Source organism: Pongo abelii, chromosome 21 (assembly GCF_028885655.2).
Source record: "Pongo abelii isolate AG06213 chromosome 21, NHGRI_mPonAbe1-v2.0_pri, whole genome shotgun sequence".
NCBI lineage: Eukaryota > Metazoa > Chordata > Mammalia > Primates > Hominidae > Pongo > Pongo abelii.
The window spans coordinates 48354042-48485816 of NC_072006.2; the positions used below are offsets into that span (position 1 = coordinate 48354042).

A 131775-nucleotide genomic window follows, 5' to 3' on the forward strand; every position below is an offset into this window, starting at 1 on the left:
CTAGCATTGGAGGCTGGGGGAACTCCACCTCAAAGGGCAGGCTCTTGATTCTATTGTCAGCTACTCGTAGAAGTTTCTGGAAGTTTGCTTTAGAAACTCCACTGTAGAAGCTCTATGGTCTTTGAGCCCCCATTCAAACTGAAGCCCTTCAGCTGCCCCTCAAGTATCGTGAGAACGAGGACACAGATGGGCAGGACCCACGTCTCCCAGCCTCTTCCCACCCACCCTCCTTGAGCCAGCCCCCCATCCTGGACCCACAAGCACATTGCAGCCCAGCCAGAACCCGTGAGCAGATGCGGGTTTATTATTGCACAGACTGCAGCATCCTGAACCCCAACCCCAACCCCAAACACCAGGCCCCAAACTTGGCCTGGGAGCTTTGGCAGGCACAGGCTTGTCCCCAGCACCAGCCAAAAACAAAACAAAACAAAACAAAACAAAAACAGGACAAGAATCTCCGATACAGAGCCTGGAGCCCATCAGCACTGAGCAGTGGCCCTGACCCATTCCCCTCATGCTCCAGGAGTCTTGAGAAGCTCAGATGCAGATGCAGATGCAGAGCCGTGGGCCACAGCCAGCTGAGGATGGAAGAATCTGCAGGTTCTTCTCCATGAAAATACAGTCCTGGATTCCAGCCAAGCCACAAGGTCCCAGCAGGGCTTGAAACGGCAAGTGTGAAGCTAAGGGAGAAGGTTCCCAAGCACTGAGGGGAAATGGGAAAGCTAACCCCATCAGAAGCAAACTCCTAGGTCCCAGAGATGCCTGGGGAGGCCCTGCCACAAAGCCAAAGCCTCCAAGGTCCATAGAAATGAAGGGAGGACAGCAGCAGTTCCCTCTGGCTCAGCTTGGATGCCACGTCCTTCCCCAGGCTTGGAGGGGCCTGGAAGCCCTTTCCCTCCACTCTCCTGGAGGCAGGAAACCATAGCTTTTGGCCCTCACCCCACCCCCAGGAAACACAAGGGCCCAGAGACCTAGTGTGGTACAAAACATCTTTAAGTGAGGTACATCCAAGTAGCCATCTTCTGCCAAGTAAGCCAAAGGGGCTGATAACTGCACCCAGGCTGTACCCAGTTGGAGCCCCAGACTTGCTCCTCTCTTGCCGGGAAATGCTTCTTGACAAGCAGCTTGTCTTCAACACCTGCCTGAGTGTCTGCCCCAGGGACATCTCCCTGGGCTTCCACGGGCTTCTGTGCTCCCCTGAGCTTTCGGTGGGCACTGATGGGGGAGGAGACAAGCCATCTCACAGGGCATCACAGGAGATTTCTCTGGCCGGCCTCAGGCCTCCTGCAGGTGACCCTCTAGCATCCCAAGCACACGAGAAACCCCAAATGCAATCCCAGTCTCAGACACACTCCAAAACAGGCCATCACCACTGTACCTTAACCCCTCTTCCCACCCCGCCCCCTGGCCACCTGGTCAGCCGCTTCCCAGCCAGAGGATCCATGGGGTCTCCCCTCGTCTATTGGTCCAGAAGGGAAGCTAACTGGACTGGTGGGAGGAGACAGAGCACTGTGTTCTGGGATATTCCAACTGACCTTGTCCATTTCCTCTCCTGTCACCCAGAACATCTACAGGCAAGGGAGGGGGTGCGGGGTGCAGACTGCACAAGGACAGGCCTCTGCGCTGGTCTGAGGGGGTCTCAGCACCCACCCAGCTTCCCTGGGAGGCCTCAGCCCACAGCCAAAGGATTAAATCAAAGTGGGGCAGAGTGGAAGGAAGGGGGATGGGATTGAATATCAATGTCCTGGTTAGGTGACATCTCCCAAAACACACAAAAGCCCAGGGAGGGGACAACCTAGGGAAAGGCAAGGGAGTGGAGGAGGGCGGGGGACAGGAGCAGATCAGGAAGCTCAAGAGACCAGGGCGCTTCTCTCTGGGCTCTCCTTGCCCCTGGGTAGAGAGCTCCTGAAGGAGCCCAGGACATTCCATTCCTCTTGGCACCACCACCGCCACCCAGCACAGGCACCGTGGGAGGCCTCCTGAAACTCTTGTGGGGTGAATGTGAACTGGACCGCGGGGCTCCGGGTCCAGAGTCCAGTCCTCTTTGGCCACCCTGCCTGGCACTGCAAAAAGACGGTCCTCATGTCCTCAGCAGGAACTTCTGGCTCTGCAAAGACACAGCAAAAGGGTCAGGCGAGGGAGAGAGGGCAGAGGCTGGGCCTCCAAGCCAGGTGCAGGGCTCAAGCCTCAGGGTTCATCTTCTCTGGGGCAAGATCCCACCTCTGCATACCCCCAGACAGCCTTGTCCCTTGATTCTGATACTCGGCAGGTCACAAACAGGTCCCTGAAGCCTCTCCTGGCCCTGGCTGCCTGCCTCTGTTTATTTACACATGCTGTTCCCTTTGCTGGTGCACTCATCTCTTCCCTCTTCCTCCCCCACTGTCAGCCGGTTCACTCCTTTTCACCCTTCAGGTCATTAAAGGAATCAGCGCCTGCAGGAAGCATTCCCAGAGCCCCTGTGAAACATGGAACCTGCAGAGCTCAAGTGTTCACCCCTACGGCAGCACTTACCAGGCCGGTATTGTCATTGACTGTTTACATGGTGACAGCATATACTCTCCTGGGGCTGATTAAGAACCTCCAGCCCAAATTAAGCTAGTATCAAAAAAGGGGGCCTGGGGAAAAGGTAGAAACCCTGTTATTATTGTCAAGCACGGGATTGAGGCTGTGAAGGCTGGTTCCAGCAGGGGGAAGATTTTGTCTTGTAAATGCTTCATCTTGAGAGCAGTGAGGGCCACTCTCCTTTAGCCCAGCCCAGCCCACTCCACTTCACGGGAACTTACCCCAGCCCCCAGCTCCATCATGGGGAGAAAACTGAGAGGGAACCAAAGGGCAGAGGAACAGGAGCAGGCTGGGGGTGGGGGGCGGGGGCAAGGGATTAAAGACTGAAGTGGGGAAGAGAGAAAGGGAGCACAGAGATGAGAGTCCCACCGTCCCAGATGAGCTCAGTCTAGACCTGTTGTGCTTAATGTTTGAACTGTAAGACTTTTCTGTAATGAGCTCTAAGTTCAGGGTTACTTTCACTGTGTTCACCCCATTCTTAGAGCAGGAGTGAGTCCCTGCTGCTTGGCCAAATGAATGAGTGAATGAAGCCCTCAGTGCTCACCTGACAGAGAGCAGGTGCTCTGCAAACGCTGATCTAATGAAGTGTGTGTGTGTGTGTGTGTGTTGGTATCAAATCACACTCTAGGTCTCGGCTTCTGCAGGTGGGTGGGCCTCAGTTAGTCACAGGACTGTCATCCAAGTACTGAGTAGGTCCCTCCTCCCACCACCCTGGTGCTCAGAACTCCCCAGGGGCTCCCACCCCCCAACCCCTCCTCCAGCCAGCTGGCTGCACCTGGTAGGTGAGGGTCAGGTCAGAAGGTGAACGAAGAGGATGGCCAGGCCGATGTTCAGCAGGATCACCATGCAGATGAGGATGGTGTTGGGGACCTGGGGGCAGTAGAGAGAGGCTGCCTGAGTCCCCATGGCCTCTGAGACACCCCCCACCCAGGTCACAGCAAGGTTGGACAGAGCAGGAACTACTGGATGGACCTTCCTAAGAGCATTGCCGGCTTTGTTCACTGCTGTATCCTGTCACCTGGATGGCAGACCATCACAGCTGGAAGGACTCTTAGAAATAACCAAATCCCTCAGGACCCAGGGAGGGACGAGATCATGCCCCAGGTCATATACTGTGTGAATCAGGCCTGGAACCCAGGCATCCTGCTAATTCCCCTTGGGACGCATTCTTCAGTCCCTCAAAGCCCAGCTTCAGTCTTTGTTGCCACCGTTCCTAGCTCCCTGCCTCCCATAAGTCAAGAGGTCTATAACCCAAATCCTGTTGGGCCCTTCTTCCACCTCCAGAAAGCCCTCACTGCTACACCTTGTAGCAGATGCTGCTCGTGCCCAGCCCAACCCCCCTGACTGGGCAAATGGACCTACCCTCCAGCTGCTCAGGCTCCCAGCTGCCCCCTGCTCATGAGAACTGTCTCTGCCAATGGGATACCAGGTGCAAAGGTAGGAGGACTCCATGCAGCCATTTACGCTCCAACGTCCTCTGTGGGCCAGGCCAAGCCTATACTCCCCTAATCCCCAGCCCTGCTGCATTTCCCCCTGCTCTATCCTGCTTCGGTCTCTCGCACCCCGGCAACCCCCAAATCCCCTGCCCCTGAATCCTGCCTCAAGCCCTGCTACTTCTAGGGAACCTGACCTTAGGCACACCTTCCCCGACAGCCTCACCTCTTCCACCTCCACCTCCGCCTCTGCCGCCAGCGCTGCCTCCTTCCGCGCCTTCTTCTTGGCCCCGGCCTTGGTCAGCCCTCGGGCTTCAGTCTTGCGGACCTTGGCCCTGGGCTCGGCTTTGGGGATGATGGGCTTGGGCTCCATCTTGGCGGGGGTCTCGCGTGCAGGCTCGGGGCCTCGAAGCGTGGGGGCCTGCAGCGGGGCGGTGGCCGGGGACGAGGGCGCGGACTCGGACCCGGAGACCTCGGGCTCAGGCTGGTCCTCAAAGGGCGGGGGCTCAGGCGGCGTGGTGCGCACAGCATAGCTGTGGTAGCCCTGGTAAAGCGCCACCTCCGGCTCCCGCGACGGCGCAGGCGGTGCCTGCAGAGCCTCGATGGCCATGCGCTCGGTGGTGGCTGGACGGGCGGGGCTGCGGCGGCCCGCGCCCTCGGACGGAGTGACTGGCCGGCTGCCCTCACCGCTGGGCTCACCGTTCCAGGAGCCTGGGCTCAGCAGGCCGTCCTTGGACGCCCCGGGCCGGGGCCGCTTGGGCTGCGGGGGCGTCCCGGCAGGTGACAGGGAGACACCCTCGGGCCGAGGGGTCTCACGCTCGTGCAGCTGCGGGCTCTCGCGGGGCGGCTGTGGGAGGCCCGCTGCGCCGGCGCCCCGGTCGGGGGGCTCCAGCAGGCTCTCCGAGTTCTCCAGGATCTCCTGCAGCAGCCGGCGCTTCTGATATTCCGGACCTGCCAGGGGCAACACAGGGAGGCTGGGCTCGAACCCCGCACCACTGTTGGATGATCCTGGGCCAGCCACTTCACCTCTCGAGCCTCATTCATGGGCTTAGTCGGCACTCACATAGCACTGACCAAGTGCCAGGCACTGTCCTAAGCACTTTCCAAATATTAACTCATCTAATCCCTGTAGCAACCCTATGAAGCTGATGCTACTGTGAACCTCAAAGGGAGGCTCTGAGAGGTTAAATCACTTGCCCAAAGTCACACAGCTGTCGAAGGGCAGAGCCAGGACTAGCACCCAGCAGTCTGGCTCCAGAGGCGATGCCCTTTACTATGGCACGAGTCTCTTTCCACTCCCTTATCTGAAACATGGCCCTGATCATACCTATTTTATAAATACGAACAGAAGGATTGAGAAAATGCATGTCAAAGGCGGAGCTCAGGGCCCGGCACCGGCATAGACCAGCAGGGGGAGCGCTGTGACCAGAAGCGAGGGATCCTCCCAGGCATAGGTTTTCGCTCCTAGGTTTTCCATCTGGCCTCCCTTGGCCTCCTTTCTGCAGCCAGGATCACGTTTAGAAAACACACATCTGATCACTTCATTAACTTAAAAACCCTTCATGGCTGGGCGCGGTGGCTCACGCCTGTAATCCCAGCTCTTTGGGAGGCCGAGGTGCGCAGATCACAAGGTCAGGAGATCGAGACCATCCTGGCCAACAGGGGGAAACCCTGTCTCTTACTAAAAATACAAAAATTAGCTGGGCATGGTGGCACGTGCCTGTAATCCCAGCTACTCAGGAGGCCGAGGCAGGAGAATTGCTTGAACCAGAGAGTCGGAAGTTAAAGTGAGCTGAGATGGCGCCACTGCACTCCAGCCTGGTGACAGAGCGAGACTCTGTCTCAAAAAAACAAAACAAAACAAAAAAACAAAACCTTCGTCGCAGAGAATTCCCATCTCTGTCCCTCAGGGGTCCCCACCACTCTATTCATATGCCAGATCTCTACCAAGGCCAGGAGGTCCTCCTTACTCTGCAGCCTCGATTCTCAGGACCCACAGCCTACTTTGTGATGTGGCTTCCTGGCATGCTGCTCTGTCCGAATTTCTGTGCCTTTGCACCTCCTCCACTCATCCTACCCAGCACTATCTGGTACAGCAGCTCTCAAAGTGTGGTCTCAGACTAGCAGCATCCACATCGCCTGATCCTTAGAAATGCACATTCATTCATGGGCTCCACCCGAGACCTACTGAATCAGAAACTCTGGGGGTGGACCCAGCAATCTGTGTCAAATTTGAGACCCACTGACTTGATAGACTCTTGTTCAGCCTGCAAGATTCAGCTCAAATGGCCTCTCCTGAGGGCAGCCTTCTCTAACACTTCCTCTTGCCTAACTGCTTCCTGTGAGCTCCCTCCACTCCCATTCTAACCGCACAGTGCTCATCCTGCTGTGTGAAATGTGAAATGGAACCATAATCATGAGACAACAGCCACAGTCACTGAGAGCTTACTGAGGACTGGGAATGTACCTTACATGCGCATTTAATCCATGCACAAAAAAAGCAGGCACCATTCTTACTCCCATTTTACAGATCAGGAAACAGAGGTTTACAGAGGTTAAACACCTCACTCAAAGTCTCACAGCTGGGAAGCAGCGGAATCAGGGTTTGAACGAATGCAGAGTCTGTTTATTGTACCCCTAGCTCTGTTGTTTTTGTGACTCTCTGCTCCCCTAGATTTTGGACCCCACTTATGTAACCCCAGAGCCTGGCACAGTGCCTGACACATGGACAGTGCTCAGTGCTTGACTGAAACTGTTGGGCAAGTGCAAGAAGCCATTTTTCCCTTTCATCCACCAGTGACTCCTCCCCTCTAAGCTTCACCAGCTCCAACTGTCTTCCCTGCTCAGAGCAGAGACAAAAGACCACTTGGAGTGACTCTGCTGCCCTCCCCTCGAGCTCAGCATGAAGGCAGAGATGTGTCTCCCCACCTACCCCTGCATCATCCCATCCCACATTTGCACCATGCCCCAGTTTCTGAGACTCACGGGCATCCAGGAAACCACTTGGGCATCTCAGATTCCAGTAAGCAAAGAAAAGTGCCCACCCTAGGGATAGCCCTACCCTGCCCATCCCTGGCTGGCCCTACCTGGCTGGTAGAAGTCCGGAGCCAGCTCCCTGGCCAAAGTGCGAGCAATGTTGGACTCCTGGTTGGCAGCCAGGGCGGCCTGTTCCGCTGCCTCAGCTTTGGCTTTGGCGTGGCTTGTCCTATGGAGACAACGTGGCAGAAGACTCAGGATCCTTCCAGAGAACCAGACTTCTGCCCCTTCTCCCCGGCCCACAAAGAGACATGCTAAACAGAGCATTCTTTCACTCAGGCAGTCAATGAATATTTATCGAGCCTCATGGCCCAGACTGCTATGCATTCTCCAGATCATTTCTTCTTCTTTCTGAGCACATAGACAGACTACCTTTCCCAGCCTCCCTTGCAGTTAGGTGTGGTCAGGTGACTGAGTTCTGGCCAATGCATTATGGGAAGACATCATATATGCTATTTCCAGTATTGGCCCATAAAAACTTCTGTGCCCTCTCTTTTTTCCCCAGCATTGCTGGTTGAATGCAGAGCAGGCTGAGTCCCCAGAATAGGGACTTAACCTCATGTCACAGATCCCTTTGGCAGTGTGGTGAAGCCTATAGATCCCTTCTCAGAATAATGTTTTCGAATGCATAATATACATAGGATTACAAAAGGATGCAGTTACTTGACATACTGTTTCCAAAATATTTAAAAGAACACATTTGTAAAATAATAATCTATATCAAATATCAGGTCTGTTAACTACTGTAATTTTTATAGATCAGCATAAAGGATATTTCAAGGATATCTAATTACAACATGTAATATGACATGAAAATATATGAGATTTCTATTGGTGACAAAGTCACAGCTGCTACTACTACTATTATGGTTTATTGCCTATTTCTATAATTGAAGAGAAGGCTACATTTCAGTTGGAGTTAATAAAAATAAAGATGTAGCTTTTCCCATTGTAGTGGGTACTTCTGGTGCCCTATGCAGATCCCTTCACTGGGCAAATGTGCCTACCCCCGGCTGATGTGAGTGTTGGCTGCTAATGGCTCCTTACTACCCCAGAGAATTGTAGCCCATAGAAGCCACCTTGTTCCAGAAGTTAAAATACTACCCTGCTGGCCGGCAACGGTGGCTCACGCCTGTAATCCCAGCACTTTGGGAGGCCCAGGCGGGTGGATCACGAGGTCAGGAGATCGAGACCATCCTGGCTAACATGGTGAAACCCCGTCTCTACTAAAAAATACAAAAAATTAGCTGGGCGTGGTGGCGGGCGCCTGTAGTCCCAGCTACTCAGGAGGCTGAGGCAGGAGAATGGCGTGAACCCGGGAGGCAGAGCTTGCAGTGAGCCGAGATTGCACCACTGCAATCCAGCCTGGGCGACAGGGCGAGACTCCATCTCAAAAAATAGAAATAAAAAAAATACTGCCCTGCCTACCCCTAAACCTAGGCAGCCCATACCAATGACTGGTACTGATCAGCCTCCTCTTGCCTCAAGAGGAGGGAACTCCAGCTGCAGCAGGTACAATCCACGCTCCAGAGCCCCCGGTGGACTCGCTGAAGCAGGTCTCCTGCTGAGACCACATCTTAGCTCATCTCCTTCCCTACACCATCCTGCGTCTCATTCTCCTCTCTCCTGAAAGCCTCCCTCAGTAAATCACTTACACAAGAATCCCCACTTCAGGCTCTACTTCTAGGGAATCTAACCTACATCATCCAAGTTCATGGACCCCTGAAATCTATCCACAGACCCTCCTGTGGACTCCAAGTTAAGAAATCTGAGCCCATGAAGGATTGCATGGAGTAAAGCCCCTTCCCGCAGCCCCACAGTTGCACGTGACAGGAGCAAATCTTAAACATTCATTGTGTTAAGTACCTGAGATTTGGGAGATGTCTGTTTCAGCTGTCAGCCTAGCTTAACTCACAGAAGTACCTACTAAATTAATAACAGTCCAGTTTCCAAATGGGCCAGGCATGGTTCTAAAGGAGTTATGAAGATTATCTCATATGCTCATTCTAATGCCTTAGGAAGCTGGTGCTGTTATTATTATCCCTATTTTACAGAAAAGAAAATTGAAGCTCAAACAGGTTAAGCAATTTGCCCAAGGTCACAGAATCCTGAAGTGCAGGAACTGGGATTTTGAACCCAGGCAACGTAACTCTAGGGCAGTGGTGTCCAATCTTTTGGCTTCCGTGGACCACACTGGAAGAAGAAGAATTGTCATGGACCACACAGAAAATACACTAACACTAATGATAGCTGATAAGCTTAAAAAAAACAAATCACAAAAAAAAAATCCCATAACATTTTAAGAGAGTTTACGAATTCGTGTTAGGCCGCATTCAAAGCCGTCCTGGGCTGCATGCGGCCCATGGGCAAGGGTTAGACAAGCTTGCTCTATACCAGTAGCTGAGCATGTGCCAGAGCCTGTGCCAGGAGCTGAGCATGGCCAGGAACTGAGGACAGAGACTCTGTGGACCAGAAAGGCTACTGTCAGATGAGGGAGCTGTCTAGTAAACAGACATAAAAACTATTTAATAAAATGCAATTAAATAAAAAGTACCTAATTATAATTGTGAAATATGCCGTGAAGGAGTAGAGAATACAATGAAAATGCAGGACAGAAAGACTTAATGTTGATGGGTGGTGGAGGTGGGCTGGTCAGGAAAGGATTCCTTGAGGAAGTTGACATTTGAGTTGAGACTTGAAGAAACACATACGTTAGGCCCCTAAGAGGCAGGTGGGTCAATAAGCCAGGTAGACCGAAGGGCACTTGCAAAGACTCTGAGACTGAGGAAGAGCTTGGTGCCTTCGAGGAGCTGCAAAGCCAAGTCAGTGTCCACTCTCTACAGATGAGTTAATTCCTTGGGGAGCTGATGTGTGTGTGTCTTTATCTCAGTCTCCAGCAGAGAACTGGACGCACAGTGAGGGGGATAAATTCCCTTAATCTTCTACTATGCACCAGGACATTTATCCCTTACAAACCTCAAAATTGTGAGGTAGTAAGGTAGTGTTTACCTGTCCCTACTTCACAGGTGGGGAAACTGAGGTTCAGAAAGGTGTCTTGCTCAAGGAAACAAAATAGGAGTTAACATTTACAAAGCACTTAGTATATGCCAAGGGCTTTACAGAAATTAACTTATTTAACCCCCCAATAACTCTACAGGGTAGATGTTATTCCTATCATCCCTCTCTACAGAGGAGACATCCAAGACATAGGAGGGTTCTAAAGAACCCAGGACAGCGTGGTGGCTCGTGCCTGTAATCCCAGCATTTTGGGAGGCTGAGGCAGGAAGATCACTTGAGCTCAGGAGTTCAAGACCAGCCTAAGCAACATAGCAAGACCTTGTCTCTACTAAAAATTAAAAAAAAAAAAAAAATTAGCCAGGTGTGGTGGTGCACACCTGTAGTCCCAGCTACTCAGGAGGCTGAGGTGGGGGGGATTGCTTGAGCCCAGGAGATCGAGGCTGCAGTGAGCTATTATCGCACCATTGCACTCCAGCCGGGGCAACTGAAGACCGCATCTCAAAAAGAAAAAAAGAATTCACCCAAACGTACATAGCTAGAAAGTACCAGAGTAAGGATTCAAACCAAAGCATTCCAGAATCTAGAGTCTGTATCTTAACCACAGGCTCCATTTCCACTCAATAACAAGCAGCAGGGTAAGATTCCAAACCTGGAGCTGTCTGATTTCCAAGCCCCTGCCTCTCCACTATGCCATATTGCCACAGTAATGTTTACTGAATGAATGAATACATGGCTGAAGGCACGCATGCAGGCGTGCACATATGTAGGGGCAAGGAGGCAGCCTAGTGAAGAGTTAAGAGCACATAGTTTTAGAATTAACAGCCCTAGATTCCAATTTGGGCTCTGCCAAGGCCGGGGACAGAGTGAGATGACCAAGGCACTCACCTCAGGGGCAAAATTTACGGGGTTGCCAAAAAACTCAGTGATCAAGAGGAATCACATTTTAATGCAATATTTTAAAAGTCAAAAATAATGCAAAAATAAATCCTTGATAAGCAACCTATGAAGAAAATTTTAAATAAAGCCTGGATTGGACTCTGCACTTGGATCCCTCACTTACTCACTCACCTCACCCCACTGGGAGTCTAGGACCTTGGGTGCATGCATGGCTTCACCTCTCTGTGCCTCAGTTTCTTCATCTGTAAAGTGGAGACAGTAATTCTCCCCTCCAGAAGTTGCTGTGAAAACTAAGTGAGAAGCAATGCGTGAAAATGTTTGGCCTTGATGATGATGGGGTGTTGGTGGCGGTGGTGCAAGAGGAAGAGGAGAATGACATTTGTACATCAAAACTGAGTGTGCTACATGCATATTCCCAGGCTTATTTTTGCCTACACGTGAGTATGTATGAGACAAAGTTCTAAACTTTTTAGAGCCACTTCTCTGGAAACCTGAAACCCCAGGAGGGAGGAGGAGGGAAAGGGCTGGGCAAGGCTTCAAACTGAGAAAATGCCCTTTTTTTGGTCATGTGAGCAGAAAGATGCCCACTTTCTGGTGCCTTTGGAAGCTGGGCCGAGGACTCCTCAGGCAGGAAAGGCAGCCTCTCCCCACAGCCCTGCAAGATTCTGGGGGACCAACTGTGCACAGCCAGAACAGGGGCGGCCACACAGCCCAGGGCAACAAGTGCTGCTGTGCTGGAAGCAAGCATACTCCCTGTCCATCTCCAACCACCCGGCCCGCTGCATCCTATCAGTCCTTCTCTCCTGTCCCATGCTCCCTATCTCTGATCCCAGCCTTCAGGCCAGGAATCCCAGTGTTCTTCAGCACCCCCCCTTTCCACCTCCTTCCACATCCACAGCCCATCAATCACCAACACTGGTCTCTCCGGCTCCCTTTATAACTCTTGAACCCTCTGCCACTCCTCTTGCACCCCCTCCCATGTGTCCCCCCTGCCTGCAGGCTCACTCCTACAGCTGCTCCTACACACAGCGGCTCAGCAAGTTTGTTTAACCACACACCCGTGGTCTCACCCCTTGCTTCAGATCTTTGCAAGTCTTCCTACTGTGCTCAAAATAAAACCCTACCTACTTAGTATGGCCTTTGAGGCTCTCCAGACCCTTGCCCGAGGCAGGCTTGATGGGGTATACCAGCAGCTCACCGGGTGAAGGACAGGCGGAATCACTGTGGCTGGGAGGCTATTGCTTCTAGGCCAGTGCCTCTCCTAATGCAGTCCGTGACCCCCACCCAATATCTTCATCACCCGGAAGCTCAGTTATACAAATTCTCAGGTTCTGCCCAGACCGACTCATCGGAATTTGAAGGGAACGAGCCTAGGAATCTGTGTTTTATATTCCAGATCCAGATTTAAGTTTGAGAAGCACGTGTTCCGCAGAGAGAAAAGCCAGCTCCATCTTGAAGTTGTTCCCAGCCTGCTCAACCCCCAAGGAGCCTTGAATGTTTTCCTTTCAGCACCAGGGTCCCTCCCTGAATCAAGGCCCTGCTGGGGAAATGCAGGAAGCATTCCTGCTCCACTGACCACTCACCATCTCTGGATCCATGCCTCTGGGTGAGGGTCTGGAGGATGGCTCTGACCCTGCCTGGGGGAAGGGAGCAGTCACTGGGGCCGGGGGAGGAACGGGGAGACTCTTCTTGATTTCATTCGGATTAACTTTCATCAGCAGGGTTAAAAATAAGGCTGGTGTTTCTGAGATAGGAGCAGGGCTCTCACCCAATAGAGCCACTTCTAAAAGCACCTGCCCCCACCCTGGCCTCCTTTCCCCATCTCTCCTCCCAGGCCCCTAACTGCTTGGTTGTTTCTCAGTTGTCTCCACTAGGCATTGGTGGCTTTATGGGGCCAAAGGGGGACCCTTGCCGGACTTGCCCCGACTCTAGGCCTTTGCTTAGGCTGTTCCCCCACCTGGAAGACTCTCTCCCCTCCTGCCGCGATCCTGGCCTTAAAGAGTCAGTTTAAGACCCACGTGTATGTATTGGTTCATTCACTTAATACAACTTTATGGAGTGCCTACTATGTGCTAGGCACTTTTCTGGGCACTGAAGACATAGAGGCAAACTGAACATCCAAAAATCCCTTGTATGGTCAGGCACAGTGGCTCATGCCTGTAATCCCAGCACTTTGGGAGGCTGAGGCAGGAGGATCACTTGAGGCCAGGAGTTTGAGACCAGCCTGGGCAACACAGAAAGACCCCAACTCTATCTTAAGCACTCTGTGACCAGCCTTATGCCACGGCCCCGTGTAAACACATATGGCCTCAGAGAGCTGGAGGCACGTTCTCAAGGTCACACACTAGAAAGTGAACCTGCCCAAGCTCTTACCCATGACACCAAGCTGCTGCCTTCCTGGTACCACCTCTGAGCCAGGTCCGTCATGTGCTGGGGCCAAGGATGGAAATGAATAGGACCCAGCAGCCGCCTGGGGAGCTCGTAGCCCAATGCAGCCCTGCCAGGTCAATCAGGCAACATTTCTGGAAGTCCATGGATGAGCAGGGGCTCAGAGCAAAGTCTATAAACCACACGGTGGAGTGGCAAAGAGGGGGTGACTCTGGCCAGGTTGCCCAGGTGCAGACCCTGGCTCTGCTCCTCATCACCTTGAGCCCAGTCTCCTTATCTGTAAAATGGGAGTAATAAGGGCACGTGTCTCCAAGGAATGGTGTAGGGAGTAAATTAGTTACAGTCGCGTGGCTCAGAACACAGGAAGTGCTACCTAAGGGCTTGTTACATAAAATGAGAAGTGCAGTTTTAGCCTGGGCAACGCAGTGAGACCCCGTCTCTACAAAAAATAAAAGTAAAAACATTAGCCAGGCATGGTGGCTAACGGTCCCCGCTACTTGGAAGGCTGAGGTAGGAGGATCGCTTGAGCCCGGGAGGTCAAGGCTGCAGTGAGCTATGATTATACAACTGCACTCCAGCCTGAGTGACAAAGCAAGACCCTATCTCGGAAGAAAAAGAAAGAAAAAGAGAGAGAGGGAGGGAGGGAGGAAGGAAGGAAGGAAGGAAGGAAGGAAGAAGAGAGGAGGGGAGGGGAAGGGAGGGGAGGGGGAGAGGAGAGGAGGCACAGTGTTTTGAAGGGGACTGAAACAGAAATCCTGAATGTCCTAAATGCCACTGAATTGTTCACTTTAGTATAATAATAATTTTAAAAATCCTTCAGCCCAGGAATCCCATGGTAGGTTTGGATGATGGGGGCAGTAATCAGGGTCCCTGGCTGAGGCCACTGCCAGCCTCTCTGGAGGATGCTCAGGTGGTTACAGGGAAAGTGCTGCCCAGTGTCTTCCTGAGGTGGGGATGCTTCCGACGTCACTGCCCTACCCTCTCCCAAAATAGCCCCTCATCCCCAGCTCTGGCTGGTCGTGACCATCCACTCCAGAACAACCATGGTCAGGCTAATCTAGAGGAAGGACCACAGCTGGGTGTCCAGCCACTGGCCCAGAGAACTCCCTAGGAGAAAGCCCCCTCCACCCCCAAGGATGCAGGTGCAGTCAGGGAGCCCTGACCCATGGGACCTTCCTCTCCCCACCCAGGACTCCATTCATACTCATTCAGCAAATGTGTGCTGAGCCCCTGCTATGTGGAGCCAAAACTGGGTGCTAGAGACATGGACGGTGGTCAATGAGGCAGGCAGTGCCCTACTGGGAAGCCCCTCACAAGACGGGTTAAGGGCACAAACTCAAGCCCAATTTGTAGCACCATCATCTAGATATCTGACCTTTGCTCTCTGGCCTCAGTTTCTTCAACTCTGAAATGGAGGACAATCTCACAAAATTACTGGGAGTCTGAAATGAGATAGCACAAACGTGCTTAGCATAAACTGAGCACGTAACAAATATTAGCTATCATTATTGTTTCTGTTACTATTATAACAATGCTGACCAGCATTCACTTCCAAAATTCTATCATTTGCCAACATATGGATGTGTCATCTAAACATCATTTCAGGGTTCACCCACGTTGTAGCATGCGTCAGTACTTCATTCCTTTTTATTGCCAACTAATATTCCATTGTGTGGATAAACCATATTTTGTTTACCTGTTCAATAGTTGATGGACATTAGGGTGCTTTCCACTTTTTGGTTATTATGAATAATGCTGCTGTGGACATCTGTGTACAGGTTTTTGGGTGGACATGTTTTTATTCCTCTTGAGTATATACCTGGGAGCAGAATTGCTAGGTCCTGTGGTAACTCTATGTTTAACTTTTTGAGGATCTGCCAAACTGGTCTTGAGATGGCTGTACCATATTATCACATTATGTTCCATTGGTAATACACGAGAGTTCCACTTTCTCCACATCCTCCCTAATACTTGATATCATCCTTCTTTCTTTTTTTTTTTTTTTGGAAACGGAGTCTCGCTCTGTCGCCCAGGCTGGAGTGCAGTGGCGCAATCTCCGCTCACTGCAACCTCTGCCTCCCGGGTACAAGTGATTCTCCTGCCTCAGCCTCCCGAGTACCTGGGATTACAGGCACCTGACACCACACCCAGCTGATTTTTTTTGTATTTTTAGTAGAGACAGGGTTTCATCATGTTAGCCAGGATGGTCTCATCTCCTGACCTGGTGATCCACCCGCCTCAGCCTCCCAAAGTCCTGGGATTACAGGCGTGAGCCACCGCACCCGGCCCATCCTTTGTTTTGATTGTTGCCATACTAGAGGTTTGGGAAGTGCCATCTCATTGTGGTTTTGATTTGCATTTCCCTGATGGCTAATGGATGTTGAGCATCTATGTGCTCATGGCTGCTTGTATATCTTCTTAGGATAAATGTCTATCCAGATCCGTTGCCAGATTTTAATTGGATTTTTTTCTTTTTATTATTGAGTTGTAAAATTTCTTTATATATTCTTATGCAAGTCACTTATCATATATATGATTTGCAAATATTTTCCCCATTCTCTGGGCTGTCTTTTCACTTTCTTCCTTTGAAGTACAAACGTTATTTTATTTTAATGAAGTTCAATTTAGCTATCTTTTGTCACTTGTGCTTTCATCATAGCTAAGAAGGTTTTGCCTAGTCCAAGGTCAAAAAAATTTACTCATATTTTCATCTAAGAATTTTATGGTTTTAGTTCTTCTGCTTAGTTCTACAAACACTGTTCCTAATAAGAAAAAATGGGAAATAACCTAAGGGCTAATCCCACCCTCTGAGGTAGGTACTACCACCACTTTATAGATGAGGAAACTGAGGCACAGGGCGGTTAGATCATTTGCTCATTCTTGTTATAATTAAAGTCATAATGAAGGCAGACATGGCCCCTGCTCTTGAAGGATGTAGAGTCTGCTAAGAGAGACAAGACCAAGTAAAAAGTCTTGAGTGCAGAACAAGACTATGGGGCAGGAGAAAGCCCATGGGGTGGGTGACATGTTCATAATTTGTATTTTATTATTTTTATATTATAAATATTAATATAAGATATATTGCATATACTATAAAAATAAAATGGCTTCCTCAAAGAAAATTTTGGAAAATGAGCATTTTTTTAAATAAAAAATTGCTATTAACATTTTCATCTTTTTCTTTTTAACATTTTTTTTTTTAAAGATACAGGGTCTCGCTCTGTTGCCCAGGCTTGGGTGCAGTGGTGCAATCATAGCTCACTGCAACCTTGAACTCCTGGGCTCAAGTGATCCTCTCACTTCAGCCTCCAAAATAACTCAAATTACAGGAGCATGTCACTGTACCCGGTTAACATGGTGGTATATTCCAAGTTGGTTAGGAACACAGCTGCATGACTGTGGGTGACTTACTGAAATTCTCTGTGCTTTGATTTTTCCATCTGTAAAATGAGGTTATGAAAAGCCCATATCTCATAAGCTTGTGGGGATTAGAGAGAGGACCCGCAGAAAGCACTGGGAACAGGGCCTGGCACACAGCAAGCTCGATGCAGATTTGTTCTAGTTGAGGTGAGGAGTAAGGGTGGTGCTGGGGATTCTGAGGTTGGGGGCTGTGATAGCCCTCAGGCCCTATGTAGAACTTCTCCATCTTGGAAGCTCCACTGAAATCCCCCAGCCTCCAGCTGGAGCAAAGCCTCCTCTAGTGAGGGAGTGGGTGTGTGAGCTCTCAGCCTAGAAGACAGGGCAAAGTAATAAGTGTTGCTGCTTACCGGCCGGGCGCGGCAGCTCACACCTACAATCCCAGCACTTTGGGAGGCAGAGGCAGGTGGATCACCTGAGGTCAGGAGTTCAAGACCAGCCTGGCCAACACGGTGAAACCTTGTCTACTAAAAATACAAAAATTAGCTGGGCGCAGTGGTGCGCATCTGTAATCCTAGCTACTCGAGAGGCTGAGACAGGAGAATTGCTTGAATCCAGGAGGCAGAGGTTGCAGTGAGCCGAGATTGCGCCACTGCACTCTAGCCTGGGCAACAGAGCCAGGCTGTCTCAAAAAAATAAATAAATAAATAAATCGTTGCTGCCTACTGAGAGCTAACTATGCACCAGACACTCAGCCAAAGGCATCGGTGAATAATGGCCCCAAAGATATTTGGTCCTAGTGTCTGGAACCCGTGGATGTTACCTTCTATGGCAAAGAGGGCTTTGCAGGTGTGATTAAATAAAGGATCTTGAGATAGAGAGATCATCCTGGATTAGACAGGAAGGCCCTAAATGTAACCACAGGTGTCCTTATAAGAGGGAGATTTGATAACAGAAGAGGAGAAGCCGATGTGATGATGGGAGTGATGTGTTCTGAAGACAGAGGAAGGTGCCACAAGCTCAGGAATGCAGGGGGCCACTAGGGGTTGAAAAGACAAGCACAAAGATCGTCCCCTTCGAGCCTCCAGGAGGAAATCCGACTTTAGACTTCCAACCTCCAGAACTGTAAAGGAATACATCTGTATTGTTTTAAGCTACCAAGTTTGTAGTAATTTGTTACTGCAGCAACAAAACAAAACAAAACAACCCGTGTGATCTCATGTCATCCTCAAGATGATGCACTTTACAGCGGAAGAAACGCAGGCTCAGAAAATCATTTGCCCATGGCTCATAGCTAGTAAGTCCAGAGCTGGCTCGAGCCCAAACCCAGGACTCTCTGGCACCAAAGCCTTTGCTGACCCCTGCATCTGCTGCACCGCTTCAGCTCCTGCCCACTTTCCACAGGGCCCAGCAGCTGTGGTTGCCTCAGCCCAGCCTCGTCCCCCAAGGATATCAGGAGGCCCCCGAGTTTTATATTCCTGATACTCCTGCTGCCTGTCTGAGAGAGCCTGGGGCTGGGTTACCAGCATGTTCCCCACATCCTTCACGTCTGCAAGAAAGTCTAGTTCTCTGGGGCCTGGCATCACCTGGCTGACTGTGCAGGACGGAGATCTGGCTGCACTTTGGCAACCAATGAAATGACAGGGAGGGAACCTCGGGCCTTGCTCCTCCACCAACCAACAGAGTAGTGGACCCTGCAGTTCAATCTGGATCTGGCTGCTGGCAAAGAGGCTTTCACTGCATGAGCTGACAGAGTGCTTCAAAACCACACAGGGAAACTTCCTTTTCAAAAAATCTATGCCTGATTTTAAAATTTTACAAACTATAAAAACCATCATATTAAAGCAACAGTGCGCTGAAGTCACTTTGCTAATGCAATAGCTATTTTAGCTTTTGAGCCTTCCTTGTCTCTCCAGGTGCACACCTATTATTTTTTCGTTTCTTGGGTGGGCCCTCCATTTGTAACACAAGGTACTCACCTATTTTTTTATCAGGGCTGTGAACACAATAAAGATTCCATTTTTGAGGCATGGTGGTTAATAGCATGGAATCTGTAGTCACGCTATGTGGGTGTGAATCCCTGACTTACTAGCTTTCACCTAGACAAGTCACTTAGTCCCTCTGTGCATTGGTTTTCTCTTCTTAAAAGTAAGAGATGCCAGGCAGATTTCTCATATGGCCCCTGTATTCCCATCCTAGTGTAATCCCTTCCCCCTGAGTGTGGGCTGGACCTAGAGACACGCATCTAAAGAACAGAATATGCAAAAGTCATGGGATGTCACTTCCATGATTCGTTTAGACCGTGACTTCTCTCTTGCCACCAGAGTCTCTTTCTGGCTTTGCTGAAGCAAGCTGCCATGTTGGAGAGGAATTGAGCCCCTCAGTCTAACAGGCTGCAAGAAACTGGATCCTACCAATAACCACATGTTTGAGAAATGGATATTTCCCTGGAGGAGCTTTCAGATGAGACCACAGCCCTGGCCAATACCTGGACTGCAGCCTGAGAGAGACCCTAAGCCAGAGGACTCAGCAACCACACCCTGATACCCGACCTGCAGAACTGTTAAGACAACAAATGTGTGTTGTTTTAAGCTGCTCTGTGTGGGGATAATTTGTTATGTGGTGATGGGTAACTAACACAATGGGGATAATAATAGTGCCTACATGATAGGGTAATGAAAATTAAATGAGTTAATGGCCACAGAGGGCTAAGAACAGTGCCTTGCACAGAGTAAGCACTATAGAAGTGTTAGCTGTTCCTGCCATACTTTTATAATTTATTCACTTAAGTAATTTGCCATGTTTCCATATACTGACATTTATCATTTAATTGTCCAACCATTTTTTTCTTTAAAAATCCAGCATCTACATATTTTTGTGCTAGTGATTCCCCTTCTGGGAGTGTGACCAACAGATATACTCAAATTGTACAAAATGACACATGTACAAGTCCCAATGACTTCTGGAAACTTTTGTCCCCATACCCATCATTCACTTCTTTATCTGGTGAACTTCCACTCATCCTTCAGGACCCTTCCCCAGGAAAGCTTACCCTAACTGCCAGCTGTCTGCTCTTACCATCTCTTGCACTTAGCTGCCAGGTGACTTTGCCTTTCTTTGATTAGTCTGTGAGCTCCACGGTATTTATTGTAACACTGTAATAGCAAAAGATTGGAAACAAAGCCAAGTCCAGCAGTACAGAGCTGGTTAACTAAATTATGGCATTGCCATTTGAAGGAGTATTATGTAGCCAATCCTAGGAATAAGATTGATCTTTATGTATGACAAAGAGTGAATTCCAAGATATGTTAAGTCAGGTAGCAAGGTGTAAAAGAATTTCTATTGTATGTAACATTTGTGTAAACAGACAACCTGTTTGCTCTTCTATACAGAGAATATTTATGGAAAGATAGGTAAGGAACTTATAATACAGGTTGCCCACTGGGAATGAGGTGGAAGGGAGGAAGATAGACAGACGGACACACACACACACACACACACACACACACACACACACACACACTTGGGCTGGTTATTTTCCTTTTGGAAGATAGACAGACGGACACACACACACACACACACACACACACACACACACACACACACACACACACACACACACACACTTGGGCTGGTTATTTTCCTTTTGCCCCGTCTCCTCCCCTTGCCCCACCCCATCCATTCCCTAACCAGCTCTGCCCAGGGAGATCATCTCTACAGCCTGCATCACCAGCACCCTTGCTCACTGGCTTCCAGTGCGCCCAGTCAATTGGGGGCCCCAGCAAGAGGCCAGAGAGGGCTGGGTGTCTATTCCACTTCTCCCTCTTCCTGCCTGGCTCCCTCCTCCACAGCTGCAGCTCTCCCCACCCCCACCACCCTCCTCCATGCCTGCAGCTCTCCCCACCCCCACTGTCCCCCTCCACACCTGCAACTCTCCCTACCCCCACCGTCCCCCTCCACACCTGCAGCTCTCACCCACCCCCACCTCCCCCCTCCACGCCTGCAGCTCTTACCCACCCCCACTGCCCTCCCTCTACGCCTGCAGGTCTCACCCACCCCCACCGCCCCCTCCACAGCTGTAGCTCTCACCCCCCCCACCGTCCCCCTCCACAGCTGCAACTCTCACCCAACCCCACCGTCCCCATCCCTGCTCCAGTCATCACAACATTTCCCTCTCCCCCACCTCTTGCCCCTTCAGGCGTGGGGTATAACGGCTCCCATGGCTGCTGGTCCTGGATGCCTTAACATACTTTGTTAATTTTTCTGCCCACATCTCTGCAAACAGCACCTTCATTAAACTCTCCCCATTAAACCCTTGCAATAGACCCTTTCCTGCCAGGACCCAGACTAATACAACCCTTCTGGATATTCTGAATGTGCATAAATTATACTCACTCCAAAATAAATAAATAAATATTTTTAAAATCTCACATCTATTGGTACTAGAACTTTTAGAAGTATGGTTTCATTTATTCCTTACAACAATCCTAGGGGGCAGGTATTATTGTGTCCACTGAATAAGGAAACTAGGCCTCCTTTAGGGGCAGCCACACAGCAGGGAAGCTCTGGGTTGGGATGGAATGGCAGTCTACCTGGTTCCAAAGGCTGTGCTAAACCTCATCACTAGCACCCTTGCTCACTGGCTTCCAGTGTGCCCAGCCGACTGGGGGCCCCAGCAAGAGGCCAGAGAGGGCTGGGTGTCTATTCCCCTTCTATCTCAGGGCAGGATGGCCCTAGGGGAGATTCCAGTCTAATCTCCTGCCTATCAAGCAAGAAGAGGTAAAGGCCTGGGTTAAAAACCCAAGTTTCCCAAGCTGGTCCTGTTCCATCTGATGCTCTCTAATGCCTTCTTAGAGCTGGACGGCATGACTGAGATGTAGGCAGGAGGCGATATAAATAAATATATATTTATATATATATAAAACCACCTGCTGTGCCAGGTGGCTAACCATTTAGCTGCTGGGAAAGACCAAGTGGACGGAATACCAACAGGGGTAGGGGGGATGCCTGGGGGCTCAGGGAGGCTGCTAGTGACAAACCAGTACAGACTATTTCAATATTTAACAATTAACATGACCGTACCTACTGGGGTGCCCAGCTAGATGCTAACCCCAGATGTAAATGTTCCTTCTTATGCCCCATCTGGTCCAGAGGCCACCCCCAGAAAATTTGGTCTTAAACCTCTGCTTAAAACCCCACAGTGCCTTTCCTAATGCCTGAAGGATGACATGGAAATGCTTTCATGTAACTTCATGACTTAGCTCCTGCCAACCTCTCTGGTCTGACTTCAAACTCAGCCTTCTAGTCAGACAGAAACTTCCAGTTCCTCAAATGTGCCCTGTCTATTGTTTCTATGCCTGGGGTGAAAACATAGGTAGTTTCTTCTCCTGGGAACTTTTGTCTCCATCCCCATCTTTCGGTTCTTTATCTGGTGAACTCCTACTCATCCTTCAGGATCCTTCCCCAGGGTAGCTCACCCTGACTGCCAGCTCTCTACTCTACCGTCTCCTCCATTTCACTTCCCAGGTCACTTTGTCTTCCTCTGATTAGTCTGTGAGTCCTACAAGAGGCAAAAGCTTCACTGCTGTGTGCCTGTCACCAGATAGAGGCTGGCACAGAGCAGGACTATTTATCCGAAAATATTTAGGCTCACCAGGAACGTGCTGGATAAACGTTTTGTTATATGAATCACATATACTTGACTGTGAGACTCACAGAGCTGGACGGACCCTTAGAAATCATCTCATCTCCTTTAAGATCAACACAGTAACAAGAAGGGGAAACTGAGGCCCAGAGAAGTCTGTGTGATCATTTTCAATTTTCAATCATTGAAAGTTAGTCATTGTGATCGTTACTCTGTTATAGACATATTGGAAGGGTTATGTACTACACGACAGGCCCCATTGTAAGTGCTTGTACACATCATGTCACTTTACCTGAACAGCAGCCTTATGAGAGAAATACTATTATTATCACCCTCAGTGTACACATGAGAAAACCGGTACTCTGAGCATTTCAATAACTTGCCCAAGACAACTTGCACACAGACAGCAAGGGATGGAAAGTTAGTCCGGGTCCACAGGAGGTGCTCATGGAAGCCTTGGGCAATTGAGCTGACACAAAAATGTGATCATGTACCATGGATGAACAGAGGGTAAAACCTACCCCAGACCCCTTCCAGCCTCTTGCTTGGGGAACCTGGAGGCCTCAGATGGCCTAGGAGTAGTGAACATTTCTCTTTAGGAAACACAGACAGGATGAAGGCCCTGCCACCCTCTTCAGAGGGCCATGACTGTCACCGTGCTCCTGGAGGGGGATGAAGTCTGCTGGAAAATGGCCTCACCATTTGCCTACTCTGCTCCCTGGGTGCAACCCAGTGAGAGGATGCTGAATCCCCTGGGACTCATCGCCATCATCATCATCATCATCATCATCATCATCAACATCACCATTATGAATGATGCCCGGCACTTGCACGCGTTTTCTTAATTAATTCTCACAATATTCTCTAAAGTAGATATCACTATCCCCACTTCGCAGGTGAGAAGATTATATAACCCATCCAATCCACACAGCTAGGGAAGAGGAAAGCCAGGTATTCTATTGTGGCTTAAGACCAAAATAAGAAGATGGAAGCATTAGTTACTACTGGAGTCAGACAACCCGGTTTCAAACCCCAGCTCCCTCACTTCCAACTTGCATGATCTTTGCCAAGTCATGGAACCTCTCCCAGTCTCAGTTTCCCCATCTGTAAAATGGGTTACTAATAGCACTTAGCTATACTAGTAGCTGCTTCTTGTAAGGATTATGTAAATTGTGGCATGTGAAGGGTATATTCATTCAGTTGTAACAAGTATTTACTAAGCACCTAATAGACCCTTTCCTGCCAGAACCCAGACTGATACAACCCTTTTGGATATTCTGCATGTGCATATAGTATATAGTATATAGTATATATGTACATTATGTGTACCAGAACCTGGGTTAATCTTGGGGTACCATTGTGAACAGGAGAGACTCGCCTTCTGGAACTTACAGACCAGCTCAGCATTGTGCCCAGCACACAGTAGGCACCCCATGAATGTTAGCTGCTATTTTTTGTTATTATTACTTAGCGGATTTTCTTCCCAAGGGTTGGGCTCCCACCCTGCGGCTCGCCCGCCCAGGAGCCTGCTGACTTAGCTCTTGGTGTGCTCTGCCCCCACCCCGCCCCACCCCACCCGGGAGCCGGCCTGCAATGGCATCTTACAAGGCCCCAGTCAGCAGACATCTCCTGCCTAAATAAGGACAAGGAACCCAGGAGAGCTTTCTGTGAGCCGGAGGAATGTGACAGCTGAGTCCTCCCAGCCCAGCAGCCTCCCCCGCCTCCGGCCCCTCCCCAGGTGGGGCTCGGCTGGGGCATTCCAGCTTTTCCCAGAGCAGCCCCCAGTGTCACAGACACCCACTCACACCCCACCGCAGGCTGCTCTAAAAACTGATAAGGAGCCCTGGGAAGGAATTCCAGGCAGCTCCATTTGCTCCTGGGGGCTGGCGACCCTGCTGTCACAGGGACAGGGGAGGAAGAAGCCACCAGGAGGGGCCGAACCCAGCCTTCCTCTGGACAACTGCATCCCTCTGTTCAAAACACACTTCCAGAGATCGGATTTGGCCCCAGGCACCGTGCCAGGTACTGGAGGTCCAGAGGAGGTTCCAACCCCATTGCCTTATCCCATGATAGCAGTCACAACTGGGCTAAGTCTTTGAATCCTGCCCTTTCAAAGACTGGATGTTGAACAAGCCCTTCTAAAGACTGGCTCTCCTTCTCTCTGACACTGGGAAGAGGGAGAGGAGAAATCTGTCTCCCAGGCGAGTGTCTCTAAAGGATGAGATGCTTTCTACTGGCAGAACCAAGAATGATAGGTGGTACCAGACCATTCATTAAGTAACATTGTAGAAAGTGCATCTGTAAAAAGAGAAAAAGTTAAAAAAAACTTTTTTTTTTTTTTTTGAGACGGAGTCTCACTCTATCACCCAGGCTGGAGTGCAGTGGTGCGATCTCGGCTCATTACAACCTCTGCCTCCCGGGCTCAAGCAATTCTTCTGCCTCAGCCTCCTGAGTAGCTGGGATTACAGGTGCCCGCCACCATGCCCCGCCAATTTTTGTATTTTTAGTAGAGATGGGGTTTCACCATGTTGGCCAGGCTGGTCTCGAACTCCTGACCTCATGATCTGCCCGCCTTGGCTTCCCAAAGTGCCTCCCAAAGTGTAATCCCAAAGTGCTAGGATTACAGGTGTGAGCCACCGCGCCTGGACTTTAATGCCTCTCTTACACGCTGTTTTTTAACTGAGAGCCCAGCAGCAAGCAGCCCTGAGTCTGAGTTTGTTTGCTTTATTAGACAGAGTCTGGCTCTCTCGCCCAGGCTGGAGTGCGGTAGTGCAATCATGGCTCCCTGAAGCCTCAACTTCCTGGGCTCAAGCTGTCTTCCTGCCTCAGTCTCCTGAACAGCACCTGAGACTACAGGTGAGCACTGCCACACCCAGCTAATTTTTAAATTTTTTTGTAGAGATGGGGTCTCACTATATTGCCCAGGCTGGTCTCAAACTCCTGGCCTCAAGCGATTCTCCTGCCTTGGCCCCCTCAAAGTGCTGGGATTACAGGCATGAGCCACTACACTTGGCCAAGATTTTAATAAGCAACTGAGGGATGGTTTGATGATATTTTGCTTCACCGTATTCTTTTTCTTCTTTTTCTTTTTTTTTTGGCTAACTTTTTCTCATCTAATACTAGATTTCTATTTATGGTAATGATCTAAAGTTTCTTTATAAGAATAAATTTAGATTTAAGAAAGTTAAAATGTTTCTTAAATAGTAAGGGGATACAGACGGCATGTGGACACGGCGCGGCTCAGGAAGGTATGGCAGTGACTGGCATTTGGCAGTCGCTGCCTTGCCCCAGCTGCCACACTGCTGTGCCTTTGCCTCGCCTCGTCCTCCTCTCTGTTCTTCCATGCTGACCTCACTGGGCTGCCCTGGACTCCCTCTGAGATAAAGTCATCTCCCAAAGGATCCACAGTAACAATAGCTGCCCATGACTGGGACGTGGGAAAGGCCAAGCAAGGAAGTAAATCTGGGCCAGCTTTTTTCCCCCCAAGGACAAGGCAAGGAGAGCTCAGTGCTCCAGGAAATGGAGACCCACAGAGGGGCAGGGACTTGCCCGGGGTCATTCAGCAAGTCAGTGGCAGAGGCCTTCCCACCCTAAAACAATGTGGACGGGAAGATAAAATGGGACAACCACCACAGACAGCCTTTGATCCAGCAACTGCGAGTTGGGGGAATTTATTCTAGAGATATACCAACCCATGGGTGAAATATTGATCTAACACAGCAAATATCTGGAAACTACCCAAACATCCATGTTCAACAATGGGGACCTGATTCAATAAATTATGGCACAGCTATATAATGGAATTCTACACAAGCATCTAAAAACTGATCAAGTTCTGTATTTGGAAAAACATGAATAGATCTCCAATACATACACAGCAGAGAAAAAAGCAAGATTCCAAACAGTATGTATACGCTACAGTATGATATGCTACTTTTTGTGTAAGAAAGAGAAGAACGGGAATCTATGCATTTGTTTATATTAGGTTGAACCATATGAAATTGCCATTTTATAGGTCAATCCTGGTCAAATATTAGCAATTTCATATTTTTCATCTTAATAGAAAGTAACTGGAAGGAAAGGAAAGAAACTACAAACAAGAGTTGCCTATGGGGTGTGGAGGTGGCAACAAGATGGGGACAGGAAAAGGAGATAGACTCTTTATAGCAATATTTTTCTAACTGTTGGGTTTTGAACCAAATGAATGTATGATTTTTTTTTAATATGGAGTCACACTCTGTCACCCAGGATGGAGTGCAGTGGTGCAATCTCAGCTCACTGCAACCTCTGCCTCCCGGGCTCAAGTGATTCTCCCGCCTCAGCCTCCTGAGTAACTGGGACTACAGGCGCGTGCCACCATGCCCAGCTAATTTTCTGTAGTTTTAGCAGAGATGGGGTTTCACCATGTTAGGCAGGCTGGTCTCAATCTCCTGACCTCGTGATCTGCCCGCCTTGGCCTCCCAAAGTGCTGGGATTACAGGCATGAGCCACCGCACCCGGCTGAGATTTTTTTTTTTTTTTAATGAAGACATCAGTAGGGCCTCTTAGGGCAGGCTTTCTGCAACATGACACCTGTCTCTATATCCATCCCAGCTGGGTCGTCAGGGAGAAACTGTGCAGGCCTGAGCCCAGGGGGCACCCCAGTTTAGCTTCTGACAAATCCCTTCTAGAGAACCTGCTCTGTGGCATTTCCCACCCTCCACGTGGTGGGTCAGAGCTCCGGGGGCCTCCACCCCTTCAGCCAGGCTTCTGGCAAAGCTACAGCAGGTCCTTTGGGATGATGGTTTTGGCACCAGGCTGCCATGACTTTGTAGGAGCACCCCCTTCCCAGACAGGGCCACATGAAGCCAGGGCTGATGGGAACAGCGCTTCAGCAGCAATGCAATAGGTCCCCACAAGGATATGGCTTGGCCAAAGGTAGCTCTGAAAATGGATTCCCACCGCTGCCTCTCCCTCCTATCTGGTCCTATGGCACACGTCCTCTAGCAGCCTAAGGAGAGGGGTTCTCCCTGGGGTGATCGCTGGGATTACAGAAACACCTGGGAGATCCCCACCACGATCTCACCCTTTAATAACACCAAGAAGAATCACTGAAGCAAGAGTAATCATAGTTAAAATAATTTTTTAAAACTGCCACCACTGAATGACTGTGGTTTGCAGTATTTGACACAGGTTATATCTCATTTTACCCTCAGTGGTAAGTACTATATCAATTTCTACCACCTCCCACCGTTGGAGAAACTGAGGCTCAGGGAAGTGACATGCCCAAGGAACGAGTGTTATCTGACCCCAAAGCCTGTGCTCTTGACCATGAATATGTTTGTGCCTCTGTCTCTCCATCTGAAAAATGGAGAATGAGGAGATGTGGAAACAGAGGTGCAGTGAAGGGACTAGAGATGTGGTGACCAGGGAAGACTTGGGATATTAAGGTCACAGTCTTCAAACCTCTGCAAGGATGTTGAGACAGACATTGCTAGCTGCTCACCAAATATCCATTCTCTCTCTCTTTCCCACTAACGGAAGCCTAATTTGTTCAGGGAAGCAACGCATCGGGCTAAAAATATTCACCTTCCCATTCTCTACATCTGGGGAAGGTCTTCACTTCTGCATGGAGAAGCTGTTGCATCTGGACCTCTGCTGCCTGGAATGCAGAGGTGAAGCTAGGTGTGCAGTGGCTATTTCTGAGTGTGAGGACAAAAGCCACCCTCTAAGGACAGAGGGAGAGAAAGGTAGATGGAGGTGGGTCCCTGAGGGCATCATGGAGCTGCCATTCAGCCTGGCACAGCCTCTCTGATCACATTATGTGAGAAAATAAGCCCAATGGGTGAGGCAGTAGAAGCAGCTTTTTTTTTTTTTTTTTTTTTTCAAGAGAAAGGGTCTTGTTCTGATGCCCAGGCTGGAGTGCAGTGGTGTGATCATAGCTCACTGAAGCCTTGAACTCCTGGGCTCAAGGGATCCTCCTGTGTAGCTGGGACTACAGGTGCGTGCTACCATGCCTGGCTAATATTTTTATTTTTTTATTTTTATTTTTGTAGAGACAGAGTCTCACTGTGTTGCCCAGGCTGGTCTCAAACTCCTGGCCTCAAGCAATCCTCCTGCCTCCGCCTCCCAAAGAGCTGAGATTACAGGCAGTAGCCACCATGCCCAGCCACAGGCAGCTTCTATTACCTGCAGCTGAGTATGGTTCTAATCTACACAGTCCTCAAGGATAGCACCAGGACCCATGGGTAGAAACTACAGAGAAGCAGAAAGTCCTTCTGGTTTTAGCAAATCCAAAAGGCAAATCTATCAAAAGCTGGGCTGGACCATCTCAAGAGATGGCGAGCTCCCCATGCCTGGAGAGACAGACGCAGTGAATGAGTGACTGAATGACCACTTGGCAGGATGACGGGAAAGGCATTCTGACATTGGCTGGGGTTGGACCAAATGGCCTTGCATGCTTTAATCATACCCACTTTGGGAGGTGAGGAAAGGCCCCCAGGATGCGTGCCCAGTTATGTATGGGCAAGCGCGTATGCCCTACCATGACCTGCAAGGCCCCCGAAGGCACCACCCAACAGAACTTTCAGGGATGAGGAAAATGTTCTATATCTGTGCTGTCCCAGCTATCGAACACTTGATACGTGGCTATTGAGACTGAGAAAGGAAACTTTTCCTTTCTTTAACTTCAGTTAACTTAAATAGCCACAGGTTGCTAGTGGCTCCCGGATTGTACAACATTGCCATCCATCCCCGCTGCCTCCCCATGCTCTTTCCAGCCTTTTCTCCCACTGCTGTCCTCCCCCTCACTCCACTTCAGCCCCACTGGGCTCCTCACTGTCCCCAGAGCACGCCAAGCACATGCCCACCTCAGAGCCTTCCCTGGCCCCTCCCTGTCCTGGGCGGCTCTCCCTGACGCAGCCCCCTGGCCAGCTCTTTCAGCTCCATGTCTCTGCTTCAGTGTCAACGAGGCCTTCCTCAGTGAGGCCAGCCCGGACCACATATTTTGAAAGGCAACTTGCCCGACCACAGGCTCTGTCTTTATGTATGTCTGTTGTGTTGTCTGTCTCCCCAGCGGGAGGGCAAACATCATGAAGGTTGGATCTTCAGGTTTTCTCCCCAAAAGCCTAGAACTTTACCTGGCATGGAGCAGACTCTCAATAAGTATTTGTTGGATGTGTTTCAAGGCTGAAATGAGTAACATGGAGGGTGTCCCATGCTGTGGGTTCTTCCCATTACAGGGTGTTTAAGGCCTGACATTAGTCAGTCAACCAGGCTCCCTGGGCCACACACACATGCTGGGTGCTATGCTAGTTGCTGGCACCTGGGACTGGAGAGCCAGGGGCACATAAAACAGGAAACCCAGACTAGAAGGGAGCTCAGAGCTCATCTGAGGAAGAAACCGTCAAGCTGAGTGAAGCCAGATGAAAAGCGTAGGTGTTCGTGAGAGAGTAAAGGAAAAGCATTTTGGGCAAATGGAACAGCATGTGCAAAGGACTACAGGCAGGAAAGAGAATGGCCCTTTGAAGGAAACATGGCTGAAGACAAATGATGGGGAGAGTGGTATGAGATGAGGCTGGTGGGGTAAATAGAGCCAGACAGGAAGGGACTTGGGGGCCAAAGGAAGGAATCTGGAATTTCTCCTGAAAGCAATACCCCTGGTGCCTGCATCCCAGCTCCTGTGTCTACCCCTAGTTTCCCCTGTAGCTGTGGAGGCAAGCTCCATGTAAGGTCAGACTTACCCAGCACTGTCAGGGTCCCACGCAAGCACAGCTGTCCACTTCCTGCCCAGAGCCTGATCTGAGGCTGCAGGAGGCCCCTTCACCCTCTGCCGCATGGGAAACTCCCAGTGGATGCGGCACTGGAGCCTGCGTCCATCCTTCAGACAGACAATGCTGCAGGTACTGAGGTCTGAGCTGGATCCAGTCCCCGTGGTCTGCAGTGATGCCTCAATAACACACACCTGCACCGCCTGTCCTTCTTCCTTCTCGCGCTCCCCGCTCATGCCCTCTCAGCTCCTCCCTCCTGGCATCACCTCCCCAATAAACTATCTGCACCTGAATCCTTGTCTCAGGCTCTGCTTTTGCAGGAACCTTAACCAAGGGCCCTATGAGAGTTTTGTACAGCAGCATGGCACGTGCAAGCTGACATTTTTTAACGCACATGCTGGCTATTGTGTGGAGAAGAGTACGGGGGGCAGGAGGAGGCATGAAAAGCAGTGAGGGACCCTTGCAGAGGGGCAGTAAGAGGGGCTGGTGGCCAGCACTGGGCTGGTGGCAGTGGAGACAGAGAGACAAACAGGGGATGGAGACAAAGAGGGGGTACTTGGCTCCCCAAAGAACCAGAGGCTCGAGAGGCAAGGAGGGGTGACATGGAGGCCAGGCTTGGGTCATGCCTGGCTTTGGGAACCAGCCTCACCAAGTTCCACCCCTCAAGCCCCGCCTGGCTGTGAAGACCTGTTGCAAATGGATTATTTTTAGAGAGCTGGGTGTTTACTTGAAGGATTTAAAGATGGGCTTTATTTTTAACTCCATTCCCAATGGCAGGGACTCACTGGTATGGACTTAGGAAGTCAAGTGGAAGTTGGACTGGGCTTTGGAAACCCAGAGGAGAGAAGCGGCATTTGGGGAAGGATGAAGCTTAAAGGAGACAGCTGGCCTCACCACGTTCTACTCATCTCGGGCTCTGGGTAAGAACGATGATAAAACTGCCCACGGTCTCTCCTTACCAAGAACCCACCAAGTGCCATGGACACATGAAGCCCTCTACAAACATCGCCTCATATCATCCTCACCATAACCCTGGGGGGACAGGGCTGTTACTGTCCCCATTCTACAGACGAGGAAAGGGAGGCTTAGGGAAGACTGAGGACACTTGGTGGGCAAGTAACAGAGCAGAATCTGAGCCTCGATTCCTCAGCTTCCCCAGCCTGAACTCTCAGTCGCTCTACCATTCGAAATCATGGCCAGGCACCGAGGTCTAGGCACGGAGTGTCAGCCTGGGAGCAGCTGAGAGACTTTCTCTTCCCACCGTGGTGAAGAAGGTGGAGTTTGGCTCAGAGAATCGGAAGCCCAGCTGTGTCAGTTCTCGTGAGAGTTTGGACTGGTTTTCTCATCTGTGAAAAGGGCTAATATAATAAGTAGCACCTCCTTCATGAGGCTTCGATGAAATGAAGCATAGAAGGGAACTCAGTGTAGAGGCTGGCAGACAGTGGTGAGAAGGGGGCACTGAGAGATGCCCTGTCCATGCCAGGCACTGCTCCCAGCACTGCACATTTATCAACACCAACACGACCCTCTCCTAGGCCCCACGGGGCAGGTTCTCTCATGATCCCCACCTTAGAGATGAAGAAATGGAGGTACAGGAAGCTTAGGGAAAAGCCACTTGCCCAAAGCCATGAGGCCAGTAAGAGTGCAGGACTACAGCCCAGACCCTGACCCTGGCCTGAACTCACTGACCCTGGGGCAGCCACTAGCCTTCTTATTTTTACTGTCATATCAACACTCTTGGTCTGGGCCCTTCCAGCACTGAACCGAATCCCTGGGGCTCAGCTCAGAGCCAGGAGCAGGGCCAAGCCCTGGTCTCACTGTGGGGAAACCCTTGCATCTGTGGGAGAGAGACATTTTTCTCCCGAAGGTGCAGGCTGCTGGCCTGTATGTTCTCTGACTCTGCTACTTGGGCTAAAAAGTAAGCTGGACCAGGCGCGGTGGCCCATGGCTGTAATCTCAACACTTTGGGAGGCCGAGGTGGGTGGATCACCTGAGGTCAGGAGTTCGAGACCAGCCTGGCCAACATAGTGAAACCCCATCTCTACAAAGATACAAAAGTTAGCTAGGTGTGGTGGCATGCCTGTAATCCCAGCTACTCGGGAGGCTGCAGCAGGAGAATCGCTTGAACGCGGATGAGGAGGCTGCAATAAGTCGAGATTCCACCACTGCACTCTAGCCTGAGTGACAGAGTGAAACTCGATCTCAAAAAAAAAAAGAAAAGTAAAGCTGGAAACACTCTGGAGCTAGGCCATAAGCACCGTTTATAGAGGTGGAGGAGATAAAAACATTCCTTTCCACTTTGCAGAGTTCTGTCCTCTTTCATTTGATTTATTAATCGTGACCCAGAAGCCAACTGAGGCTGCACGAGAGCCTCCCTCACCCTGCCTTCCAGCCACACTCCTCTCTGCTCTGACCCAGACTCCCTGCACAACCCTAGCTGAGGCTCCGCCCTTTGGTAGCCCTCAGTTTTTTCACCTGTGAAATGAGCACATTGGGCCTCCTCTTCCCTAAGGCACCTTCCAGCTCTGACCAGCTTTTTCTGAAGACTGAAGGGAGCACGCTGGGTCTTTTCTCTAGTACTCTACACTCCAAGCTTGGAAGGCCTGGCTCCCCAAAATGCATGGTCACCATTGTTCTTTTTTGTTTGTTTGTTTTGAGACAGCATCTCACTCTGTTGCCCAGACTACAGTGCAGTGGCGTGATCTCGGCTCACTGCAAGCTCCGCCTCCCGGGTTCACGCCATTCTCCTCCCTCAGCCTCCCCAGCAGCTGGGACTACAGGTGCCCACCGCCATGCCCAGCTGCTTTTTTGTATTTTTAGTAGAGACAGGGTTTCACCGTGTTAGCCAGGATGGTCTTGATTTCCTGACCTTGTGATCCGCCCTCCTCGGCCTCCCAAAGTACTAGGATTCCAGGCGAGAGCCACCGCGCCCGGCCCACATGGTCACCATTGTTCCAACATCTCCCTGCTGCCTGGGACCCAGGCAAGCTCCTCTCTCCCCAGACCACTCAGCCTTGGAGTCACAGCTGCCTCACATATGTCTCGAGAATCCGGCTCTGACAACTCAGGAAATTCCATTCACTCCTGCACCTCAGTTTCTGGGCACAAAGGGATTTTGTCCATCTGGTAATTCACAAAGGAGGGATGTGGTGAAGGGCAGGAATCCGGAGTCGGGGGCCTTTCCAACGCTTCAAGCCCATCCTCAGGGAATTCAGTCTCGCTTAGTGGAACCTCCTACCTATCCAGGCATCTCAGGAGGTGAGCCAGAGACACTGAGAAAATGGACAGACATAGCCTCTGTGGATACGGGCAGTTGTTTGGAGGAGTGTTGAAGGTGGCTACTGGGTTCCTGGAACACCAGATTTTCTTCAAAATTTTTTCAGTTTGGCAAAGATGCGAAAGACTGATAGCACATAGCGCCAGCAGCAAGGGTGTGAGGAAGACTGCACTCATGTACACTGTTGGGGTTATAAACTGAGTGCAACCCTTTTGGATGTTAACTTGGGTTCTGATAATAATTAAAATGCACATTCTTTTTGACCCCAAAATTCTACTTTTAGGAATTTAGCCCATAAAGTTTCATCTGCATCTCCCTTGCAATTATTATTCTTTAAATATTTGTTGAACATATACTGGAGGGGTGGGGTGAAACACTAGATGGGGTTGGCTGGATTTTTGCTGAATTCACTGGGTACTGTGGACCCTGTCAAGAGGAACCAAATTGACCAAATTGACATTTTGACAGTAAATGTCAGGAGTCAGTCCCTTGCAAAGGCCCACGTGAATTGCCGTCATATTCCCAGTGTATTCCAGTGCTGCTTGAATGTCCCTGATGGGATACATTGCCTGGCTGGGCCATTCCCTTAATCAGCCCTGTGAGCAAGGATATTGGTCCAAGGCTGTTCACTGCGGCCTCACTGGTGATCAAGAAAACATGAAATGGTTTCAATCTTCACCAAAAGAGATCTGGTTAAATGAATCATGGTACCTCCACACTACGGACTAGCATACAGCTGCTAAAGAGAGGAAGATAAATCTATGTGCATAACATAAAAAGATCTCAAAACATATTACATCAAAAATGCAAGTTACAGAACATTATGTAGGTAGTCCTAGTTATGAAAAACAAAAACAAAATCAGAATAGGTAAGTAGAAGAATTCTATAAGCGAAATGTAAACAACAGTCACTTCAGAGGTGCAACTAGGGTAGAAGCAGACCAGGGGATTTATTACTTTTTTATTTTGTACGTGTATGACCTTCCTTGGATTTTGCATGTGTAAGATCTTCCTTGGATTTTGCGTGTGTAAGATCTTCCTTGGATTTTAATGACAGGTATGTTGTTTAGAACAATGTAAGAAAAGAAGAAAGGAAAGGGAAATTAACTCACTGTATCTGAAGTGGCAGCATAGGGTGGTGGCTCAGAACATAGACTCGGGTCCAGAATCTCAGCTCTATCACTTACTGGCTGTGTGACTTAGGGCATGTTAAAAACAAAACAAGGGCTGGGCATGGTGGCTCATGCCTGTAATCCCAGCACTTTGGGAGGCCGAGGTGAGTGGATCATTTGAGGTCAGGAGTTCAAGATCAGCCTGGCCAACATGGTGAAACCCTGTTTCTACTAAAAATACAAAAATTAGCCAGTGGTAGTGGCACGCACCTGTAATCCTAGCTACTCGGGAGGCTGAGGCAGGAGAATTGCTTGAGCCCAGGAGGCAGAGGTTGCAGTGAGCCAAGATCATACCACTGCACTCCAGCCTTGGTGACTGAGTGAGACTTTCTTTCAAATAACAGCAACAACGACAACAAAAACAAACAAATGAAAAAACCTCTCTATAGGCCTAAGTTAGAATTAGATGAGTTAATTTAGCTGAGCACTTAGTGGCCGCCACATATTAAGTCCTCAATGAGTATCATCCAGTGATGTTGGCCATTATTATCCCAGATCTCCTGGGATTCCCCGAGACAGCTGAGGCTGAGAGGTGGGACTGGAAATGGATGCTGAGGCTGGGTCAGCCCCCAGGTCTCCTGACTCCCATTCCAGTGCTCCTTCTGCTCTACGTGCCTGCCTCTGTTTCTGACACAATGGCCTTCCCCTAACAGATGAGGAAAGGGAGTGTGGTGAGGAAACAAGGAAAGGAAACAAAGCGTTCTTCATTTCTTTCCCACCTGCTGACAACGTCCTGGATGCAGAAAGGGGGACTGTGTTGGGCGAAGGCAACCCGAGCTGCTGCGTGGCCTTAGGTTCGTTACTGCCCTTCTCTGTGTGTGGGCTCCGGGTATTTCCCCTCCCTTCTCCTCCACAATCTAAGGTGGGCATCTCTGGACACCTGCAAGCCTCTTGATTCAACACCGGGCAGACTGCCACCTCAACACTCTCCTTCCTCCAATTAAAAAAATCAACAATCGGCCAGGCGCGGTGGCTCACGCCTGTAATCCCAGCATTTTGGGAGAGCGAGACTCCGTCTCAAAAAAAAAAAACAAAACTACATTCTCCCTTCTCCAATTAGAAAAAAAAAGAACACAAGAAGGACAATTTGACTAACCGTGCCCCAGGCTTCTGGAAGCCCAAGCCCAGCCTCCTGATGGTGCTGCCAGGCCCTCCCTTCCCACCCCAGGGGCTCTGCCAGGTTTCAGGTCTCCACCATCTCCCCAGATCCTGCAGCAGCCTCCTCACTGACGCCCAGCCTACAGCCTAGCCCTTGCCATACTCTCACTACAAGAGCCATGGTCCAGGTGTGGTCATACACATTTGGGCAGGCCGTTCCCAGCTCTCGTGGCTACCTACTCACAAAGCGGGGCAGGGTAGCATATAGCACACATACATGATTTCTCCACCTGCATAATATTTGTCATGTGTGTAAGTGTGTGTATGCGTGCATGTGCATGTGTGTAGCCACGTGTTGGTGAGTTTTCCTGCATGGATATGAGAGCTCCGGGGTTTAGTGACAGATGTGCTAAGCCTCTCTCCCCATTTCCCTGTCGCTCCATCCCACTGCCTGTGACCCTGCCCTCTTCTTCACCACCTCCTTCTGCCCTCTTCCCCCCAACCCCTGCTCCTAAATCAAGTCCTCCAATTTGTTATGCAGAGTACTTAAGAACTGGAAGATTTTGTGCAGGCCACAGTGGCTCATGCCTGTAATCCCAGCACTCTGGGAGGCCGAAGCAGTGGGTCACTCGAGGTCAGGAGTTTGAGACCAGCCTGGCCAACATGGCAAAACCCCATCTCTACTAAAAATATAAAAATTAGCTAGGAGTGGTGGCGCATGCCTGTAATTCCAACTACTGGGGAGGCTGAGGCATGAGAATTGCTTGAAGCTGGGAGGCGGAGGTTGCAGTGAGCCGAGATCATGCCACTGCACTCCAGCCTGGGCAACAGAGCAAAAAAAAAAAAAAAAAAAAGAATTGGAAGATTTCATACTAACCAGACATTACATGCCCCCTGATGTGATACGATATGAAGTACACAGAACTATTTATTAAGTTTTCATGCCAGAAAAATCTAATCTGAATCCATTTGAGATAGAATTTACAGGAAGTACAGGAAAGAGAGAAACAAGTTAAACAGCACCATAAGGAATCAGCCTGACAAATCCAGAAGATGTCATGTCATAAAAAAAATGAGGAGGATGGTTCTAGACTAAGAGATTTAGGACACAGCTCCCAACCTGAAAATAAAATTTAAAAACAATTCTACTTAAAGTAGCAGCAAAAAGAATAAAACATTTAGAAATAAATTTAGCAAAATAAGTATAAAATTGTACACTGAAAGCTATAAAGCATCATTGAAAAAAGTTAAAGACTTAAATAAATTGAAAGGTGCTCCATGTTCATGGATTGGAAGATTTAAAATTGTTAAAAGGACAATATTCCCCCAGTTGACCTACAGGTTTAACAAAATCCCAGCGGCCTTTTTTTCCCCTGCAGAAATTGACAAGCTGATGCTAAAATCCATATGGAAATGCAAGGAACTCAAAATATCCAAGATAATCTTGAAAAAGAAGAACAAAATTAGAGGACTCACATTTCCCAACTTCAAAACTTAGTACAGCGGGGAGCGGGGAGGGATAGCATTAGGAGATATACCTAATGCTAAATGACGAGTTAATGGGTGCAGCACACCAACATGGCACATGTATACATATGTAACAAACCTGCACGTTGTGCACATGTACCCTAAAACTTAAAGTATAATAATAATAAAATTAAAAAAAAAATACTTAGTATAAAGCTACAGTAATCAAGACCAGCCTCTGGCATAAGGATAGATGTATATAAATCATTGGAACAGAATTGAGAGTCTAGTCAATAAATAACAACAAAAAGACAAACACAGGCCAGGGGTGGTGGCTCATGCCTGTAATCCCAGCACTTTGGAAGGCCTAGGTAGGTGGATCACTTGAGGCCAGGAGTTCAAGACTAGCCTGGGCAACATAGCAAGACCTTGTCTCTACAGATAATTTTTTTTTTAATTAGCCAGTTGTAGTGGCATGCACCTGTAGCCCCAGCTACCTGGGAGGCTGAGGTGGGAGGATCACTTGAGCCTGGGTGGTGGAGGCTGCAGTGAGCTGACCTGACAACATTGCACTCCAGCCTGGGCAACAAAGTGAGACCCTATCTCCAAAACAAAACAAAAAGATAAAGTAAATATGGAAAAATTGCTAATAATTATTAAATCCAGTTAATGGGTACATGTGTGTTCATTATATCACTCTATTTATATATATGCTTCATATTTTCCCATAATAAAAGGTCAAAAAATGGAAATTTTTATAACAAAATGCAAATCTCTAGTTTATCTTGGAAAATCAAGAGTTGGCTGGGCACAGTGGCTCACGCCTGTAATCTCAGCATTGTGGGAGGCTGAAGCGCATGGATCACCTGAGGTCAGGGGTTTGAGACCAGCCTGGCCAACATGGAGAAACCCTTCCTCTACTAAAAATACAAAAATTGGCTGGGCGTGGTGGCGCATGCCTGTAATCCCAGCTACTCAGGAAGCTGAGGCAGGAGAATTGCTTGAACCTGGGAGGCGGAGGTTGCAGCCAGCCGAGATCATACAATTGCACTCCAGCCTGGGCGACAGAGCAAGACTCTGTCTCAAAAAAAAAAAAAAAACAAAACAAAAAGAAAGAAAAATCAAGAGTTGTGCTAACATTAAATCCATGTTTCTCCAGGGCAGCCATTAGCTAGGAAGGGGCAGCTCCACCCAAGAGGGCTTGCAGAGACCAGGGAGACCTGGTTCCCATGGTCCCACCACCCTCTAGTGAGTAGGACACAAGCCTGCGGCCTGCCTGGCCCCTGGAACCTTTTAGCTTGTAACGTCAGACTCTCACTCCACCAGGCATTCAAAGCCCGTACTAACCTGGCCCTGGGCTACCTTCTCGGCCTCATCTCTAATCGTTCCCCACCCATTCCAGCATTTTGGATGACTCATTGCTCCCAAAATACATCATGCGCATTCCTACCTTCATGTCTTTGCACATGCTAGTTCCTCTACCTGGAACGACCTTTCTCTCTCTTTTCCACCTGGCAGACTCCCAACCACAGGTGGCCCCTGCAGGGAGCTTTCCCAGATCTCCTCTGGGACAGCTAGTTGCTCTTTCTGTTGGACCCCATCAATTTCAGCTCCTTCCTCCCTCTCCACCACCAACTGTCCAATCCCTGCATGGCTTTGCCCTCAACATGGGGGTCTCCAGAGGACGCTGCCCACACTGATTCACCACTGGGTGTCCAGTGCCCTGGCACAAGCCTGGCACAAGCCTGGCACAGGGTAAGTGCTTATTAAAGTTTGTGAAGGAAAACCAACCGAAGGTCAGATTGTGGTTAAGAGCGTTCTAGAACCAGGTCACCTGGCTTCAACTCCCAGCTCTGCCATGACTCAGCTGTGCAACCTGTTTGAGAAACTTAACCTGTCTGTGCCTCAGTTTTTTCATCTGTAAAATGAGAATAACGGTACCTTCCTCACAGGGTTGTTTTGAGGATTCAATAAATTAATATATCCCCATTGGGCACGGTAGCTCACACCTGTAATCCCACCTCTTAGGGAGGCTAAGGCAGGAGGATAGCTTGAGCCCAGGAGTTCGAGACCTACCTGGGCAATATAGCAAGATGCTGTTCTCCACAAAAAAGGGGGAAAAAAGTTAATACATGTAAGGTACTTAAAATCATGCCCGGTTCCCAGAAATAGATGAATGTATATTAAATAAAAATTAAATAAAAAGGCTCAAAGATGGACAATTACCAAGACCCTCCCTGAGACCTAGTCCAGTGTCAGGCCCTCTTCCCTCTGGTGACCTGTGTCCCCCATGGTGTGGAAATGAGTGTTGGCGGTGCAGAGTCACAGCCTGAAGTGACACCAAATCCATTTTGCTCATTAGTTAAGGAAAAGGCCTCTGTAGGTGCCTACGGCTCTTTCATAACGGTCAATCTCTTGCCAATTTCTCTTTTAAACAAAAAGAAAACAAACTTTACACTCAGTGCCTTTGGGCATCAATAGTTTGACGTGGAACTTGAATAGCATTGTTCTGTTTTCAGAACTTGCTGTGATATTGATTTCACATTTTCAATAGTGATTAGAAAGTCTTCCTTTTCAATAAATGTACTTACGTGTTTTTAAGTAAGTTGATTCAAAGATGAAGATTAAGACAGTAAGTAGAGATGGTGTGTGAATGTAACAAAAACTGGGACTGGGGCCTGCAGAAGATGAACATTTGGGAAGCACAGTTGTACGGACTGAGAGAGAAGACAGGGCCTTCCCTTGGGGCAATTTCATTCTTGGATCAGTACAGAATGATACAGGATTGATAATAACAGCTTACACCTCCTTCCATGCTTTCCAAGCACCGGCCCTTTACATGAGCTATTTCTTTTACTCTCTGCAGCACTCCTTTCAGGGAGGAGGTAATATAATTCCCATTTGATTAAAGAGGAAAGTGAGCCCAGAGGGGTGAGGTAACTTGCCTAAGGTCACACAGTTTATAAGAGGCTGAAGCCAGATTCAAACCTAGGTCCATCCAATGCCACTGCCCATGAACCACATGGGTTCCTGCTCACCAGAGAAATTCAGCTCCAAGCAACTCAAAAAACCAACTCTAAGTTATGATCAGCTTTGGAGTTTCCAGAGCCAACATGGGGAGGAGATGCAGGTGGGGTGCTGAGGGGGTAGAAGACAGACAGATGCCACCCTGGTACAAAACCTGAGATGCTCCAAACCTCACACCCTAGGACAACTGAGAACTCCGGGCCATGCCCTGCCTCTGCCATGGGGGCACAACAGCAGGAAGACTAGACAACAGCAATGGCAGCTGACGCTTACAGACTACTTCCTGCTTGTCAGCCCTGCGGCGTGTGTATCTACCCTTCGTATAGAGGTTCTGCTTTAACCTTGTGAAAACTCTTCAAGGTGGGTCTTCTAGAAATTAGAAATTTGAGGTCTGGAGGGAAGAAAAGATATAGCAAGCAAGGGGCTGAGTCTAAGCCTTACTCTTAACACTCACTGTGCTCCTTCCAGAAAACAGGCATTTGTCAGGGTGTTGGCATGACAACCTGAAAACTTTAGGCGCCTCCCCAAACATACCAGCTTCCCTCCACAATCCAGTATCTATGACCTTAAAAGGCATCACAAAAGAGTTCTTAGCTGCAAAATCAGAAGACATAAATCTAGTTCCCTCTCGATCGCTTTGTGGCTGTGAGTATATCTACATCCTTTTCTGCACCTCAGTCTCCCCAACTGCTCAGTGACAGGGTTGGGACTACTCTGAGGGCCCTGAATGGGTCTACAGCAACACTGTCCAATAAAAATATAACATGTATCACATTGTAATTTTAAATGTTCTAGTAGCCACATTCAAAAAAGTAAAAAGAAACAGTGCAATTAATTTTAATAATGTATTTTGTCAAACCTGATGTATCTAAAATGTAACCATTTCAATATGTAATCAATATTTTAAAAATGATTAATAGGTTACTTTACATTCTTTTCATACTAAGTATTTGAAATCCAGGATGTTTCACATTTACAGTGCATCTCCATTTGGACCAGCCACATTCCAAGTGCCCAGTAGCCATGTACAGCAAGTGGCTACCGTACTGGACAGCCCAGGTCAAGAATCTTTTTCAATCCATAGCTCATTTTACAGGGGAGAGCTGTCTCATCTTTCTCCCTTCTCTTAGGAAAGATGTCCTGATCGTAGCCTCTGGGCTGACAAGTTCCACATAAGCCTGGAGGGAGGAGCTGGAAGCCACAATGGAGAGAAACCCCGGGCCTGCCTGGGTGTGAAGAGGCCGTGGCTGCTGGGGATGCTTTCTGTCTCTCCACAGCCAGATTACTCACGAAGCCCCAGGGATGGGGAGAGTCCCTGAGGAAGACGGCCACAATCCTGCTTTTCCTCCTGACCCCAAAATTCCCTTAATTGGAAATTCAGTCTGAGCTTGAAACCCATCCAGGCAGCCACCTCCACCCATGGCAACATCTCCATGGGCACGCAGGACTCCTGCCCCAGACACACAAGGAATCCAATCCCACAGCAGCACCGCATGCAAAAGGCTGGATCCCAGCTTCTCAGTCCCCAGGCTCACTTCCCGGCTGTGGGCCTGGCAGCCTTCTCAGCGGGAGCTCGAAACCTCCACATGCAGGGGCACAGGCATTGGCAGGAAGGGCCAGGAGGGCAAGGAAAATAAGGGGGCATCCCTCCTTCTCCCCAAACTTCCACTTCCTCACCTTTAAAATCAAATGTTGTTAGATCATAGCAATGATTGTCTTTACTGCTGGCTGCCCCGTGCCAGGCATTTTACAGGCATTAGCTCGCCTACTCCTTCTAATCACCCTCTGAGGAAAGAGGATCCCAGGGTCAGAGTGGTGAAGCAACTTGGGCAAGGTCACACAGTTTTTCAGGAGAAGAGCTGGGGTTCCAATTCATGGTCTTCTGAATCAAGAACCTAAGCTCCTTCCTGCTGTGCTCTGCCTAAGTGGCCCAGGGTGGTCCAGGACAGTCTGAGCTTACACTTGTCATAACCAGATACATTTAGTGTAATTATTTAAAATGTTCCCTTTGGAAGAAGGAGCAAATCTTCCATACAGAGGAATTTTAAATAATATAGGTAGATATTCCCCCCTCCAAAAGGTGCGCCTGAATTCCAGACCCTTCGCCTTCTTGAGTGTGGCCTGCACTGAGTGTCTGAATTCCAAAGGATGGAGCGGGAAAAGAGGAAATAGTGACTGTACATCAGAGAAACTTGACCGACCCACCTTAGCCAAGTGATCAAAGTTAACATCCTCAGTTTATAAGAAACATATCAGACAAACCCAAATTGGGGGACACTCTATAAACTATTTCACCAGTACTCCTCAAAACTGTTGGGCTGGGAGTGGTGGCTCACACTTGTAATATGAGCACTTTGGGAGGCCAAAGCAGGAAGATCACTTGAGGCCAGGAGTTCGAGAATAGCCTGGCCAATATGGCAAAACCCCGTCTCTATTAAAAATACAAAAATTAGCCAGGTGTAGTGGCACACACCTGTGGTCCCAGCTACTTTGGTGACTGAGGCACAAGAGTCGCTTGAATCCAGGAGGCGGAGGTTGCAGTGAGCCAAGATGGCACCACTGCAGTCCAGCCTGGGCAACACAGCAAGACCCTGCCTCCAAAAAAAAAAAAAAAAACTGTCAAGGACACACAAAAAAAGCAAAGAATCAGAAACTATCACAGACCAAAGGGAACCAAGGAGACCTGACAACTAAATGCAGTGTATGATCCTTCAGGAAATCCTGAAGCAGGAAGAAGACATTGATGGAAAAACTAGTGAAATGCAAATACAGTCTGGAGTTCAGTGAAGAGTCATGTGCCATGTTGGTTTTGACAAATGTATTATGATAACGTAAGAAGTTAACAATAGCGGGAAATGGGTAGAGTGTATGGGAACTCTGTGTATTCTTTTTGGAACTTTTCTGTAAATCTAAAATTATTCCCACCTAAAAGTTTTATTTTTAAAAAGTGCTCCCTTTTACTCATAGAAGTGTTCAGGTTTAGACAATAAATTATATGAGCACCTGGTCATAAGCCTGGTCCTGCCTGTCTTAGACCATCTGTACCACTTTAGCAGAATACCTGGGACTGGGTTATTTGTAGGGGAAGTCTAAGGTCAAGGCACCAGTGGGTTCAGTGTCTGGTGAGGACATTATCTTCCTCCAAGATGGCACCTTGCACACTACATTCTCCGGAGGGGAGGAAGGTTGGATCCTCACACAGCAGAAGGCGGGAGTGCCAAGAGACAAAAAGGGGTCAAACTCACCCTTTTATAAGGGATTTAATCCCACCCATGAGGATTAATCACCTCTCAAAGATTAGTCTCAGAACTAATCACCTCTCAAAGTTCCCATGCCTTAATGTTACAATGACAATTAAATTTCAACATGAGTTTTGGAGGGGATAAACATTCAAACTATAGTCGCCTCTAACCAAGAAGTTTTAAAAAAATCACCCATACCTTCTGTCCCCTTCAGTGACGCCAACGGCTCACACATTTATAGCAGTGTAAAGTTTACAAAGTTTAGCATTAGCAAGATGTGCTAGTTAAAGTTTTTGAATCAGAAAGCTAGAGGCTGATGCCTGGGTTCTCCCACTTGCTTGCCGGTAGTCTTGGGCATGTTACATTCATTCCCTGGGCCTCAGTTTCCACGTCTGTAAAATGAATTCATTGTATGATGACAATGACTAGTCATATTTATCAAGCCATGTCTGGTGTCCAACACTGTAGTGGTGACTGTGATGGGCTACCCAGATTCCCCTTCAGGACTGAAGGACTTATTTCTCCCACTCCCAGCTACTCAGAGAGTTGCCAGCTGTCAGCCCTCTCCAGGGATTGCCCTTGGCTGAAGAGAGCTGTCCAGCCCTAGTCAAGCCTCCTTCTGGAGGGTAGCCTGCATACAAATGTGGAGAGTATACAAGAGCCAGCTCCCTTATCCCAACTTGCGATGACCTTGAAGGTCATCTCCACTGCAGAGCATCCCTTATGGTTGGCTGAGGCTTTATTGAGACTGTATTGCAACCCAGTGTCTCCCACCGCCCAGTCCGGCCTTCTTCCCTTCCCCACAAATGTTGATCCAGAGAGTGCTCCCTATACATTTCCTGCATGTTAATCTTCATCTCAAAGTCTGCTTCCTGGGGAACTCACCTCACAATAGGATTGTGAGCCACCTGACCTGCACTGTCGTTCTTAACCCTTAGACCAACTTGTCTTTATAGATGAGGTCATTGAGATTAGAGAAGAAAATGGATCTGGCCAAGGACATACAACTAAGAAATGGCGGTGCCACAGATGGAGAAACTGACACTCAGACAGGCCAACTGATCTGCCCACGTCAATGAGCTAGAAAATGGCAGGGCCAGGATTTGGCCCTAGGCCTGCTTAATTCTGAAGACCATGTGCTCAGTCTCCTGCCCAGGCCATTTACATCCTCAGGAGGATTGCTACAGCCCCAGGACAGGCGATTGCCTTTTACCACCCTCCTGCCAGACCACACTGCTGCTGTCCCTGCAGCTCACTCCAAATTTGCAAAATGAGAATAAGAACAGTATCTACCTCTTCAGGATCTTGTAAGATTAAATGAGTTAATATAGGTAAAGACCTCAGAACAGTGACTGGCACATAGAGAATCCTATTTAAGTGGTGGGTTAAAAACAAGTCATGTAAGTCATGTAAAGCTGCATCTGTGATGTGCTCTAAGGACAGAACGGCAGCTGGCGGTGGACCTCATCAGCTCTCTAAGGGAGTCAGGCTTGACCTGAGCTCTGAAGGAGGAGTAGAGGTTAAGTGAGTGGCAAAGGAACCAGTATGAACAAAAACTCTGTGGCAGGAGAAACTAAAGAAGGAAGAACTAGCACAGAGGGAAGAAAACTCCAGGCTCAGGGAAAGAATGACAAAAAATAAGGCTGGGTAGGAGGGTGGGAACCTGATTATAAAAGGCCACTCACTAACTGGGTGATTTTGGACAAGTCACCTTATGTCTCTGAGCCTCACTTAGCTCATCTGCAAAACAGAAATAAACATAGTACCTACCATAAGGTTGTTAAAGGGACTGAGTGAGTCAATATTTGTGAACCACTTAAAATTGCCTTGTACCTAGTAGGTGCCATAAATGTTTGGAGACAACATTTAGAACTTTATCTGAAGTACAATGAGAAGACTTAAAGGGGTTTGAATGTAGACGATAGGGTGGGTGTTTAGTAGATGGGAGGGTGGATGGATGCATGGGTAGATGGATAGGTGGGGGTGGTTGAATGAATAGAAGTTTGGTTGAGTGATAGATGTGGCTGGCTGGGTAGTTAGATGACCAGGTGGGTGGGCGGGAGTGGATGTTGTTTTAATGAACAGAAGTGTTGCTAGGTGGATACATGGAAGTACTTGAGTGAATGGATGCATGGCTGGATGTTAAGATGGGTAGCTGGGCAGCTGGAAGCAGCTGAGTGAATGCAGGTGATTGGTGGGTGAGGGGACGGGTGAGTGGTTGAAAGGGTATCTGTATGTTTGAATGGGCATCTGGGTAGTTGGACGGGTGGTTGAGTCGATGAATGGATGGGTGATTAGCTGGCTGAGTAGGTAAAAGGATGAAAAATTGGGTAGGTTGGATGGAATAGATGAGTAAATCTTTGAGTGAATGGGTGGTTGTTCAGGTAGATGTTAGGCTATTGTTCAGGTGGATGTTCAGGTGTGATGTGGGACTGGAGGTGGGTGTGTGGGTGGAGGGGTTGTTCAGTGGGTGTTAGAGAAGTTAGTCAATGAAGGAATTGGGTGGATTTGGGAGGGTTTGGGTGGTTGACTGCGAGGTTGTGTGGATAGATAGATGACTGGATGACTGGGTGGGTAAACAGGAAGTGGAATGGGTAGGGGAATGGAGTGGATGACTGGAGAGATGGTTGTTCAGGTGGATATTAGAAAGGTTGGGTGAGTGGAAGGGTTAAGTCAGTGGAGGGGCTGGGTGTAATTGAGTGACGGATGGATGGGTGAGTCAACAGGAGCCACCAGCTCCCGAACAGCCTCCATTTAACCCCTGAAGGTGATGGGGGTAAAAGAAGCAGAATCAGGCTTGGAGACAGGGCCTCCTAGGTTGCCCTGCCCCAGGACCCCCTTCCCCGAGGGGAGGCGACGCCTTCCCACCCCCACCGCTGTCCTACCTGGAGGCAGCAATCTCGGCCTTCTGGCGCGCGATAGCAGCGGCACGCTGGGCACCCTCCACACTGTGCTCCACTTTCTGGCGGACCTTGTTGCTCTTGAGCTGCAGCATGCGGCGCTTGGTGTCCTTGACCAGCACGTTGTGGCGGTACTTGCCCTCCTCGCGGTGGCCGTCGGGCAGCGTGGTGCAGCCATAGCCGTGGCGTAGGTTGTCCAGCCACTCGCCCTCGTAGCGGAGGCCACTGGAGCGTTCGCTCACGCCAAAGCCCGAGCGTTTGTCGTTCTTCCACTCGCCCATGTAGGTCTCGGTGGTGGTGGCGTCGATATCGGCCTCGAAGGGTGCGGCCTCGTCGGCGCCCTCGGCGGCCTCTCCCAGGCTGGCGGTGGACGCGGCGTCGCTGGCGCCCGAGCTGAGGTCGCTCTTAAGGAAGCTGACACGGCTGCGCTGGCTACCCACGGACGTGCGCGACTCTGCGCGCCGCAGCTTGCCCAGTAGCGCGCCTCGCTGGAAGAGGCCGCCGCCCTTGGGCGCCCGCGCGGCCGCCTCGGCATTGGCCAGGAGGCTGAGCGCGAAGCCGCCGCGCGGGATGGCGGGCGAGGGCAGCGCGGGGCCGTCGGAGGCCGGCGAGGCGGGCGAGTCCGGGGCCACCGTGCCGTTGCTGTGCTCACTGCGCAGGGACGACAGCGACGTGCGCAGCGGCGAGCGCACCACCACGGCCATCCCGTAGGGCACGCTCTGGCGCACTCCGTAGCCGTGTCGCATGCCATTGGTGAACTGGCCTTGGTACGTCCCTGCGGGCGAGGAGAGGGCGCGTCAGTAGGCGGCACGACGGGTCCCCGCGTGTGCACGGTGGCCTGGGAGGGCAAGGGCAGGAGTGGGCAAGGCGGGGTGGGACCGAGAGGCGCACGGCCGTCTGAGGGTCAGGGTGCACAGTGCTATGAGTGTTTGAGTCTACTCGAGTGTGCAATAACACGAGTGGGTGAGCCAGGAGGAACTTGCACGATGGTGGGGAATACGTTGGTGGGAACATGGCAAGGTCACAAGTCGTGAACGGATAAGCCAGTGAGTTCGCATGGTAGTGCAGATGTTGGAGAGCATGGGCTTGTGTGTGTATTTGTGCAAGATCGTGTGTACAAGACACTTGTGGGCACGCATATCGGTGTCTTTTGACTATATAAGATCATGAGGTGAGGGGAGGTGGCTCACGCCTATAATCCCAGCACTTTGGGAGGCAGAGGCAGATGGATCGCTTGAGCTCAGGAGTTCAAGACCAACCTGGGCAACATGACAAAACCTCCCTCTACAAAAAAATTAGCCAGGCGTGGTGGCATGCACCTGTGGTCCCAGCTACTAGAGAGGCTGAGGTGGGAGGATCACCCGAGCCTGGGAGGTCGAGGCTGCAGTGAGCCATGATTGTGCCACTGCACTCCAGCCTGGGCTACAGACGGAGACCCTGTCACACATACACACACACAAATCATGAGCGTGCAGGGCAGTGTGTGCACAGTGGGATGAGTGCCTGAAATCTCACGGAGGTAACATTATGGATGTGTATGAGGTTCTGAGTGTGTAAGGCTATCAGAGTGCCAAAGAAAGTAATATGTAGCACTCCAGGCTGAGTGTGTGAGGTGATGGGCATCAGTGAAACTGAGACACTGAGACCATATGAGACCATATGGAGGAAGGCTAGTGGTATGTACAAGGTGTCGGCAACTTAAGCCCTGCATGTACACAAGTCCGTGAGCTCCTGCCTGGGATTGAGATGCCTTATGTTAGTAGCCATCCAAGTCTTATGTGTGTGGAGAGGCAGCAGAGAGTAGTGGTTCAGAGCACAAACTCCAGAGCCAGGCTCCCTGGGTCCAGATCCTGCCTCTGCCCTTACTAGCTATGTGACCTTGGGCAACTGACTTAACCTCCCTGTACCTTAGCTTCCTTATCTGCCAGAGGTAATAACTGCCTCTTACCTCCTAGGGTTTTTTTGAGGTTTAAATGAGTTAATGTCTCTGAAAAACTCTGAAAGCAAAGCTGTGTGTGATACTGTGATTCTACAAAGTTGTGCTCATGTGTGTTGTCACCTGAGTTGTATGACAAGCTGATACACAGCTGCCAAAATAACTTCATCCTTCGCCCCCATCCTGACATGTGGTTCTCCCCAGGGCTCATCCAAAACCTTCTCCTGTTCTCTCAAGATGATTGCATCATTTAGAGTTTTTAAACTGCTGGCCCCCCTAAATATATCCCCAACCCCTTCCCCTCCCCTCGGTAGCTCCAGATGTCACCTTGGAAATTTGTGTTCCCTTAGATGGTACACAGCCACCTCCAGCTCACATCTCCCCTCACTCACCCCACACACACCTGGGCCACAGTCCTGGTTTTTCTCTCCCACAGCAGTGCTGCTGAAAGGCAGTTCTCTGCCTTCATCTTTGTACCTCCGGCATGTAGAACAGTACCTGATATATAACGTTCACTGCACCGAAGGCAGAAATTCTGAGGCTTCTTTGTTTTAAACACAAGCTGATACATTCTCCCTGGTTAACAAAAACCAAAAGGTCTTCCTCCTAATAAACGTCCAGGAGCAAGATGGCTGAGTAGACAACCAAGGAAGGGACTCCTAAACTCACCCCAGCAGACCTGCTGTTGCACTGCTCTTCCCTCTTCCTGGAACTCTTTTCCTCCAGATATCTTTCAAGTCTTTGCTCAGTGAGACCTACTCTGACCCCCTGTGATGGTTAATACTGAGTATTAACTTGACTGGATTGAAGGATGCAAAGTATCGATCCTGGGTGTATCTGTGAGGGTGTTGCCAAAGGAGATTAACATTTGAGTCAGTGGGCTGGGGAAGGTGGACTCACCCTTAATCTGGGTGGGCACCTTCTAACCAGCTGCCAGCAAATATAAAGCAGGCAGAAAAATGTGAAAAGCCTAGACTGGCTTAGCCTCCCAGCCTACATCTTCCTCCCATGCTGGATGCTTCCTGCCCTCGAACGTCGGACTCCAATTTCTTCAGCTTTGGGACTTGGACTGGCTTCTTTGCTCCTCAGCTTGTGGACAGCCCATTGTGGGACCTTGTGATCGTGTGAGTTAATACTCCTTAAAACTTCCCTTCATATATATATATATATATATATATACACGCAGACACACACACCCTATTAGATCTGTCCCTCTAGAGAACCCTGATGAATACACCACCCTGTTTAAAATTGCAATCTGCTTATTTCACATTGCATGCCTTTAGCAAAACATCTCATATACCCCATAAATATTTAATATATACATCTATTATGAACCCACAAAATTTTTTCCAAAATTGCAATCTGCCTGCACCCCCACCACCCTGCTCACTTATCTACTTTTCCTTATTTTTCCCATAGCACATATCATCTTCTAACATACCATATGACTTATTTATTACATTAATTGCTTTTCTCCCTCTGCTAAAATGGAAGCTCCATGAGGGCAGGGATCTTTTCTATTTTGTTCTTGGATGGATTCCAGAACCTGGAACAGTGTCTGGTACACAGAGGTGCTCCGTTAATATCTGCAAAATGGCTGACTAACTAAACCTGTTCAAAAATTCCATCTCATTGGGTGACCTTGGCAATTCCTTTTCTTAACACCTCCATTGTCTGCCTGTCAATGATGTGTTGGGTGAAGAGCTCTCCAAGGCTTGACCTAACTCTGAGATGCTGAGCTTCTAGGAATTGGTGCACTGTGACTCTGGAGGCGAAGGAGGGCACATCTGGATGCTTCCACACTGCCTGGTCCCTCCCAGCACACTGAGCTCAGGATCCCACTTCTACCCCACCCTGCCCCTTCTGCATGAAGAGCCCCCATTAAGAATCAAGAACCCCCATTAAGGATCATGTACAATGCCAGGGGCTCACTAAACCTCTCAACAGTCCTGTGAGGTGGGTCCCACGATAATCCTCCTTTCCAGGAGGATGCAGGTGATCTGAGAGGTTAAGCAATTTGACCAAGGAAATGGGATCCAAGCCTAAATCTGTCTGATGCCAGAATGTATGCTGCGAGCCCGTGGCTCTTAATCCTGGTGTGCATTAGAAGCACCAGTGAAACTTTAAAAGAAAACAACTGATCCTTGGGCTTCACCACCATCAATTCCAGTTTATTCTGTTGGAGAAGATCCCTAGTGCTTCTAGCCCCTCTGAACAGCCAGGAGGGAGAGTCACCGGGGCTCTGTTCCCTTCAATGACCAGTCTCAAAAAACCAAGGATCATGGAATATCGGCAATAAAAGGGCTAAAGAGAAATGGAGAGAGACAGAAATGGAGAAGAAATCATTGGGCATGATCTCATAGAGGAAGATGCAAATATGACCTCTATTTCATAGGTAGATTGATGTTCAGAGAAGTTATGTGACTTGCCCAACGTCACACAGTGAGAAAGGAGCAGAAATGGGATTTGAACTAAGATCCAACTTAAGCTAAGGAAGCAGGAAATGGGATTGTGTGGCAGGTGCAATGAACAGAGAAATGAGAATGTGGTATAGCAGATGAAAAATGGGAAGTTGGATAGATGGGAAACCAACAGGTCGCATTTCCCAAGCTCATTCACATGTGATCCCATTGATGGAGGCTGAGGACAGAATGGAATGTGGAGTCAACCTGGCTTCAAATATCGTCTAAGCTGGGGAACCTTGGGCAAGTTCCTTCTTTTGATTCTTAGTTTTTTTAATCTGGAAAATGGAAAAGTAATACCCACTTTCCAGGGGTCTTTTGAGGATTAAAAAGGAGACAACAAAAAGTGGAAACAATTCAAATGTCAGTCAGCTGGTACATGGATAAACTAACACAGTGAAGTGCTAGAAAAGAGAGTGTGCTAGAAAAGTGCAAGAAAAGAGAACAGGCTGCTGTTACATACAACACATGAATGGGTCTCCAAAACATGCTAAGTGAACAAAGCTAGAGATGAAAGCCGTGTGACTCCAGTTACATGAAAGCCTCAAAAAAAAAACGAACCTATAGTGCCAGAAAGTGGATCTGTGGTTGCCAGGGGCTGGGTGTGGAAGGAATCGAATGCAAAAGGGCACAGGGAAGCTTTCTGAGTTGATGGAAATGTTCTGCATCTTTTTTTGTTTTTTTGGAGGTTGGGAGACAGAGTTTTGCTCTTGTCACTCAGGCTGGAGTGCAATGGTGCGATCTCAGCTCATTGCAACCTCTGCCTCCTGGGTTCAAGCGATTCTCCTGCCTCAGCATCCCGAGTAGCTGAAATTACAGGTGTGTGCCACCACCCCCACCTAATTTTTGCATTTTTAGTAGAGATGGGGTTTCATCCTGTTGGCCAGGCTGGTCTCGAACTCCTGATCTCAGGTGATCCACCCACCTTGGCCTCCCAAAGTGTTGGGATTGCAGGTGTGAGCTACTGCGCCCAGCCAAATGTTCTGCATTTTGATTGTGCTGATGGTTTACACAAGTGTGTACATCTGTCACACCTGTACATTTCAAATGCATTTTATCATATGGAAATTACACCTTGATAAAGTTGATTTTTGTAATGTAAATAAATAAATTGTAAAGAAGCTTTTCAGAAAAAAAAAAAAACAAAAAAACAACCCAGCATAGCATTCTGCAAATATCTATCAGGAAAGTCATCAGCTCTACTTTCCAAATGAATCCAGAATCCAGCTGCTTCTCACCACCTCCACTTCAACTAGATGGTGGTCTGTGCCACTGTTCTCTCTCACCTGGATTTTCATAGTCACTGCCATACTGGTCTCCTGATTCCACTCTTGCCCCTCTATCCGTCCCTAACACAGCAATCAGAGGGATTTTGTTCACATGTATTAAGTCAGATCATGACACTGCACTGACCCTTCTCACTCAGAAGAAAAGCTGAAGTCCTTAGTGACCCACAGGCCCTACCTGACTTCATCCCCATTCACTCCTCTGTGCTCCTCTCCCCGCATCCTCCCCTTTCCCTCACTCCACTCTAGCCACAAAGACTGCTTTGCTGCTGCACAGGAGCCATGGAACCACCTCAGGGCCTTGGTATTGCTGTTCCCTCTACCTGTAATGCCCTTCCCCCAGATACCTACATGGTTCACCCTCTTGCCGTCTTCAAGCCTTTACTCAAATGTCATCTTCTCAGCGAAGCCACCCGTGACCACCCTATTTAAGATTCAGCCCCTGCCCAAGGTCTTCTATCTCCCTTCTTTGCTTTATTTTTCCTAGAGCATATCTAATGCAACATACATTTTGCTTTTTCTTGTGTTATTGACCATCCCCCTCACTGGCATGCAAGCTCCTTAAAGGCAAGGATTCTTTTCTTTTTTTGTTCACTGTGGTATCCTCAGTGCCTCGAACTGTGCCAAATAGGTACTCAGTAAATATGTGTTGGATGAATGAATGGATGAATGAACAGCAGGCATTCCATAACTGTTTATTCTCTTCTTTCTGTTTTGTCCATCTGCAAACAGCTCTGTGGAAATAATAGCTCTGGGGAGGTATTTTATGGTTCCTGTTTTACAGATGAGAAAAAACTAAGGCCCGTCAAGGACAAAGGACTCATCCAAGATGACACAGCTAATAAATATGCCAGAGCCAAACCCACATCCTTGTCTGGCTATGCTCCTCTACTTCTCAGAAGAAATTTTAAAAAATGAAAGGGAAAAGTGAACAGGCAGAGAGCAGAGAAGATGGTAAACTGGGAGAAAGAGAGAAGACATCTAACCTCTGGGTTGGACAACTTTATGAAATTAAATCAACCAACCTACCTTTAGCTTCAGTTTGGCATGAGATGGGCTGACATAGTCCCTTTAAGCCCAAGAAAAGCTGAGATTGCAACAGGAGAGCAGCTCTTGGCCACCAGTTGGGAAGGCAACAGTCAGGCTATATTAGGAAACTTACAAGCAAGTGGCAAGAGGCACAGACACCCAGGGGAGGCTGGGAGTGACAGGGCCCTGGGAAGGGGAAAAACCAACTCCTGAGGCCACCCCCACTCCAACTCCCTCCAAGACAGGACAGTTCTCCCTGGGGACAGGAAGAATGCATCCGAAGAGGGAGAGAGGGAGGCCTCTGGCCATGGCCATCTGGCTGAGAGGGGCCGTCTGCAGAAGGAAGGGCCTCCTCCTGTACCCTTTGGACTGCCTCCTCACTGAGCTTTGTAAACCCTGCAGGGCTTCCCACTGTCCCAAAGGAAAGGGGGGAGATCCCCAACAGCCTACAAAACCTGGCAGGGGCCACCCCTGCCACCTCCCCTGCCTCATCTTGGACTGCTCACCACTCACACTCGCCTTCCCACCTTGGGGCCTTTGCACAAGCTTTCCCCATTTCTTCACATGCTCTTCCCTCTTCCCCTGGCCAACTTTTATTGACAGTTCAAGCTTTGGCTTAAACGTGACTTCATCCAGGAAGATTTCTTGAGCCCCATTCCCTGAGTGCTGCCGGAAACAGTCACAGGTTATCATGTCATCCATTTTTCTTAGCACTTTCCACAGGTGCCATTGAATAATTATCATGACCATTTGTTCACCGGAAGCCTTCACTGCTTGTCTTTGCCTTCCAAGAGGGAGGAAGCTTTGTCTACCTTATTCTTGCTAAGATCCTGGCATCTAGCACAGTTCCCAGGCCCAGGGAAATCCTCAGTAAGCATCCGATGAATTTTCAACTCTTTTCCTGAATGACACTCTTATGTCCTTTGAGAGGCAGGAAACCCATCTTTTTTCCCTCATGAGTCGGCATGCAGTAGGTGCTCAGTAGTGGACAGCAGTGGCTGCCAAGGGTGTTCAGGTCCAGATTCAGCAGTTCAAGCCCTGGGAGTTATTGGTGGACATGTAAAATGCTGGTGAAGGCCATAACCATGGCAAAAATACGGTCCTGTCCCCCCGATAGGACTCCTGAAATTAATAAAACCTAAATATAGCCTTCTTGCAGTTGCTCTTCTGGTGAGTATAGAATAACAGGGATTTAAATCTAAACTCTAACGTTGACTAGTTCTAAGACATGCATAAACTATTTAAGCCTGCGGAGCTCAGTTTGTCTTTCCGTAAAATGGAAATCATGATACATACTTCATCTGGTTGTTCATACAACCCTTTGCATTTGACAAGCTAGATGAAGACCATGCATTCTTCTAGCTAGGTGCTGGGATACAGCCGTGAACTAAGTGGACATGATCGCTGCCAGCAAGCAGCTCAGAGTCTTGTGCCAGGGATAGACTAAATTTAATTAAACAATCACAGAAATAAATACAGCCATGGCAGCAGTCCAGATGAGAGGTGATGCCCCAGGTCTTGAGTGGCAGGGAGTGGGGAGGGTGGGTTGAAGATTAAATAAACTGTTGTGTGAGGCAGCTAGCTCAGTGCCTAGGATATAGTAAGTGTTCAGTAAACCCTAGATTTTTGACAGGTCAGAGTCTTTGCCCAGAAAGGATTAACTGGAAAGATGAAAAGGAGCCACAGAAGACAGACAGAGCTCAGGAAGAAAATGAGACCAGCTCCAATTTTCTGCCCGGGTCCAGTTGTTTGTAAGAAAGCATGTTTGTGCTCTGGAATACTCAGGTTTTGAATATTCCAGAATTTTTAAAAATTCACACAAAAAGAATGGAAAATATCTCATTAATGATTGTATATTGTTTACACACAAAAAAGACAATATTCTGGATAATGAGTTAAATAAAATGTATTATTAAAACTAATTTCACCTTTCTAAATATGGCTACTAAAAATTTTTTAATTACATATGTAGTTCATATTATACTTTCATTAGAAAGTGCTGGTTTAAGTCATTTGGAGTTAGGGTTTTCCGTCACCTGCAGACAAAAGAGTATCTTAATGGATACAGGTAACATCATTTTGATTGTACAGTTGGAAAAGCCAAAACTAAGAATTTTAATGACTTGCTCATGACGACACAATGTGGCAGTTGTTGGCAATCACAGCCAAGCGTCCTGATTAGTGCTTTCACCTCTAAGAATATGAGAACTTCCCTTACATGTTAAAAGTTCCAAAATTCTCACCCAAATCTCAGCTCTGAAGAAAGCACGACCATTTTGGAAATGCAAGTGCTATGGTTCAGATGTTTGTCCCCTCCAAACTTCATGTTGAAATGTTATCCTCAGTGTTGGAGGTGGGGACTAATGGGAGGTGTTTGGGTCATGGGGGCAGATCCCTCATGAATAGATTAATGCCCTCCCTTGGGGGTGAGTGAGTTTCTGCTCTGTTAATTCCCACAAGAGGTGGTTGTTACAAAGAGCCTGGCACCTTTTCACTCTCACTCTTGCTTCCCCTCTTGCCATGTGATCTCTGCACATACTGGCTCCCCTTTGCCTTCTGCCATGAGTGGAAGCAGCCTGAGACCCTCATCAGAGGTAGATGCTCCACCTTAAACTTTCCAGCCACCAGAATCGTTAGTCAAATAAACCTTTTTTCTTTGTAAATTACCTGGCCTTGGGTATTTTTTTTTTTTTTTTGAGATAGAGTCTTGGTCTGTTGCCCAGGCTGGAGTGCAGTAGAGTGATCTTGGCTCACTGCAACCACCGCCTCCTGGGTTCAAGCAATTCTTCTGCCTCAGCCTCCCAAGTAGCTGGGACTACAGGTTCCTGCCACCATGCCCAGCTAATTTTTGGTAGTTTTAGTAGAGACGGGGTTTTTCACTGTATTGGCCAGGCTGGTCTCGAACTCCTGACCTCATGATCCGCCCGCCTTGGCCTCCCAAAGTGCTGGGATTACAGGCATGAGCCACCATGCCTGGCCCTCGGGTATTCTTTTATAGCAACACAGAATTGACTAAGACACCAAGGAAGAGCTGGGAGATCCAGAATCCAGTTTGAGACATCAAAGAGACATATGGGCCAGACCAGCATTCTGCCTCCAAATACAGAATGGACACTGAGAACACCACCCCATCTGGCCAGCGACACCTTCCTATTTCTAGGGAACTCTCTGAGGTTGGAATATCAGTATGCCTGGGTGCTACGGTTTAATGTTTGTCCCCCTAAAAAAACTCAAATTGAAACTTAATCCCCAATGTGGCAGTATTGAGAGGTGGGGCCTTTAAGAGGTGATTAATCCACTCACGGATTCATGGTTTAATTGGTTATGGGAGTGGGGCTGGTGGCTTTATAAGAAAAGGAAGAGAGATCTGAGCTAGCACACTCGGCCCTCTCATCACATGACACCCTGTGCCACCTTGGGACTCTGCAGAGAGTCTCCGCCAGTAAGAATGCCGCTCCTGATATGACCCCCTGTCCTTGGACTGCCTAGCCTCCAGAACTCTTAGGAAATACATTTTGTTTCTTATAAACTACACAGTTTCAGGTATTCTGTTATAAGTAACGGAAAGCAGACTAACACACTGGAGAACTGAACAGAGATGGAGAGAAAGGAACGAGGACTAGCTCCTTTCTAGGAGTCCCCATTGCCTATAGAAGTCCTTACCTGATAGTCCAGTTCCTTCATGACCTGGTTCCAAGTCACTTTCTCAGCCTTGTCTTCCCAAATCCTTCATAGCCCAGTTTCAAACCACCTCCTTCAGGGAACCGCCTTCCTTCCTCCAGATTCTCATTGCCCAAGACATTTATCACTTCTTACTTCCCATGGCAGCTCTCTTGTCTTTATCTTGCCTATTTTGTCTACCAGCCATCCCTGATCCTTCTCCAAGTCCTCTCACGTAGTACCAGATGTTGGCACAAGATCTTTGGGTGGCCCATAGAAGTGTCATCAACAAATTTCAGTGTTTAAGATGGAGCATGGCAGATACAGAGTGAGCATCAGAGAGTCCAGGGGTTAGTGGCTCTTGTCCAAGCATGCCAAGATCAGACCAGGTGAACCAGAAATGCTCACTGCGGTCAGCACGCATGCCCATGCCACCGACACCACACAGATGCTCCTGAGTATAAGGGACTCATCCCAGCTTGGCTCTAACCCACCTTGATAAAGACTATGGACCCAGCATCCCAGAGAAAGTAAATCAGGACTAAGACATCTTTGGAGGTAGCAAAGAATAATGGAAATCACATGGCCTTCAGATACACCTGACTCTGAAAATCTCCTTAATTTTGTTTAATATATTGTTAAAATGAATAGATAAGAAAGTATTCTAACAGATACAGGCATCATCATTTCGATGTTACAATTGGAAAAACTGAAACTAAGAATTTAAATGACTTTCTCATAATGATGCACTGTGATACTCCTTAATTCTCTTGGTCTCCACCCTATCTGTCTAGTCCAAGCCACATCCTTTTCTCCCTTGATGATGACAGTAGTATCCTCCCTGCCCCCGACTTCAGTTGACCCTTTGCTGCTGCCACTCATCTTCTTCGTAAGATGCAACTCTCAGCAGGTTACTCCCCATCTTAAAACCCTGCAGTAACTTCCCAGTGCCTTGAGGAGTGTCTCGGGTCAGGATCCCTAGGGAACAGATTCTGAAGCTGAGATGATATGTGGGAGATTTATCGGGGAGTGCTCTCAGGAAGAGCACGTGTAAGGAAGGAAGCAGGATTTGGCAGTGGAAGAAGCTGAACATCTGCAACAGAATATTCAACTGATCCCAGGGGGATTTAAGCTGGTATAGCCCTTCAGCGTCGCCCAAAATCAAAGCAAGGGAGCCAGGTCCTTACAGTCATTGGATGTGAATGAGGCAGCTCCTTTTGTTGGAGAGAAATACCCAGCCAGGATCTGTCAGCTGCTAACACTCCTGGCAGCTCAGGGAATGTGTCCCTGGTCCTAAGGAGTGTCTGAAGGGGTAGCCTAGAATCTACTAGAAGGATGAAGTTCAAGCTCCTCACTGTGATCCACAAAACCCTCATGATCTGGGCTTTGCCAATCTCTCCAGCCTCATCCACCCCACTCTCCCTCTGAGTCTGTGCTCCAGCCTTTTCGGGAACACAGCATGCTCAGGTCCCACCTCCAAGCCTTTGCATTTGCTGCCCCTTCTGCCTGCCTGTGCGGCCTCCCCGTCACCAAGTTTACCTCTATTCATCCTGCATATCTCAGCTCAAACATCACTTCCTCAAGGAAGCCTTCTCTGATTGTCAGACCAGACCAGGTTTCCCTGTTATCAGTTCATAAACTGTTCTATTTTTCCTTCAAAATATGTATCACATTTTGTATTTAAGTAACTGTTAGATGCCAGTCTCTGCTGTTAGCATACATGCACTTGGGGGCAGGGACAGGTCTGCCTTGCCCACCACAGCATCCCCAGCACTCCATGCAGGAACTAACACATGGAAGACATTCAGCAGATACTGTCAAATGCATTAACAAGCACAGGCTTTGAATAAGGTCTCTTTGAGTCTGTCTCCTCTCAGTAAAGTGAGCATAGCAAGTTTCCTTTGCAAGGTTGCTGTATTACATGGTTTATCTAGCAGAGATCTCGGGCTCTCAACAAAGGCTGGCTCCCTTCACTTCATGGGAAAAGACTGTAGGGTGACCAGTCATCCCAGTTTGCCTATGTCTGAGAGGTTTCCTGGGATGTGGAACTTTCAATGCTGACACTGGGCAGTTTCAGGTAAATTGAGATGGCTGATCATCCTAAATTGGGGTGAGAAGGAAAAAGGGGCATTTCATATTAGTACAATAGTCAGGATATAGTAGCAAACCAGCTCTTTAGGAAAAACAAACCAACCAACCTCAGTTTGTATTATTAGTCAGTTTCCATTGTGTAAATACCCCCACCATGACTGCAAAGTTCCTGAGCTCTCATGAGCCAGCAGGAGCTGGGTCTAGTAACCTGTATGTGTATATATATAAATATTTTTTGTTTTGTTTTGTTTCGAGACAGAGTCTCGCTCTGTAATCCAAGCTGGAGTGCAGTGGCACAATCACAGCTCACTGCAGCCTCAACCTCCTGGGCTAAAGTGATCCTCCCACCTCAGCCTCCCAAGTAACTGGGACCACAGGTGCATGCCATCATGCCTGGCTAATTTTATTTTTTGTAGAGACGTGGTCTCACTATGTTGCCCAGGCTGCTCTTGAACTCCTGGACTCAAGCAATCCTCCTGTCTCAACCTCCCAAAGTGTTGCAATCACAGGCAGGAGCCACCAAGCCCAGCTCAATAACCCATATTTAATACGAGCTCTCAGGTTTCTATTGTGAATGTGCCACACAGCCATAGACAACCTCAACTGTGGCGCAAGTGAGGATATTTCAATCCTGAGAAGGTCACAGCTGGAGTGGAGCTTGGAGATTAAAACCGCTTTTATAAAAATTATGATAGTGAAAAAAATCTGACATAAAAATATTTAACAGTAAAAAAAAAATCGATATAACTGACTCCATCTTACTTCTAACCTCACAAGCTAACTGTCTTCATTCATGGCTGGACATAGACCAAACTGACTACTCAAAAATTGAGTTAATAGTTTAAGACAAAAATAGTTAACAGTCCTTTCCTGAAACTAACCCCCTCTTTACTCAGAGACCAAAACTGCCTTTATAAAATTATGACTCCAGAGAAATATAGCCAGAGGTTACAGAACTTGTAACCTCCCCAGTGACTCCTATAGATAACATCACTACTGTCAAAACCTAAAATTGGCCTTTAAAATATTTTTTGAACTTTTACATTCTGACGAGTCTACCCAGACCTGTGACTCATAACAAAAAACTAATTCAACCAGTCCTATAACCCCCACCCCAAAACTGCCTCAGTACAAAAAAGCCAGCTTCAACTTCCTATAATTTCATCCCCAATCCAACCAATCAACATTTCCCTTTCCCTAGCTCCCTGCCCGCCAAACTATCCTTAAAAAAACGCTACCTTCCAAACTTTCAGAGACATAAATTTAAATAATAAACCCCCATCTTCCCACATGACTAGCCCTACATTTATTAAACTCTTCCTCTACTATAATACCATTGTCCTAATAAGTTAATGTTATCCATACAACAAACAAACAAAGGCCGGGCTCTGTGGCTCACACCTGTAATCCTAGCACTTTGGGAGGCCAAGGTGGGTGGGTCATGAGGTCAGGAGTTCAAGACCACCCTGGCCAACATGGCAAAATCCCATCTGTACTTAAAACACAAAAATTAGCCTGGCATGGTGGCGCATGCCTGTAATCCCAGCTACTCAGGAGACTGAGGCAGAGAATTGCTTGAACCCGGGAGACGGAGGTTGCAATTAGCCGAGATCGTACCACTGCACTCCAGCCTGGGCGACTGAGAGAGACTCCGTCTCAAAACAAACAAACAAACAAACAAACAATTCATCAGATGATGATAAGATCTTCTAGTCCAAGCCCATAAGTAATCCATCACTTAGGCCACTTATTCCCCGTCCTGTGTCCACAACTGACATTGCTAATGGGTCATGAGGCTGAGTAGCACTATAGCCTGCAGTCCCCCTCTCACCACTTCCACAGGTAGCCACACCCAATTAGCCAGTGTTGTGCATGAGAAAATCTGCTTACCTTCATGGGTAAGTATAGTCTTATTCCTCCATTATACAGGGGAGGAAGCTTACGCTCAGAGAGGTAGAGGGACCTGCCCAAGGCCACACAGCCCAGGAGTAGCTCAACTGGGACTGAAGAACAGGTCCCTTGCCTCAAATGCTCTTTCAACCCTGCCTTGCATTGAAAAGCTGAGTACCCAGAGTAGGGAGAAACAAAGGGAGGCCATCCAGGATTCTGAGCCTACATTCTGGAAAACTGTGCTTAGACACCCCCACCCCCAACCCTTTTTGCATCCTGAGGGCTCCTTATTATGTCTACGTGTAAATACTGTTTGTATGGAGAAAACACTTTTTAAAAATTGCAAAAGTTGGGCCAGGTGCAGTGGCTCACGCCTGTAATCCCAGCACTTTGGGAGGCCAAGGCAGGCGGATCACTTGAGGTCAGGAGTTCGCGATCAGCCTGTCCAACATGGTGAAACCCCGTCTCTACTAAAAATACAAAAATTAGTCAGGTGTGGTGGCGCTTGCCTGTAATCCCAGTTACTTGGGAGGCTGAGGCAGGAGAATCACTTGAACCCGAGAAGCGGAGGTTGCAGTAAGCCAGGTGTGGTGGCTCATGACTGTAATCCCAGCACTTTGGGAAGCTGAGGTGAGTGGGTCTCTTGAGCTCAGGAGTTCAAGACCAGCCTGGTCAACCCCTGTCTCTACTGAAACTACAAAAAAGTAGCCGGTTGTGGTGGTGCAAGTCTGTGGTCCCAGCTACTCAGGAGGCTGACATGGGAGGATTGCTTGAGCCCTGTGCAGGGGTGGAGGTTGCGGTGGGCCAAGATCCCTCCTGCACTCCAGTCTGGGTAACAGAGTGAGACCCTGTCTCAAATTTAAAAAAAAAAAAACAAAATTTTAAAAGTCATATGCTCATTGCAAAAAAATCCAAACAAGAGAAGAGTACATAAAAGAAAACACCTTTGTCCGGTCTCCCCAGGGTAACTCCTGTTAATGATTTAAAGGTCCTTCCAGGCCTTTTTCTGCCAATTTGCAACCGTATACTTATCACAAATAGACTAAAAGATTAGCTGTTCACCAGTCTACCACTGACCCCATCTCTGAGAACGCTACCTAGCACCTAGCAGGAACTCAATAAATATTTGCCACATGGCTTTTGTTCACTTATAATGCCTTAGATTTCTTTCTGTATGAATATAGGTGGGTCCACCTCTGTCTTTTTAAAGGCCTGTTGTACTTCATCGCATGGTCTCATAAATTAATTTAACAGTCCCTTCGGTGAGCATTTAGACTGCGTTACATTTTTCCCGTAACAATCCCAAGGCCTTGCTCTCTGGCTCGCCTGCAAGGCTGGCACCAAAGTCCCTTCCCATGGCTTCCAAATGCTGCTGTCCATCAAATCTCCACAGTCTCTGGTTTCCTGGGATCACCAACAGACAACCCGAAGCGGAGGAGCTGGCGGCATTTGGGACCAGCTCCCAGAAGCAGGGTCAGGTTGCAGCGGGTGGATGACAAGTCCCTGATCCCGCAGGGCTCCACCACCCCTACATCCAGAGGCTGCTGCCCCAGATGATGCCCTGTGGCTCACCCCCAGAAGCAGGGGATTAACCAGGAGGCATCTCCTGGGTGCTGACAGCCCTGGAGCCTGTGGCCTGGGGAAAAGGCCCATTTCCAGGCCTGGGGTCAGCTCAGCAACCCTAAGGGCCTTGGAGACCAGAAATGATTGTGTGTGCAGAAGGTAAGAAAGGTCAAGGGGAGAGGGTCTAAAAGGAGCCCCACCTACCTGTGCACAGGCCTGCCCACAACCCCAATGCCCATGGACACTTCCAACAGGCATCTCTCACCCATGGTGTCCAGTACTGCACTCCTGACCTTCCCTCCTCAAACCCTCACCCCATCTCAGTTCATGGCAACACCATCCTTCCACGGTTCAGGCAAAAGCCTTGGGACCATCTTTAACTCCTCTTTCTCTCAATCCTATCCAGTCTATAAGCTTTTGCTTCAAAATGTGTCTTCTCACCACCTCTGCTACTACAAGGTAGTGGTGCAAACCACCATCATCTCACCAGTAATAATTGTAATAAACTCACTAGTTGGTCTCCATGCCATCTCCCCCTCACCTAATACCTATTTTCCCAAAACTGCTTCTTCTCAACACAATAGCTAAAAGAATCAAAGAATCTCATCACATGGATCAGATCCTGTCTGTCTTTTTTTTTTTTTTTTTTTTTTAAGAGACAGGGTCTCACTATGTTGCCCAGGCTGGTGTTGAACTCCTGGGCTCAAGCAATCCTCCTGCCTTGGCGTCTTAAAGCGCTGGCCTTCTCAGTACATCCCATCAAGGGTGCATACTGTAGGTTTGCCTGTCACTGATGATGTTAAATTTGATCACTTTTTTAAAAGGTAGCCATAGGCCAGGCACAGTGGCTCACGCCTGTAATCCCAGCAATTTGGGAAGCTGAGGCAGGCGGATGGCTTGGGCTCAGGAGTTTGAGACCAGCCAGGGCAACATGGAGAAACCGCATCTCTACAAAAAAATTAGCCAGGCATGGTGGTGTGCGCCTGTAATCCTAGGCACTTGCAGACTGGGGTGGGAGGATCGCTTGAGCCCAGGAGGTCAAGGCTGCAGTGAGCTGTGATTGTACCATTGCACTTCAGCCTGGGTGACAGAACAAGACCCTGTTAAAAACAAACAAACAAACAAACAAAAAAGTACCCATAAAGGATTCCAATTTAATTAAAAATAGAAATAATAAAAACATGGTGCATGCCATCCAGAGTGTCCCCTGCAGGCTGCATGCGGCTGTCCAGCCTCCATGTGTGACTCCAACTCTACCCCATCCACAGCAATGGTCAGCCAGCATTGGCAGGAAGACCTCCAGGCACAAGGTGCTCATTCCTGGCCTGGAGCAGGGGTCACTCTGGAATTCCTAGCACACCTGGGCTGCTCTGTGGATTCTGCCAGGCACAGATCTGTGCCAGGCAACTCTCATCAGTTCCCTTTAAGCAGGGAGTGAAAGTTACATGGGAGGGAGGTGTGCCAGCCCTAACTTCTCTCCTACTCTATAGCTTCAGCTCGGGAAGGGATAGGTGAGAACAAAGATAACCCTCCAAAGCAGGAAGTCTATGGCAGGAAGCAACCCTGTCCCCCTCGCCCCACACCCCATCCTCAATCAGGGCCCTCAGAAAATGAGACTCGGCATTCCTCATGAGGGTGTGGAGGGCAGGGCCTGCTCCGGGGAACAGCTGCTGGGCACGGAATTAGCAGGCCCTGGAAACGAGCAAGCTCGATGAATCCCAGAAGCCTGGCCTTGGACAGGGGCACGTCTGCAGAGATTTGGCCAATCGGGCACATGAATCACCGAAAACAAGGCCGTGGAGAGGAAAGACTAATAAGGTCTGCTTTTCTGTCCTGCTAAGGGTCTGCTGTGCTCTCCTGGGGTCTCTATAGAATGCCCAGAAGCTGCTAAGACAGCAGCTCAGCTGACTGTCACACTGATGCCTGGCTGTGAACTGGGACATGAGATTTCCAAGATGAGGTTAAATTATGCTGATTCTACATTCGAAATGGAATCGTGTCTGGCATGGATTCCATCTTCACTGGCAGGACTCAAGGCAGAACTAAGTGAATTCAAAGTCTTGTCTTATTTACTGTTCCAAAGTCAAAAACTCATTTTTGTCCTCAAATATCCTCCCGAAGACAGGGACAGCTATGGTTCAGGCCATCCTGAATTAATTCACCCTTTGGAATGTGAAGGAAATACAGGAATATATATTTTGGCATTTCCTGTGTGCCAGGCATGATGCTAAGTGCTTCATATGTATTATCTTGTTTCATTGTCTTGACCATATTCTGAGGGCGATTTTAACACATCCCTAAAGGAAAAAAGGAAACAGAAGCTCAGGGAGGTTACATGGTGCACCCAGGTTCATATGGTTAAGAACCGGCACAGCTGGGATTTGAACCCCGATCTGGCTACTCTAAGTCTCAGATGCTTAAATATCACATCTTCCTTTAGTAATATCAGATTCTCTCAGGGCCTCTACACTTGATTTTCAATAACAATCAAACTATTTTAAGTTAAAAGAGATTCCTTTTCACCTGAAAAACAAAAACAAAAAGATCCACTAGAACTAAGAAATTAACTGAGCAAGGTAAAAGAATTCGAAGTCAATATACAAAACTAGTTGTATTTCTATAAACTAGCAGTGAACAATTGAAAAAATAAAATGTTAAATGCCGTTTACAATATCACAAAAAATAAAATATCTAGGGATAAAATTAACAAAAGATGTATAAGACATTGAAATCTCTAAAACATTGCTGCATGAAATTAAAGAAAACCTAAACAAATAGGGATATATACCATGTTCATGGGTTGGAAGACTCACTGCTAATAAGATGTCCATTCTCTCAAACTGATCTATAGATTTTATACAATCTTCATCAAAATCCCAGCAGGTCTTTTTCAGAAATCAAGAAGCTGGTTTTCTTTTCTTTGTTTTATTTTGTTTTGTTTTTGTCTTGAGACAGGGTCTCACTCTGTTGCCCAGGCTGAAGAAGCTGATTTTAAAATGGAAATGATCTAGAATAATCCAATTTTGAAAAAGAAGAGCAAAGTTGAAGAATTTACTCTGATTTTATGACTATATAAAGCTACAGTAACCAAGGCAGCATGACACTGGCATAAAGATAGACAAACTGATCAACAGAAAAGATATTCTATTATGCAAATAAATAAATAAATATGGAAGTTAAGTTCCTTCAAGCTTATCTCTGCAAGGAACATGTGTCACAGGCCCAGAGAATGTGATACCAGGTACTTACTGCTCAGTCCTCCAGCCTGGCAAAATCACGTAGCTCCTGTGTTCAGAGTCAATTGGACTAAAATTAGCTTAAGTCATAAGCTTTGAGAATAAGAAAGAAAACTGGATCCAGAGTGCAGAAGCTTGGGTTTTTGACCCAATCGTCATAATTAAACATAAAGTCTCAACTTTTCAGCATGTAATAATAATAATAATAATAGTAGTAGTAATAAAAGCACTAACACATGCCATATCCTGTTCTAAGAGCTTTACATGGATCAGGGCCTCATTTAATTCTCTCAACAAAATAGAATAAAAGAGAAAATAACAAGCATTGCACCTAGGAAGGGAAATCTTGTTTCGTGACGGTTTGTTTCAATTTTACATTCTTTTTAGATGTGTATAGGTATAGAATTACAATGTAAAATACATATATTTTTTGTATTCACCGCCAGGGAAGGAATAAAACACATATATTATAGTGGGATTGCAATTATAACAGTTTAAAAGCCACTAGGTTGGTAGATGAGAGGGTTATGAGGTAACCCAAGTGATACAATGCCCATAAAACTCTTAGCCGGAGTCTGGTACATAGTAAAGGCATATTAACTAGTAGCCAGGAACAGTTATTACTATTGTCAAGGCCAGCTTCGTGGGTGCTGGAACCATGCAGTCTCGTAGGACCCAGCACTCAGAAGGGCCCTGCGCCTGGGTTAATGCTCTGTTGTCCCCATCTTAAAATTCTTAATGATTTTAAAGAAGGGGTCCACGTTTTCATTTTGCACTGGGTCTCACGAATTATGAAGCATGTCCTATTCTGTATCATTGTTTCCCGTTTATTATTTAAAATACTTATTTATAATACAAAATGTTTAATGATCACTTATTATTATCAAATTGCATCTCTGCCTCTTATTGGCTAGACGACCTTGAGTGAGGTACTTGCATGATCTCCATGTCAGTTTCCTCATATGTAAAACAGGAGCCGTAACTACTTCTCCATGAGGTTGTTGTGTGAAGGTTTAAACAATACAACAGGCTGGGCGCAGTGGCTCACCCCTGTAATCCCAGCACTTTGGGAGACCAAGGCAGGGGGATCACCTGAGGTCAGGAGCTCGAGACTGGACTGGCCAAAATGGTAAAATCCCATCTCTACTAAAACAAAAAGTTAGCTGGGCATGGTGGCACATGCCTGTAGTCACAGCTACTGAGGAGGCTGAGGCAGGAGAATTGCTTGAATCCAGGAGGCAGAGGTTACAGTGAGCCAAGATCGCGCCATTGCACCCCAGCCTGGGCAACAAGAGCGGAAATCCGTCTCAAAAAATAAATAAATAAATAAATAACACAACATACCTCAAGTACCGCAAGTGCTAGGAACGGTGCCTGGGACTTAGTAAGCACTCCAAAAATATTAGCTATCATTATTCTTATTTATTTATTTATTTATTTTTGACACAGTGTCTCATTCTGTTGCATAGCCTAGAGTACAGTAGTGTGATCATTTCTCACTGCAGCCTCGACCTCCCAGGTTCGAGCGATCCTCCCACCTTAGCTTCTCAAGTAGTTGGGATTATAGGCATGTGCCACCACGTCCAGCTAATTTTTGTATTTTTCTTTTTTGTAGAGATGGGGTTTCACCATGTTGCCTAGGCTGGTCTTGAACTCCTGGGCCCCAGCAATCTGCCCACCTTGGCCTTACTGTTATTATTTTTATTAGCTTTATGGAAAAAAGTCAACTTCGGGCTTGATTCTTCCAGTGCACATTTTGGGGAGGGGATTAATAAAGTCATCAGTGGTTCTGGAACTTATTTGGGCCAGAGATGACTTGGAGAATCTGAGACTATGTGAGAAAATGCCTCCCAGAAAAACACAGATAGTCTTGCACATATGTTCACATCACGCCTGAAGTTTCAGGGTATTTATGGGTCTCTGAGGCCAACGCAGGGGCCCCAGGACCAAGAACCTCAGAAAACAACAAGCACTAAGGACTCTAGGAGGTCCAGAGTCCGTGAGTGTCTCGGTGGGAACAGCCAGCCAGCCACGCAACAGGCACATAACTCTTTCAGGGCTGGGGTGTGTGCGTGTGCTTTAAGTCAGCAGCTGTTTTTAGCTTTGCTATATATGGCCGCGGGAGGAATGAGGGCTATAGGAGGGGGAGGGGTGCCAAGCAGCTTACAACAGGGTTTGGGAGGCCAGAGCTCCTGCACCAGCCCCACCTTCCCTTTCCCATGCGAGAGCAGGAGAGCTTATCCTTAGACCAAAGAGAAAGCCTAGAGGACAAGTATTTAAATAAGTATTTTAAATAATACTTATTCAAAGCCCTGCAGATGGGAATGGCAGGGCTTTGAAGAAGATGTAAAGTCACCTTAGAACAATGAGTGTCAAACTTTTTGGACCATGACTTGCAGTAAGAAACACATTTTACATTGCAAAACACACATAAATGCAGGCACTTTTAAACACACACACACTCTCACACATTGTGTGTGTGCAAATATATGTGTATCTCGCCAACTGAATAAATATTTCAGAAAATAATACTTTATCTTCTTCTCTGTGAAATACTCTGATACTTTTCTATTCTGTTCTGTTCTTTCCTTTTGAAAAATGCAGGTCCTGACCCACTGAATTGACTTCACCATCCACTAATGTGTTGACATCTCCAGTTTGGAAAACTGCTGTTTCCTTTGTAGCATTTGACTACAAGAAAAGGAGGGCAGTGGAGAAGACTTCTGAACCTTTGAGGATAAGATGCAAGTTTCAGCTTTATCTCCTAGCTGGATGGCAAGTTTTGGACCACCCAGCTTTTGCATGCTCTGTCCTCTCGTCCTGGAGTCTCCCTCCGCCCTTGTCACCTGGCTCACTCCTGCACGTATGTCAGGGCTCGGCTTGCAGCTGACTTCAGGAAGGCTCCCTGAATGCCTGCGTCTTGTCAGCTGCCCACTCTGGCTTTGTTACTCCCCTGTTTGTCCCTACCTAGCACCCAACACAGAATTGCAGGACAATTTCCTGTTAGATTTGCTATGAAGACAGGGAGTGTTTCCCTTCTGCTTATTTCTACACCAGAGGTGTAGCGTAGTGCTAGCTGCATCATAGTCACTAAATAAATATTTACTGGATGAATTAATAATAGGTAATAGTAATAAGAGCAACCACCATTTACTAAGTACTCATTCATCCCATAAGAAGTCTTTTGAGAGATTCGGATAGGCCCATTTTATAGACAAGGAAATTAAGGTTTGGTGAATTTAAATAATGTGGCAGGACTAGGGGAATGACCCAGGGCTGCCTGACTCCCAGCCGTTCCTAATCACAGGATCTTATTTGTCCACATTCCCCTTAGCGATACCCAGGTTGGGGCAAAGGGTGAGGGCAGATCCTTAACAAACCCTCGGGGGACTGATGACAGGTTGATTAAAGAGATTTTCCGAAGCAGTGGCCACGTCTAATTTTGGAGAGTTACAGCTCGTGTGTGGCTTGGGAAAGAGAATCTGTGAGGTTTCCAGGGCCCCTGGATGTGGGGTCATCTCATCTGGGAGAAGTCTGGGGCTCTCACAAACCAAGGCAGCAGGGCTTCTGGTCACCCGGCCTGAAGAGCTCCTGGGCACACCTGGGATAAAATCCAGGGCCTGCAAAGTCTGTGCGATCCAGCCCAGGCCACGATGTCTGCACCCCTCGCTCACTCTGGCATTCTTGCTGTTCCTCAAACCTGCTAAGCCCAGCTCTGCCCTGGGGCCTTTGCAATGGGATTCCCTCTGCATGAGGGGACCTACTTCCTCTACAGGCTCCCCCATCCTGCTTCTGAGATGACTCCGTCTAAGAACACCTTCCTCTTCCGCCTCTATTAGATTTTTCCATAACACTTGTAACTTTTAGAGATTACATGTATGTTTGTTTTCTAGTTTATGTTTCTCCACTGGACAAGGAGCTCCTTGAGGACCTTGTCTTGCTCACTGCCCCCACCCTAAAACTTGCTGTGAAGCAGTGCCTGGAACAGAGCGGGTACTCAGTAGTACTGGTTGCATAAATGAATGAATGAATGAATGAATGAATGAATAGGTTTTCCTCTTTGAGACACGTTGGGAGATGGACCTATGGTTTCCTATGCTCGTTTTGACCCAGAGATTTGTGTCCTGTGACTCATGTCCAGACCCAAAACACACATATACACACACATACACACGCACACATAAAGACACACACAGACACATGCACACACAGACACACATGCACACATGCACACACACACCTTGGTTTGAAGAGAAGAGGGATGGGAACAGACACTCTACGCATGCCTGCAGAGCACCACTGTGCATAGGTAACTGATGCTGTATAAGCACTGAAGGATTATCTCCATTTTTAGCCAGAGAAACTGAGGCTTGCTCTCTGCTGTGTCTCCAGTGCCTAGCACTGTGCCTAGCATAAACATCTGCTGAACTGAATTGCACTAGATTCAAGAGGCTCAGAAAACAGTTCAAGGTCACCCAACTAGAAAGTGGTAGAGCCAGAATCTGTGCTCAGGGCTGTTCAGTCCCCAGCCAGTGCTGGGTAGCAGCCATAGGCACCTGCACAAACTCCAGAGACCTCGTTAACATCCAGACACCCACCAACTGGCAGCTCAGATGCAAATCTATCCTGCACCTGAGACTGCTCTCAACATGCCCAAGGGCCTCGGCTTCAGCAAACATTGCTCCCTGGGCTGGCTGATGCCTTTTCCTGCCCCAGCTGCCCTGATCCCAGCCCCAGTCCCACACTTCCTGGCCAATGTCAAAAAGAGGAGACACTAGTGATGAATATAATGTCCTACGAATGCCTTCTGATGCCAAATGTCATTTGTAAAAATTAGCCAGTTTTGAGTTATCTGCATCAGTTCCTCTTTCCAATGCAGCTCATTAGGAAGACTCCATAGAATTATCCTGCATCAGAAAGAGTTTGAATGACGATTCAAAACTGCAGCCAGCAAACTTTCACTGGAAAGAGTCAGGTAGGGTGGGGTGTGATGGTTCACACCTGTAATCCCAGCACTTTGGGAGACCAAGGCAGGGTGGATCACTTGAGGTCAGGAGTTCAAGACCAGCCTGGCCAACGTGGCAAAATCCCATTTCTACCAAAAAAAAAAAAAAAAAAATTAGCCGGGTGAGGTGGCAGGTGCCCGTAGTCCCAGCTACTTGGGAGGCTGATGTAGGAGAATCACTTGAACCTGGGAGGCAGAGGTTGCAGTGAGCTGAGATTGTGCCACTGCACTCCAGCCTGGGCGACAGAGTAAGACCCTGTCTCAAAAAACAAACAAACAAACAAAAAAAGTCAGATAGTAAATACTTTGGGTTTTGCAGGACAAGAAGCAAAATTGAGGATGTTACGTAGGGGCTTTACAAATAATTTCACGTGTCAAAAAATCTTCTTCTTCTTCTTCTTCTTTTCCAACATTCTCAGCTTATAAGCTGTGCAGAACTGACAGCGGGCCAGTTTGGCCCATGATCTTTGGTTTGCTAGGCCCTAATTTAAATCAATCCTTTTTAAACTTTGATGTTTAAAAAATTGCCTGATACGCTTGTGAAAGCAGTGTTTGGACCCACACTCAGTGATTCTGATGAGAAGGTCTGGGTGGGCCACTGAATTTGCATTTCTAACTGGTGGATCGATGGTGCTGATGCTGCCCGTCCACCGACCACATTTTGAGCAGTACTGATATTCTAAAGTGTCCCTTTTCATAGATGAGGAAACTGGTTCAGCTAAGTGATATGTCCAATGTTATACCCCGTGGACTAGGTAATGACGTCTGCTCTGCCACTCCACAGGGCTGTTTTGCCACAGAAAACTCCTCTCTGTTTCTTTAACCCACTGCTACTCTCATGCTTCTGAGCCTTTGTCCTCACTCCTCTCTCGGCCCCGTGCCCACCCTCACAAACATAACTTTCCTGTAGAGACCAAGCTCACGCGTCAGCTCCACTTAGAGTATTTCCTGACCTCCTCAAGTCTACATTCTCCTTTACAGTATCTGTACATACTCGTGTATAATGTGTATAACTGTTTTTCTGCATGCCTATCTTTGTTTTTTGATTTTTCGTTTTGTAGAGATGGGGATCTTGCTAGATTGCCCAGGCTGGTGTTGAACTCCTGGCCTCAAGTGACCCTCCCACTATGGCTTCCCAAAGTGCTGAGATTACAGGCGTGAGCCACGGAGTCCGAGAATTGCTTGAGCCCAGGAGTTTGAGGCCAGCCTGGGCCACATAGTAAGAAGACACCATCTCTACAAAAAAAGAAAAAACGATTAATTAACTAGGCTTGGTGGCATGTGCCTGTAGTTCCAGCTACTCAGGAGGCCGAGATGGGAGGATTGCTTGAGCCCAGGAGTTCAAGGTTGCAGTAAGCTGTGATTGTGCCACTGCACTTCACCCTGAGCAACAGAGCAAGACCTATCTTTAAAAAATTTGAAAAAGGAAACACAAAAGGAATGTAGGCCGGGCACAGTGTCTCACACCTGTAATCCCAGCAATTTGGGAGGCAGAGACAGGCAGATTGCTTGAGCTCAGAAGTTTGAGACCAGTCTGGGCAATATGGAAAAGCCCTGTCTCTACAAATAATAATAATAATAATAATAATAATAATAATAATAAAATTAGCCAGGCATGGTGGTGCACACCCATAGTCCCAATTACTAGGGAAGCTGAGGTTGGTGGATCACTTGATCCTGGGAGGTCGAGGCTGCAGAGAGCCGAGATCGTGCCACTACACTCCAGCCTGGGCAACAGAACGAGACCTTCTCTCGAAAAAAAAAAAAAAAAAATCCATGGATGGATCATGGGTGGATGGATGGAAGGATGGATGGAAGGATGGATGGGTGGATGGGCAGGTAGATGTATGAATGGCTGGATGGGTAGATGAATGGTTGGGTGGAAGCATGAATGGGTGGATAGGTAGATGGATGGATGGGCAGGCAGGTGGGTGGATGGATGGATGGACGGGTGGGTGGATTGGTGTGTGGATAGATGATGAGTGGATAGTTGGATGGGTGGATGGATGGGTGGGTGGGTGGATGAATACTCCTCATGATCTATTGCTTGAAAATAATTTTCATGGCAAAGTTAAGACTAGACCCTAATTGTGCTAGAGTATATTCCATGGCTGCTTATGTTGGGGCATACCGAACATGCTAACGGTAGTAGTTACATTTTATTGTGTGTTGAGTGTGCACTTATATGGCAGGCTTTGTACTAAGCACTCCCACCAATCCTCTCAATAACCTCTTTATTAGCTCCATCTTTACTACAAGAAAATGGATGCTCAGAAATGTAGAGCAGCTTGCCCAAAGCCACACAGCAAATCACATCCTAGCCCATCTGATTCTGTGCCAATTGCCGGTCACCTTTCCCACCCTCCACCAGGGTTTCTTACCCTCCCAGGCCCCGTCCCACCTCTGCAGGCCCCCAGCTGGCCTCACCTCCATCAGCATAGGTCTCGGTGCCATAGCCGTCTTGCAGGCCATTGTTCCAGGTGCCCTCATACTTGGCACCGCTGCTTGAGCTCTGCCGGATTCCGTAGCGTCCCTTGAAGCCATGTGTCCACTCGCCCTTGTAGAGCCAGCGCCCCTTGGTCTCTATGCCCAGCCCATGCCGTTTGCCCTGGCTCCAGTATCCCTCAAAGGTGTTTCCGCTGGGCCAGGTATAGACACCTGCCACCTCAAAGCCAAAGTTCCAGGAGCCAGAGTATTCGCCCTGGCCCTTGGGGCCTGTGCACAGTCCGTGCCCATGGGCCTTTCCCCCCTCCCAGCCCCCGCAGTACGCCCCACCATCATCAAAGTCGAAGCGGCCCCCGCTCATCTCATCATAGCCCCTGACAACCTCCCCGTCCTCCAGCGTGGGTGCAGAGGACGTGGGTGATGCCTGCAACACTCCTCCAGTGCCCTCGGAGGCAGGCCCCCAGACTCACCACTGCACCCCAGGAGGGAGGAAGCAGGATGCCAGCAGAGGCTGAAAGTGCCCCGGCGCCAAGTCAGCACCGGGTCGGCTAGTCAGTGCCATGCCCGGGAGCCCGGACTCCACCATCCAGAGCAAGGCTGCCTGCTGGAAAGAAAGCAGGAAGGAAAGTTTCAAAGTCCCCACAAAGCGTCCCAAGTCTGCCTTCCAAGAAGTCCAAGGGAAAACGGTGTGATCTCTTTAAGAAGCCCAGTGAAAGGGTGGGGTGGAGGGGTCCCCAGCCTTTTCAAAGAGGGGAAATTCCCCTCGGTGACGGACCCCGCCGGAGGCTGAATTCCCGCAGCCCGCTGGCCCCCTTCTCCACCCCAGTGGGTGTGCGGGGCTGTCGGTCTCCCCGCCGCTGCCCCGCCCCCTTCTCCAATCCTGCCCTCCTTCTGGGACGGAAAGGTCAGTGTTGCCCTAACAAGGCCATTGGATCTCAGAAGCTGCTCCCAAAATAACCCCCAGCCAGCCCAGCCTTCTTCAAAGCGGGAAGGAGGGGTATTTCAAATCGCGCCCGTGCTGCAGCCCCGGGCAGTGGCTGGAGGGATGAGGAAGGAGGCTGAGAACTGAGTGCAGGCAGCCCAGGGAACCTGGTGTCTTTTCCTTCCGGGAATGACAGCTCCGTTCCATTCTCAGAGTCCCCTGAGTCTGCGGGCAGGGAGGGCGCCGGGGAATCGGGGAAGGGAGGGGAGAGGGAGACCAGCAGAACACCCAGTCCTGGAACACTGAAAATCCCCCAGAGCGAGGAGGTTGGCAGATCTCAGCCCCATCACCACTCACATGCCCTAAGGGGACCTGGGGTTACAGCACCACTGCCAGCCCCATCAAGGAATCCGGTGACCTAAAGAGAAAGGAATGGAGACAGTTTCACATGTGCTTCCGAAAGCAGAGGAGGGAAGTCAGAAAGAGAGGGGAGGCTATGGAAACAGTCTGGAAGATACACAGAATCTCAGTCCAGTGCTCACGCACCACCCTGAGATCCCTCCACCCCTGGAAGCCTGGGAGAACTTGGTGCAAGAAGCAACCATCTATTCCCTTTCTCTCTCCCCTGAAGGGCAAAGAGAAGGGAGAGGAGCCTGCCCTCCTCTCTGCCTGAGACACAGACTGGGCGTCCCGCTGGGCTTCCTCTCCCCACCCCTTGATGCCTCGGCGCCCTCCCTGCCCCCTGCCGCAGACCCAGCAGACCCTGAGGGTCAAAGGAGTCCCCTTCCTGTCAACGCAGGGTTGTGTTGTAATGAGGTCCTCTCAGAAATTCTCAAGGGTCATGATTTTTTAAAATTTCCCTTTCCGAGCTGTCTTTTGCTCTAGTGTCCTAGGAGCCTGTGAGGCCAGACTTCAGAAAGCTCTTGGGGCAGGGCCAGGAGAGAAGGGCCTGGGTGGATTCCCAGCCACTCAGGTTCCCACCAAACTCCAGTAAAAAGAACAAATAAATCTCCATGGCAAGAAGCTGTGGCCAGAGCTAATGATTGTAAATCCCAGCTAAGCCCAAGGTTAGTGGGAGTATAGAGAAATTCTGGGAAAGGTAAGAGCCACCAAGACTAGGAAGATCTGTGTGTGTCTGTGCGTGTGTGTGAACGTGTGTGTGAGCGTGTGTCTGTGAGAGTGTATGTGAGTGTGTGTGGTAAGAGTGTGTGTGTTTGTGTGTGTGTGTGTGGTGAGTGTGTGTGTTTCTATGTGAGTGTGTGTGTGTGTGTGAAGACAGGGACAGAAGAGAAAGAGAGAACTAAGCACAGAAGGTACTACAGAACATTAGACAATTATCTGACTTTAAACTTATCTGACATATTTCCAAACCCCATGAGAACTTAGGCCACGTGAAGTCACTGCGGAAGTCTTGTTCCTGTTTGGGGAGTGGGTAAAAAGTACTCCCTGCTTTCCTTCCAGTGGGTTACCTGTTCTTAGGACTTGGTTCCATCCTTGGTCACAGCCGCTGACCTTAAAGAGCCCCTTCTATTTCTGCGTTTCACCACCAGGTAGAGGCACCCAGCCTCTTGGGCTCACTGTCACCGTCTGTTTGCCAAGCTGACAGGGAGCACGTAGTGGATAAAAAATGTGTCCTCTGGGTAGTTAGGTGTGAGCCCTGGCCAGGTTGACTGACAGCCTGCTTGCACAATTCACTTCTAAGAACACCTCAGGGCTACTCCCAGGGAGTTCTGCTTTCGCCACTTCTCACTAGGTCTTCGGAGAATCACAAACTTCTTTCTAGCTCTGCTGTCAAGGGAAGAGCATCTCAAACTGGAAGCTAGGGGAGCTTGAGCTGCAGATTCAATACTGTAATCATATGCTTAGGCCAGGCAGCCATTGCTACATCTTAGCAGGGTGTTCTACCTATGTGAATTTAACCACTGTTCATCCATAGCAGCTCCCTAGGGTAGCTGTCTACCCAGAGTTACTACACATAAGAATCACCTATAGAACTTAAAAACATAAAGAGATCCGAGAGCCCCACCTGAGACCTACAGAATTAGATTGTTCTGGGAGAAGACTTGGGCAGTCGAATTCTTTTAAAAGCTCCTCAGATGAATCTGATTTTCATCTCTGGTTAAAAACACTGTAAGTGCCTGTTATAGTGGCTCACACCTGTAATCCCAGCACTTTGGGAGGCCAAGGCTGGGGGACTGCTTGAGCCCAGGGGTTTTGAGACCAGCCTGGACAACAAAGTGAGACCCCGCCTCTACAATTAAAAAAAATTTTTTTTAATTAGCCAGGTGTGGTGATACACACCTTTGGTCCCAGCTACATGGGAAGCTGAGGGAGGAGGATCGCTGAGTCAAGGAGTTGGAGGCTGCAATGAGCTATATTTGTGCCACTGTACTCCAGCCTGGCAACCCTATTTCAAAAAATAAATAAATAGATAGAAAACAACAACAACAAAACCATGGTAAAATTTCAAATTAAGAAACTATTTAATAACATAAAAATTCATGAATTCATTTACCGCAGGATGAGTAGTTTTGGGGTTAGATACATCTTCAAATCCCAGTCCTGCCCCTCACAAGCTGTGTGACCTTGGGCCAATTGTTAATTTCTCTAAACTGCAAATTCTTCATCTGTAAAAGTCCCTACCTCAGAGGATTATTGGTATCAAGAATAACAGTATCTACCTGATATGACTGGGTGAGGATTACAGAGTTAATACTGTAAAAAGCTCAGAACACATTACACATATAATCAGTGTTAGCTCTTATGAGTATTACTCTTACATACTAAATTACTTTTCAGGCTTAATAAAATAGTCATCAAAGAGGGAAGAGAGAACCCCTCCTAAATATTAAATATCTTGACATCGAAGCACTCCTTATTCTCATGTTTTAAACTGCAAAACGAAGTTACCGGTAAAGGGATACTTTGACTTTGTAAAAGTTTAAATAAGATTCTTTGCCAAATTTGGTACTGGCCTTACCTGCCCAGAGCTTTCTGACAAGCTACCATTTGCCCCACCTTTTAAACCAGTGCATTTCAGGGAAAGGGAGACCTCTTGTGGCGTTATGTGCATTACAACGGACTTTCCTGAGAAAAACCAAGTTCTTCAAATCCAATGGAATTTACTAAACTTGAAATATTAGCCGGGCATGGTGGTGCATGCCTGTAGTCCCAGCTACTCAGAAGGCTGAGGCAGGAGGATCGCTTGAGCCTGGGAGGTCGAGGCTGCAGGGAGCCATGATCATACCACTGCACTCCAGCCTGAGTGATGGAGCACGATCCTCTCTCAAAAAAAAAAAAATAAAATAAATAAATAAATAAATAAATAAATAAATAAATAAATAAGCCGGGCACAGTGGCTCACGCCTGTAATCCTAGCACTTTGAGAGGCCAAGGTAGGCGGATTATCTGAGGTCAGGGGTTCGAGACCAGCCTGGCCAACATGGCGAAACCCCGTCTCTACTAAAAATACAAAAATTAGACGGGCGTGGTGGCACCTGCCTGTAATCCCAGCTATTGGGGGTACTGAGGCAGGAGAATCACTTGAACCCAGGAGGCAGGGGTTGCAGTGAGCTGAGATTGTGCCACTGCACTCCAGCCTGGGCGAGAGTGAGACTCCATCTCAAAAATAAATAAAAATAAAAAATAAAATAAACTTGAAATAATTATAAACTGGTTTTAAAGGTAGCTAGCCTATTTCCTCTCTTCATCTCAGATCTCTTCCCACTCCCTGGTTCTGTTCCCTGGTCACTTTCTCCCTCTATTTCCTGCTCAACTTCTCAAGCTTGACTGCTTCTCTGGGAGCCTCAAAGGGAGAGAACTGGAAATCCGGAACAAGAAGGACTGCACCCAGAAATCCACTGGAGTTCTTCTTAGCCATGGAAGGCTCAGCAGAGCGAGCCTCACCGTCCAGGAAGCCTTTCCAGGCAGGTGTCCTGGCTGGGCTGGTGCCCTTCCCACATGCTGGCTCCTCCCCCAAACTATGAGTTGTTTAAAGCAAGGATTTTCTTCTTTCCAAAAAATAGCGAATAGTGCTGCAGTGAACATAGGTGTGCGTGTATCTTTATAATAGAATGATTTATATTCCCAAAGGAATATAAATATATATTCCTTGGGCACTGCGAAGTGCCCAAGCCACCAAACCCATTCCCAAAGGAATATAAATCAGTAATGAGACTGCTGGGTCAAATGGTATTTCTGGTTCTAGGTCTTTGAGGAACCGCCATAATGTCTTCCATAAGGGTTAAACTAACTTACATTCCCACCAAAAGTATAAAAGCATCCCTATTTCTCCACAGCCTTACCAGCATCTTTTGTTTCTTGACTTTTTAATAATTGCCATTCTGACTGGCATGGGGTGGTTTCTCATTCTGGTTTTGATTTGCATTTCTCTAATGATCAGTGAATCAACCCAAATGTCCATCAATGATAGACTGGGTAAAGAAAATGTGGTACATATATGCCATGGAATACTACGCAGCCATAAAAAGGAATGAGATCATGTCCTTTGCAGGGGCACGGATGGAGCTGGAAGCCATTATTCTCAGCAAACTAACACAGGAACAGAAAACCGAACACGTTCTCACTTATAAGTGGGAGCTGAACAATGGAAACACATGGACACAGACAGGGGAACAATGGGGCCTGTGGGTAGGGTGGGGGAGCAGGAAGAGAGAGAGCACCAGGATAAATCGCTAATGCATATGGGGCTTAACAGGCTTAATACCTAGGTGATGGGTTGATAGGTGCAGCAAACCACCACGGCACATGCTTACCTATGTAACAAACCTGCATGCCCTGAACATGTACCTCAGAACTTAAATTATTAAAAAACCTGAGCACCTGCTGTACAGTAGATATTGCAGCTCATCTGTGTCTACCCAGTGCCTGCACATAGTGGGTGCTCCTGGTCTTCCCAGCATCTAGCAGCTGATGACCCCCTTCTGAAATCCTTTTTCAATTGACTTCTAGAATCTCTCTCGGTTCTGCTCCTACCTTACTGGTTCCTCCTCATCCCCCTGAGTTCTGTACCCTGGGAATGTCCCAAACCTTCGTTCTCTGGCTTCTTTATCTACATTCATTTCTGAGGAGGTCTCTAGTCACATGGCTTTGCATAACCTCCCTCTACCGATGACTTCGAAGTCTGCATCCCCAGGCTGCACCACTTTCCTGATCTTCAGTCAGACATCCAGCCACCTACTCAACATTTCTAAATATTTCACGAGCATCTCAGATTTGACAAGAACAAATGAAACTCTCAGTTTCCACTTGCAAATTTGTCCCTCCAGCCGACTCCAAACTTACTAAAACCTTTGGAGTCAACCTTAATTCCTGTCTTTCTCTCACACCTTAAATCCAGTCCATCGGCAAATCCCTGAAGGGATTTAGATTAAAATAATTCCAGGACAGGCTGGGCACGGTGGCTCACACCTGTAATCCCAACACTCTGGGAGGCAGAGGCAGGTGGATCATGAGGTCGGGAGTTCAAGACCAGCCTGGCCAACATGGTGAAACTGCATCTCTACTAAAAATACAAAAATTAGCCAGTCATGGTGGCATGCGCCTGTAGTCCCAGTTACTCGGGAGGCTGAGGCAGAATTGCTTGAACCGGGAGGTGGAGACTGCAGTGAGCTGAGATCGCGCCACTGCACTCCAGCCTGAGCAACAGAGCGAGACTCTGTCTAAAAAAAAAACAAAAAACAAAAACAAAAAAAACCTTCCAGAACACATATTATCTCCTGCACTGCCAAGTGCCCAAGCCACCAAACCCATTGCCTGACTCACTGAAGTAGCCTCCTAACTGTCCTCCTTGCCTTCCCTTAGGCTGCACATAGTAGCCACTGCTCTTTCAAAAGGTTAAGTCTCAGCTGGGCATGGTGGCTCATGCCTGTAATCTCAGCACTTTTGGAGGGCAAGGTGGGCAGACTGCCTGAGGTCAGGAGTTTGAGACCAGACTGGCCAAAATGGCAAAACTCTGTCCCTACTAAACATACAAAAAAATTAGCCAGACATGGTGGTGCACACCTGTGATCCCAGCTACCTGGGAGGCTGAGAGACAAGAATTGCTTGAACCCGGGAGGTGGAGGTTGCAGAGCTGAGATCATGCCACTGCACTCCAGCCTGGGTGACACAGCAAGACTCTGTCTCAAAAAAAAAAAAAAAAAGTTAAGTCTGGTCATGTCTCTCTCCTCTGCTTCCCCAAATGACTCCCTATCTCTCACAGTAAGAGCCAAAGAGCCAACACCTTTAAAATAGCCTACCAGGCCCTCCATGATCTGGCCCTACTCATCTGTCTCTGACCCCACCTGCTCAAGCTGCATTGACATCCTTGTGGTTCCTTCTGCCAAGAATGCCCCTCCCTCAGATGCCCCCGTGGCTCACTCTCTTACTTCCTTCAGGTCTCTGCTCAAATGTTACCTTATCACAGCATCTTCTCTGCACACCCCAAATAGCAACCCTATCCCTAGCCCACCCCTTCCTATCTCCTAATTCTTTTTCTCTCCATACAACTTATATGTTCGTCACCTTTCTCTACTGAGGACAAGGATATTGTTCTGCTTACTGTTCGATTCCCAGAATCTAGTACAGTGTCCCTGGTGTGTTGTAAGCACTTGATACTTATTGAATGAATGAATGAATGAATGAATGAACGTTCAATGAAAACTTGTTAAATAAAGGCATGTGGAAATCAGGATGTTACTTTTGTGGAACATCAGAGTGAGACTTAATCCCTCAATCCACAAACCAAATCCATTTTCCTAGATATATCAGAGCAAGGAGATCAGTTTGGTACGTCACATTCACAAAAGAAAGTCAAATGTCCCAATGAGGGACCCTAATGTTAAAGTTGGGCCAATTAGGTCTGAGCAGAGTAATTTTTAACTTCAAGATTCATGTTTTGAGGAAGATTTTGCTGAGATGTAGATAACTTACAACTTATTCCCACAAATCTGGAATGCCTAAACTTTTATGCAAGTTGGATTTTGAGTTACTAGGTCGTTGGAACTTTGCCCTTTTCAATCCTTACACCCTCCTAACACCTTCATATGAAAAGAATACGTATCATCATTCTCTGGTGACTGCTGCACTAATATACAGCACTAAGTAAATAACCAGACCGCTGGCTTGAAAAACAAACTAAAAGGGATTTAAAGGCTTAAGAACTCATCTTAATTCAAAGAACATGTTAAGCCCATGTTAAGCCCACTTAACATGAACTTGAATAGCTCACTACTTAATTAGAATAGCTCCACTCCTCTACAGCTTTTATTTTTGAGATGGAGTCTCGCTCTGTTGCCCAGGCTGGAGTGCAGTGGTGCAATCTTGGCTCATTGCAAGCTCCACCTCCCGGGTTCACACCATTCTCCTGCCTCAGCCTTTGAGCAGCTGCGACTACAGGTGCCCGCCACCACCCCCCGGCTAATTTTTTTTGTATTTTTAGTAGAGACGGGGTTTCACCATGTTAGCCAGGATGGTCTCGATCTCCTGACCTTGCGTTCCGCCCGCCTCGGCCTCCCAAAGTGCTGGGATTACAGGCGTGAGCCACTGTGCCCGGCCCAGTTTTAATTTTTTTAAAGGTGAGCCAAAACACAAGTTGTGGAGGTGAAAGCGGGGTGGTACCTTTACAACCAGCAGCTTAAATTTTGGTCTGGGAATCCCTGGGTGTCCCTGAGGCCCTTTTAGGAAATCTGAGGTCAAAATTATTTTCATGGTACTAAAACATTACAGGTTGAGGGTCCCTAATCTGAAATGCTTCAAAACCTAGAACTTTTTGAGCACTGACATGAGGAGCAAAGGACATACTCATTGGAGCAGTTTGGCTTTTAGGATTACGGAAGCTGAACTGATAAGCATGTAATGCAAATCTTTCAAAATCTAAAAAAAATCTGAGATCCGAAACACTTCTGGTCCCAAGCATTTCATATAAGGAATATTCAACCTGTAGTTGCCTTTTTCACATTCATTCTCCCAAGTGTACAAAAGTTTGCCAGAGACCACACAATATGCGATATCCCAGAGACTGAATGCAGAAACATATGAGAATCTGTCTTCTAATTAAGCCAAACATTAAAAAAGATTTGCAAAAAGGTAGAACAATGCCACTCTTCTACTATTTTTTGTTTTGGAAAAGCTATTTTTCATTCAAAAATTTTGTTAGCTTGTAATGAGTTTTTAAATAAATATTTTAAAAATACCTTAGTTTTAATTTCTAACATGGTAAATATTTATATCCTTTTGGAGATAACAAAACCTTTTGGGTCCTGAATTTGTCAGTGTAAAGGAAGTGCTTACAAAAAGTTTGAGAATTTCTGCCTTAGATATACTAGTGTACCTTCTGTCACCATTATTAGGAAATATCTGTCACAGCTTCTAGAGCTGTGATAAGGTATTTTGCTCCCTTGCTTTAACCACAGCCTTCAGATGTCACTAAATCCACACCAAACCAATGACCAGCAGAGGACTCCCACTACTTAAGCTTAGGGTTTTTCTAGTAAACACCCTTCCCCTCTCCCCCAAGTACAAATCACCTATTTGTTGAAGCCCACATCCCACTATCATGAATCAACCACAGCCAGCGCGATGTTTTAGTAAATAGTATAAATGTATTTTGTAATTTAAACAAAAGCTTCTGTTAACATTATTGCTAACATGGCTAGACACTGTCACTAAATTTGGTGGCTCTGCTTAGGATGGTCTGAACACATGCAACATTCTTTTTGGAGCCACCTGAAAAACAAGGATTCATCATCCAGCTGAAACTGAAGACAGATTTTTACCAAACTGGAGGGAATTTTGAAATGGTTGACCAAATCTGTGGGATACAGAATGTACAAAATTCTCTTTAAGGGTTGCTGGGGTGACAGGGCAACTCAAAGAGGTAACCATCTGTAACATCTGAAACTGAGGTATGAGACCTGTATTACAACTGATAACAACAAAAAAAGCCATATATTTAAAATGCTGGAGATGGTGAAGACACACACTTGTTTCAAATATTACACCCCCTCCCTCCAACTGAAGCAGCCCATTCCAAGCTGCTTACTTGAAACTGCATGTAACATGTCTCAGGATGAATAGCACCAGCAGGGGCTTATTTAGTGATGGTTAATAACTCTCTCAAACAATAGAGGGCAGGCCAGCTAGTTTATTCAAATTGAATCTAAACCTTAGATCTCTGGCTTAACAATAACAAGAGAAACCTTTATAGACACAATATATCTTGCATTAAATCAGAGACGGTTTAAATCAGTCTTGTAACTTCTAATATTCTGGGCTGGCAACTACAGCATGACAAATGTTTAGTGCAGTTACAAAATCACATTTTACTTTCCTTGGCTACCAAACCTTAAACAAATCTGAAAAATGCAGTTTTACAAAGGCTTTTACCATATACCCACTGCTGCCAGTCTCAAGTAATTATGGTTTCTTCATTCCCCAGGAACATTTCTAAATAAGGGGGATTTTTCTTTGATCTGCTCGCCTTGAAGTGTATGTAAGAACTCAGAGAGTAAGTTTAAAGAATGAAGATTAACTGAGATGCCAAGAAAAGTTTTTATTGCAAGCACAGTGAGCAGAAAGAGATGTCTTCTCACACAAAGTGGCCACAAGGTCTGCCATTAACTAAATCTCTTTGACAAGCCTTCATTGGTTTAAAGCATATGAATTAGCTTCTTGCTATCAGGTGTACATCATTTCTGCCATGTGAGACATTTTCTTGGGAATATACAAGTAATACTCCATGTAGCCTGATAGGTCCTCAATGGTCACATCATCCACAAAGACTCGAGCTTGCTCAGAACAGGATCGGGGAGAGCCAGACAGAGTTCTGGCGTGCAGCGACTGAGAGTAGTCCTCAAGTGTGGATCTTCGTTCTGGAGCCAAGGGAGGGACACTCTGCAGGCCTGAAAACGAATACACTTCCATATCATGCCATCTCTTACACTGGCATTCCTTGCCTATGCATGTGCATGGCGTGCCCTGGTTTAGCTTGGAAACTGATTGAAAGTCAGAGAGATCACTGGCTTTGAGACTTGCTTGGGAGACTTGGGTAGCGTCAGAGGAGTCTTCCTTCTTACTCTCTGATGGGAGCCTTGGAACAGAAGTTCTCAAAGGCTCAACGACTGCCCCTGTGTGATTAGCATCGAGAGAAGCAGAGCTTTCTCCTGCACTGAACTCTTTAGGGGATGAAATTCCCAGCCCACTGCTGCCATCAGGTGAATCAGTCTGGCTTTTGTGCTTGAGTTGACTGCTGGAAGAAGATGCTATCGTACTGCAATGTATAAACTTCGGAGGATGAAGGACAGGAGACTTAGAACGTCTACGACGCTGAGTTCTCACCACTCCTCGTGAAGACTTCCTTGTAGACCTAAAGAGGAAAAAAAATATACAAGAAGATATTGGGATATGGAGCTGTCCTAAACAGATTCTTTATGACAGTAGGAAATTTACCTTCCCTCAGATTTATGAGTCTAAGCTCATAAATTTCCTGCAAGAGATGTACCTGCCTCCATTTTCATGCTGCCTAAGTCTTTGTGTCTCAAAAACTTCAACATCATCTTATTAGCAAGTTATAGAACCAGGTGAGATAATGGTATTTTTTAACTGAATCACCTGGGCCAAACATTTGGGACAGAACACCTGCCCTGTTCCAACTCTAAGCTTGGGAGCCTTTGACCAGTGGGTCTGAGGGAAGCACCTCAAACAGACAACTGAAACCGATCCTGTAAAGCCTAAATATTGTGCCCTAAACCTGAATATAGCAGCTTCAGAACCACTGTGAGGCTAACGTTACAAATGACCATTATGCCATTACTATTAAATAGATTTCTGATTCATTTCTATCATTGGTAACAGCCAATCAATCAAAACCAAAAAACTAACAATATTTACAACCCCTGAGGTTTTCAGATACTGGGAATTACTGGACACACTATGTAAGATAACTATTTATAAAATATTTAAATAGCCAAGCGCAGTGGCTCATGCCTGTAATCCCAGCACTTTGGGAGGCCAAGGCAGGTGGATCACAAGCTCAGAAGATTGAGACCATCCTGACTAATGCGGTGAAACCCTGTCTCTACTAAAAATATAAAAATTAGCCGGGCGTGGTGGTGGGCGCCTGTAGTCCCAGATACTTGCGAGGCTGAGGCAGGAGAATGGCGTGAACCTGGGAGGCGGAGCTTGCAGTGAGCCGAGATCACGCCACTGTACTCCAGCCTGGGCAACAGAGCGAGACTCTGTCTCAAAAAAATAAATAAATAAATAAATTAAATAAAAAAATTAAATAAAGAACTAAATGAAAAGAAAAGATACTCAAAACTGCTAAGTGAATTAGAGACAAGAACCAAACAAGACACTAAAAAACTAAATAGAACACAGTAGTCCCATCTTATCCACGGTTTCGCTTTCTACAGTTTCAGTTACCTACAGTCAACCATGGTCTGAAAATATTAAATAAAAAATTCCAGAAATAAACAATTCGTAAGTTTTACATTACGCCCCACTGTGAGTGGCATGACGAAATCTTGCACCATCCTGCTCCATCCCACCTGGGATGTGAATCATCCCTTTGTCCAGGGTATCCACACTGTATATGCCACCTACCCATTAGTCATTTAGTAGCCACCTTGGTTATTAGATCAACTATCATGGTACTGCAGTGCTTGTGTTCAAGTAACTCTTATTTTACTTAACAATGGCCCCACAGTGCAACAGTAGTGATGCTAGCAGTTTGGGTATACCAGGAAAAGCCACGAAGTGCTTCTGCTGTGGTTAGAATGCGTCACCCAAAAGTTCATGTGTTGTAAACTTGGTCCTGAATGCATCAGTGCTGAGACTTTTGGGGGTGATTGGGTCACAAGGATTCTGCCTTCAAGAATGCATTAATCCATCCACAGATTAATGAATTAAAGGGTTATTGAGGGAGAGTGATAGTTATCACAAGAACGGCTCTGTTATAAAAGCTGGTTTGGCTACTTCTCACGAGCCCCCTTGCCACGTGATATCCTTCCCCATGTTATGATGCAGCAATGATACACTCACTAGATGCTGGTGCCATGCTCTTACACTTCCCAGCCTCCAGAAATGTAAGAAATAAGTCTCTTTAAAAATTACCCAGTCTCAGGTATTCAGTTACAGCAATAGAAAATGAACTAAGACAGCTTTCTTTAAGTGAAAAGGTGAAAGTTCTTGACTTAATAAGGAAAGGAAAAAAATAAATCATATACTGAGGTTGCTAAGATCTACGGTAAGAACGAATCTCCTATCTGAAAAATTATGAAGAAGGAAAAACAAATTTGTGATAGACTTGCTGTTGCACTTCAAATGTGAAAGTTACAGCCACAGTGCATGTAAGTCCTTAGTTAAGATGGAAAAGGCATTAAATGTGTGGGTGGAAGACACGAACAAAAACATGCTCTGACTGATGGCAAATGGGTTTCATATTGTCTGCAGTTTCAGGTGTCCACTGGGGTTCTTGGAACATATTCCCTATGGATAAGAGGGGACTTGTACACACAGCTAAAGAAGGAATGACTGACTGGAAAATAAATTTGAATTATTTGTAACAGGGGCCAGCAAATTACAGCCTGTGGGTCAAATCTGGCTCCCTGCCTGTTTTTGTACAGCTTGTGGACACTGCTCCAGTGGGCTAGCACTGTGGGCCACAGACCAGGCTAGGGGATCCCCCCCGTCCCTATTCTCCCTGCCCACCTTCCTGGCCAGTAGACACGCTGCGCCACTGTCCAGCCCCACACTGGCTAACATCTACATGTTGGGTCTCTACGGTTGGCAACTGCTGATCACTGAGAGGCAGAATCTCAGTTCAAGACTCCAACCAATGCTGGGATCTCTGGAGGAGAAAAGAGCATGCTGGGATCTGAGCCTCACTGGGACAGAGAGTAGAACTGACCCTGGCACTACCTGCTACCCACCCATTCCACAAGGTTCTCCTTTCAGGCTAGTCACTACCCTGCGACTGTCTCAGCAACTGAAGACAAAATGTGTCCACCAGCCAGGACGGCCAACCCCAGGCAAACAGGGTAGAGTAGGAATTTTCTCTCTTATTTAAGCACTTATTAATATCCTTGGATTTTTGCTTCTTGGCCTCCAATGGCTAAAAAATCTACCATACGGTGCTTTACAAAAAAAGTTTGCCAACCCCTGACCTAAAAGGCAGTACAGAGACAAGGATTTGGAAAAAATGTAAAAGTTAAGAGAGATGACAGAGTAAGTCTGGAATTTCTGAAGAAATGAATACAGAGAACAGAGGACAAGTGATTTTTATAGACATAATGACCGAGAAATTTTCTGAATTGATAAGAGAATCTATGAACACAGGAAATACACTGGAGCAGGATAAAAAGAAATCCACATAAGAGACACTCTGTAGCAAAACTATAGAATAGCAAAGACAACAGGAAGATCTTAAAAGCAGCCAGAGACTAGAAAGGTTATTTTCAAATTAATAACAATTGGATTGAAGGTATGCTTTTCAATATCAATGTAATGAAACCAGAAGACAATGAACTGTACCTAATTTAAGTGCTAAGAGAAAATAACTGTCAATCTAGAAATATAATGTCGACTATATCAACTCTATCTTTCAAAAACAAGGAAGAAATAAAGACATTTTCAGATAAATGAAAGCACAGTTGGTCTTCTGTATCCATGGATTCTACACCTGTGGATTCAACCAGCAGCAGACTGAAAATATCCCTTCCACCAAGTTCCAAAAAGCAAACCTTGAATTTGCTGTGCTCTAAGCACTATGCTGAGTCTGTGTGAGTGAAGTGCTGTGTAAGCATTGTGGTAGGTATTATAAGTACTCTAGAGATGGTTTAAAGTATACAGGAGAATGAGCATAGGTTGTATGCAAATACTATACCATTCTGTCTAACAGACATAAGCATCCTCAGATTTTGGTATTGAGAGGGGCATGTGAGTGGGGAGGACCTGGAATTGATCCCCCATGGATACAGATGATTGTTATTTACCAATAGGACATGATGTATTTAACATCGGGGGCCCTTTCAAATGTATTTATATGGAGTTATACAATGCAGAGGTCCTATTTACTAATAATAAACCTTCACTAAAGAAACTACTTTAGGAAAAAAGTAAGTGATTGTATATGTGAGGTCTGAGGTGAAAGCATGGTGAGGAAAGAAGTTATAAACAAGTAGAAAAATCTAAATAAACACTGTCTGCTTAAATAATAATAATAAAACCTAGTTTGTGAGATTAAGTAACAACTAAAATATTGGGCAACTATATCATGGAAGTCAGGAGATCAGAGGAAAGGGTTTCTAAGGAGAAGGGCTAAAATACCATTAATTTTTGTCTTTGTTAAAAGCATGCATGGTAAAATCAAGGCTAACAACTACTGAAAGAATAGAAACAAAGTGTGCCATTTCCAAACCACTAGAGGAAAAGAACAAACAAAATCCTTGCAAACAATTGTGTTTAAACAATTGGAAAGGAAAGGAGGAGAGGTACGGTGGGAAAAAAATAGAAAAAAGCAGGACAAATAAAGTAAAATGACAGAATCACTTCTGAAGATACCAATAATCAAATAAATGTAAATGCACTAAACTCAGCAGTTAAAAACAAACTGATCACATTGAATAAAACCGAATAAAAAAAACCCTAGTCATATGCTATTTATACGAAACCCAGCTAAAATACAAGAACACAGAACGCTTGAAAGACTAGTAGGCTGGGTGTGGTGGCTCACACCTGTAATCCTAGCACTTTGGGAAGCCGAGGTGGGCGGATCACCTGAGGTCAGGGGTTTGAGACCAGCTTGGCCAACATGATGAAATTCTGTCTCTACTAAAAATACAAAAATTACCCGAGCATGGTGGCGGGCACCTGCATAACCCCAGGTACCTGGGAGGCCAAGGCAGGAGAACTGCTTAAACCAGGGAGGCGGAGGGTGCAGTGAGCTGAGATTGTGACACTGCACTCCAGTCTGTGTGACAGAGCAAGAACAAGACTCTGTCTTTAAAAAAAAAAAAAAAAAAAAAAGAATAGAAAAAGACACACAAGCGAAACACTAACTAGAAGAAAACTTTAAGACAAAAGCCATTATGAGGGATTAAGAATGTCACTACATAATAAAAGTTTCAATTCACCAGGAGGAAAACATTCTAAACCTATGCTATATAAATCCAACAAAATAACCTCAAGATACATAAAGCAAAAACATAGAATTTAAAGGGAAAATAGACAAATTCACTTCCATGGGGTAGATTTCTACATACATCTCTATTATTTGTAGGTCAAGTTGACCAAAAAATTGGAAAAAAAGGTTCCAATAACACATTTAAAAGCCTGACTTAATGGACAGAGAACCCAAGAATAATTAGAGAAGTCCCAATCTTCTCAAATAGACATGGAATATTTGTAAAAATTGACTATGGACCAGGCCAAAAAAAAGTCTCAGCAAATTCAGCAAAAGAAGGAATAGGTCCTTATCTAATCATTGGGTCTTAGGTTCTACATCATAACCTAACTCTTTTCTGGACACTCAGAAAGGAAAATCCAATAATATTTTATAATATTGGAATAAAAATCATTTCAATAAGAAGCTCTTACCCATGCCAACTGTCTTTAGATGCACATGTGGTTTTAGGTTTGGTATCATCTGTTGCTGTTCTGACTGGTGCTCTGACACCTGTGCCTTCTCCAACAGACAGAGATGCTATGGACCTGAAGACAAGAATAAAGTTTACAGCTACAAAAACCTGTAAAATGAGGAGAACATATTGTTCTCACTAACTCAAATACAACTTTTATTAATACATTTTTTTTTCTAGTTTGGGTTTCTCAAAAATTGCTCAGCTTTTAATGTAAATTTTCCTTCAAAACCAAATCTAGAGTATCCCTAAAAGCCCATGGCTGCAAAATCATAAGCCAAAGAATGACTGGTAAGTGTACCCAGCAGCAGGATATAAATAGACTTTCAGGCTGTTTCCCTGGGGCAGATCAGGCCTTATGGCCAGAGAATGCTAATGACACTGACCATTTATCTTATGCGGGCAAACCAGAGTCATGGAACTAAGTTTAGAAGCAAAAACTTTAGGAGACTCTATCTAACTTAACACTGAATACATTTTCAAATATTATGCAACTTTTAGAAAAATATTCTAACTTTTTCAACTAATGAACTTGAAATATTACTGAGTTAAATCCTTGTGGTTTAAAATTATACAGATAATATGGGTTCCCAGTAAAGAACGTGAAAAAATCTAAAAGCAAGAAAAACAGAATCATCCATAACCTCACAACCCAGAGACTACCAACATCGAACACTGGTGGAAATCCTTCCAGACTTTTTCAACACACACACACACACACACACACACACACACACACACACACCCTACTATACATGCTATGGTGTTGACAAAAATTCTTGAGAAAGCGACATTAATCTACTAAAATGAAAGGATGTTCAACAAAACATAATTGAAATTAAAAAATAACTGGGAATAACTAAATAATAGAAAAAAATACTGTATTTCTAAATTATGGCATATCTATACGGTAAAATGTTGGGAAATTATTAGAAATTAAGTGTACAAAGAACTTTTAATGATATGGGGGAATGCTTATAAGCAGAAAGCAGCATGGTTAAACACCTATACATATATTATGATCTCAACTATGTAAAATAAGTATAGGCTATCATGAACCAGTGGTCTAGATGTTAACAGTGGTTATGGGAAACTGTGATTTTTACTTCCGTTTTTATCCTGTCTTGTTTTTGTAAATTTTTCTATAATAAGCATGTATTATGTTACAGTCACATAAATAGGATATTGTTTTATAATAAATATACAGAGATTTGTCCTAATAAGACAAATACCACTAAGGAATCAAAACCTGTTGAACAGGATCATGCTAAATTCCTGGCAAGGCCTGGTTAGTTTATGAGTCAATCCTCAGATATCCCATTTGTAAACTGGCAACAATATAAAACAACTAGAATGTATGATACACTACTACACAAGTCTTATTCTGCTTAGTCATGCTAATGACTCACCCCTTATTTCGTTTTCTCAAATATTCTCCTTCCCTTCTTATAATTTTACTCAAGGCAGAATATATGCTACAAATATATAATTTTTTTTCATTTCAGCTTTTACTTTAGATACAAGTGGTACATACACAGGATTGTTCATGGGCATACTGGACCCAGGTAGTGAGCACAGTACCCTGTAGGTAGGTTTTCCACCCACATTCCGCTCCTGCCCTCCCCACTCCAGTAGTCAGCAGTGTCTATTGTTCCCATGTCCATGTGTGTTCAATGTTTAGCTCCCACTTCTAAGTGAGAACATGCAGCATTTGGTTTTACAAATATATAATTTTTGACCATATATTTTGAAAAATTTTTAAATAATGTTCCAAGTAATTTTTAGGGATACCAAAATGGCTTAATTTTACTTTTTTTTTTTTTTATTTGAGACAGGGTCTCGCTCTGTTGCGAAGGCTGGAGTGCAGTGGCATGATCTCAGCTCACTCCAACGTCCAGCTCCCGGGCTCAAGTGATCCTCCCACCTCAGCCTACAGAGCAGCTGGGACTACAGGCACGCACCACCACGCCTAGCTAATTCTTTGGTTTTTTGCAGACAGGGTTTCACCATGTTGCCAAGGCTGGTCTCAAACTCCTGAGCTCAAGTGTTGTGCTCACCTCGGCCTCCCAAAGTGCTGGAATTACAAGAGTGAGCCATCATGCCCGGCCTGGCTTTATTTTACATTTCAACTTCTTAAAACATCAGGAAAGAAGTCTGTGTATCAAGAGTTACTTATACAAAATTACACACTAAGAGATTTGTATGTATAATTGTGTGTACACATTCCTAGTATTTTCCTGATTTAAAAAAATTATTCCTATATAAGAAATCACAAAGGATACACTGCAGCCACAATCTGGAACGCTCTGCTTCTCTGCTTTGCTTCTGTTTCCCAAGACAATTTATCAAAGTACTGATATGAACTGGCAAGTTGACCATATTAGAAAACCATCAGGAGGAAAGATATGTTTTTGAAGTATCATGGAAGCAAATATGAGCACCTACAACATCTACTGTGCAAATCTATCAGCATAAATCTTCTCATTTGATAGGCCAAAAATACTACTAGCAATAGGCAGGTGGCTGTAACAACTAACATCTAGTTTTTACTTTGTGCTAGGTACTGCATGCATTTCTTCATATTGTCTTCAAGGTACCACATAAAGGATGGTTAAGAGCAGAGGTTCTGGGCCGGACACAGTGGCTCTCGCCTGTAATCCCAGCACTTTGGGAGGCCAAGGTGGGTGGATCACCAGCTCAGGAGATCAACACCAACCTGGCTAACACAGTGAAACCCCGTCTCTACTAAAAATACAAAAAATCAGCCGGGCGTGGTTGCAGGCGCCTGTAGTCCCAGCTACTCGGGAGGCTGAGGCAGGAGAATGGCATGAACCCGGGAGGCGGAGCTTGCAGTGAGCTGAGATTGCGCCACTGCACTCCAGCCTGGGCGACAGGGCCAGACTCCGTCTCAAAAAAAAAAAAAAAAAAGAGCAGAGGTTCTGGAGACAGGCTGTCTAGGTTCAAATCCTGGCTCTGCAACTTCCTACCAATGTGACTTTTAGCAAGTAATTTAATTTGTGTGAGTCTCATCTGTAAACTGAAATGACAGTAGTATCCATGTCCTAAGGTGTAGTGAGGATTCAATAACGTGCACAAAGTACTTAACCCAGTGTTGAGGCCACAGGAAGTGAATAATAAACTTTAATGATGACGATTATTACTTGTGGGTGTTCTACTCTGAGCTTCCAGTGTTTAGTTTCCATTCATGAAAAGAAATTCTTATATCCATTAAAAATGTTGATTTATTTTGGCCTGGGAGAAAGAATTGGTGTGAGAAGAGTCTCACACAGAACATTTTGCAAAGGGTGAAACATTAACATTCAGACAGCAGCTGGTATGCAGGTGCTCTAATTAGTTTGGCCAAAGGGACTAAGGTTATTGACCTCAGTGACAGAATCCTACTGAATAGAGGTTTCCATAGTGATAGACTGAGCAATCACAGACCATGAAATCTACAATGTCTTCATAGATTTCCATTGAGCCAACCCACTTTTAGTGAAAAATACTGTGATTCCCTTGAGATGTATGATAAAATCCCTGGTGGGACACCGCTTGATAATCTTCGATTAAAAAGAGGTGGGGGGAAGCCCTCCTCAAAGTGAACAAAAATCAAAACACCCAACCTGGGAGGGCAAATGAACTGCTACTTTTCAAATTTAACCAAAGAGTTTTTTTTTTTTTTTAACTAAAACCATACTGTGCAGAATCTGGAAGAATGTTGCACTATTAGCATTTATATTTTCTTTCAATAATGAGAACTATTAAAAGAGGAAGAGCTTTTTAGGGAAAAGGGACTATTTAAAATGAGTAAACAAATAATTCCAAGTAATATATTACATATTTAATTACCCTGATGCATCCACTCTTAATTTCTTGAAAGCAGTCTGTAGACTCTCCTCCTCTCCATCCTTGGCTTCGGATTTCATTGTGCAAGTTTTTACACTACTTATCGATGTTCCTGTTAACACTAAAAAAGAAAATAAAGTGAGAAAGTAAAAACAGGTGGGATCAAAAGTATACCTGTTACCATTACTGTTAGGAAAAAAAGCAAATTTTTATTTCAAAAACGAAGTTTCAGTGTAGATAACTGGAGACTATAGGTTTTATTTCTTAAAGGGAAACAAATGAAATGATACCAAAAATGGATACGTACTATGACAGAATATAAACTGTTCACATACTTGATGCCAAAATCCTATTACACAATTTTGGAAACTAGATGATCTAAAGTCTATGTTTCAGTATACATACTTTTTAACAGGGGAATCTCCCCAGTTGGTCTAGAAACCTATGAACAAAATGACATCAGAAATAAAAGGGAATAGCTCAAATTATAGCACTCTGATTCTTTAAAATGACACTATTTGTCTGGCCTAACACTAGTTAAGTATAACTTTCATGACACATGATAGCATTTCTCTAGAGCAGTCCTGACCCAGACAGCTATGTTCACAGAAGACACGTTTTAGAGAACAAGACGTTACCACTGTGAAAGCAGAATTAGAAATGCACTCTACCAGTAAGGTTGATACTTCCATTTGTGTTTTTCTTCATAGCCTGGAATACTGTAATTAATTGTTAAACAAGAAAGAAAATAAATGAACTATATACTTGCAGCCCTCTAAAAAATTCATCGTGCACATGAGTGGAAAAAGAAAAAAAAACAAACAAACTTCTCTTTAGCCTAAAGAAAGGTTGAAAGTAAAGAAAAAAATAGAAATGACTATTGTGTAGACGCACCACTAAATGATCTCTTAACTAGTTTGATTAACCAAAGTCCTCCATATTTTCCACCTGATTTTTATATTTAAACAGAGAAAGGTAGATGAAAAACCAATCAAAGCAACAAGAAACACAACAGAGAAGTCTGTTAATAAACCCTTGAATCTAGTCTCCAAATTATTTTTTCACTCAGGGTTATTAGTACCAAATTTTGAATAAAAATTAAGCAAACCAGCATCTATGAACATATCAGAGAGAATCAGAAAGAAAGAAAAAAAAGTACCACAAAAAAATAGAAATAAAGAATATTTGAAGCAAAAGGTTCACTTCACCTCTTTATTTCTAAGCCTTTACCTGCCCCCCCGCCCCGCCCCCACCCCTCTTGGGCATTCTCAGAGGGAGCAGTGCCTCTCCACCGGCCCTTGGGTCCTCTCTGATTCATATCTGCTCGTTTCTCAAGGTGGCTCCGAAGTTATTGTGAGACCTCTAATATTCCAAAGGTCAAGGTGTCATAATGTTTGATATAATGTAACCATTATATTATTGTAGTACCAGCGCAAAATAAAGAGGCAAGGAATCAGGACTTTTCACTTTACTTATCTGCGGAAGTTAAGGTATTTTAGGCAGAGCTCTCTGGGGAACACTGAAAACAGTCTCAAAAGAATTCAGCTACTAAAAAAAAAAAAAAAAAAAAAAAATCAGCCAGCCTGCACCTCAACTTCTTAGGACAAAAAAAAATTTAAATACATTCTCCACGTATATTTTGCTGGTTAATTTAAGTACATAAACATGAAGAACCATTATTCACACAATCCCATGCTTCACTAGTCTCTAATTCTCAATTTAGGGTAGGATCCCCCAAATACACAATCAATTCCTATATACCTGGAGGGAGAGGTGAGCAATCACTTATTTCAATATTTTCAAAGCTTCACATCATCTAAAAGAGTACTATTGTAGGTTGTAAACAAATTCTTCCTGCTGGTAGAACTAAACTCAAGTTTGACTTACAGTGTTCCTCAATTACCTTATGATCCGTTAGTCAATGTTCAGCCCTTACCGAGTTCATAAATCATCTGAGCCAATCTCCCCAACCCGCAGACCCCCCACAAGTCCTCCTTAGCCCTCTCTGGAAATCAGTCAGCATTTACGTACACATCACATTTAAGTATACACTGCTGAACCCTACAGGCAGAAATTCATTTCTTTCACAAATATTTACAGAATTCCTACTACCACGTGCACGGCACTAGAATGAATGCTAGGGATAAAAGCCTAAACTCCATTTCCGTAAGGACTAGAAGCTCATTCCTGCCCTCCAAGAGCTTACAATGTAACACTCTGCTAAGAGGCTCTCAACCTACATATGTAACTTTTAATTACACCATGCTGACTTAATAGCATGGCAGGTGATCACCCTAGATGTTAATACAAACTTTACATTCCTGTTGACACACTAAAAGATCTATCATGTAAAAACCAAAACAGGCCAGAATTAAAATCTGGCTACAGACTAAAACTTCAGGAATGAAGTTCTGTCTAAACGATTTTCAGACTTCCAGCATTTTTTTTACTACTAACTTTTTGTCTCAGTTATTTTAGCCAAGAGCAAAAGTGAGCGTTAGGCATAACCTTAAGAGCTAGAGAAGAGCACGTTTGTAATTATAAAAGGCTCATTATGCTCCTCTGCATCCCCAGATCCCCATTCAAAGAAAGGGTTGTACAAACTCTGGACAACACATATAATTGGCTTGCCCTTCTTCATTAATATTAAATCTGTGGGAGACAGTCTTGGCGTTTTCACTGCAGTGAACTCGTGGAGTTGAACAATCTCCAAAGAGATGAAACTTTAAAAAGCCTATTCGAAGTTACTTTAAGTCAAATCACACCAGGCAATTTAACTTTGCCTCGGATTTTCCACAACCTTACAAAAATTACAAAGTTCTTTTAAGTTCCTCCATCAAAAGGACAAATTCCTGGTTTTTTCTTTCAACGAAATGGATGCGTCACAATCTTATTTACATCTTGCCGTTTTAACCAAGACCTCCTTGAATCGCAAGTCTAGGTCTACATTTCCAGGCCCCTGAGAAGACCTAAGAACGATCAAGAAGGGATGCGCGGGTAAGCGTTGTCATCACAACGTTAAAGATTTCGAAACTCCCAGACCACCAGGAAGCGTAGAGTATGGGGGAAGAAAACCATGCCCAGCAACTCTAAGAGGCAAACTAGACCGGGAGGAAACAATCAGCCCCCAGGACAAAAAGCACATTCACACCTCTCCGTGCAACCCACTCATCCCTTTATACTCGCAGCGCTGCAGCCAAAGCACAAAGTTCCTTCTTTTCACCCAGAGTCTGTGCCTGTCGCGGGTAAACATGAACGGAGGAAAATTCCTAGTCAGAACCCAGAGGGGTAGGACGGGGCTTGGGGAGTGTGGGGACAACGCCGAGCAGGGAGCTGTCCAGGGGCTCTGCCCGCCCGGGGTCTCCAGCTGGAAAGTTGCGCTCCTCGGGAGATTCCTGGGGTCAGAAACAGAGGCTGGAGTCGGAGCGAGGCACAAGGGATGCGGGAGAAGAAAGGAGTGGGGCCGAAGAGGTAGCCAACGAGAATGGGGCTCCGAGGCGAGAGGGAAAGGACTGGAAGGGGCAAAGGGCGGCCAAGGAGGGCGAAAAGGGGAAGCTGCCGCTGGGCGGGAGACGGCGGAGGAGCGGGACGGGGCGGGGACCGCGGGAGGACGCGAAGGCGGGAAGGGCAGAGAGCGCGGAGCTCGGAGCTCCAGCAGGCACAGGCCGCAGCAGATAAGGGAGCGCGGAGAGGCCCAGGCCCGGCCCAGGCAGGAGGCGTCGGGAGACGACGCGACCCAAGGCGGGCGGGCCCGGGGAAAACCGCCCGCGGCCAGACTGGCTGTGGAAGCCGAGACGCAGTGCTGCGGCCCCTCCCCGTCACGTCAGGGCACTTACCTCCTCGCAGCTGGGGCGCTCCGGTGATGCGGTGCAGTCAGTTCAGAGCGTCTCTCCCGAATCTCGGCGCCCGACTGACCCGGATCCAAACCAGCCAAGGGGGCGGCCCGCGCCTCGGGAGTCGCATTGCGCCTGCGCACTCCGGCATGCACCCCGCCCCCTACTCATGCTCCTCCCACCCCAGTGACTCGGCAGCGCGGCAGGCGACGACTGCGCAGGCGCAGGGCGGCGGCCGCGCCTCTCGAACGCCCTGCACCCGCCCCCCTCAGAAGCACGTGCGCCTTACGTCATTTCCTGTTATTCTTTGGTTTGCCTCCTCCCAGTGGCGTGGATTTGCTCCCAGCCCGCTTTTGGGGCATGCGTGCTTCCTCCTCTCTGTCAGGTGAGTAGGCGTCATTCTTCACAGTCGTCCTCTGCCTCCACCGCCCCGGGATCTCCTTGTGCTTGGTCCTCTACCTGGAGTCACCTATGCAGCGGAATTCCGCGGGGCGGGGACAAGGACAGGGGGTCTTTATGGCAGCCAATACCCGGCTGAGCGCTTGGCCAGAGTTTCTGTGATGCTAGAATCTGGACTGCCTGCGACCTCTCCTGGACTCGGACACCAGCCCTCGCCTCCTGGTGATCTTTTAGGGCCTGCAGAGAAGCGAAGAGGTATTGGACGTGGCCAGGGTCAATAGTGTGAAGCTGGAATTAGAATTGAATTGAAATGCCTTCGGTTTTGATATCGCTGCTGTTTGTCTTGAGGCAACTGCTTTTCCTCCTCTGGGTCTCTCAGTTTTCCATCTAGTAAGTGAGAAAGTTGAACCTTATCGGTGAGTCTCGTTTTTTCAGGCGTAGACTCCTTTGAGAATCTAGTAAGAACTGTAGATCTTCTTGCCAAAGAAATGCAGCTACACACCAAATTTTGCAAAAGGATTTAGGCAGTTCACCAAAGGAGATGAATTTTAGGGTTCTTTACATTTTTCTGATTCTGGATGTTGCTCAGATGGTAGGCGGTAAAAGGTGATCTGTGCAACAGCTGCCACCCGCTCCATCACCAGGACTGGTTCTGCTGATCTAGCTGTGCCTCTCCTCGCCTGCCAGTCTCCAGCTCCACGTCTGCACTTCTCAAAGCTTCGTGAGAACAGATTATTTTGCCCAATAGAGTTGGCTGGCGTTGATTGTGGCCCACCCCTAGAGTGAGGGTTTTTCTCTGAACCAAGATTGGCCCCATCCACCATCATTCCCCAATACCTTAGTTGTAGTCAACTAACTAGATAGGCTGCCGAAGATGGTTTAACTGTGTCCAGCTTAACTACAGCCAGGCTTTGGAATGCCTGGCCTATGTCTGTAAATGAAATCTAACAATTTATTGTATAACGTTGTTAAACATGAAGTTGGCCCTGGATAAAACATTTTAAATTCTCGTCGTTCTTACCAGAGGCTCAGTAACTGACGGGATGAAAGAAAACTGTTCATTGTAACCTAATGATGCTAGTTAGATAGCATTAGATTATATTAGAGATTAGATAACTTGTTCTAGCTGCCTTTGTCCTGTCTCACAGTGCTAGTAAGTCAGGATTTAAACTGCCCTTCTCAACATCTCTTGGACAAGAAAAGGCGGGAAATATGATGCATTTTTTTCCTCAGACCTTGCCAAGTGAAATGTGTCAAGACCAAATATGTCTTTTTAAGCTGCTACTTCAAAATATAACTTCAGTTAAAATCTCATATATCCTTGAGAAGGCTGGGCACGGTGGCTTATGCCTATAATCCCAGCACTTTGGGAGGCCGAGGCAGGCGGATCACTTGAGGTCAGGAGTTTGAGACCAGCCTGGCCAACATGGCGAAACCCTGTCTCTACTAAAAATAAGAAAAATTAGCCGGGCATGGTGGCGCGTGCACCTATAATCCCAGCTACTCGGGAGGCTGAGGCAGGAGAATCTCTTGAAGCCGGGAGGCGGAGGTTGCAGTGAGCCGAGATTGCGCCACTGCACTCCAACCTGGGCCAACAGAGCAAAACTGTCTCAAACAAAACAAAACAAAACAAAACAAAACAAAAAAAAACTCATATATCCTTGAGGGGAAAGAATTGTCTGGATCGTGATTGAATTCCCAGGGCTTAGCACACTTCCTGGGGATTAGTAGATGCTCAATACAGTTTTGGTGAATTCTCATTTTACCTGCTTTCCATCCCTAATTATATTAAATACCAAAAACTAAAAAGTTACAGTATTTCATTTTATGTAAGCACATCTCCATCATAAAGAGTTAGATGCTTTCCAAGAATGTGACTCATTACTCGGGGAGTACTTGGAAGGTGAGAACCTCTTGTGAATGCTGAAGCCTGTTAACTCACACACCTGACATGGCCTGAAGTTTTAAGTCATTATACATAGGACTGGCTCACGGTGTGGTACATCATGACTTGGAATGAGATAGAAAAGCTACAAAATGGGATGGATCTGAGTGAACAAAAAGCCAGATCGGTGTCCTATACCAGCAATTCCGAGTCTTTTTAACCTTGGGGAAAAAACCTGAATTTGTGTGTGGACTTTATATTGAAGAAATCAACTTTGTATTAATGCACATGGTAATGCCATTTAATTAAGAAGCCTCTAACAGTGCTTCTTTCTTGCTACAAGTGTCTTGTACATGCTTTAGTAAGAGAGACTTAATTCCATGAATTTATACTGCAAGAACAATTTATATAGGAAGATAATAGTTTCTCTTAAAAAATAACTTTGGAGAAGCCAAGTCCAAAGTAATAAAGAAAATTATTTGCCTAACCATGTGGCTGCCATCCTACCAGTTGGTAATCTGGAAAATATTCTGTTCTTATGTTTTAAGACTCAAAGTAATTTATTTCTTACCTCGATATACTTTTTAAAATGACTTAGGGTAGGCCAGGCGTGGTGGCTCATGCCTGTGATCCCAACACTTTGGGAGGCTGAGGCAGGTGGATCACCTGAAGTCAAGAGTTCGAGACCAGCCTGGCTAACATGGTGAAACCCCATCTCTACTGAAAAAATAAATAAATAAAAATACAAAAATTAGCTGGGAATGGTGGTGCATGCCTGTAATCCTAGCTACTTGGAGGCTGAGGCATGAGAAGCCCTTGAACCCAGGAGGTGGAGGTTGCAGTGAGCTGAGATCATGCCACGGCACTCCAGCCTGGGCTACAGAGCAAGACCTTGTCTCAAAAAAAAAAAAAAATTAAAATTAAAATGACTTTGGGATAGAAGGTAGTGATAATGATTATTTGTCTTGATTTACAAGATGTTAGCTCATGTAATCTTCATAACCAATTTGTGAAATGTACTTCTATGATGTCTGTTTTACAGCTGAGGAAACTAGGCTCAGAATAGTTAGATAACTTGTCCAAGGTTACATAGCTTGTAAGTGGTAGAACGGGGATTCCAATCTAGGCAGTCTGACTATAGCACCCTGCTGATCGCTGAGTTACACTGCTTTTCTTAGCCTCCCCACCTTCACCTCCTGTATGTACCCAGCTAGACCAGGGATACCTGCTTTCACCTGGAAAATACCACTGGGTTTGAGGAAATTGGCTGCCCAGGGCCTAGGACTGTTCCAGCCACACTTTCTTTGCATATATTTGAACCCAGCAGGCATATTTCCCTCTCAGGTCTTTTGTATGTATTTCCCCTCCTGGAGCATTGTTTACCCACAGTTCATCTCGTCATTCAAAATCTCTGCTCATATCAGCTCCCCAGGGGGGTCTTTCTTGGCTTCCTCAGCACCCCCTTCACTCTGTATCCCCTTACCCTGCTTTATCATGGCACTTGTCACTACCTGACAATGTATAGTTATTTTTTGGTCCCCTCACTAGAATAGAAGCTACCCGAGGACAGGGACTTTGTGTTTTTTTTTTTTAGTCACTATTTTTTTTAATCAAAGATGCACATTTTCCCACAATTTATTAATAGCGGTTAGAAAATCTGGATGTGTCTTATAATCGCCAGTGTGTCCTGGTTTAATTGGTAGTATTTTTTTCTTTCTTACTTGTACCTACAGTAAGTGGTGAGTCTTTAAAACGATGGTGTCTTAGAACTGATGAAAATACAGTGTATCCCCAAGGCCTGAACTCTATGTGGCACATAGTTGGCTCTCAGTAATTACTTGTTAAAGGAAGGCATTGAGTGTTGTGTGCCAGAAACTATTGAAACCTTTTTTTTTTTTTTTTTTGAGGTCTCGCTCTGTCACCCAGGCTGGAGTGAAATGGCACGATCTTGGCTCACTGTAACCTCTGCCCCCAGGTTCAACTGATTCTCGTGCCTCAGCCTCCTCAGTAGCTGGGATTACAGGCGAGCACCACCATGCTCTGCTAATTTTTGTATTTTTAGTAGCAATTTATATCATTCTAGCAGACTCTTAGAAAGTAGATGGGGAGGGTGGGGAATGTAAGAGAGACCAGTTAGAAGACACTTGAAATAATCTGGGGGAAGACCAGAATGGGAACCATGGCTGAAGGATGGTGAGACCAGCAGGGCCCGGTGGCCTGCTGAGCAGAGATGTCTGGCCTGAGCCGCGCCAGTAGGTGGCCCCCTTCACTAAAGAAGGGAATCCAAGAAGACTAGGTTTGGGGACTGTGGGACGGTTTGGTTTTGAACATAAAAGTTTCAAGTGCAGATGAAAGCAGGACTCAGGTCCCAAAGCCTGCGGCAAGGGACTTATCCTGAGGTTTCTCCTTCTGAGAACTGTAGGAGCTATGGAAAGAAATGACCAAATTTATTTTAGAAAGATGACTGATTTCAGCGTGAACTGGCATGGTGATCGAGGCCTGAGATGATGGTGATCGAAGGGGCAGGTGGCCCTAAGTATGGAGAACAAGTGAGCCGATTGGAAAGTTGTGTAGATCAGGTCTCGGGGAGAGATTGACTATGAACAGGATGGGCAGTGAGAGAAAGCTTACAATGATACTTTGCTTTCCAGTTTGAGCAACTGAATGGATATTGGTGCCCGTCTCAATTAAACTCTGTTGAACCCAGCTGACAGTGAGCAGAGGAAGAACATTTAAATGGAGAATCATAGTAACAGCTAATACTTTCTTTTATTTCTTTCTTTTCTTTTTTTTTTTGAGACAAGAGTCTTGCTCTGTTGCCCAGGCTGGGGTGCAGTGTGCAATCTTGGCTCACTGCAACCTCTGCTTCCCTAATTCAAGTGATTCTCCTGCCTCAGTCACCCACGTGTGCCACCATGCCTGGCTAATTTTTTTTTTTTTTTTTTTTTTTTTTGTGGAGACAGCGTTTTGCCACGTTGGCCAGGCTGGTCTCGGACTCCTGGCCTCAAGTGATCTGCCTGCCTCGGCCTCCCAAAGTGCTGGGACTGCAGGCATGAGCTACCGTGCCCAGCCTGTGAGAGCTGATACTTTCATAGCTCTTCCTATGCATCAGAAGACTCATTTTAGTTCTCACCACAATCCTATGAGATTACCATTATCACACTCATCTTCCAGATGAGGAAACTGAAGCAAAGAGAAGTTAAGTAACTCGCCAAGGTCACACAGCTAACAAGTGGCAGAGCTAGAATTTGAACCTGGGCAGCTTGGTAGAGTCTGTGCTGTCACTGCCTCTCTGTGCTGATATATCTCTAAATTAGCTCAGTTTGGACAGAGTGAACCTGAGAGATCCGTGGGGCAGCCGCGTGGAGGTGTCTAGCAGGCATGAAGATACATGGTTCTGAAGCTCACATGGGAGGTGGGGACTGGAAATAAAGACTGTGGAGTCTGCATACAGGTGGCCATTGAAGCCACAGGAAAGGTCAGGACCCTTAAGGAGAGGGTGGGAAATAATCAGAGGAAAGAAACAAGGGAGCCCTGGAAGGCAAACACAAGCATTCCAGTTGTGGGAAGGACATAGTCCTTTCTGCAAATGAATACACTGCACCTGGCTTATAGATCTTCAGTCAACAGATAGTCCATCCCCCAGAATTTGTTTGGCTCTGGGTACCCTGACAAAATGGAGTTCCTGGACCCACAACCCTAAGGACCTGCCTCAATGGTGGTGATCCTCCCCACTTTCTTCTACCATGAGAGTCCACTGGGGGCCTGTTGGCTTCTCTGGGCATCTGTTTTTTGCCCCTCCCCAAAACTGAAGAGCCTCCAGCTCCTCTATCTACCACCCATTCACTTCGTCAGCTCAGGTCCCCTCCCTGTCTCTAAGACCACAGTAACATTTCACCTGGAGCTTCTTCAGGTCCCTCCTGAACTTACTTTCAGCCCTTTACCCATACATTTCTTGTATCTCCTGCTAGATTCTAAATTTCTGGAGGGCAAGAAGAACCTATTACGTTGACTTTCCCTCCCTCAACCCTTGCTCTCCTGTGTGGGTTAAATGGCCTGACCCCGTTGTCCCATGAGACTTCGCATGCAGTCCACCAGAATAGGAGCTGCATTTTGTATCTCTGTACCTAGCACAGGAGCCAGTGAGTCCATCAGTCAGTCAGTCATCTCAGCAAATAATTCCAGTTGTCTACTGGCTTTCTACAAACATGACTGGGGACTGTTGATGCCTTTGACAGTTGATTCGAGCAGCAGGACCTTTCATAACAGCCTCCTGTTTTTGTGGGTGGGGAATAGGCAAGGGTTGGGAAGCGGGAATTCGCTGCGCTTTCTTGTCATTCTCTTCATAGCCCCCAAGCTACTGTGGTCTATTGTTTTGATAGTTGCTTTCCCGAAATGTTAACAGGATGGAGAGTGAAGGAGGACTCTGATGCCTTAGCCATGCACCTGTGTGCCGATTCCCATTAAGCCTGCACCAATTTGATTTCTAAGACTCCAGTCAATCCTCAGAGCTCCAGGAGGGGAGGGGCAGCTTTTCCTGGTAGCTGCTGATCACCAGCAGAGGGAGCCCTAGGACTGCAGGGCCTCTTTCCTTACCTATGGTAAAGCCCTTCACTGTGGCTTCAAAACTGTGGAAGACCCGGGATTTGTGGATCACTTGCCTTTAGAATAGAATCAAGAAATAAAGCTGCAGAAGAAAGAACCTCCATGTGGTAAGGATTGGAAGGGAGTGTTAAGAGGGGCTTTTGGGGTGCTGGTAATATTGTTCCTTGATCTGATGTTGGTTATAGGAGTGTGTGCTGTAATGTAGTATATGTACATTTTTCTGTGTGTATAACTAAACTTCAGTTAAAAGTTTTTAAAACTTAAACATCTCTATGTATACCACAAAATAGGTTTCAGGTTAGGGTGAGCTGTTCTTTTCCCTACAATTCTTAACCTTATCTGAGTCACAAGACAGCCCTCCCTCCCTTCCTCCGAGAAAGCCACAAACCACTGGTTAAGGACTTTTGCAGCAGCAGCCAAATAGAGAAAGTGAGCAAAGGACATGAACAGACGGTTCACAGCAAAAGAAAAACAAATAGCACTTAAACTTATGAAAAGATGCTCAGTCTCAATCTTCAAAGAGAAGTGCTTATAAAAAGTATGCGGAGATACCATTTTTAACCTGTCAGATTGGCAGAAATCCCAAAGCTTGACAGCATGCCCTGTGGATGGGGCTGGAGGTGGGTGAGTCAGGAGAATAAATAGCAGGCCCTTTAATACATTACCAGTGGGATTGTGAAATTGACAGCCCTGTTGATTTGGGCAATATCTACCAAAATTACAAGTCTAAGAATCTACCCTGTGATGACATTTGTACATATATGTAATAATTTATGTAAAAGGTGATCCATTGCAACATTGGCTGCAGTAGCAAAAGATCGGAAACAACCGGAGTGTCTGTACAGGACTGGTGCATCCACGAAGCAAAATACTATATAACTGGGAAAAAGTTTGAGGAAGCTCTGTGTGTGCTGAGGAAAGATCTCTAAGATATAGGTGAAAAAAATCATGACATACAGCTAAGAATATATGTTTGTATTGCTTCTATCTTCATAAAGAAAAACTGATAAGCTAGACAAGAAACTAAGAGAAGTGTTTCAGGAAGTGGTTGGGGGCCAGCAGGAGGGGCCAGGCTTCTGAGTGTATACCTTGTGTTCTGATTTTTGAATCGTGTCAGTGTATAACCTGTGCAAAACAAAACAAAGTTTAGAGTTCCTGCTCTAAAGCTGCTGAGCTAAGCCTTTAGGAATTCATAAATTATTATATCTGCCCAATTGTAGAATAGCTGGGTTTGGTTTTTCAGTTTGAACTAAGCTGTGTCTTGGTGAGAGTCTTCAGCTTACTCCACATTTGAACACAGTTCAGGAAAGTGTATTGCAGTTTCCTGGCTCAGCCTAACTCTCAAGAATTCTTTCTTTGCCCTCCATATGCTCAAAACCAATCTTGCCCCTCAAGTGTTGACACTCAGCTAGCTATCATTTTTCAAAGTATTTCATTTTCAGCTTATGTATTCATGAGCATCTAACTCTACCTGAGGGGAAGAAGAAAAGTTTTCACCAGAAAAGTACATCTGTGTTTTCAGAAACCAATAGATATGAAATCTTGCTCTCCGTCCCTTATCTTTGCCTGTCTCTCTAGCCATCCGTTCTCCTTTCCCTCCTCCTAGCTAAAACCAATCCCAGCTCTCTTTCCTTCTCAGGAAACTCACTTTCTTCTGTATATGCAAACACACATCATGTCTTCTGTCATAGTAAAACAAAAAACAAAGCAAACCCCAAACCCACAAAGCCCCCTTCTACCCAGGTTCCCCATAGAGCTCCTGTCCTTTTCTCCCTGTTGGAGCCTTAGCCAGTGGCTCTACTTCTTCCCCTCTCCATCCACCCACCTTCTCTCTCTCTCTCTGAGTCTCTCTCTCTCTCTCTCTCAGTTGCTGTACTTCTTCCCCTCTCCACCCACGCCCCTTCTCTCTCTCTGTGTATCTCTGTCTCACCACCCTCTCTTCAATCTACTGCAACCAGACTTCTATCCCACTAAAATGTTCCTTGCCAAGGTCATGGATAACCTCCTTGTTGCTGAATCCAGTGGCCCTAGTCTCGTTCACATATTGCTTGAGTTTTGAGCCCTGCCTGACACTGAACACAGCCGCCTCCTCCACTCGCTCTCCTTTCAGCCCCTGTGGCCATTGCTCACAGGGGCACCCTCTCAGCCTCACCTTTTCTATCTCCTCTGCAGGCTCCTCTTTTCTCGCTGGTCTGCTGACCCTCAGGGGCCATGCCTTGGCTCTCTTCTCATCTCACATTCACTTCCAGGATGATCCCGGGTTGGAGAATATGGAAAACAAATCTGACTTGCTCGAGTGAAAAAGGAATCCACTGGAAGAATGTCAGAAAGCTCACTCAACAAAAGGAAAAGCTGAACAGCTAGGCCTTATCAGCCTGGGAGCCAGACCGAGCCTTTCCCAGGTGCCAGGAATCTCTGAGCATTGCCTCCAGGTGATTCAGTTCCACACATCTTTGTTCCTGATACATCTCTCCGTACAAGATTCAAATTCCCAGGAAAGAAATTGATTGGCTTTTGTGGCAGGGTCATATTTGACCCACTCCTACTCACAGGGGCAAAAACTGCAATTTCCTCTGTATTTTTTCTTTTTCTTTTTTTTTTCTGAGATGGAGTCTCGCTCTGTCGCCCAGGCTGGAGTGCAGTGGCACGATCTCGGCTCAGTGTAACTTCCACCTCCCAGGTTCAAGCTATCCTCCTGCCTCAGCCTCCCGAGTAACTGGGACTGTTGGCATGCGCCACCATTCCTGGCTAATTTTTGTATTTTTAGCAGAGACGGGTGTTTTACTATGTTGGCCAGGCTGGTCTCGAACTCCTGACCTCAAGTGATCTGCCCGCCTGGACCTCCCAAAGTGCTAGGATTACAGGCACGAGCCACCACACCCAGCCCTGTATTTTCATCTAATCTCATTTTCATCTCAAACTTCCATTCTCCCAATTTGAGGGGATATTTCCTTCTCTTCTGGTTTACAGCGCTCTGTTTTGCGCAGATATTCAATATTCCGGATCCTTCTCTCTCCTGTTTGCTCCCATCCTCCCGGGGTGGCATCTGGGTATAAGGGGGCAGTGGGTGAGCTTCATGGCTCAGATGCCATTCCCTGCCCGTTGGTGGTCTTCACTCCCACGTGGTCGCTCGGAATTTGCCCCTGGGCATTATGGGTTATGGTGGAACCTACCAAAATGGGGTGAACCTGATTTAGTTCCCGAGCAGTACACGGACCTGCTTAGAAAGTTGCCAGTCTGTAGCCATGAGGTCCTCATGTGCCACAACCCTCGCAGCTTGTCACCTGGCCTCTCTTTGTCCCTCAGTACACTTAGCACGTCACTGAGACACGTGGACACATCTGGATTACCAGCTACATGGCACCCACAGGTCAAGGGGACACGGGCTGCTGTTACAGCTTCGGTGCCAGCTTAGTGCTGTGGCGTGGTCAGTGGGGGGCATCTCTCCCTGGGCTGTGCTTGGGAAAGTGGGATCCTACTGTCCCCCAAACCTGTCCAGATGCTTCTTAGTCCCACATAGGAGTTTTCCTTCGAGGAGAGTGGACACTTGCGCCTGAACTCTTGTGCTGCTTTTTTTCTGCTTGGCAGCACCAGAAGGCTTTTGCCCCTCTTGCTGTACAGGAACTTGTCTGAACCTTATACTGTGTCATCTCCACACTATGGCCTATAGAAAATCTCTATCCTCTCATCCCCAAGTTGTCCTCTTGCTATGTAAAGGGAAGATTTGGGAAGTTAGGAAAACTGTTTCTGCCTCAGCGAAGTCACATTTTAACACTAGTGTCCACAGACTCAAGAAATCTAATTTAAAACAGAGCCAGGCAACGGCTCCCATTGATTGAATGGCTGGAGGGAGCTGCAGGCTAACTAGGAATTAGGAATTAGCCACAACAGAAGTGCATTTGGTTTCATCTCAAGAAATATCCTCCTTTACACCTGTCTTGGCAGATGTGCCCACTGCTCGGGTGGCAGGACACTTTGATTGTCTCACCAAGACTGTGTGGAAAGGGGTGGGGTACTTCTCCAAAGGGAAAAGTGAGCTGCTGTCACCCATAAAAGGGGTAGAGGGAAAGGGCAGGCAGAAACAGTAAATGTCTTCCATAGCTTTAGGTCACGTCTGCCTGCTGCTGATACCACATTCATATCTGCAGCCCATGTGTCTCCTCGATGCCACACCTCTGTGTCCACAGTCTTCCTAGTCAGTCGCGTATGTGGATGTCCCGCTGACACCAGGTGAAACATGATGTGTTTCTAATTGAGCAGCTTATCTTTCCCCCTAAGCCTGGTCTCCTGGCCTTTCCCCAGTCCCTTTTAGTTTAATTGAATCAAATTGAATGTGATTCACCTCCTCCCATCCGTCTGGCTCCTGGGTTACTTAATACCCGCCCCCCCTGGAAATGTTTTAATGTGTTAATATATTTTTTTTAATAAAAATAATTTTAACAAAAGAAAAGCATACCTTTATAGAAACTTTAGAAAATATAAAGACTCAGGCATCGTATCATTTTTATCTCCTGGTTGGCCCTGGGAGGCAGGTACTATTATTTATCCCCGTTTTACGGATTGGGAAGCGGAGGCTCAGAGAGGAAAATGCCTTGCTGCTTTCACACAGGTCAGAAGGATCTATGCCGGATTTGAGCCCAGGTCTTTCTGGTTGCGAGCTGGAGGCGGTCTTGTCTTTGGGATACTCAGTTGAGGGGCTTGGCCTTTGCCTCAGAAGCACTGGACTTGGCCCCTACCCTTGAGGATGTCCCCTGGCAGCATTTGGTAAAGGTGTTGTGGAGCACCTAGGAGCCACACTGTCTCTGAGAAGCCCTGCCTCACACGCCTACCCCTCTGCGTGGCCTTGGGCACACTGCCCAAGCCCCTGTGCCCAGTTTACTCCTCTGAAAAATGGGGATGATGGTAGTAATCATAGGACTTCCCTTAGAGGGCTAGGAGAGGATGAAATGACTGATGTGGTAGAACACTGCCCGGCTCATAGCATCTGATATGGCTTAGATATTTGTCCCCTCCAAATCTCAGGTCAAAATGTGACCCCCAGTGTTGGAGGTGGGGCCTGATGGGAGGTGTTTGGGTCATGGGGGTGGATCCCTCAGGAATGGCGTGGTGCCCTCCCATGGTAATGAGTTCACCCCAGGCCCATTTGTTAGAAAGAGCCTGGTACCTCCTGCCTCTTCTCTCTTGCTTCCCTCTCTGGCCATGTTATCTGCGCAGGCCGGCTCCACTTCACCTCCTGCCATGAGTGGAAGCAGCCTGAGACCCTCACTAGAAGCCAAGCAGATGCTGATGCCATGCAGAACTGTGACCCAAGCAAGCTTCTTTTCTGTGTACATTACCCAGTCTCAGCTATTCCTTTATAGCATCGCAAAACAGACTAATACAGCATTCAACAACATCAGCCACTGCTACTATCATCATTAGTATTTTAAGTGTGTGCATTTTAATTGCTGGTACACTGTGTGAGCTGGCTTGGATGTTTGTCCCTCCAAATCTCACGTCCAGCTGTAATCTCCAGTGTTGGAGGTGGGGCCTGGTGGGAGGTGTTTGATCATGGGGGCATATTCCTCATGCTTGGCTTAGCGCCATCCCCGTGGTGATGAGTGAGCTAATGGGAGATCTGGTTGTTGAAAGGTGTGCTGCACCTCCCCCTCTCTTGTTCTTGCTCTTGCCATGTGACACATGGGCTCCCCTTGGCCTTCCACCATGACTGTAAATTCCCTATGGCCTCACCAGAAGCAGATGCCAGCACCCCACTTCCTGTACAGCTTGCAGAACCAAGAACAAATTAAGCTTGTTTTCTTTATAAAGACAGACTCAGGCATTTATTTATATCAGTGCACGAACAGCCTCATACACTGGGCATACGTGTTATATCCTGCTTTCCTTCAATTTACTATTAGCATTTTTATGTCACAAAGTATTCCTCAAAACATTATTTTAATGACTGTATAATAGTCCATCATTTAAATATATTCATAACTTATTCTGTAGTTAACCATTCACCTGTTTCTGGACAATTAGGGGTGTGTGTGGGTGTTTGTTGTAATAAAAAAACTCTAAACCAAAACTCCTTGTCTGATTATTTTCTTAGAATAGAATTTTACACCTGGAACTCCTGGGTGGGAAGGTACAAACAGTTTAAAGTTTCCGGCAACACACTAATAAATTGCTTCAAAGGAAAGTTCTCAACCGTTTACTCTCAGCAGTGTGTGTATTAGGGCCGTCCTCACCACACCCTTTCAGGCAGTGAGGTGAGCTTTTTCAAAGTCCACCTTTGTTGCTATTTCTTTACAAGGCAGGTTTTACTACATGTCCCTGGGTTGGTGGGGGTTGGTCCCATGCTCAAGGTGCTTCTACCTATGCTGCCTGTTATAATGTTCTTAAATTAGCTAACAGTCCCATAAGCCCTGAGTGGACATATTCACCTGTTTCCTGCCTGGTCTGTTTTCCTGCGGGTGGAAATATAATTTTCAGTGCTGGAAATTTTTTTTTTTTTGAGACGGAGTCTTGCTGTGTCACCCAAGCTGGGGTGCAGTGGCACCATCTCGGCTCATTGCAACCTCCGCCTCCAGGGTTCAAGCGAGTCTCCTGCCTCAGCGCCCCGAGTAGCTGGAATTACAGGCTCACACCACCACGTCCAGCTAATCTTTTTTGTATTTTTTGTAGAGACAGGGTTTCACCATGTTGGCCAGGCTGGTATCAAACTCCTGACTTCAAGTGATCCACCCGCCGTGGCCTCCGAAAGTGTTGGGGTTACAGGTGTGAGCCACCTTGCCTAGCCAGTTCACTGGTTTTTCTGTTTCTCTGTTGCCCCTGCTTTAAGATGTTTAGCATGTGGCCTCCCTCCCTGGTGACAGCACAGTCTCAAAGCCCAGTAATAGATTTTAAAGAAATCTGACTCAGGCAAGGTACGAGCTTAGCTGGACTGACCCATTATCTGAAATCTGTGTGTGGCCTTCCCAACTTATATTGCCAATACTTGTGCCTGTTTCAACTTCAGATTCCCGTTCAGTGTACTCTCCCTTTAAGTTACCCTACTGCTGGTATCCTAACCTCCCAGAAAGAGAGCTAGAGTTTTATTTTGTTAAAGTAAAATCAGTATTCCCCAGTGCTGTGTATTTTACAAAATGCGTTCACACATGACTGCCTTGATCCTCAGAATGATTGTGGGAGTTACTATGTTTATCTCCATTTTGCAGATGAGGCCCAGAGAGGCGAAGCCACTTGAGCTCGTGAGTGACAGTCAGATCTCAAGCCCTGCTCTTTCTAAAGTGTGCTGCCTTCAAAAAAGAAGAGCCAGAAGAATGGAAATTACTTTAGAAAGATGAATACCAGCTTTGAAGGAATAAAAGCTGACAAGGAATTGAAAGAGTTGAGGCACAAGCTTGAACAGGATTGCATGTTTGGCCCTTGATTGTAAACGCCTATTGCTGCACCTGTTCCTGTTACTTGGGGAGCTGCAGCAGAAGGAACAGCGGCCTGGGACTCCAGAGAACTGGGTTCCCTCTCATCCCTCCAGGGCCACCACTTCTTGTGGGCCCTTGGGCAAGTCACTGTACTTTCTGAGTCTCAGTTTCCCCATTTGCAGAATGGAAATAACTACCCCGGTCTACCAACTTAGAAGAATTGCTTTGAGGATCTGATAAGGTGGTGTGGATGATGCTGCCTTGGGGGCTTTACAGTCTGGAGCTCAAGGGACCCCTTAAGTTGGGCTTACTTAGTATCTCCAGGGGTGGGCAGAACAGGACTCCAATGAGGGTTTTTTTCTTTTTCCCTTTTTTTTCTTTTCCTATCTCTCAACTTTTATCTTTATTATTTTACAATGCCCTTGTAAGATGAAACAAGTGATGCTGAAATATTTTTTTTCTTTTTTAACCTTTATTTTAGAATTGGGGTACATGTGCAGGTTTGTTACATAGGTATAGTGTGGGCTGCTGAGGTTTGGGGTACGAATGAATTAGTCACCCCAGAGGTGAGCATAGTGCCTGATAAGTAGTTTTTTCAGTCCTTACTCCCATCCCTCTCCATTCTTGTGTTCCCCAGTGTCTGCTGTTCCCGTTTTTATGACCGTGTGTACTCAATGTTTAGCTCCCACTTAGAAGTAAGAACATGCCCAGCACTTTAGGAGGCCGAGATGGGTGGATCATGAGGTCAAGAGATCGAAACCATCTTGACTAACACAGTGAAACCCCGTCTCTACTAAAAACATAAAAAATTGGCCGGGTGTGGTGGTGTTCACCTGTAGTCCTAGCTACTCAGGAGGCTGAGACAGGAGAATCGCTTGAACCGGGGAGGTGGAGGTTGCAGTGAGCTGAGATTGTGCCACTGCACTCCAACCTGGGTGACAGAGTGGGATTCCATCTCAAAAAAATAAAAATAAAAAAATAAAAAGAACGTGGTGTATGATTTTGTTTTCTGTTTCTGTGTTAATCCACTTAGGATAATGGCCTCCAGCTGCATCCACGTTGTTACAAAAGACACGATTTCATTCTTTTATATGGCTGCCTAATATTCCATGGTATATATGTACCATATTTTCTTTATCAGATCCACTGTTGATCCACACCTGGGTTGATTCCATGTCTGTGCTATTGTGAATAGCACTGCAGTGAACATGTGGGTGCGTGTGTCTTTGTGGTAGAACGATTTCTTTTCCTTTGAGTATAATATATCCATTAATGGGATGGGGCTGAAATACTTAAAGTAGAAATGAAAATTGTCATGTGCTCCCCCATGCCCCTCCATTCTACTCTGCAGAGAGACAGCTGCCTGCTGTTTGTGGTTTAGTACACCTCCTTCCAGGCTTTAAATAAACTAAACCCATGCATATTTCTCTGTGTATACTTTTTCAGTACATGTACACATGCACTTGTTCATACAGTTTGTTCTTTAAATTTTATAAAAATGTCCTCTATACTGCATCACGATTTTTCCTCCTCATAATTTTAAGACCTTGCTACATCAGAGCTACTTTTCTATTCTAGAAAGAAAGACATGGCCAGGCGTGGTGGCTCACGCCTGTAATCCCAGCACTTTGGGAGGCCGAGGCGGGTGGATCACCTGAGGTCAGGAGTTCGAGACCAGCCTGGCCAACATGGTGAAATCCCGTCTCTACTAAAAATACAAAAATTAGCCAGGCGTGGTGGTACGTGCCTGTAATCCCAGCTACTCAGGAGGCTGAGGCAGGAGAATCGCTTGAATCCGGGAGGCAGAGATTGCAGTGAGCCGAGATCTCACCATTGTATTCCAGCCTGGGCAGCAAGAGCGAAATTCCGTCTCAGAAAAAAAAAAAAAAAAAAAAGAGACATAGAAACTCTTTTCAATGTCTGGGCGTTTTACAGGTATGTATATTTAATGTATTATTTAATTTGGGTTATTACCAATTTTATTTATTTATTTATTTAGAGACAGAGTCTCACTGTCACTCAGGCTGGAGTGCAGTGGTGCGATCTCGACTCACTGCAACTTCTGCCTCCTGGGTTCAAGTGATTCTCCTGCCTCAGCCTCCCTAGTAGCTGGGATTACAGGCATGCACCACCATACCTGGCTAATTTTTGTATTTTTAGTAGAGATGGGTTTTCAACATGTTGGCCAGGCTAGTCTCAAACCCCTGACTTCAGGTGATCCACCTGTTTCAGCCTCCCAAAGTGCTGGGATTACAGGTGTGAACCACCACACCTGGCCTGGTTATTACCAATGTTTAAAATATTACCAATGGTGCTGCATTAAAATGCTTGTCAAACAAGTTTGTACTCCTGTAAATGTATTTTGAAGTGAAGTTGCTGGTAACACAGATTGTAATATTTGATGAACAGGCAGAATTCCTGGATTCCACTCCCACCAGTGGTGTTTGGGGCACCCATTGGCCTGCGGTGGTTCTCAGCCAGAGATGCTTCTTCCTCTGAGGTTCTGCCCCTGAGGGGACATTTGGCAATGCCTGGAGATATTTTTGGCTGTCACAACTTGGGGGATGGTGACAGAGATGCTACTGATATCTAGTGGACAGAAGCCAGGGATGCTGCCTGACACCTTACAATAAACAGGAGAGTCCCCCACAACAAAGAATTATGTCAATAGTTCCAAGGATGAGAAACCCTGGCCTCCACCAAGATTGCCGTGGTGGACAGTGTCATTCTTTTCAATCTTGCCAATCTGGTAGTTTGCAAAATGATAATTTATTCTGTACCTCTTCAGGATAATAGAGATATGTTTATTTCTTCCTTTATATATTACTTGAATTTGATATGATGAACATGTATGATTTCTATAATTCTTTTGAAAAGCCATTAAGGATTTTTTATTTATTTATTTATTTTTGAGACGGAGTATCCCTCTGTTGCTCATGCTGGGGTGCAATTGCGCAATCTCGGTTCACTGCAACCTCTACCTCCCGGGTTCAAGCAACTCTCCTGCCTCAGCCTTCCAAATAACTGGGACTACAGGCACCCACCACCATGACCAGCTAATTTTTGTATTTTTAGTAGAGATAGGGTTTCACCATGTTGGCCAGGCTGGTCTCGAGCTCCTGACCTCGTGATGCACCCGCCTCAGCCTCCCAAAGTGCTGGGATTACAGGAGTGAGTCACCGCACTCAGCGCCATTAAGGGGTTTTTTTAAAGATCTCTACCTCTTGGACCATTAATTGTTGACTGACGTTGCAGTGTGTTCCTAAGACTTAATTGTGTACGTGCCTGCTTGTTTTTCCTTGATGAGGTATAGAAAGAAGTCCTCAGTCCGGGCTTTGAGAATCCATCCGTGCTTCAGGTTCCAGTCTCCCATCCTCTGGCCTTCAGAATTCCTCTGTTGCTCTTCCAAACCATTTTCACCTGGTGGACACCCGGGCCCAGGGGCTGTCTCCAAGAATCATCTTGGCCCAGAGAGACTCCTTACCACTGAGCAGACCTCCAAAGCAAAATGTACCTTGCGGCTGACCCTGGGAAACCCAGCACATACACCATGGACTCACCTGCCCAGGGACACATTTCATGCTCACGTTCATTTCCCAGCTTTGAAACCTGAGATCTATTTGTCCAGTGAACTTCCAGGGCTGTCAGAGCTGAGCCAAGCCCCCTGGTGCTGCTGCGGAGCTGGAGCTGGAGCTGCTGGCATAGGCTCTGGTGGGGCTCACATTCCCTCCTCATCTCCACTACGTCCCGTCAGAGTGGAAATGGAGTGGAGCCCAGTCTCACCCACTCTCACCCCCTCACCCCCCCACCCAGCATGGCAAGGACTCCTGAAGCAGTGCCGCGCTCCTTCCACTTGGTGCAGAGTCAGCCAGAGTCAGCCAGAGTCAGCCTAGAGGAAGTGTCCACGGGGAACTTGTTGGTATCACTTGGATATTCCCAAGAAAATGTCCCATGTGGTAGAAGTAGCGTAAACTTGCCTGCAGCCCTTGTGAATCATGTGGAGTGGGCTCCTCCAATAGCCAACGTTCAGAGTGGGCAGACGGCTCCTGGCCCTGGTGCCGGGCACAGGACTTTGGCCGGCAGTTCTGTGTGTTTGATCTGCAGCCCATTGTGGTTTTCCAGTAAAGCAAAGGCGTATGTGGAGGTTGCATGGTCTAACGTCTCCACTCTCTAGAATCCACACCAGTCATGTCAGGGGCATGGAGTGTCCAAGCTGCGAGGCCATGAATGCCAGAAACACCTGGGCATTGCTGACTTGGAGAGATGGCAGTAATCGGGAGGGGAGGAGATGGCATAAGGAGATGGGCCTGAGTTCTCAGCCTGCCCTGCTGCCCGCCCTGGGCAGATAAATCACTGGACTTCTTGGGCCTCAGCTTCCTCATTAACTGGTTATTGGAAGCATTCACCGTTTTTCAATCTGAAGTTTCCTCATAAACACTGCCAATTAGAGAAAGCTGGCTAAAATGAACTAGAGATTTAAAGTAGAGTTTAGAGTAAGTCCAGCTCCTGTCTCTTATTCAAAAGTAACCAATGCTCAGAACAGAAAGAAAAAAAAAAGAGATACAGCCAAGCAAAAAGTAGCTCCTAAAGAACACCCATGATTCCACCCACCCAAAGGCCGTGGCATCCTGGTGGAAGCCTTCTAGATATGTGGTTCTTTTTCGTTTGTTTTACTGAAATGTAGTCTCACTCTGTCACCTAGGCTGGAGTGCTGTGGTGAAATCTGGGCTCACTGCAACCGCTGCCTCCCCTGTTTAAGCAATTCTCCTGCCTCAGCCTCCTGGGTAGCTGGGATTACAGGAGCCCCTGACCACATCTGGCTAATTTTTTGTATTTTTAGTAGAAATGGAGTTTCACCATGTTGGCCAGGTTGGTCTCGAACTCCTGACCTCAAGTGATCCGCCGGCCTCGGCCTCCCAAGGTGCTGGAATTACAGGCATGAGTCACAACACCTGGTCGATATGTGATTCTTAACCCGGATTAGTAGCCTGCTTTTGGGGAAAGGAGCCCCTGAATTCACTAAAGTTGTGTGTTTAGGTTTGAGTTTCTACCTCTCATTCAATTCAGAGAGGTTCTTGACTCATTGAAACAAGAACCAGTGTTTTGAGTATTTTCTTTGCATATATATAAAAAATACCTTTAATGAGATCTGACCACACAGGCTATTTTGCAATTTGCTGTTGTCCTTTACTAATATACTGAGCTTAACTTAACAAACCATCTTTTGTGGGCCCTTTAGGATATTCTAGTTGTGTTGCTGTTACAACGAGTGCAGTGCACATATAAGTTGGGTGAAGAAGAATTAGAGCATAAAGAGAAATCGAAAAAAAAACCCATAAAATTTGAACAGCTGACAAAAGTGCTCAAAAGGGCACAAAAGGATGTCAAATTATCCTACAGTGATAAAAATTATCAATAAGAAACACGCAAGGGGCTGGGTGCAGTGGCTCATGCCTGTAATCCCAGCACTTTGGGAGGCTGAGGTGGGCGGATCACCTGAAGTCAGGAGTTCGAGACCAGCCTGGCCAATACAGTGAAACCTTGTCTCTATTAAAAATATAAAAATATGGCAGGTGTTGCGGACACCTGTAATCCTAGCTACTGGGGAGGCTATGGCAGGAGAGTTGCTTGAACCTAGGAGGCAGAGGTTGCAGTGAGCCGAGATCCTGGCATCGCACTCCAGCCTGGGTGATAAGAGCGAAACTCCGTCTCAAAAAACAAACAAACAAACAAACACACAAGGGGCCGGGAATGGTGGCTCACACCTGTAATCCCAGCACTTTGGGAGGCTGAGGCAGGCAGATCACTTGAGGTCAGGAGTTCGAGACCAGCCTGGCCAACATGGTGAAACCCTGTCTCTACTAAAAATACAAAAATTAGCCAGGTGTGGTGGCATGCACCTGTAGTCCCAGCTACTTGGGAGGTTGAGGCAGGAGAATCACTTGAACCCAGGAGGCGGAGGTTGCAGTCAACTGAGATCACACCACTGCACTCCAGCCCGGGCAACAGAGTGAGACTGTCTCAAAAAACAAACAAACAAGGAACTAATATTTTCAACCAATTATATTTAAGTCAACAAATATTTATTGGGCAGATGCTATGAATATTATCTGCCGGACCCTCTGCCAGGTGCTGCAGACTCAACAGGTAGCCGCCACTGACTTTACTGAGCTTACAAACTAGCAGACACCAACATGGAAGTTATTTCACACTCAGTTTGTGTTTAACCAAACTGCCTTCATGCCCCATGACCTCGGCCACAGCTCCCTCATTATGGAAACTGTCAGGAGGTCTGGGCATAGGCGTCGATGAATCAACATTGGCAGGGAGAGACACAGAGGAACCCCGAATCATCTCGCTCCCCATGCTCTTCTCGCGCCATGACCCGGCCTCCCTGCCTTTGAGGGGGCTGCATGTTCCAGCCCTGAGTGGAGGCCCCCTCCAAGCTCACATCCAACCCACAGGTTCTCCCTGAAAGAAGGTCATTCAACCCCTGCATGTTCTTTTCAGAAACAGGACGTTCACTGCCCTCTGCCTCAGCCCCTTCCTGCTTGTTTGAACCTTTCCCTTATATTGAACTGCAACAGCCCTCCCTATAACTTCCTCTGACTGGTCCCAGAACCTCACAGAACAAGTCTGTCATTTTCTCCAACCTGCAGATCTAAAGACCTTTAGATCTTCCTTGGGTGAAGCATGCAATCCCATGGTCTGCTCCTTGAGTGGATGCCGAGGGTCTGTGATGCCCTTCCCTGGCAGGAAGGGCCTGCAAACCCCTGCTGATTCACCAAACTGCACATGCCCAGACCTTCCGACAGAGTATTCATGAGCAGATGGCCACAGCAGGGGGCAGCAAGGGCCAGACACCTGGGGGCCAGCTAGCTATGCTGATGACACTGAAAAAACTTTCACAGCTTCAAGAGCTGGGTGGGGAAGCAAGAGAAGATGGGCCAGCCCTGACTGGAGGACCTAATCTGCCATCCTCCCAAAAGGAGCCTGTGTGCCTTACAGCAGAGCTTCTCACAATTAAAGTGCATGCCAATCTCCTGGGAGTCTGCTAAACTGTGGGCTTAGGGTAGGGCCTGAGACTCTGCATTTCTTACAAGCTCTCAGTGATGTGCTGATGCTTTAGACTGCTTTGAGTAGCAAGACCCTGGGGCAGAGGGGAGGATCACAGTCCTCTACGAGATCTTTAAAAATAGGGAAAGTGGCTGGGCGCAGTGGCTCATGCCTATACTCCCAGCACTTTGGGAGGCTGAGGCAGGCAAATGACCTGAGGTCAGGAGTTCGAGACCAGCCTGGCCAACATGGTGAAACCCTGTCTCTACTAAAAATACAAAAATTAGCTGGGCGTGGTGGTGGGTGCCTGTAGTCCCAGCTACATGGGAGTCTGAGACAGAAGAATCGCTTGAACCCAGGAAGCAGAGGTTGCAGAGAACCAAGATCATGCCACTGCACTCCAGCCTGGTGACACAGTGAGACTCCGTCTCAAAAATAAATAAATAGGCTGGGTGCCTAATTATTTATTTATATTTATATATTTTTTATATTTATATTTTATTTATTTATATTTTTTAAATAAATTTATTTATTTTTATAAATTTATTTTATAAATAAATAGGCTCTGCACCTATTTTTTTATTTATATATATTTGTATTTATTTATATTTATATTTTATTTTATTTATATTCATATTTATTATTTATTTATTTTATTACAGGCTCTCGCCTGTAATCCCAACACTTTGGGAAGCCAAGGCGGGTGGATCACTTGAGGTCAGGAGTTTGAGACCAACCTGGCTAACATGGTGACACCCTGTCTCTACTAAAAATACAAAAATTAACTGGTCATTGTGGCAGGCATAAGCCCAGCTACTCGGGAAGGCTGAGGCAGGAGAATCACTTAAACCCGAGAGGCAGAGGTTGCTGTGAGCTGAGATCATGCCACTGCACTCCAGTCTTGGCAACAGAGTGAGACTCCATCTTAAAAATAAATAATAAATAAATAAATAAATAAATAAATAAATAAATAAATAAATATGGATTCCCAGGCCGTACCATAAACCAATTAAATCAGAATCTCTAGGGCTGGATTCCTGGCATTGCTACTTTATAAAAGGCCTTAGTTCTAATGTGCACACACGGTAAAAAATCACTGATTGACACCCCTCCACTCCCCGCCACCTTCTCTTTCACTGCTTCAGCTTGAAATCTCTACTGGGTGAGACTGATGACCAGCCCAGTTTGGTTTGGAGCAGAAGCAGTGGTTTTCAGGATCACCTGGGAGCTTTATAAAATGTCCATGTCAGGGCTCCTGCCCCAGACCAACTGAATCAGAATTGCTAGGTGTCAGGGCCAAGAGATCCTTGTTTCACAAAGCTACCCAGATGGTGCTAAGGTTCAGCCACCAGTGTAGAGCGTAATATAAGAACCATCTAGGATTACCACGTTTTTCCGCTGAAGATTCAGATTCAAAGTCTGGGATGAGGACCAGGAACCTGTATGTTTAACAAGTGCCATAGGTGATTCTCATGAGATGCAAAGTTGAGAAACACAGATGGAGGAAAGATCCCTGGATTGGAGTCAGTAAGACAGGGCTCCTGGCTGTGTGACTTCTCACAGGTCACTTACCCTCTCTGAGATTCATGTCTTCATCTGTAAAATAGAGATGATGATAATAACTGCATGAGGCAGAGATGGATCTCTGCCCCCAGAGACCTGTGTTCTCAGTCCATAGGACGCAGTAGGTGTTGGAAAGAGGCTGCCACTCACCAGGGACTGCATTTCCCGGCTCCACTTTGCATTGAGGTGGGGCGACCACATGGCTGACTTGGGGCCAATGAATATGGGCAGAAGTGAGGAATGCTGCTGCCCATAAAACCCCCCATGATCCTCCACTCTCTCTGCCCATCTGCCCATTGGATATCAATGCCTGGGGTAGCTTGAAAGCCCCAAGGGAAAGTTGATAGAACTCTTTGTTCCTCCCCACACCGCTGCCAACTGGACTTTATATGAGTGAAAAATAAACTTCCATGTGTTTAGCCACTGAGACTTGTATCTGTTAAAGTAACGAGTGCTATGTTACCAAACATACTGCCTCTGGGAGTGTGGCAAAAATTAAATGCTCTAATGCAGAGGTTGCAAACAGACAATGTGTGGGCTTTGATCCACCCTGTAAATATGTTCTGTTATGCCTGCCCCAGTGTTCTTTTTTATATAAATTTATCAATAAATTTTTATTTTTATTTTTTTTGAGATGGAGTCTCGCTCTGTTGCCCAGGCTGGAGTGCAGTGGCGCCATCTTGGCTCACTGCAACCTCCGCCTCCCAGGTTCAAGCGATTCTCCTGCCTCAGCCTCCCAAGTAGCTGGGATTACAGCCACACAGCACCATGCCCAGCTAATTTTGTGTTAAGAGACGGGGCTTTGCCATATTGGCCAGGCTTGTCTCAAACTCTTGACCTCAGGTGATCCACCCGCCTTGGTCTCCCAAAGTGCTGGGATTACAGGCGGGAGCCACTGCACCCAGCCCAATTTATTAATAAATTTTTAAATGAGCAAATTCACACAAACATCCGGATTTCCAGGTTCGTGAAAACCCAGAATTGCTGGCACCTGGGTTTGCATTCCAGTGGCTGGACGAGGAGCGGCTGTCCTGTTGAGCGGAACTTGTGCTCTCCAGTTTGCCACAGTCTCCACCACACAGCATTGCTTTATGCCTGGCTTGCCTCACATTCATGACACTTCTCCCATATGCCTACAGCTTCTCGAGTCAGTGAACCCTGATGGAATAGTTGTAGAAGTTACGCGTTAGCCGTTAAGATTTTTCACAGCAAAATTCAAGTGACTTCTTACTCTCAGGAAAGCCATTCTTGCCCAGAATTTGGAAGCAAAATCTTCTGGGTACTCCTTACGGGCTGAAAGATGTTCCCCACCCCGACCCTACCCATATCTGTGGCCATTTCAGTATCCGCCATATGGAGGCAGAGGTAAGAGATGGGACAAGCTCAACTGGATTTGGGGGTCAGATAGACCTGGTCCCAACACCAGCTATGCTTGCTTCCCAGCTGGGGATTTGGGGCCAGGCATTTCTTGTTTTCTTTCTTTCTCTCTCTTTCTTTCTCGCTCTCTTTCTCTCTCTCTTTCTTTTTTTTTGAGACGCAGTTTCTCTCTTGTCACCCAGGCTGGAGTGCAATGGCACAGTCTCAGCTCACTGCAACCTCCGCCTCCCAGGTTCAAGCAATTCTTCTGCCTCAGCCTCCCAAGTAGCTGGGATTACAGGCACCCACAACCACGCCCAGCTAATTTTTGTATTTTTAGTAGAGACAGGGTTTCACCATGTTGGTCAGGCTGGCCTCGACCTCCTGACCTCCGGTGATTCGCCTGCCTCGGCCTCCCAAAGTGCTGAGATTACAGGTGTGAGCCACAGCCCTGGTCAGCATTTATTGTTTTCTGAGTCGCTGTTTCCATCTGTCAAATGTGGACATTAATGCCCTTTCCATGAGATTTTGGTAACAGGTCTAGGTCAGAAGGACACTCAGACGATGTGAATTCCCTTCCCTTTTCCTGCAATGTGAGGACCAGGACTGGCTTGCCCTCAGTAGCCACAGGGAAATCAAGCAGTATCTTTTTTTTTTTTTTTCTAAACAACTTGGATTTTAAAAATTTAAAAAGATGGAATAATGCATGTCTACAATAGGTATATTAGTCACCTTGGGCTGCCATAACAAAATATCACACCCCAGGTGGCTTACACATCAGAAACTAAATGAAAGAAGTAGACAAAAAAAAAAATCTGAAACTCATTTTCTCATAGTTGTGGAAGCTGCAAGTCCAAGATCAAGGTGCCAGCAGGGTTGGTTTCTGTTGAGGCCTCCCTTGCTGACTTGCAGACAGCGACCTTCTCACTGTGTCCTCACAGGGCCTTTCTTCTGTGAGCACTCCTGTGTCTCTTCCTCTTAGAAGAACAAGAGTCTTGTTGAATTAGGGCTTTGCCCTTATGACCTAATCTAACCTTTATTATGTCCTCAAAGGCCCTATTTTCATATATAACCACATTAGGGATTACTTCATCATATCAATTTTGAGATGCACAATTAAGTCCATAACAGAAGGAAAACCAGAAACTCCAATTAAGAAAAATAAACAACAGGCCAGGTGCAGTGGCTCATGCCTGTAATCCCAGCACTTTGGGAGGCCAAGGAGGGTGGGTCATTTGAGGTCAGGAGTTCAAGACCAGCCTGGCCAACATGGTGAAACCCTGTCTCTACTAAAAATACAAAAATTAGTCAGGTGTGGTGATACGTGCTTGTAATCCCAGCTACTTGGGAGGCTGAGGCAGGAGAATTGCTTGAACCTAGGAGGTGGAGGTTGCAGTGAGCCGAGATTGTGTCCAACCTGGGTGACAGAGTAAGAATCCATCAAAAAAAAGAAGGAAAGAAAGAAAGTAAGAAAGAAAGAAAGAAAGACAAACAACAACAAAAAAACCCACTCATGATCTCTTCTTACCCTTGTCTCCACCCATCTCAATATAACCACATGACTACTATTGAACTTTTATTGACTGCCCTTCTATAATTTATATGTCTTAAAAAATTGAATTGTATATACTTTTTTGGTAACCTGCTTTTTTTTCCTCTTTACGTTTTAAAGATTGTAATAACCTAAGCTAAATAGAATTTTTAAAACACCTTACATAATCAATACCTGTTCTTAAAATTTAAACGTATCATGAAATCCTTCCTCATATTTAGTGGATATAAATTATTCCATGGCCAGGCATGATGACTCACACCTATAATCCCAACAATTTGGGACACCTAGATGGGCAGATTGCTTGAGCTCAGGTGTTTAAGACCAGCCTGGGCAACGTGGTGAAACCCCACCTCTATGAAAAGTACAAAAGTTAGCTGGGCATGGTGGCACAAGCCTGTTGTCCCAGCTACTCAGGAGGCTGAAGTGGGAGGATCACCTGAGCTTGTGGAGGTTGAGGCTGTAGTGAGCCATGATTGTGTCACTGCACTCCAGCCTGGGCAACAGAGTGAGACCCTGTCTCAATCAATCAATTCGTCCAACCATGTTATAGATATACTCTAATTTTTAAGTCAAATCCCCTATCATCTGGACACTTCAAAGTCCATTTTCTATGGACTTAGTGTTCATTAGCTCTTGACTTTAGGCTACTAACATTCATATCCAGATGCATGTCAGTTTCCCGATATATATTATCAGGATAATAACAATATCTATCTCAATTACGATAACATCTATAAAGTGCTTAGCACACTATCTGACACATGGAAACCCTCATGGCTGTTATTATGATTATTATAAATCTGTACAACCTTGTATACCTAGCCAATGGTTTCTATATGATAAATTCGTAAAAGGTAAGTATATTTGATAGATTTTGTTAAATTTCACCAAATTTTCTTCCTGAAAGGCTAGGCAAATCCACAATCTGTTATCTGGAATGAATTTTTGAATTTAGCTTTTGTGGGATTTTAGAAAGGTAATGTAGGGCTATACTATATATTACGTGAAATTCCCAGTGGGGGCTGGGGCAGCACCTCATAATCAAATACATTAATGTTTCTTTAGAGAGAGATAAAGATCATAGTCTCATATCGGTTCGGTGCAGATGTTGCCACTAAATGAGTTTGTCTTAAACTTGTAACTTGTAGTTGGGATAGAGAGAGAAAACTTTTGATTTTATAACGTTGGACTTTAAAATTGCAGTTAGGGAATTATTGGCTTTCATAATTGGCAAGTTTAGTAGGCTGGAGCGGTAGGGTTACTTAAGATAGCAACTCAGTTGTTTCATCCAGAGGCCATTTGCTTCCACCTCAGTACCCTGTCACTTGGTGTCTGCTTCATTCAAGTCTGGCTCTCCTCAAGAATGGCTGCTGGGAGCAGTGGAGGCTACAGGCTACCTGGCTGATGTCTAGCAGCCACATCTCATGGCCGGGTGCAGTGGCTCATGCCTGTAATCCCAGCAATTTGGGAGGCCAAGGTGGGCAGATCACCTGAGGTCAGGAGTTCAAAATCAGCCTGGCCAACATGGTGTAACACCATCTCTACTAAAAATACAAAAGTTAGCCAGGTGTGGTGGTGTGTGCCTGTAATCCCAGACACTTGGAGACTGAGGCAGGAGAAACACTTGAACCCAGGAGGCGGAGGTTGCAGTGAGTCAAGATCACACCTCTGCACTCCAGCCTGGGCAACAGAGTGAGACTCTGTCTCAGAAAAAAAAAAAAAAAAAAAAAAAAAAGAGCAGACACATCCCACAAGCACTGCACAAAAACCTGAGCTTTGTGCAGTGCTAACAAGACCACCCCTGGACCACCAGCGAAATGCTCTGGGCTGACTGGCTCACGTATTAGAAACAATCACTGGAACAAGAGAGGATGGGATTAACCTGATTGGCTTTGACCACTGGGACAGGAGTCAAGGTAAGCCCCACTCCACTCCCTTGGCTGGAACATGATGGGGTGGGATGAGGGGAGGTAGATGTGTGTAGAATGGATATTGGACAGATAACCACAGTGTCCACTGCAGATTTTAGTATGAATTGCTTGTTTCTAATTTTCACTACTACTTATTGATTTGTAGGAGCTCTTTATATATGATGAATATTATGCCTTGATATGGTTTGGCTGTGTCCCCACCCAACTCTCTTCTTGAATTGTAGCTCCCATAATCCCTACATGTTGTGGGAGGGACCTGGTGGGAGGGACCTGGTGGGAGGTCATTGAATCATGGGGGCGGGTTTTCATGTGCTGTTCTCATGGTAATGAATAAGGCTCATGAGATCTGATGGTTTTATAAAGGGCAGTTCCCTGCACACACTCTCTTGCCTGCTGCCAAGAGAGTACATGTAAGACAGGTCCTTGCTCCTCCTTCACCTTCCACCGTGATTATGAGGCCTCCTCAGCCATTAAACCTCTTTTTCTTTATAAATTATCCAGTCTCAGGTATTTCTTCATAGCAGTATGGAAATGGACTAATACATTTTTTATGTAAATTGTGAATATTTCTCCCAGTCTATTGCTTATCCTTTAACTTTATTTTATAATTTTCGTGGTACAAAATTTGTTAAGCTTTGTGTATCAAATCTGTCAGCCCTTCCCCTACTCTTTTAGTCCAAGCAGGATTTGAAGTGTTTTGGGGCAGAAGGGAAAATGATGGGGAGCAGCAGTGCCCTTCAAGACCCTGGAAATAATGTCACCTCTGGGAATTAAAATGACACCCAGGGAATGTGATTAGTGTTCTGGAAAAGAGAATTGAGAAACTGTGTAAAAGTGTGGAACGGAGACTTTAGGGTCACGGCAAACTTCCGTCAGGCTGATCAGAGGTCATCACCAGGGGCAGGCCAGGGGTCATTCATTGATTGACTTGTTTATTTAATACTGGACACCTACTCTGTGTCAAGCTCTAGGCTGGAGCTGAAGGCAGAGGTGAACATTACCAAGTCCTTACTCTTATGCAGCTTATATCCTTATCAGAGAGATAAATAATAACTGCATGGCAGGCCAGGTGTGGTGACTCACATTTGTAATCCCAGCACTTTGTGAGGCCGAGGCGGGTGGATCACTTGAGGTCAGGAGTTTGCAACCAGCCTGACCAACATGGAGAAACCCCATCTCTACTAAAAATACAAAATTAGCCGGGTAAGGTGGCACACACCTGTAATCCCAGCTACTTGGGAGGCTGAGGCAGGAGAATCGTTTGATCCTGGGAGGCGGAGGTTGCAGAGAGCCGATGTCGAGCCATTGCGCTCCAGCCTGGGTGACAAGAGTGAAACTCCATCTCAAAACAAACAAACAAACAAACAAACAAACAAACAAAAAAACCCTGCATGCAGACCCCCTGTTGGTAAGTGCTATGGAGAAAAATAAAGTCATATAAAGGAGTGCTGGGTCAGAGTAGCTACCTCTTTCACATGGGCAGTCAGGAAAGGTTTAGCTAATTCTAAGGTGGCATTCACATGAGCAGAGATATGAAGGTGGTGAGGGAGAGAGCTTGGGGACAGAAAAAGAAGAAGAGCATGGCAGGCAGTGGGAACAGCAAGTGAAGAGACCCTCAGCAAAGTTTGGGGCGGCACCCTCTGCCTCTAGGGAAGAGTCAGGAGGCCGATGGGCTGGGGCAGCAGGCAAGGGAGGGCGGAAAGAGATGGGGAGGTGTGATGGGGACCAGACGGGGCCAGATCAGGACCAGATGGGGCCAGATCGGGTAGCACCTTTAAGTCATTAGGACTTCAGCTTTCCTCTGTGTGAGATGAGACACCACTGGAGGATTGACTGTGAGTCTCTAAACACCCCTGAGATCTAAACCCTGCCTGGAGAAAGACAGGAGACAGAGAGAGTCAGTAAAAAAAAACTTGGAAAGGTGGCCCCAGAGAGCCAGAAGTCAGCCGTGTGTCCTAGCTGTGTTCAGGGAGGAGAGACACTGGCTGGGAAATCCCAGAATGGGCCAACTGAACCATCCATCCCCACATCAAGGTGATAACAGTATCCACCTCATTGAGATAATGACAGTGTGGTGCTTAGCGAGGTATTGAGCACATGGAACATCCTCCTGGCTGTTTTATGTCATGATAGCATATGATCATATGTGTAATCAGACATTTTAGTATACAGTCTGCCAGTATAGCTCTGGGCGAGATGTTCCCCAGGCACCCCATCTCATTGTGCCCTGGGTTCACATTCAATGGCAACCACTTGGTGGCTGAGTCCATTCCTAGGTGTCACGGGAGGAGGGGAGGAGTAGTCCCACCCTGTGAGGAATACATACTTCAGGCCTTTTCGGATTTCTGACACCCCAACTGGACAATAATTTCACCACTTAAAACTCTCTAGGGGGCCAGGCATGGTGGCTCACACCTGTAATCCCAGCACTTTGGGAGGCCGAGACAGGTGGATCACCTGAGGTCAGGAGTTCAAGACCAGCCTGGCCAACATGGTGAAACCCCATCTCTACTAAAAATACAAAATTAGCCAGGCATGGTGGAGCACGCCTGTAATCCCAGCTATTCGTAGGTTGAGGCAGGAGAATTGCTTGAACCCAGGAGGTGGAGGTTGCAGTGAACCGAGATGGCACCATTGCACTCCAGCCTGGGCAACAGAGCGAGACTCTATCTCAAAAAAAAAAAAAAAAAAAAAAAACACTCTTCTGGGACTCCCCAGTGCCCTTGGCACAATGTGATGACTCCTGCAGGTGGCCTAAGTGGCCTGGCAGTACCATTCAGCCTCACGTCTCCACTTTGCCTCCAGCAGATGAGTGGGCATCAGCCCATCAAGCACTCCACTCTTGTCCCACCTCTGGGCCTGTGTCTCTACCTGGAGCATGCATCCTTTCCACCTCCTTCTCCCCAGCTGGCTATGTCCCCCTCATCCCACGAGCCTCTGCTTCAAGTCCCTGAGCAGACGCTGATGATGCCTGCCTGTACGCCCCACTCTTTCCACTCAATGCACATCAGCTGACCCCTAGCTGGCAACACCCATGTTTATTGCCCGAGGGCTTTCTGTGCCACTGGGACCCACTCTGCCAACTGCAGGGCAGGCCTGAAGTGCCAGGGAATTAAAACTTCTCTCAAGAAGCAGCCCTCAAACTATGACTGACAGGACTTGGTGTATAAATACCCCAGCTCTCCCCCTCCTTGGGCAGGGTAATGCTGAGGGCCTTCATGCGGCTCTCAGAATTTCCCTTTGGAATTAAGCCCTGGTCACCCACAGTAGTAACTTGATTGGCAATACACCTTCTTTGGCTGTCTTTCCTGTCTTCCCCACTTGCCTCCCAGGATGTCCTTTTTCTCCAAAGTTAATTATGTGCCCTTGAATACTTGTCTCAGGGTCTGCTTGGCAGGAACCCATACTGAGAGCCATTGCCTCTGAAAAGCCTTCCCTGGCATCACCAGTGCTTAGATGGGGGATCCAGATGTCCCCTTCTGGCTCTACCACACCTCTTTCCCATCCCCGTCACAGCACGTATCACATAGTCCTATCATTGTCCAGGTCCCCATGGAAACACAGATGATTCACTAGGAAAGAAGTTAAGCTGGCTTTTATTTGTTTGTTTGTTTGTTTGAGGCAGGGTCTCACTCCAGTTGCCCAAGCTGGAGTGCAGTAGCACGATCTCAGCTCACTGCAATCCTCCCATCTCAGCCTCCTGAGTAGCTGGGACTACAGGTGCATGACACAACACTCGGCTAATATTTTGTATTTTTACTAGAGATGGGGTTTTGCCATGTTTCCCAGGCTGGTCTTGAAATCCCAGACTCGAAGAATCCACCTACTTCCGCCTCCAGGAGTGCTGGGATTACAGGTGTGAGCCATCACACCCAGCCTGGTTTTTAAACAGTTAGAGGAATGGTGAACTTCACTCATACTTAATGAAATTCACATAAAGAATGCCAGCTGACAAATGCAAACAAAAGAACAAAATTAGAAAATCACCATTTTCTAACAATAGTAACTGATTCAGTCAAGGACCGTCAATGAATGAGGAATAGGACACCCACAAGGTGCTGGTCAGAAGAGGAGAAATGAATATTTACCTGGAGAGGTGTGGTCACCGCCTGAACCCCATGATCAAGCTTGGCATTATTAGTAGTGGGACAGTTAGACATGAAGTGAGGTGAAATGGAGCACATAGCACCACTCGTGAAATATAATTACTTTCTCATCCCCAAAATGTTTCACCTAAATCTAATCCATCCACTGGATCTAAATACTAGTTTTTGGGAAATATAGGAGAGAGTACAGGAAGTTAAAGGACACCACAGTGAAGCAACGTGACAGATCCCAGAAAGGAACATTGTCCAAAACAACTAGCCCAGTCTCTTCATGAGTCAATGCCATTGGGGATAATAATAAAAACAAACAAACAAACAAACAAACAAAGAGTGAGGACCACATTAGATTAAAATAGACTTAAGACTGCAGGAACAAAATCCATTACATGGTCCTTGACTGGATCCTGGTTGAAACTACCTGTAAAGACATTTCTGGCAAAACTGGAGAAATTTGAATATAAATATATTTTTTGAGACAGGGTCTCACTCTGTTGCCCAGGCTGGAGTGCAGTGGCGTGATTTCAGCTCACTACAACCTCCACCTCCCAGGCTCAAATGATTCCCCCCACCTCAACCTCCTGAGTAGCTGGGACTACAGGCACATGCCACCACGCCTGGCTAATTTTTGTATTTTTGTAGAGATGGGGCTTCACCATGTCACCCAGGGTGGCCTCAAACTCCTGGACTCAAGTGATACACCTGCCTTGGCCTCCCAATGTGCTGGGATTACAGGCGTGAGCCACCATGCCTAGCCTTCATATTGTTAATTTCTTAATATGAAAATTGTATTTTATGTAAGAAAATGACCTATGTTAGATACAAATTATGTTGATACTTTATAAATATCTACTACTGATGTATTTAGTTGGAGAAATATCATGATGCCTATAATTTATTTCAAAATACTTCACTCCCCAATTAAACAAATATGGCAAATTTTTCACAATGCTTATATCTAGGTGATAGATATATGGATGTTCATTGAGCTACTTTAATATGTCTGAAACTGTTTTGTAATAAGAAGAAAAAAATAAAAGCAAACTAAAGACATACCATTTTCTACCCATAGATTCACAAAGAAAAAGTTTTAAAATAGGCTGTGTTGGCAAGGGTGTAGGGAAATGGGCACTTTGGTACAACCTCTTTGAAGTGATATTTGGCAAAGCCATGCCCTTCAATCCAGCAATTCCGCTTCTAGGAATTTAGCATACAGAGTATATAGAAATATGGGCAAATATATATAAATAAGGATATTCACTGAAGCTTTATCTTTATTATAAAAGATTAGAAACAACATATATGTCCATCAATAGAAGTTGTTAAGTAAATTTTTTGTGGTCTATTTATATAGTACAGAGTCCTACAAAGTATAGGGTAGACCTGTTGTGCTGATAGGGAACTCTTTCCAAGATGTCTTGCTAAGTGAACAAGCCAAAGAGCAGGCCAGTGTCTGTCTGTCTGTCTTATTGCTGTATCTCTGGTGCCTAGCAACGCACCTGGAACACAGTGGGTCCACAGTTAACACTAGTTGAGGGAATGAGCACACATCTGAGCATGACTGCTGTGAGTCAGGCTCCCTGAATACCACCAGTTTCAAGACACTGATAGGGGCCAGATTTTCCACCGCCATCAAATTTCCACCCAACAGGACGGCCGCTCCTGGTCCAACTGCTGGTATGCAAACCCGGGTGCCAGCTATTCTGGGTTTTCTTGAACCTGGAAATCCAGATATTTATGTGAAATTGCTCATTTTAAAATCTGTCAATAAAATAACACTGGGTCAGGCATAACAAAACATATCTGCAGGGTGGGTCCAAGCCAACACATTGTCAGTTTGCAACTTCTGCGTTAGCACATTTAATTTTTGCCACACTCCCGGAGGCAGTATGTTCAGTAACATAGCACTTGCTGCTATAACAGATACAAACCTCAGTGGCTTCACACAATAGAAGTTTATTTTTCACTCATATAAAGTCCAGTTGGCAGCAGGTGTGGGGAGGAACAAGGAGTTTTATCAACCTTCCCTTGGGGCTTTCAAGTTCCTCCAGACATTGATATTCAATAGGCAGATGGGAAGAGAGAGTGAAGAACCATGGGGATTTTATGGGCAGCAGCATTCCTCACTTGTGCCCACATTCATTGGCCACAAGTCAGTCATGTGGTCACTCCACCTTAATGCAAAGTGGAGCAGTCCCTGGTGAATGGCAGCCACTTTCCAACAATTACTGTGTCCTATGGATTGAGAACACAGATCTCTGGGTGACAGTGATCCATCTCTGCCTCGTGCAGTTACCATCATCTCTATTTCACAGATGATGAGCCGAATCTCAGAGAGGGTAAGTGACCTGTGAGAAGTCGCACAGCCAGAAGCCCTATCTTACTGCCTCCAATCCAGGGATCTTTCCTCTAGCTCAGTGTTTCCCAGCTGTGCTAGACCATTCTCACATTGTGATAAAGAAATACCCGAGACTAGGTAATTTATAAAGAAAAGAGGTTTAATTGGCTCGTTGTTCTGCAGGCTGTACAGGAAGCATGGCACTGGCACCTGCTTGGCTTCTGGTGAGGCCTCAGAAAGCTTCCAATCATGGTGGAAGGCAAAGGGGAAGCCGGCATATCACACGGTGAGAGACGAAGAAAGACAGAGTAGGGGAAGATGTGCCACATACTTATTTATTTATTTATTTATTTATTTATTTATATTGCTTTCTTAATCTGTTCCTGACCACATACTTTTAAACAACCAGATCTCACAAGAACTCACTGACTATTGCAAGGACAGCACCAAGCCAAGAGGGGTCCACC

General features: G+C 46.6%; 3 protein-coding genes across 15 annotated transcripts; 1 reads left to right on the forward strand and 2 right to left on the reverse strand.

Annotated features, from left to right (window-relative positions):
• Positions 1 to 283: 283 nt before the first annotated feature.
• Positions 284 to 74358, reverse strand: JPH2 (junctophilin 2). Of its 6 annotated transcripts, XM_054541794.2 has the most exons (7): positions 73962 to 74242; positions 72855 to 73476; positions 46252 to 47041; positions 7082 to 7200; positions 4222 to 4946; positions 3338 to 3432; positions 284 to 2107 (listed from the first exon to the last, which is right to left on the reverse strand). In XM_054541794.2, exons 2-6 carry the CDS (start codon positions 73231 to 73233, stop codon positions 3352 to 3354), a joined length of 2094 nt encoding a protein of 697 aa, XP_054397769.1. In that variant the 5' UTR covers positions 73234 to 73476; positions 73962 to 74242; the 3' UTR covers positions 284 to 2107; positions 3338 to 3351. The 6 variants fall into 6 exon arrangements, with proteins under 6 accessions (XP_054397769.1, XP_063576600.1, XP_063576602.1 ...); XM_063720530.1 differs by having other exon boundaries at positions 72855 to 74242; XM_063720532.1 differs by lacking the exons at positions 72855 to 73476; positions 73962 to 74242 and adding an exon at positions 52983 to 53284.
• Positions 74359 to 82377: 8019 nt separating this feature from the next.
• OSER1 (oxidative stress responsive serine rich 1) lies at positions 82378 to 97186 on the reverse strand. Of its 6 annotated transcripts, none has more exons than XM_063720455.1 (5): positions 96430 to 97026; positions 94751 to 94826; positions 93282 to 93399; positions 89392 to 89505; positions 82378 to 84160 (listed from the first exon to the last, which is right to left on the reverse strand). In XM_063720455.1, coding segments are annotated over exons 2-5 (921 nt in total). In that variant the 5' UTR covers positions 94752 to 94826; positions 96430 to 97026; the 3' UTR covers positions 82378 to 83472.
• LOC129052125 (uncharacterized) lies at positions 96530 to 112406 on the forward strand. Of its 3 annotated transcripts, XR_008516947.1 has the most exons (3): positions 96763 to 97496; positions 106173 to 106432; positions 111200 to 112406. XR_008516947.1 is itself a non-coding variant. In XM_054541797.1 (2 exons), the coding sequence occupies exons 1-2, from the start codon at positions 96763 to 96765 to the stop codon at positions 111201 to 111203; spliced, it is 738 nt and encodes a 245-aa protein (XP_054397772.1). In that variant the 3' UTR covers positions 111204 to 112406. The 3 variants fall into 3 exon arrangements, 1 of the variants encoding a protein (XP_054397772.1); XR_008516948.1 differs by lacking the exon at positions 106173 to 106432 and having other exon boundaries at positions 96530 to 97765; XM_054541797.1 differs by lacking the exon at positions 106173 to 106432.
• The last annotated feature ends 19369 nt before the right edge of the window (positions 112407 to 131775 follow it).

Bases quoted from the DNA above. Each gene is read 5' to 3' on its own strand.
- JPH2 (XM_063720531.1), bottom strand. From the start codon at position 73,233: ATGAGCGGGGGCCGCTTCGACTTTGATGATGGTGGGGCGTACTGCGGG. The intron at 47,042-72,854 runs GTGAGGCCAGCT...CCTCGCCCGCAG, and splicing joins CGAGACCTATGCTGATGGAG to GGACGTACCAAGGCCAGTTC. The intron at 3,433-4,221 runs GTGAGGCTGTCG...TACTGCCCCCAG, and splicing joins CGGAGGTGGAGGTGGAAGAG to GTCCCCAACACCATCCTCAT.
- OSER1 (XM_063720454.1), bottom strand. From the start codon at position 93,986: ATGAAGAAAAACACAAATGGAAGTATCAACCTTACTG. The intron at 93,400-93,949 runs GTAGAGTGCATT...TTTCTTTTTTAG, and splicing joins TGGAAGTATCAACCTTACTG to TGTTAACAGGAACATCGATA. The intron at 89,506-93,281 runs GTAATTAAATAT...TCTTGTCTTCAG, and splicing joins TTAAGAGTGGATGCATCAGG to GTCCATAGCATCTCTGTCTG.
- LOC129052125 (XM_054541797.1), top strand. From the start codon at position 96,763: ATGGGGCTCCGAGGCGAGAGGGAAAGGACTGGAAGGGGCAAAGGGCGG.